General features: G+C 45.3%; 1 protein-coding gene across 1 annotated transcript; it reads left to right on the top strand.

The window, feature by feature from the left end:
* Positions 1-79,032: 79,032 nt before the first annotated feature.
* On the top strand, positions 79,033-125,992 carry TLCD2 (TLC domain containing 2). The gene is made up of 4 exons (XM_044287182.1): positions 79,033-79,601; positions 81,666-81,748; positions 85,715-85,797; positions 124,275-125,992. Exons 1-4 carry the CDS (start codon positions 79,417-79,419, stop codon positions 124,650-124,652), a joined length of 729 nt encoding a protein of 242 aa, XP_044143117.1. The 5' UTR covers positions 79,033-79,416; the 3' UTR covers positions 124,653-125,992.
* The last annotated feature ends 18,187 nt before the right edge of the window (positions 125,993-144,179 follow it).

Below are 144,179 nucleotides of genomic sequence, written 5' to 3'. Positions count from 1 at the left end.
GGTTCTTCAATAATGGGAAGGGGGCATAGTTTGGCTTTGTGTCGGTCATCCCTCTTCCCTACCCTCTGACAGATGTCACAAGTTTGACAGTACTGCCGCACATCTTTAGAGATACCTGGCCAGAAGAATGCATGGATTAATCGGTACCTAGTTCGAGTCATCCCTAGGTGGCCAGATAACGGAATATCGTGCGCAATTCTAAGGAGTTCCTGTCGGTATTTCTGGGGTACTACCAGCTGTCTAGTCGTGACGTTCACAGACCCCCCTACCACTCTTTCAGCAATACGGTACAGTAACCCTTTTTCCCAGGCATACCACTCCCCCAATCCTGCCTGATCTGAGGTAACTCTATCTCTATACACCTGCAATGTCGGGTGTACTTTAACCTCTGCCCCAAAGTCAGTTGGGGTATCCCAGGGAACATGGATCAAAAGGGGTACATTTTCTCTAATCCGGAGCCTCAGAGTGTGTGGAAGGGGCCGTGGTGCGAGCCTGTTGCCGAGTGGTTACCGGATATGCCTCGGTGAGAGGGGCTTAGGGCACAAAAGCTGAGGTCATTTTGCCCAGATCGTTTCCCAAAACCACATCTGCCGGAAGTTTATGCATCAAACCCACCTCCACCATACCTTCCCCCACACCCCAATTAAAATATACTTTGGCAGTGGGCAATCGGTACATTGCTCCCTCAGCTACCCGGACGGCTACGGATCCGCCTGTATGTGCTGAACCTGGAACCAGATGGGGGGCTACCAGAGTCAAAGTGGCCCCTGAGTCACGGAGCCCTTTAACTTCTCTCCCCTCCAAGGTTACTGTCTGACGATGTGACTGTCGATTATCTGCAGCGTGTACTGACATCACATCGTGTAGTATCCCCAATGGCTCGTCGGTAAGGTTGAACACCACTTCTTGGGTTGCTGGTTCTGCTTGGTAGTGGTGAGCGGCTGCCCGGGGTACCAGATTTTGACGGGCTTGATTCCAGGCTTGCTGGCTTTGGTTCTGGGTGCACTCTATTGCCATGTGGCCCCATTGCTTGCAGGAATGGCACTGGATGTTGGCCCTGCCATTATAACGAGATTGGGAGTTGTGTCCCACAGGTGTTGATCTCAATGGGGTTGTTGTAGGTGCGGTAGTAGTGACTGGACCAGGATGGGTGCTGGGTCTGGCATACCCTCGGTTAAAGTTCCCATGATGCCTCCTAGCGTCTTAGTGCTGGTCTGCCAATCGTGCCGCCTCTGTGAGGGTGAGGGGTTTTCTGTCCCTTACCCATTCTTGTGCCTCCGGTGTTAGGCCATTGAAGAACTGCTCTAATAATAACAGCTGGCGTAACTCCTCCAGGGTGGTAGCTTGGCTGGCTTGTATCCACCCCTGGGAAGCTTGATCCAGCTTGTGTACCCATTCAGGGTGGGAGTCCTTGTCTGCTTTGCACAATCCTCTGAACTTGCGCCGGTATGCCTCCGGGGTAATAGCATATCTTTCCAGTAGCGCTTACTGTACTCTCTGGGCACGGTCCGGTATGCTTCGGCAGCATGACCGGATAATTTGCCTGCCAGTAAGGGAACCCACACAGCCTGCTCCAAATCATGCAGGTCACACAGCCTTTCAAAATCCTGTAAATACCCATCAATCTCATCTTTGTCTTTGCAAAAGGTTTTAAAAGCATGGTGGGGTATTTTGAGTTTTACCTGGCTGGTAGTGGAAAACTCTGTAGATTCTGCTCTGGGTGAGAATTCCTGTCGTCTGTGTGCCATCACATACTCCTGCACTTCTGCAAAGATTGGGGTCATTAATTCCAAAGGTACTGGACTGGGTAAGAATTCCAGCTTGGTTCTCACTTCTCTTTGGAATAGGGTCTCCTCCATGCTTGTTGGGGGTGTAGCACTGCGAGTTCTGTCTCCCTCCATCAGTTCGGCAATAAGTACCGCTTTAGACGTATTGCTGGCTATCTTACCTCTGGCTTCCAACAGTTCCTTTAACGTTTGCCGTTTCAATACAGTTGTAATCTGTCTCCATTCGCCTCTATGTTAGTTTCTTTGCTGCCTATGAATTGCCATTCACTTTTCTATTCGGCAGTTCCAATTGCACGAACGGCGCTTTCCGGCTGTAAGGTTGGATCCCGCCGCTTGCCACCAATTGTGGCGGAGCCGCAATATTAAATCCCAATATCTCCGCTGATACAGTAAGGTAATCCACACCGAGCGCTGAAAATAGGCAATATTCCCAAATATCCCCCAGTAACCGGATGAAACACAGTTCTGGGAATCAACTACTTTATTTTGGCATAGCACACCTACTTTAAACCCCCCAACAGCATAATTTACATACAATAGGGCACATGGATTACTATGGTACAAGGAAGGGTGGGACAATAACAAGGGCTGATGGGAGATTGAGGAGGGACAGAGAAGCTAGTGTAAACTGGTCTCCCAGTGTCCCGGAGACAACACCCTGCTGGAGAAACAATGGGACAGGAAAAAAAGGGGGGGGAGAGAGGCACAGAAAAGCCATACATTTAACCTAGTAAACTTTACAGTAAGGGCAGATATATACAAAGACATTCTATAAGTGGCGATGTTTTCCACAGTAACCTAACTGTTGTAGCATTCGCTGGGAATAACAATTGGTAGAGGGTGTTTATACTCTCAATTTTCTCATCCTTTCTTTTTTTTAATACACCTAATTGTTCTTTATAATGTCTATCAGAATTCTTGCCTGGAACGTACGGGGTCTGGCGGATAGAAGAAACAAACATGCAGTTTTGATCTGACGCGGATCCATCTCCCAGCAATAGTATGCTTGTTGGAAACGCAGTGGGGAGACCTCCAGGGTGGTCGGCAGGGGATGGGCTACTGTCACGGAAGGTGTATAGAAAACTAGAAGACACAGAAAGAAGATCCGACTGACTGGATCCAAAACTAAGGAACAAAATGGAGAGCCCTGCAACAGACCTGGCTCTCTCCCTAACTGCTCAGCCTATACAAAAATCTCAATGGTAGATGATCGCATATCCTCGTACCTCGACTGTACAACACCTGAACACCCTATAATAGTGAGGGGACACGACCACCGGCTCCCTACACCCGATACGGAGGGAGTCAAGGTCACCTGGGATCCAGCAAACAGGAAAACACAAATGAATGAACAAAACTTATCTGTAGAAGACTCAGTAGTAGCATCCAACATGCATACACTCCAGGAAGTTGTATAAACCGCAAAGTGATGCAGTATGGGAAGGGATTTAAAGGGATGCAATCAGTGCAACTACATGACAGCTGAGAGAGGCTAACGAGATGAGAAAAGGAAAGCAAAACAAAAGGAACCTCAAGGAGGAGGTTCTGAAGGATGTCTGTCAGAGCTTCTCAGATGTCTGGTGGTGACAGTACCCCTCCTTCTACGAGTGGACTCTGGACACTCAGAGCCCATCTTCTCAGGATGGGACCTATGAAAAGCCCTGATGAGACAAGTGGCCTTAATGTCCGTCACTGGGACCCACATCCTCTCCTCAGGACCATAACCCTCCCAATGAATGAGGTACTGGAGAGAACCGCGGACAACACGAGAATCAACAATCCTAGAGACCTGAAATTCAAGATTACCATCAACCACAATCGGAGGAGGAGGCAAAGACGAGGGTACAATGGGTTGGACATAAGGTTTTAATAAGGACTTATGAAAAACATTATGGATCTTCCAAGTCTGAGGAAGATCAAGACGGTAGGCAACAGGATTGATGACGGACAAGATTTTGTAAGGCCCAATAAACTTAGGACCCAACTTCCAGGAGGGAACCTTTAATTTGATATTCTTAGTAGACAACCACACAACATTCAGGTCCGGACCAGGCACACGTCTCTTATCCGCCACCCGGTTATATCTCTCACTCATGCTCTTTAGATTATCCTGAATCTTTTGCCAAATAGAGGACAAAGACGAGGAGAATCTGTCCTCATCAGGTAAACCAGAAGACCCCTCTCCAGTGAATGTCCCAAACTGCGGATGAAACCCATATGCACCAAAAAATGGTGACTTATCAGAGGACTCCTGACGACGGTTATTTAAAGCAAACTAAGCAAGGGACAAAAAAGAATACCAATCCTCCTGATTCTCTGCCACAAAACAGCGCAGATATGTCTCCAGATTCTGATTGACGCACTCTGTCTGGCCATTCGACTGTGGGTGGAAAGCAGCAGAGAATGACAACCGAACCCCCAAGCGAGAACAGAAAGCCTTCCAGAATCTGGAAACAAACTGCGTGCCCCTATCAGAGACTATGTCTGAAGGAATACCATGCAATTTGACAATGTGATCAATAAATGCCTGCGCCAGCGTCTTAGCATTGGGAAAGCCAGGAAAAGGAATGAAATGCACAATTTTGCTAAAATGGTCCACCACCACCAGAATCACAGTCTTCCCCGAGGAACGAGGCAGTCCGTAATGAAGTCCATGGACAGATGTGTCCAAGGACGGGAAGGAATGGGTAACGGAAGAAGAGGACCTGATGGCCGTGAATGAGGGACTTTGGCACGAGCGCAGGTCTCGCAGGCTGCCACAAAACCCTCAACCGACTTACGAAGAGCCGGCCACCAGAATCTCAGAGCGATGAGATCCACTGTGGCTCTTGCCCCCGGGTGCCCAGCAAGGACAGTATCGTGGTGCTCCTTAAAAATCTTGTGTCTTAATGCGAGAGGCACAAACAACCTCCCAGGAGGACAAAGATCAGGAGCCTCTGACTGGGCTACCTGAACCTCTGCCTCCAATTCAGGATAAAGAGCAGAGACCACCACACCTTCATCCAAAATGGGACCCGGGTCTTCAAAATTCCCACCTCCCAGAAAACAACGTGACAGGGCATCCGCCTTCACATTCTTAACCCCAAGGCGGAACGTGACAACAAAATTAAACCTTGAAAAGAACAAAGACCATCTGGCCTGTCTCGGGTTCAGACGCTTGGCTGACTCCAAGTAGGCCAGATTCTTATGGTCGGTAAACACGGTAATAGGGTGTCTGGCTCCCTCTAGCTAATGGCGCCTTTCCTCAAAAGCTAACTTGATGGCCAAAAACTCCCTATCTCCCACATCGTGATTTCTCTCTGCAGAGGAGAGTTTCTTCGAGAAAAAGGCACACGGTCGCCATTTGGCAGGAGAGGGACCCTGAGACAAGACCGCACCCACACCCACCTCAGAAGCGTCCACCTCAACTATGAAGGACAGAGAAATATCAGGTTGTACCAAGATGGGAGCGGAAGCAAAACTCTCCTTGATATTAGAAAAGGCCTTACGTGCCTCTACCGACCAGGAGGAAAAATCTACCCCCTTTCTAGTCATATCAGTGAGTGGTTTAACAACAGAGGAATAATTCAAAATAAACTTCCTGTAATAATTGCCAAAACCCCAAAAACGCATCAGCGCCTTCTGATTCTCAGGAAGCTCCCACTCAAGCACAGCGCGGACCTTCTCGGGGTCCATGCGAAAACCAGAAGCGGAGAGAAGAAACCCCAGAAATTGAATTTCTGGAACCGCAAACACACATTTTTCCAGTTTAGCGTACAATTTATTCTCACGCAGGATGAGTAAGACCTGATGTAGGTGTTCCTTATGAGTTTTGAAATCAGGAGAAAAAAAATCAAAATGTCATCTAGATACACTAATACAAATTTCCCCATTAAATGATAAAAAAAATGCTGTTCACAAAATGCTGAAAGACGACTGGAGCATTCATCAAACCAAAAGGCATAACCAAATTCTCAAAATGGCCCTCAGGGGTATTGAAGGCCGTCTTCCATTCGTCTCCTTCTCTGACCCTGACCAGGTTGAATGCCCCTCTTAGATCCAACTTGGAAAAAACTTTAGCCCCAACAATCTGGTTAAACAGGTCCGGGATCAGAGGAAGCGGATAAGGGTCACGAATTGTGATACTGTTCAGCTCCCTGAAATCCAGACATGGTCTTAAAGAACCATCTTTTTTCTTAAAGAAAAAAACTGCAGCAACAGGTGACTTCGAGGGTCGTATGTGTCCCTTTCTCAGACTCTCAGAGATATAAGCATGCATAGCGACCCTTTCAGGTTGGGAGAGATTGTATAAACAAGATTTAGGCAGCTTGGCGCCTGGGGTGAGATTAATAGGGCAATCGTACTCCCTGTGAGGGGGCAAGTCCTGAACACCACTCTCAGAAAACACATCCGAAAATTCAGTAGAAACCTCAGAAACAGATGTCGTGAGGCAATTCTCTCTGCAAAAGTCACTCCAACCATTTATTTGCCTTGCTTGCCAATCAATGGTGGGGTTATGTTTAGTGAGCCAGGGTAGCCCCAACACTAGAGGAGTAGGCAACCCGCTTAGGACGAAACATGACACATCCTCAACATGAGTATCACTCACAATCAAACGGATATTGTGAACTATGCCTTTTAACGATTTCTGAGAAAGTGGAACGGAATCAATAGCAAAAACAGGTATATCCTTTCCCAAAGTGCATACCTGGAAACCATGAGTTATAGCAAATTGATTATCAATGAGATTGACAGCTGCTCCACTATCTACAAAAATCTCACAAAAAATGTTCTTGCTCTCTAGCGCCACCCTGGCAGGTAGGACAAAACGGGAACTACAAGCAAACGGAAAACCTTCAATTTCCGCATCAACCTTGCCAATAGTAACAGATGAAACGTTTTTAGAGGATTTTTTTTCTTTCTCAAAAAACTGCCTGAATCTCCTAGAGGGACAAACATTTTCCAAATGATTTATACCTCCACAACAGAAACAAACCTTCCTATGAGAGCTGAATCCTCTATTGTCAGAGGCAAGCAAACCCAGCTGCATGGGCCCCTGCTCAGAAGGGATTGAGAGCGACTGAGACCCCTGTGCACTGAATTAGACCGCCACACTGTCCTTGGACTGAGTATGACAGGAAGGAGTGATCTCTCCTCTCTCTCTCTAAGACACCTGTCAATACGAACGGCCCGAGACATGGCAGAGTCCAAGGAGGTAGGTCTCTCATGAAAGGCAAATGCATCTTTAAATCCCTCTGAAAGACCATGGCAAAATTGACTTCGGAGTGCAGCATTATTCCAACCAGTATCAGCTGCCCATCTCCAAAATTCTGAACAGTATATCTCTGCGGACTGTTTACCCTGGCATAAAAGACGTAGTCTAGACTCAGCCAGAGCAATACGATCCGGATCATCATATATCTGACCCAGGGCTAAAAAAAAATTATCCACTGAACAGAGGGGCCGTGCCCCCACCGGCAGCGAAAAGGGCCAGGACTGAGCGTTATCCCTGAGCAGCGAGATGATGATCCCCACCCTATGCTCCTCATCACCAGAGGAATGGGGAAGTAGGCGAAAATGGAGTTTGCAAGCCTCTCTAAAACAAACAAAATTCTCACTACCCCCGGAGAACATATCCGGGAGCGAGATCTTAGGCTCAGAACAAACTCCATGAACGCAAGCTGAACCGGTCACCTGAAACTGAGAAACAGTTTTACAGAGATCTGCTACCTCCAATGAAAGACCCTGCATGTGTTCAGTCAAAAGTGAAACCGGATCCATGCTTGAGACGGTTTTGGCGGTTTATAATGTCATGGAAGGTGTACAGAAAACTAGAAGACACAAAATGAAGATCCGACTGACTAGATCCAAAACTAAGGAACCAAAGGGAGAGCCCTGCAACAGACCTGGCTCTCTCCCTAACTGCTCAGCCTATGCAAAAATCTCAATGGTAGATGATCGCATATCCTCGTTCCTCGACTGTATAACACCTGAACACCCTATAATAGTGAGGGGACACGACCACCGGCTCCCTACACTTGATACGGATGGAGTCAGGGTCACCTGGGATCCAGCAAACAGGAAAATACAAATGAATAAACAAAACTTATCTGTAAAAGACTCAGTAGTAGCATCCAGCATGCACACACTCCAGGAAGTTGTATAAACCACAAAGTGATGCAGTATGGGAAGGGATTTAAAGGGATGCAATCAGTGCAACTACATGACAGCTGAGAGAGGCTAACGAGATGAGAAAACGAAAGCAAAACAAAAAGGAACCTCAAGGAGGAGGTTCTGAAGAACATCTGTCAGAGCTTCTCAGATGTCTGGTGGTGACAGAAGTGTGCAGTGATTCTAAGAGCGACGCCTGTCATCTGCATGTCATACTAACTCACAGTATCATTTCACTACCAGAGCAGACTCACTATGCGTGTTACTGCAAAGCACAGTGTTCTACGCCACTATAAAGGCTCTCTGCAGCCAGGAAATAACTGTTTTTTAACGCGATTCGCCGCAAAAAAATTCGGATTGAACAAAATTATTTGTAAAAAAATTGGCGAACCGGCAGAATCAATTTTTTTTTTTATTCGCTCATCTCTATATATGATCATGAAAAGCCAGCTAGATCTCAAATGTATAGTCTCTTCCACCTCACCAATAAATGGTTGCAGCCAGAGAAACTTACTTCAGCTCAAATTGTGGAGCGAGTCGTTTATGACTGTTTTATACGGGCCCTACCTCTGAAGATGCAGCGCTGCTTTGGATACACCGATCCAAAAAGTGTGGATAAGCCTGTGTCCTTGGTGAAGAGATACATGGCTACAGAGTATTACCTCCAGGATCTACATCCTACCAGGGTGGCTCCCAGGAGCAAGAGAGGTCCGCCTGTGGGTAAGACTTCTCCATTTTCTAAAGGGGTGAGACTGTATCCTAAGGAAGAGGGTGATACACATGCAGAGGGCCAAGGTGTAAGGATTGGGACATGTTGCAGCTAACTGCCCACTAGCACGTGAGCCTATGGAATGTGACTTGGGAAGGCGTATGTCTTATTTTGCTAAACCTTCCTGTACAGCTCACCCGGACAGAAGAACCAACAGGCAAGTGTGTCAGGTCAAAATCGAAGGACACTCTTTAATGGCATTGCTGTACTCTGAGAGCCTGGTGACCCTAGTACACACGAGTCTTGTCGACTCTGAGAGACTCCAGTCCCAACTGTTAGGGGTGGTATGTGTCCATGGTGTCCATCCCACTGTGGTGCTAACCATGGAAACTGCCTGTGGGTCAGTGGCACATGAAGTGTGTGTTGTTAAAAACCTGTTACATTGTGCTATTATTGGTTGTGATTTTCCCTTTGAAAGGGATTTTTCATAATCTTACTTTTGATACATCACAGATTAGACATAGATTATACAAGCCTCATCTCTTGTGGAATACAGTACCCCGAATTAGCACATCTCACATCCTTTGCCAGTTGCTGGACACAATAGCAGCCTCCCTTAACAAAAGGCTATTTAACAGCTCACCTCACATACAATGACAGCAACCTATGAGAAGTCATTTAAATTATTAGCATGTAGAGTAAATCTGTTCAATATGTAAAATAACCCTTTTCATGTATTGCATATAGCAGATACCAGTATTGTTTAACAAAGTTTCAGCTGTATCTGGACAAACATGTTTCCCATGGCCTCCTAAGAAATACCAGGATTGTTCCAATTGGATCTTGAGAGACAATATGCGCCCACCCCCAAAAAGCCCTATAAGTACTGTATGTGCTGGGAAATAAAGATTTCAGATATTTAGCAACCTATGTTAAGTCTGGGCTGAAATTTATCTCCTGATCAGAGCAAATGGGATATTCGTTGCACAGGGAAATATTCACGGGTTGGAGGTCTGATGCCTCATCATATAACCAGCATAAACCTGCCGGAAGAAAAGACGCTAACACCTTTGTTTTGGGATTTATGGGATAATAAGCAATCTAAGGTGGGGGACAACTTGCATAATATACGTGATGTTTCTCTGGCACCTGATAATGCAGTAACTCTGAAGGTTGGGGAGTCTGATAAATTCCCAATAGAGGTTCTGGCGGAGGACCCAGAGGAAACTCCTCCGGAGATAGAGTTTTCAAACTTACAAGTCTCCCGGGGCTGCTTTGGTACTGAACAGATGAGGGATTCCAGTCTAGCGAGTGCCTGGAAAAATGTTAAAGTAATTAATGGGGTGCCCCAGGAACCAGGCATGGGTTTCGTGTACCCCCACTTCGCTGTACATAATTATTTACTTTACAGGGTAAGGCTACTTTCACACTAGCGTTCGGGTGTCCGCTCGTGAGCTCCGTTTGAAGGAGCTCACGAGCGGACCCGAACGCCTCCGTCCAGCCCTGATGCAGTCTGAATGGATGCGGATCCGCTCAGACTGCATCAGTCTGGCGGCGTTCAGCCTCCGCTCCGCTCGCCTCCGCACGGACAGGCGGACAGCTGAACGCTGCTTGCAGCGTTCGGGTGTCCGCCTGGCCGTGCGGAGGCGTGCGGATCCGTTCAGACTTACAATGTAAGTCAATGGGAACGGATCCGCTTGAAGATGTCACCATATGGCTCAATCTTCAAGCGGATCCGTCCCCCATTGACTTTACATTGAAAGTCTGAACGGATCCGCGCAGGCTACTTGCGCACTTGCGAATTTTTTTAAAGTTATTAATGCAGACGGATCCGTACTGAACGGAGCCTCCGTCTGCATTAATATGATCGGATCCGTTCAGAACGGATCCGATCAAGCGCAAGTGTGAAAGTAGCCTAAAGAAAACACAAACAGAGGTTGTAGAGCAACTGGTTGTACCCAAGTCTCATGTCCGTATGGTGTTGGAACTAGCTCATTCCCATATTCTGGGAGGGCATTTAGGGGCGGAAAAAACAAAAGAGCGCATTGAACAGAACTTTTTCTGGCCCGGTATTAATAAGGCTGTAGAGGATTTCTGCCATTTATGCCCTGAGTGTCAAATCCACACCCCTAGGCCTAATTTTCGTAACCCCCTAATACTGCTGCCTATAATTGAGGTTTCTTTTGAGGATTCAGTCGGCCCCACATCCTAAGTCTGCCAGAGGTCACCAGCATATCTTGGTTATCCTAGACTATGCCACCCGTTATCCCGAAGCCATACCTCTCAGGAACACATCATCTCGGGTCATAGCAAAAGAACTGTTCCAAATGTTCACCCGTACAGGTATCCCAACAGAAATTCTAACAGACCAGGGAACAACTTTTATGTCCAACGTTTGCTGCATCTGCCTACAGGAAGAAAGGCATCATCAGAAACACACGGCTGGCTACACGCAGGTACTGCTGGCAGCTTGGGATGGTTTTGGGAGGTGACAGGTTCCCTTTAAAAAGGTTGATAAAGTTGGAAAGGACTGGGATTGCATGTTTCCCCATCTCATGTTTTCCATATGGGAGGTGCCACAGGCGTCAACAGGGTTTTTTCTGTTTGATCTCTTATATGGTAGACATCCTCGAGGGCTTTTGGACATAGCCAAAGAGACCTGGGAACAAGAGCATACACCCCACAAAAGTGTTATTGAATATATCGCTCAAATGCAGGACAGAATTGCGGCAGTTATGCCGATTGTTCGAGAGCATATGCAGCAGGCCCAGTAGGCACAAGCCTGCGTTTACAATAGGTCGGCCAAGGTCACAACATTTCAACCAGGTGACCGCGTGTTAGTACTAATACCCACGGTAAAAATTACGTTTCTTGTCAAGTTGCAAGGTCCCTATGAAATCAACTGGGAAAAAGAAAACCCCTTCAAATATATCACATAAATCTAATTAAACCCTAGAAGGATCAGGGGGGTTCTCATAGCTAGAAATCAGCCAAGGGAGGGTTCTAGTAATGATATACCAGAGGCTTGTATCGCAGAAACTCTGTCAGCAGTTCAAACTCAAGAGGCTAGGGAGATGGTACAAAGAAATAGAAAGAAATGTTCTGAATTACCAGGCTGAACCCTTGTAATAAAGCATGAAATTTTGACTGAGCCTGGACAAAAGGTAAGACAGAAGTCATATCGGGTACCAGAGGCAGGCCATCTTAGAGGAAGTAAAAAAAGAAATGCTGTCTCTAGGGGTGATAGGATAGAGAAATCACAAAGTGGCTGGTCAAGCCCCATCGTCTTCATTCCTAAACCTGATGGTAGTCTAAGATTTTGTAATGACTTCCGGAAGTTAAATGAAATATCAAAATTTGATGCCTATCCTATGCCAAGGGTCTACAAGTTGATTGAGAGTTTAGGGCCTGCCAAGTATATAACAACTCTTGATCTCACTAAAGGTTATTGGCAGGTTCCCCTTACTGAAGAGGCTAAGATAAAAACAGCGTTTTCCACACCCGATGGCCATTTCCAGTATAGTGTCCTCCCGTTTGGCTTACATGGTGCCCCAGCCACTATTCAGAGGCTGATGGACCTTATTTTACAGCCTCACCAAGGGTATGCAGCTGCATATTTAGATGATGTTGTTTTTAGTTCAGACTGGGAGTCCCATCTGGCAAAAGTCCAAGCGGTTCTGGACTCAATTTTGGAAGCTGGTTTAACCCCTTAAGGACTGCTATTTTCACCTTAAGGACTTGGCCATTGTCACTTTAAGGGCTGATAACTTTAAAACGCTTTGACTTATCCAGGCCATTCTAAGAATGTTTTTACTTTACATTCCCCATATGTCTACTTCATGTTTGGATTATTATGGGAATGATATTTTATTTTTTGGGGATGTTACAAGGCTTAGAAGCAAATCTTGAAATTTTTAAAAAATTTTCAAAAACCAAATTTTTAGGGACCAGTTCAGGTCTGAAGCCACTTTGCGAGGCTTACATAATAGAAACCACCCAAAAATGACCTCATTCTATAAACTATACCCCTCAAGGTATTCAAAACTGATTTTACAAACTTTGTCAACCCTTTAGGTGTTCCACAAGAATTAATGGAAAATAGAGATACAATTTCAAAATTTCACTTTTTTGGCAAATTTTCAATTTTAATAATTTTTTTCCAGTTACAAAGCAAGGGTTAACAGCCAAACCAAATTCACCATGTCCCATTTGAAGCCCCCCTGATGCACCCCTAGAGTAGAAACTCTATAAAAGTGACCCCATCTAAGAAACTACACCACTCAAGGTATTCAAAACAGATTTTTACAAACATTGTTAACCCTTTAGGTGTTCCACAAGAGTTATTGGCAAATGGAGATGAAATTTCTGAATTTAAATTTTTGGGCAAATTTTCCATTTTAATCCATTTTTCTGTTTGATCTCTTATATGGTAGACATCCTCGAGGGCTTTTGGACATAGCCAAAGAGACCTGGGAACAAGAGCATACACCCCACAAAAGTGTTATTGAATATATCGCTCAAATGCAGGACAGAATTGCGGCAGTTATGCCGATTGTTCGAGAGCATATGCAGCAGGCCCAGTAGGCACAAGCCTGCGTTTACAATAGGTCGGCCAAGGTCACAACATTTCAACCAGGTGACCGCGTGTTAGTACTAATACCCACGGTAAAAATTACGTTTCTTGTCAAGTTGCAAGGTCCCTATGAAATCAACTGGGAAAAAGAAAACCCCTTCAAATATATCACATAAATCTAATTAAACCCTAGAAGGATCAGGGGGGTTCTCATAGCTAGAAATCAGCCAAGGGAGGGTTCTAGTAATGATATACCAGAGGCTTGTATCGCAGAAACTCTGTCAGCAGTTCAAACTCAAGAGGCTAGGGAGTTTGTACAAAGAAATAGAAAGAAATGTTCTGAATTACCAGGCTGAACCCTTGTAATAAAGCATGAAATTTTGACTGAGCCTGGACAAAAGGTAAGACAGAAGTCATATCGGGTACCAGAGGCAGGCCATCTTAGAGGAAGTAAAAAAAGAAATGCTGTCTCTAGGGGTGATAGGATAGAGAAATCACAAAGTGGCTGGTCAAGCCCCATCGTCTTCATTCCTAAACCTGATGGTAGTCTAAGATTTTGTAATGACTTCCGGAAGTTAAATGAAATATCAAAATTTGATGCCTATCCTATGCCAAGGGTCTACAAGTTGATTGAGAGTTTAGGGCCTGCCAAGTATATAACAACTCTTGATCTCACTAAAGGTTATTGGCAGGTTCCCCTTACTGAAGAGGCTAAGATAAAAACAGCGTTTTCCACACCCGATGGCCATTTCCAGTATAGTGTCCTCCCGTTTGGCTTACATGGTGCCCCAGCCACTATTCAGAGGCTGATGGACCTTATTTTACAGCCTCACCAAGGGTATGCAGCTGCATATTTAGATGATGTTGTTTTTAGTTCAGACTGGGAGTCCCATCTGGCAAAAGTCCAAGCGGTTCTGGACTCAATTTTGGAAGCTGGTTTAACCCCTTAAGGACTGCTATTTTCACCTTAAGGACTTGGCCATTGTCACTTTAAGGGCTGATAACTTTAAAACGCTTTGACTTATCCAGGCCATTCTAAGAATGTTTTTACTTTACATTCCCCATATGTCTACTTCATGTTTGGATTATTATGGGAATGATATTTTATTTTTTGGGGATGTTACAAGGCTTAGAAGCAAATCTTGAAATTTTTAAAAAATTTTCAAAAACCAAATTTTTAGGGACCAGTTCAGGTCTGAAGCCACTTTGCGAGGCTTACATAATAGAAACCACCCAAAAATGACCTCATTCTATAAACTATACCCCTCAAGGTATTCAAAACTGATTTTACAAACTTTGTCAACCCTTTAGGTGTTCCACAAGAATTAATGGAAAATAGAGATACAATTTCAAAATTTCACTTTTTTGGCAAATTTTCAATTTTAATAATTTTTTTCCAGTTACAAAGCAAGGGTTAACAGCCAAACCAAATTCACCATGTCCCATTTGAAGCCCCCCTGATGCACCCCTAGAGTAGAAACTCTATAAAAGTGACCCCATCTAAGAAACTACACCACTCAAGGTATTCAAAACAGATTTTTACAAACATTGTTAACCCTTTAGGTGTTCCACAAGAGTTATTGGCAAATGGAGATGAAATTTCTGAATTAAAATTTTTGGGCAAATTTTCCATTTTAATCCATTTTTCCCAGTAACAAAGCAAGGGTTAACAGCCAAACAAAACTCAATATTTATGGTCCTGATTCTGTAGTTTACAAAAACACCCTATATGTGGTTGTAAACTGCTGTACGGGCACATGGCAGGGCGCAGAAGGAAAGGAATGCCATACGGTTTTTGGAAGGCAGATTTTGCTTGACAGTTTTTTTTGACACCATGTCCCATTTGAAGCCCCCCTGATGCACCCCTAGAGTATAAACTCCCAAAAAAATGACCCAATTTTAGAAACTACGGGATAGGGTGGCAGTATTGTTGGTACTAGTTTAGGGTACATATGATTTTTGGTTGCTCTATATTACACTTTTTGTGAGGCAAGGTAACAAGAAATAGCGGTTTTGGCACCGTTTTTATTTTTTGTTATTTACAACATTCATTTGACAGGTTAGATCATGTGATATTTTTATAGACCAGGTTGTCATGGATGTGGCGATACCTAATATGTATACTTTTTTTATTTATGTAAGTTTTACACAATAATATCATTTTTGAAACAAAAAAAATCATGTTTTAGTGTCTCCATATTCTGAGAGCCATAGTTTTTTTCAGTTTTTAGGTGATTATCTTAGGAAGGGTCTAATTTTTTGCGGGATGAGATAGCGGTTTGATTGGCACTATTTTGGGGTGCATATGACTTTTTGATCGCTTGCTATTAAACTTTTTGTGATGTAAGGTGACAAAAAATTGTTTATTTAGCACAGTTTTTATTTTTTACAGTGTTCATCTGAGGGGTTAGGCAGTGGTGTATCTTGGTTTTGTGCTGCCCTAGGCAAGACTAAACTCGGGCACCCCCCTAATATAAATTTGACCCATCCCTTGCTTGTTAAAAAACAATGTGCAGCTAGAGTTAGTACAGTATTAATCCCTCCCTAATTCTCCCCCCTCTAACCACCCAACGGATCCCAACCCCCTTACCCCATAAAACAACTAATTAATTGATTTTTTGTGAATTACTGTAATTTAAGTACTTACAGTTTTTGAAGACAGCAGGCTCAGGGTTCAGTGCATTGGTGGCCGGGGCCTGACCTCAGTGTTCACGGTGTAACCGTGTGCAGGATCCGCTCTGCATTTGGAGGAGATAAGGCTCACCCTAGCGTTGCCGACCCGTGACTCCACCTCCGTGTGACGTCACAACGGCAACGTGAGGACGCAAAAGGCAGAGGAGGTCGGGAGGAAGTCAGGAGGGGGAGGAAGTACGTTTTTCAACTCCTTCACTATGCGGCGTCGGCGATGCCGCTCGCATAATGAAGGATCGGACAAGGGGCAAAAAATATATTTAGCATATTGTGTAACTATCACTAAGCAAACAAGGCATTTTGCCGCCCCCTTTTCAAGTGCCACCCTAGGCAAATGCCTTGTTTGCCTTGTGATAGATACACCCCTGGGGTTAGGTCATGTGTTATTTTTATAGAGCTGTTCGATACGGACGCGTCGATACCTAATATGTATACTTTTTTCCCCTATTTTTCACCAATTTTTTTTTACTTTATTTGGGGAAAATTAAGTTTTTGTTTATTTTTACTTGAAACTTTAAATTTTTTGGGGGGGAAACTTTATTTTTTCAACTTTTTTTCACTTTATTTTTTGTCCCACTTTGGGACTTGAACTTTTGGAGGTCTAATCCTTTACAATGCATTCCAATACTTCTATATTAGACTGCATTGGCTCTATGAGTAATACTGTGTGGGGGCTGAATCTCACAGACTCGTCACCGGAAGGCAGCGCGATGCCTTCCTTAGGCATCGCGCTGCCTTCCATGCCATCAGGTCCCCCTACAGCTGCATGGGGACCCGATGGCACCGCCAATCGACGCAAACCGCAGGTAAAGCCGCAAAGAGAATCAGTCACTTATTTATGTTGCCCTTAGTTAGGATACCATAAAACTGGTGACAGGTTCCTTTTAAGGACTCGGGAAACATGCCGTACTGGTACGTCATAAGTCCTTAAGGGGTTAACAGTGAATCCCCAAAAATGTACCATAGGCCTAGATGAAGCTCGTTACCTAGGCGACAACATTGGGTGAGGCGTATTCAAGCCTCAAATTGAAAAAATTTACGCTATTAAAAACTGGCTTCGACCGGTATCCAAAAAGCAGGTCAAAGCCTTCTTAGGGATAGCTGGATATTGAAGGTTTGTACCAAATTTTGCCACATTAGCAGCTCCTCTCACTGATCTTACCAAGGGGTCCAAATCCACCATGGTAAAATGGAGTGAGACGGCAGAGCAAGTGTTTCAAAGGTAGAAAGAGGTCTTGTGTAAAAGGCCAGTGTTGATCGGTCCCAACTTCAGAAAATAATTTTTGGTTCAAGCAGATGCCTCAGATGTTGGGTTAGGAGCCGTCCTTTCTCAGGTGGTTAATGGTAAGGAACATCCCATCTCCCATTACGCAATAATAGAAAGGGAATGCTTAGCCCTTAAGTGGGCCATCGAGTCCCTTAGGTACTATATGCTGGGGAGATAATTTAGGCTGATCACTGATTATTCTTCGCCATTAACCACCTCAGCCCCCCTAGCTTAAACACCCTTAATGACCAGACCACTTTTTACAATTCTGCACTACACTACTTTCACCGTTTATTGCTCGGTCATACAACTTAGGCCCTTTCACACTTGCGTTGTCCGGATCCGGCGTGTCCTCCACTTGCCGGAGGTACACGCCGGATCCGGAAAAACGCAAGTGTACGGAAAGCATTTGAAGACGGATCCGTCTTCAAAATGCTTTCAGTGTTACTATGGCAGCCAGGACGCTATTAAAGTCCTGGTTGCCATAGTAGGAGCGGGGAGCGGCATACTTACAGTCCGTGCGTCTCCCGGGGTGCTCCAGAATGACGTCAGAGCGCCCCAGGCGCATGGATGACGTGTACATGCAATCACGTCATCCATGCGCCTGGGGCGCCCTGACGTCACTCTGGAGCGCCCCGGGAGCCGCACGGACTGTAAGTATGCTGCTCCCCCGCTCCCCGCTACACTTTACCATGGCTGCCAGGACTTTAGCGTCCCGGCAGCCATGGTAACCATTCAGAAAAAGCTAAACGTCGTATCCGGCAATGCGCCGAAACGACGTTTAGCTTAAGGCCGGATCCGGATCAATGCCTTTCAATGAGCATTCATTCCGGATCCGGCCTTGCGGCAAGTCTTCAGGATTTTTGGCCGGAGCAAAAAGTACTGCATGCTGCGGTATTTTCTCCGGCCAAAAAACGTTCCGTTCCGGAACGGAAGACATCCTGATGCATCCTGAACGGATTTCTCTCCATTCAGAATGCATTAGGATAATCCTGATCAGGATTGTTCCGGCATAGAGCCCCGACGACGGAACTCTATGACGGAACCGGCCAACGCAAGTGTGAAAGGGCCCTTACCACCTAAATGAATTTTACCTCCTTTTCTTCTCACTAATAGAGCTTTCATTTGGTGGTATTTCATTGCTGCTGACATTTTTACTTTTTTTGTTATTAATCGAAATTTAACTAAATGTTTGCAAAAAAATGACATTTTTCACTTTCAGTTGTAAAATTTTTCACAAAAAAAAGACATCTATATATAAATTTTTCTCTAAATGTATTGTTCTACATGTCTCTGATACAAAAAAATGTTTGGGAAAAAAAAAATGGTTTGGGTAAAAGTTAGCGTTTACAAACTATGGTACAAAAATGTGAATTTCCTCTTTTTGAAGCAGCTCTGACTTTCTGAGCACCTGTCATGTTTCCTGAGGTTCTACAATGCCCAGACAGTACAAACACCCCACAATGACCCCATTTCGGAAAGTAGACACCCTAAGGTATTCGCTGATGGGCATAGTGAGTTCATAGAACTTTTTATTTTTTGTCACAAGTTAGCAGAAAATGATGATTTTTTTTTTCCCTTACAAAGTCTCATATTCCACTAACTTGTGACAAAAAAATAAAAACTTCCATGAACTCACTATGCCCATCACAAAATACCTTGGGGTGTCTTCTTTCCAAAATGGGGTCACTTGTGGGGTAGTTATACTGCCCTGGCATTTTAGGGGCCCTAATGCGTGAGAAGTAGTTTGAAATCAAAATGTGTAAAAAATGCCCTGTGAAATCCTAAAGGTGCTCTTTGGAATGTGGGCCCGTTTGCCCACCTAGGCTGTAAAAAAGTGGCACACATGTGGTATTGCCGTACTCAGGAGAAGTTGGGCAATGTGTTTTGGGGTGTCATTTTACATATACCCATGCTGGGTGAGAGAAATATCTCGGCAAAAGACAACTTTTCCAATTTTTTTTATACAAAGTTGGCATTTGACCGAGATATTTCTCTCACCCAGCATGGGTATATGTAAAATGACACCCCAAAACACATTGCCCAACTTCTCCTGAGTACGGCGATACCACATGTGACACTTTTTTGCAGCCTAGGTGGGCAAAGGGGCCCCCATTACAAAGAGCACCTTTAGGATTTCACAGGGCATTTTTTACACATTTTGATTTCAAACTACTTCTCACGCATTAGGGCCCCTAAAAAGCCAGGGCAGTATAACTACCCCACAAGTGACCCCATTTTGGAAAGAAGACACCCCAAGGTATTCCGTGAGGGGCATGGCGAGTTCCTAGAATTTTTTATTTTTTGTCACAAGTTAGTGGCATATGAGACTTTGTAAGAAAAAAAAATCATAATTTTCCGCTAACTTGTGACAAAAAATAAAAAATTCTAGGAACTCGCTATGCCCATCAGCGAATACCTTAGGGTGTCTATTTTCCTAAATGGGGCCAGAAAGTCAGAGCGGCTTCAAAAAGAGGAAATTCACATTTTTGTACCATAGTTTGTAAACGCTATAACTTTTACCCAAACCATTTTTTTTTTTGTCAGAGACATGTAGAACAATACATTTAGAGAAAAATTTATATATAGATGTTCTTAAATTTCGATTAATAACAAAAAAGTAAAAATGTCAGCAGCAATGAAATACCACCAAATGAAAGATCTATGTAAAATGAAACCCCAAAACACATTGCCCAACTTCTCCTGAGTACGGCGATACCACATGTGTGACACTTTTTTGCAGCCTAGATGCGCAAAGGGGCCCAAATTCCTTTTAGGAGGGCATTTTTAGACATTTGGATCCCAGACTTCTTCTCACGCTTTAGGGCCCCTAAAATGCCAGGGCAGTATAAATACCCCACATGTGACCCCATTTTGGAAAGAAGACACCCCAAGGTATTCAATGAGGGGCATGGTGAGTTCATAGAAGATTCTTTTTTTGGGCACAAGTTGATCTTTTTATTTATTTTTTCTCACAGTCTCCCTTTCCGCTAACTTGGGACAAAAAGTTCAATCTTTCATGGACTCAATATGCCCCTCAGCGAATAACTTGGGGTGTCTTCTTTCCGAAATGGGGTCACATGTGGGGTATTTATACTGCCCTGGCATTTTAGGGGCCCTAAAGCGTGAGAAGAAGCCTGGAATATAAATGTCTAAAAAATGTAACGCATTTGGATTCCGTGAGGGGTATGGTGAGTTCATGTGAGATTTTTTTTTTTTAAACAAGTTAGTGGAATATGAGACTTTGTAGGAAAAAAGATAAAAAATCAATTTCCGCTAAACTTGTGCCAAAAAAATGTCTGAATGGAGCCTTAGAGGGGGGTGATCAGGAGTCTATATGGGGTGATCACCACCTTGTCACTGATCATCCCCCTGTAAGGCTTTATTCAGACGTCCGTATGTGTTTTGCGGATCCGATCCATGGATCAGTAGAACACATACGGACGTCTGAATGGAGCCTTACAGGGGGGTGATCACCACATATAGACTCTGTGATCACCCCCCTGTCATTGATCACCCCCCTGTAAGGCTCCATTCAGACGTCCGTATGTGTTTTATGGATCCACGGATCCATGGATCGGATCCGCAAAACACATACGGACGTCTGAATGGAGCCTTACAGGGAGGTGATCAATGACAGGGGGGTGATCAAGGAGTGTATATGGGGTGATCACCCCCCTGTAAGGCTTCATTCAGACGTCCGTATGTGTTTTGCGGATCCGATCCATAAAACACATACGGACGTCTGAATGGAGCCTTACAGGAGAGAGAGAGAGAGAGAGATTAGTTAAGTTTTTTTTTTGTATGAAAAGGCTGCGGTGCTTCATGGGCGCCACAGTCTCTTCTTAGGCCATATGACATCTTCAGACTAAAAAAAAAATACCCCAAATTGGGTCCTAACCTGAAAAGTTTGGTCGTCAAATTTAAAATACATATAATTGTAATCAAAAAGACATGGAGGACAATACAGTACCACATACCTGTTACATCCAGTGACACGTTAGATTTCTCAATTTTTCCATCAACCCCCTCATCCTAGTGTCCCCACAGTGTCATCCTGCCACCCCCAATACTGTGCCCGTTGTACTCCCCAATGCCCCAGGAACTATACTGCTGAAAAAATAGTGACCCTAATAGACATAATTGGGGTCATTTATCAAACTGGTGTAAAGTAGAACTGGATTTCCAAATGAGCTGTCAAATATGAAAGGTGGAATCTGATTGGCTGCTATGGGCTACTAGGCCAGTTCTGCATTACACCAGTTTGATAAATTACCCCAAATGTTCCTATAGCGTCTACAGCAGTTATAATGCCCCCTAGAGTGCCCCCAGTAATAATAACACCCTATATTGTGCTCCAGGTAATAATCCCTGTATAGTGTCCCCAGAAATAATAGAATTGCCCCTACAGTGCCTCCCCAATAGCAACACCCCCATATAGTAATTTCCACCACACTGCCCCCATATAGTAATCCCCCACTAGTAATTTGCCCCCACACAGTAATTTCCTCCAAACTGCCCCCATATAGTAGTTTGCCCCCACACAGTAATTTGCCCCACACTGCCCCCACATAGTAATTTCCACCACACTGCCCCCACATAGTCATTTCCACCACACAGCCCCCACATAGTAATTTCCACCACACAGCCCCCACATAGTAATTTCCACCACACAGCCCCCACATAGTAATTTGCCCCCACATAGCAATTTCCCCACACTGTTCCCACACAATAGTTTTCCCCACACTGCCCCCACATAGTAATTTGCCCCTACATAGCAATTACCCCACACTGTCCCCACATAGAAATTACCCCACACTGTCCCCACATGGCAATTTCCCCCACACTGCCCCCACACAATAGTTTTCCCCACACTGCCCCCACATAGTAATTTGCCCCTACATAGCAATTACCCCACACTGTCCCCACATAGAAATTACCCCACACTGTCCCCACATGGCAATTTCCCCCACACTGCCCCCACACAATAGTTTCCCCCACACTGCCCCATATAGTAATTTGTCCCCACATAGCAATTTCCCCACACTGTCCCCACATAAAAATTACCCCACACTGTCCCCACATAGCAATTTCCCCACACTGTCCCCACATAGCAATTTCCCACCACTGTCCCCACATAGCAATTACCCCCACACAATAGTTTCCCCCACACTGCCCCATATAGAAATTTGCCCCACATAGTAGTCCCTCCCATAATAATTTGCCCCCACACTGCCCCATCTAGTAATTTTCTCCCACATAGTAGTCCCTCTTATAATAATTTGCCCCCACATAGTATTACCTCTCATAATAATTTCCCCCCACACTGCCCCCACATAGCAATTTGCCCCCACACTGCCCCATCTAGTAATTTGCCCCCACATAGTATTCCCATAATACTTTGGCCCTATACAGGTCCCACATCCCCCCCATGTAATCAATTTATCTTCCCTAATATGTCCTCCTGTGTGTCCCCCCCCCCCCCAAGTAGGCACATGAAATAAAAAAATAAAAAATGAACAAAAAATGAAAAGATAAATACTCACCTATGTCCAGGGCCAGGCGCTTGCTCGCAGAGGAAGGCGGGATGAGTCAGGCGCGTCACAGTGCTGCATCCCGGCACAGGCGCGCGATGACGTCATCACGCACGCCTGCGCCGGGATTTCACTACCGCATAGGCCTCAGGCCTACAAGGCCTGAAGCCTATGGCAGTGATCGGCGATGGGACAGGGAGCTATGCGCTCCCGTGCCCCGCCGCAGTATGTGGGTAGAAGTTGCTGTTACTCAGTTTTATTTGGGTCAGGTAAGTTACTGTCTTGTTAGTGGGTGGACGAGCAGGAGTTTCTTTATGCTATGTTTTCTTTTTGAACCGTGCATCCTGTACATGTGCTACATGTTTACTCTGACAATAAATGCCAGAAAGGGCCGCGCTTTGAAACCTTAAAGTCTGTCTGGGTCTCTATAACATTGGACTAGCTCGGACCAGTGAGCTAAATAGAAAAGTCCACAATATATCAAAACATCATTTTTCTCAGTAATGCGGTCACATATGAACATGGGACCAACACAGATGCCTTCAGCTGCCAAGCGCACATGTAACAGGTCAGCCAGTTACATAGGTACAAAATCAGATGCCCTTTAAGTACTGTGCCTCCATCTGCTATATTTCCACGCCATTCCAAAAAAAAACTTGTAAGGGTGCACCCCCCTCCCCCTTCACTAACCGGGTGCACTCCTTACAGTTGTGGTTTACAGTCTGTTGCAAAGGAATAACTGCAAACAATAAAATGACAGATCTCTGCAAAACTGAACCTATGTGTACAGCTGCTATACATCTGAAATGTATGCGTTTCGCAATACACGCCGTATACCTTCTTGTTTTGTGCCTTTTATAACATTCAGAACATAAAAACCCTTTTTTTATCCTAACCGTCAGGTCACCTGTCTGTCCTTAATGTCAACTTACTGATAACATGCACTGCACTGAAAATGCATTCTGTACTAGAGGAAATGTATAACTTAGGGCAGGGATCAGCAACCTTCGGCACTCCAGCTGTTGTGAAACTACAACTCCCAGCATGCTCCTTCCACTTGTGTGGGAGTTTGGAGAAAAGCCAAGCAAGTGTGCATACTGGGAGATGTAGTTCCACCACAGCTGGAGTGCCGGAGGTTGCCGACTCCTGACGTAGGGCATACCCACGATATGCTGTGGTTTTCCTGCTGCTGATTTTCATGCTGTACAGTACCAGCAAAGTGGATGAGATTTTAAGAAAAAAAATCTGCAGTATAAATTAACCTGTCGTGCAGATTTTAAACCCTGAGCATGCCAATTTATGCTGTGGGTTTTCACCAGGGATTTCACCCTTTGCAATGCATAGGGTGATATATGCAGCAAAAAATATTACAAATCCACATCTGGAAATCTGTTGCGGAAACCCAGCAAAATCCACGAGGGAAATTCTTCTGCGGAAATTCCACTCTGTGTGGCCGTAGCCTTATAACATGTTAAATGACTAAGGAGATGTCATATCCCAATTTACTTTTTTTGGGACATAAATAACTGTCTGTCTTTCCTTCGGTGAGAGGGCCCCTGGGTTCCCCGCCGGGGGAACCACAAGTCAGTGCGCAGTTGCTGAAGTGCTGGTTTCTATGTGTGTCGGTTTGTACTGAGTCTGCTATGGTACAAACCGACACACAGCAGCCAAACTTTACAGATACTCTTATTTGAGACAGAGAAAGTGTGACTTAGCTAATAATCCAAGTGTTTCACACTTAACACTGGTGGGGCTGGGGTTTTGATTCTTTATTCATACAGCCATCTACAATAAGGAATGAACATGAATAAAACATGGAGATCAGGACTTCACATCTTTTAGTAACCTGGTGTCATAGTGGGGAGTGGGGAAACTCCCCACCGTATAAAGTAAGGGAAACAGCTAGGCCTGGATACTGGGGACAAGGGAGCAGGTCACCTCCTATTGCATTCCTAATCCTTGCCCTTACTCCTCACTGTATGAGCTGACCCAGATGGTAGGTGTGCTCATACACAGGAACCTGGGCCCTGAATCACCCTGAAACAAAGAAAGGTCTGAGATGACCTGTTCATCCCAGACACGGATTAACAGGAGTCTCCACCGGCCTAGCTGCAAGGAAAAGGGGAGACAGAGAAAAGCCAAGTGGATTGGCAGGTAAGATTCCAGTGGCAAGAATAACCACTGAACTAAGAACAACAGTAAAATTGGTGACTTACCTTCCACAGCTGCTGGAAGGCACACCAGAAGACCACACCACAATGAACTGGAACCCATGCAAATGTACTGCAACACTAACACCATAGCAGACTCAGTACAAACCGACACACATAGAAACCAGCACTTCAGCAACTGCGCACTGACTTGTGGTTCCCCCGGCGGGGAACCCAGGGGCCCTCTCACCGAAGGAAAGACAGACAGCGGAACGTCTAGCAACCGTGTGAATGTGGATTCAGCAGTAAAAAAATGCCTGTTTTCCATTGCTGAATCAGTGGCAGATTTTAGCTGTGTGAACATCACAACCCTCCCCATCTCACAAGCCGTAGTTCACAATATTCAGCAATTCCCAAAGATTTGGTTTCCTTTTAAAATGAAGCACGGTCTCCTGATTTTGTGGAAAATATCATTATGAACATTGGGTATTGTTCATGATCAGGTTAACTGTACCCAATGCAGTCCCACAGTGGCATCTCAATGTGAATCACCATTAATTACCTGTGCAAAGAGACCCTGAGGTGCCAGTGCAGAGGATGAAAGGGATAGAGGCCATGATGAGATGTGTCACGGTGTACTCCCTCAAACTGTTGCTCCCTGGGGATCGGTGCAGTGAAAAAGTAGTTTGAGTAACTAGGCCAAAAGTGAAAGTATAAAAAAGTAACATAGTTTATAACGATAAAAGACAACTGTTGATCTAGTTCAGCCTATTATCTTGCAAGTTGATCCAGAGGCAAAAAGACCCTGTGAGGTAGAAGCCAATTTTCCTCACTTTAGGGGAAAATAATTCCTTCCCGACTCCAATCAGGCAATCAAAATAACTCCATGGATCAACAACAAAAAAGTCTCAGTGCAAAATATAAATTGTAGTACATCCAGCAGTCGTTTCAACAAAGTGCAATTTCTATCCCTAGATGATGAGGTATGCTGACAGGCTTTGAGTTGGTCTGGTCTGGATGTAATCTAGGTGACGGGTGTCTGAGCCGTTGTCCCTCACCTGCAGCAGGGTCTGTAAGGCTGTTTATTTATATTGCACCTACATATTCCGTAGCACTTTTTGCTAGAATTTGTCCCCTGTAGATAAGTTGATCATAGGTTCCCCACTGCTGGGACTCCCAGTAATTAGAAGCAATTTGTGCCTTAACCTGGCAGCAATTTTAATTCCCCTGCAGTGCCACCACAGGAGAACTGAAGCATTACACATTTCCTAATGAACTCAACAGGCAATTTGTTAACACACAGATATGAAAGTTCCTCCATAGCCACAGATGCTCTTGGTAGCCACACCTCGTTTGAGCTAGAAAAAGAGAATCCTCCATGGGGTACCCCCTAATACAGTGTTTGAAAGCTGCAATACCAAACACAGCCCTTGGAAGAGACTTCTGTGAGCGATGGGCACCTTGGTTCTTATGATCACTAAAGGTCCCAAGGTTTAGATTTCCACAATCACATATTGGTAGCTTATCCTAGGGATATTTCATCAGCGTTAAAGGGGTTATGCAAGCCATATATATTGATGACCTATCTTCAGGATAGGTCATCAATATCAGATCGGTGAGGGTCCGACACCCAGCACTCTCGCCGATCAGCTGTTTGAATTGGGGGCAAGTACCCCAAAGCAGGGGGATACTTGCAAACTGCTGTTTAATGCTTGTCAAGTTATTTCATGTAATTTTATGCTCTGTATATCCAGTATGGTAATGTCTCGAAATTACAGAGTTAATCAACCTTTAGGAAGCCTGGCTGTGGATCCTGGCTCCACCCCTAGCTCAGTCTAGTTAGAGTTAGTTACGAGTCAGCCAAAGAAGGGTGAGGAAGCAACCCCATGTACCGTATTTATCGCCCTATAAGACGCACCTAGGTTTTTGTGGAGGAAAAGAAGAAAAAAAAAATTTTTTAACCAAAAGGTGTGCTTTCGGTGGTTTTTGTATTAATGGTGGTCTGTGCATGACACTATTATGGGGGATCTGTGGATGACGCACTGTCATGTGGGGGATCTGTGGATTGTACTGTCATGGGGGACCTGTGGATGGCACTGTTATGGGGGATCTGTGGATGCACTGTTATGGGGGATCTGTGGATGGCACGGTTATGGGGGATCTGTGGATGCACTGTTATGGGGGATCTGTGGATGCACTGTTATGGGGGATCTGTGGATGGCACGGTTATGGGGGATCTGTGGATAGTACTGCTATGGGGTGGGAGATCTGTGGATGGCATTGTTATGGGGTGGGGGGATCTGTGGATGGCATGGGGTGGGGGATCTGTGGATGGTACTGTTATGGGGGGAACTGTGGATGACACTGCTATATGTCATCCACAGATCCCCCTCATAACAGTGTCCCCCAATACACCAGCCCTCTGCTCACCAAAGTATTTATAAACATGAATCCTTATCCTGTTATTAAGTTTAACTAACGCTGCGCTCTCCCATGTTCCCCTGTATCCCCACAGCACTTACGAACAAGCTTCTATAGCAGGCAGAGCGGACGGCAGCAGTAACGTCACTCACTGACGTCACGCGCCTGCTACTCCTGCTTCATTCATAAAGTGGGCAGAGCAGGCGCTCAACGTCAGTGAGTGACGTTACTGCTGCCGTCCGCTCTGCCTGCTATTAAAGCTTGTTCGTAAGTGCTGTGGGGATACAGGGGAACATGGGAGAGCGCAACGTTAGTTAAACTTAATAACAGGATAAGGATTGATGTTTATAAATACTTCGGTGTAAGAGTACAGTGACTGCCCCTCCTCTCTCCCGGCTCATACATCGCAGTCTGCAAAAGTGATATTGCCAGCCATAGTTTCTGCAGGACAAGACTTGCAAAAAAGGGAAGAGTCTAATAATCTCAATCTTTGCTCAAATCCATACAAAACCAAATTAGGAGATTCATAGTGTATATTATGGGAACTTTGTTTTTGCTATTGTGGGATGTACTACAACTTCCATTTTGCACTAAAGTAAAGAGATAGACGTTTATTCTATTCAATCTAGAGGAATTTAGGAAAACTAGAGGAATGGTCAAAAATCTGGCAACTAAAATTTAATGTTGATCAGTGGAAGATAATGCACCTGGGGTGTAAAAACCCAAGAGCAGAATATAAAATCAGTGATACAGTCCTAACCTCAGTATCTGAGGAAAGGGATTTAGGGGTCATTATTTCAGAAGACTTAGGCCTCTTTCACATGAGCGTGTCCGGATAAGATCCGGATGTGTTGCAGCAAACACGAGCGAGTGGGTACCCAGTTGCAGTCAGTTTTGACTGCGATTGCGTTCCGTTTTTATCGTGCGGGTGCAATGCGCTTTGCACGCGCGTGATAAAAAACTGAATGTGGTACCCAGACCCGAACTTCTTCACAGAAGTTCAGGTTTGGATTCAAGGTTGTATAGATTGTATTATTTTCCCTTATCACATAGTTATAAGGAAAATAATAGCATTATGAATACAGAATGCATAGTACAATAGGGCTGGAGGGGTTAAAAAATATATATATATTTTTTTAACTCACCTTAATCCACTTGTTCGCGCAGCCAGCATCTCTTCTGTCACTACGCTCATCACATGGTTCGTCACATGATCCATCACCATGGTTGCGGATGCTTGCGATTTTCAAGCAGCCCTATTCACTTCTATGGGGCCTGCGTTGCGTGAAAAATGCACAAAATAGAGCATGCTGCGATTTTCACGCAACGCACAAGTGATACGTGAAAATCACCGCTCATGTGCACAGCCCCATAGAAATGAATGGGTCCGGATTCAGTGCAGGTGCAATGCGTTCAACTCACGCATTGCACCCGCGTGGAAAACTCGCCCGTGTGAAAGGGGCTTTAAAGGTAGGCAGACAATGTCATAGAGCAGCAAGAAAAGCTAGCAGAATGCTTGGGTGTATAGGGAGAGGCATTACCAGTAGAAAGAGGGAGGTGCTCATGCCGCTCTACAGAGCACTAGTGAGACCTCATCTGGAGTATTGTGCTCAGTACTGGAGACCAAATCTCCAGAAGGATATCGATACTTTGGAGAGAGTTCAGAGAAGAGCTACTAAACTAGTACATGGATTACAGGATAAAACTTACCAGGAAAGGTTAAAGGACCTTAACATGTATAGCTTGGAAGAAAGACGAGACAGAGGGGATATGATAGAAACTTTAAAATACATAAAGGGAATCAAGGAGGAGAGAATATTTAAAAGAAGAAACACTCCTACAAGAGGACATAGTTTTAAATTAGAGGGGCAAAGGTTTAAAATTAATATCAGGAATTATTACTTTACTGAGAGAGTAGTGGATGCATGGAATAGCCTTCCTGCAGAAGTGGTAGCTGCAAATACAGTGAAGGAGTTTAAGCATGCATGGGATAGGCATAAGGCCATACTTCATATAAGATAGGGCCAGGGCTATTAATAGTATTCAGTATATTGGGCAGACTAGATGGGCCAAATGGTTCTTATCTGCCAACACATTCTATGTTTCTATAATCTGGTCTGGTTACTGACTCCTGCACCATACACTGGCCATGGCACACTAAATGTCCTGCCTTGCACCCATCAGTGGCATAGTAAGGAGGCATGGGGGGGCGGTCCGCTCAGAGGTTGCCAGAAGCAATGAGCGCTTCCATCAATACAGATGGAAGCGCTCATTGCTGGAGCGCAGGGAGCTAGGTCCTGTCACTCACCTCTCAGCTTCAAGCGCTGCACCCCTCCTTCAGGCCGGCGGCGCTCTGAATGGTAAAGCAGGAAGACTTCTCCCCGCTCAACCATTCAGCCTGCAGACAAAGATCGCGCTGCCAGCCTGTGTGGGCGAAGCCTGCAGCCCGGAAATCTGCCTGAAGGGAAGAGAGATATGACAGCTTCAGGAATGGGACAAGGTGAGTAGTTACTGTGGTTTTTTTTGTTAGTTTTTTTCAATACAGAGGGGGCACAGAGGGCTTTATTACTATGGAGGGGGTACAGAGGGCATTACTACTATGGAGGGGGCACAGAGGACTTTATTACTATGGAGGGGGTACAGAGGGCAATACTACTATGGAGGGGGCACAGAGGGCATTACTAATGTGAAGGGGGCACAATAGGCATTTCAACTATGGAGGGAGCACAGAGCCAAAGGGCATTATGACTGTGAAGGGACACAGTGGACATTATTACAGTGAAGGGGCACAATGGGGATTTCTACTATGGAGGGGGCACAGAGGGCATTAATAGCACAGTGGGCATTACTACTAGTAAAGGGGCACAATAGGCATTATTACTGTAAAGGGGGCACAATAGGCATTATTACTATGACGGGGCACATTGGGAATTATCACTATAAAGGGGGCACAATGGGGATTATTACTGTGAAGAGGTTACAAAGAGGGTATTGAAAATGTGAAAGGGGCACAGAGAGGGCATAACTACTGTGAGGGTGGGAGAATGTGGGCATAGCTATTGTGAGGGGTCACACATCTGTACAAACCTACTGTAAAAGTTGTACAATGAGGGCAGTACTACTGTGAGGGGGGTAGAATTTTTTTTAAAGTATTAGGGGGTGCCAGAGAAAGGAACCACCCCGGGTGCCAAACACCCTAGGCACGCCACTGGCACGCATACAAACACTTAACATCACAGGCACCCCAACTACCTTCAGGCAGGGCTGCTAGAACCAGGAGAAGAAGAAAGTGTGCACCATCCTTTCACTGTTCTGCCCTAGAAAGCAAAGGTGTGAGAAAAGCCAAGAGGCTTGTGTCAGGTCCATTGGTCCCATTCTTCTGAATGGGACAGAGCTGCAATACCAAGCACAGCGACTACACAATGTACAGTACTATACTTAATATAGTGTAAAGAGGCCACAAAAAGCAATATGGCCTCTTCAAACAACTGATCAGGCCCTGGGAGATTGAGAATATTTAAAAGCATTTTCCGAGATATTTTTACTGATGACTTATATCCTCTGGTGACCAATGAAAGTAACATCACATGGTCTAGGGAAACCTGTGAGAAGGCCGTGACTTTACTGTGTGCATTTTCTAACAGCAGAATTGCAGGGATCCCAGATATCAGACCCCTACCAATCAGATACTAATGACCTATCGAGAGGATACTGTAGGTTATCAGTAAATATATCTTGGAAACCACCTTTAAAACCATGAAAACAGTTTTCAATGTAACATTGATAGATAAAAAAACTAAATGACAGAAAACAAAAAATCTACTGTAATAATTTCCTAGAAGTCAAATTTTCAGGTGGGATCTTTTTAGCTAGATATTAATATATAAACCTGTATTCTATACATCTGGTATAAAAAAACCACAAGTGAAAGGCTAATTAATTTAGCACATGTAGACGCCAGCATTTTAATCTAGCTAATCCTCTCTGACAAAAACACATTGAGTGAATAAGTCCTTCAAGCTTATAAATATCTACTTATAGAACATGCCCTTTGCTTCACCTACAGTCCTGGAGAAACAGATCAAAGGACTGTTCACATACTGTATTATGCAGAATGATTTCCATAGCTACATACCGCCCTAAATATGCTTTTCGCCATTACACATGAAATAGTCACTGGACCTGCCTATACCTACAATAGGTTAAAGGGATTCTGTCATCAGAAATGAGGCCTATAACCTAAACACATGGCGATGTCCCTAGTAATACACTGAATCCTAAAGTGACTTTATCAAATGCGCCTGTGGCTCTATAATCATAAAAAACAGGATTATATCACCTGTCACTCACGTCAAAATGTGTCCAAGGGGACGTCTCATGGTGAAGGGTGCCCGGCTGCAGCCATCTCGTTTAGGTGCCCAGCGCCGCCTTCTGAAGTGAAATCGCCGCCCTCCCTTTCATTAGATCCGCCTACCTCAGTTCATCGCTGCCTCTCTAGCGTCCGCTCGCTTCAGCCAGATCCTGCGCATGCGCACTAGGTATAGGGATCTGGCTGAAGCGAGCGGACATTAGAGAAGCGGCGATGAACTGAGGTAGGCGGATCTAATGAAAGGGAGGGCAGCGATTTCACTTCAGAAGGCGGCGCTGGGCAACGAGATGGCTGCAGCCGGGCACCCTTCACCATGAGACGTCCCCTTGGACACATTTTGAAGTGAGTGACAGGTGATATAAACCTGTTTTTTATGATTATAGAGCCACAGGCGCATTTGATAAAGTCACTTTAGGATTCAGTGTATTACTAGGGACATCGCCATATGTTTAGGTTATAGGCCTCATTTCTGATGACAGAATCCCTTTAAGGAGGACCTGTAACCTCTCCTGACATGTCTGTTTTAGTACTGTAACTACTTGCATCCCCCATTTTATTCTTATGTTGTGCCATTCATTTATTATTTATACTAGAAATTATAAATTAATTGCTAGCAATTTTCAATAAAGGTCCAGATAGGTGTTACCAGTTGGGGATGTGTCCCTGCACAGTCTGTCACTGGTAGCACTGATTGCATATTATCAGACTGTGCAGAGACACCCCTCCAACTATCTACACCCATCTGAACCTTGACTGACAGAGCCAGGAAAGATGACCATGCAGGACTCTGGCCGTGTCAATCAAGGAGTGGAGGGGCTGGTAGAGAAAGCAGATGGAGCGAGGTTGCACATAGTGGCTTCGGCCTGTCCTCAGTGCACATAAATTCTCATTAGCATATGAATTAAAGTATTCTTTCTTGACAATAAAGCAAAGAGATTCACCTGAGATAGCCCTACAAGCCATTGTGCCCGGTTTAACAGTGGACCTTATGATGACAGGTTCCCTTAATCTGTTCCGGACACATGACGTACTGGTACGGCATGATGTCCCGATACTTAAGGACACATGACGTACCGGTACGTCATGTGCAGTTCCGATCACACTGTATTACTCATACAGCTAATGCATTCCAATACAGAAGTACTGAAATGCATTGTAAAAGGGATTAGACCCTCAAAAGTTGAAGTCCCAAAGTGGGACAAAAAATAAAGTGAAAAAAATAGTTGAAAAAATAAAATTTTCCCTCCAAAAATTAAAAGTTTCAAGTAAAAAATAAAACAAATATTGACATATTAGGTATCGCTGCGTCCGTAATAACCTGCTCTATAAACATATCACATGACCTAACCCCTCAGATGAACACCGTAAAAAATAAAAACTGTGCTAAATAAACCATTTTTTTGTCACCTTATATCACAAAAAGTACAACAGCAAGCGATCAAAAAGGCGTATACCCACCGAAATAGTACTAATCTAACCGTCACCTCATCCTGCATAAAAATGAGCCCCTACTTGAGACAATCACCCCCAAAAAAAAACTATGGCTCAGAATATGGAGACACTAAAACATCATTTTTTTTGTTTTAAAAAAGCTGTTATTGAGTAAAACTTAAGTAAATTTAAAAAAGTATACATATTAGGTATCGCCGCGTCCGTAATAACTTGCTCTATGAAAATATTACATGACCTAACCCCTCAGGTGAATACCGTAAAAAAAAGTGTAAAAAAAAAAGCAATTTTTTGTCACCTTACATCACAAAACGTGTAATAGCAAGCGATCAAAAAGTCATACGCACCCCAAAATAGTGCCAATCAAACCGTCATCTCATCCCGCAAAAATAATACCCTACCCAAGATAATCGCCCAAAAACTGAAAAAACTATGGCTCTCAGACTATGGAGACACTAAAACATGATATTTTGGTTTAAAAAAATTAAATCATTGTGTAAAACTTACATAAATAAAAATATAGTATACATATTAGGCATAGCCGCGTCCATGACAACCTGGTCTATAAAAATTCCACATGATATAACCTGTCAGATAAATGTTGTAAATAACTAAAAATAAAAACGGTGCCAAAACAGCTATTTCTTGTTACCTTGCCTCACAAAAAGTGTAATATAGAGCAACCAAAAATCATATGTACCCTAAACTAGTACCAACAAAACTGCCACCCTATCGAGTTTCTAAAATGGGGTCACTTTTTGGTAATTTCTACTCTAGGGGTGCATCAGGGGGGCTTCAAATGGGACATGGTGTCAAAAAAACTGTCTAGCAAAATCGGCCTTCCAAAAACCGTATGGCATTCCTTTCCTTCTGTGCCCTGCCGTGTGCCCGTACAGCAGTTTACAACCACATATAGGATGTTTCTGTAAACTACAGAATCAGGGCCATAAATATTGAGTTTTGTTTGGCGGTTAACCCTTGCTTTGTAACTGGAAAAGAATTATTAAAATGGAAAATATGCCCAAAAAAGTGAAATTTTGAAATTGTATCTCTATTTTCCATTAATTCTTGTGGAACACCTAAAGGGTTAACAAAGTTTGTAAAATCAGTTTTGAATACCTTAAGGGGTGTAGTTTCGAAAATGGGGTTACTTTTTTGGAGTTTCTACTCTAGGGGTGCATCAGGGGGGGCTTCAAATGGGACATGGTGTCAAAAAACCAGTCCAGCAAAATCTGCCTTCCAAAAGCCGTATGGCATTCCTTTCCTTCTGCGTCCTGCTGTGTGCCCGTACAGCGGTTTACGACCACATATGGGGCGTTTCTGTAAACAACAGAATCAGAGCCATAAATATTGAGTTTGGTTTGGCTGTTAACCCTTGCTTTGTAACTGGAAAAAAATTATTAAAATGGAAAATCTGCCAAAAAAGTAAAATTTTGAAATTGTATCTCTATTTTCCATTAATTCTTGTGGAACACCTAAAGGGTTAAAAAAAGTTTATAAAATCAGTTTTGAATACCTTGAGGGGTGTAGTTTCTAGAATGGGGTCATTTTTGGGTGGTTTCTATTAACCACCTCCGGACCGCCTAACGCACGGATGCGTCCGGAAGGTGGTTGATTCATTCCTCCTGGACGCATCCGTGCGTCATCTCGCGAGATTTCGGTCAGAGCCGGCCCGTGCATGAGCATCGCAGGTCGGCAAAAGTTTAAGGAGTATTTTGTCAGCAACCTGCCAGCCAATGATCGCCGCTGGCAGGTTGCTGATTTTTTAAAAATCGAATCAGAAGCCAGATAACAGATCATATTAGTAAATATGATCTGTTATATTGCTGCCCTGCTCCTCTGCTGGTCCTTTTCGTCGGTTGGATCCAGCAGAGGAGCAGGCTTTACAGTGAGTAGCACCAACACTACACTTTAGCCCCAGATCACCCCCTGCACCCCAATTAACCCTTTGATCACCCCTTTGATCACCCCTGTCAATCACTAGTGAAAGGAAAAAAGTGATCAGTGTAAACTGTCACTTTTTTTTTTTCACTGGTATTGACTGTTAGGTTTTAGGGATAGTTTAGGCCCCTTGGTTAGGTAGTTTAGGGATCAGTTAGCACCCAGCCCACCTCACCGCAGTCCCTTATTCGCTGATTAGCGTATCGCTAATCAGCATTTGTACTTTTATAGTATCTGTAAGTGATCAAAACTGATCACGGTCAGATCTATAATAGTATTAGTGTCACTTTAGTTCGCCCACCACCCAAAACGCAGTGTTTGCCCGATCAGGCCTGATCGGTCGCCCACACGTGCGTTCACCCACGCCCGCCCCACCGCAGTGACAAAAAATATTTTTTTTTTGATCACTGCACATTCACTTTACACGCACTGCGGCGATAAAAAAATCAGTTTTGATATTTTTTATCAACCGCAGCGGCCTCCGGTACTTTGCTAGCATCCCATTTGTAAGACAGGCTTGCTTTATTTCTTGGTTTAGTCTTAGGGAATACCCCTAAATTTAGTTGCCCAAATGTCAAACAGGGTATTCTTCTGAAGAGGCCTACAGGCTTCTGACCCAGTCGGATGAGGAATGGGAACCCTCATCTGATGAATCTAGCGGGTCAGAATATGAACCTGTAGACAGCAGTGGCACTCTGACCCAAAGTTCGGAAGAGGAGGCTGAGGTCCCTGATAGAACCAGGCGTACCCGGCCCCGTGTTGCTAGACCACAGGTTGCGCAGGATCGGCTTCAAGGACAGCAGAGTGGGGCTGGCGCTGTCGGATTACGTGGTGAGGCATACACCAGCAGCGCAGCCCATCCTGGACCTAGTACCAGCACTGCCGTACAACATGGTGAAGTGGCGAGCACCAGAAGGGCAGTTGAAGCTGGTACGGTGGCACGTGCAGTAGTTACCCCGTCGCAGCCACTGCAAAGACGGGCCCGTAGAGCCCCTAGAATCCCTGAGGTGCTGGCAAACCCTGATTGGCAGTCCCCAACTTCAGCCGCACCTGTAGTTCCCCCTTTTAGCACCCAGTCTGGAGTTCGGGTTGAGACAGCTCAGATCGGTTCGGCCCTGGGATTTTTTGAGCTGTTCTGACTGCGGAGCTCTTAGACTTGTGGCAGAAACAAATCGGTATGCCACACAATTTATAACCGCCAACCCGGGAAGCTTTTATGCCCAGTCTTTCCGGTGGAAACCAGTCCAAGTTTCCGAAATTAAAATTTTTCTGGGCCTTCTCCTCAACATGGGTCTAACTAAAAAGCATGAATTGCGGTCATATTGGTCCATGAACCCAATTAATCACATGCCCATGTTCTCTGCTGCTATGTCCAGGACACGATTTGAGACCATCCTGCGTTTCCTGCACTTTAGTGACACCACCTCCCGTCCCAGAGGCCACCCAGCTTTTGACCGGCTCCACAAAATTCGGCCCCTCATAGACCATTTCAACCAGAAATTTGCAGATTTGTATACCCCAGAGCAAAACATCTGCATAGACGAGTCCCTAATACATTTTACCGGGCGCCTTGGCTTCAAACAATACATCCCAAGCAAGCGCACCCGGTATGGGGTCAAATTGTATAAGCTCTGTGAAAGGGCCACAGGCTATACCCACAAATTTCGTGTCTATGAGGGAAAAGATCAGACCCTGGAGCCGGTCGGTTGCCCTGACTACCTGGGGAGCAGTGGGAAGACAGTCTGGGACTTGGTGTCACCCTTATTCGGCAAGGGGTACCATCTTTATGTGGACAATTTCTACACAAGTGTGGCCCTCTTTGGCATTTGTTTCTAGAACAGATTGGCGCCTGTGGCACCGCGCAAACTAGTCGCGCGGGCTTCCCCCAACGGCTCGTTACCACCCGTCTTGCAAGGGGGGAGAGGGCTGCCTTGTGTAACGAAGAACTGCTTGCGGTGAAATGGAGAGACAAGCGTGACGTTTACATGCTCTCCTCCATTCACGCAGACACGACAATCCAAATTGAGCGAGCAACCCGTGTCATTGAAAAGCCCCTCTCAGTCCACGACTATAACCTTCACATGGGAGGGGTGGACTTCAATGACCAGATGTTGTCTCCGTATTTAGTGTCCCGCAGAACCAGACGCTGGTATAAGAAGGTGTCTGTATATTTGATTCAATTAGCTGTGTATTAGTGTTGTGTTCTCTACAGTAAGGCTGGAAGAACACGATCCTTCCTCAAATTTCAGGAAGAGATCATCGAGAACCTCCTGTACCCAGGAGGTTCCGTGGCCCCATCCACCAGTGTAGTTAGCCGTCTACACGAGCGACATTTCCCCAATGTCGTTGCCGGTACCTCAACCCAACCGTCACCCCGAAAAAGATGTCGTGTCTGTAGCAGGAGTGGAATAAGGCGTGACACCCCCTATTTCTGTCCTGACTGTCCTGACCACCCTGCCCTATGCTTAGGGGCGTGTTTCCGGAAGTACCACACACAGGTACACCTAGCATAGGGATCACATCTCACCAGGACAGGCACACAGGGCTATTAGGGCCCATTCACATACAGCTGCTGCAAACCTCTCCTTTGACCTGGGATAAAGTGCATAATGTACTTCGCCACATCTTTGGGCGATTTGCGCTTTGCACATTGTCCCATGGGGAAGGAGAGGTTTGTCCTATAAAGGTAAAAAACAAAAAACAAAAAAAAATCACCAGTAAGCAAAAAGGTTCCAAGTTAGCGGAGAGTGAGACTTTGTGAGAAAAAACAAAAAAAAGTTTCCGCTAACTTATGCCCAAAAAAATTTTTTGGATGACCCCGCCAGGCCCCTCATTGAATACCTTGGGGTGTCTTCTTTCCAAAGTGGGGTCACATGTGGGGTATTTATACTGCCCTGGCTTTTTAGGGGCCCTAAAGCGTGAGAAGAAGTCTGGGATCCAAATGTCTAAAAATGCCCTCCTAAAAGGAATTTGGGCCGCTTTGCGCATCTAGGCTGCAAAAAAGTGTCACACATGTGGTATCGCCGTACTCAGGAGAAGTTGGGGAATGTGTTTTGGGGTGTCATTTTACATATACCCATGCTGGGTGAGATAAATATCTTGGTCAAATGCCAACTTTGTATAAATAAATTGGAAAAGTTGTCTTTTGCCAAGATATTTCTCTCACCCAGCATGAGTATATGTAAAATGACACCCCAAAACACATTCCCCAACTTCTCCTGAGTACGGTGATACCAGATGTGTGACACTTTTTTGCAGCCTAGGTGGGCAAAGGGGCACACATTTCAAAGTGCACCTTTCGGATTTCACCGGTCATTTTTTACAGATTTTGATTGCAAACTTCTTCTCACACATCTGGGCCCCTAGAATGCCAGGGCAGTATAACTACCCCACAATTGACCCCATTTTGGAAAGAAGACACCCCAAGGTATTTTGTGGTGGGCATAGTGATTTCATGGAAGTTTTTATTTTTTGTCACAAGTTTGGAATATGAGACTTTGTAAGAAAATAAAATAAAATAAAATAAAAAAATCATCATTTTCCGCTAACTTGTGACAAAAAATAAAAAGTTCTATGAACTCACTATGCCCATCAGTGAATACCTCAGGGTGTCTACTTTCCGAAATGGGGTCATTTGTAGGGTGTTTGTACTGTCTGGGCATTGTAGAACCTCAGAAAACATGACAGGTGCTCAGAAAGTCAGAGCTGCTTCAAAAAGCGGAAATTCACATTTTTGTACCATAGTTTGTAAATGCTATAACTTTTACCCAAACCATTTTTTTTTTTACCCAAACATTTTTTTTTATCAAAGACATGTAGAACAATAAATTTAGCGAAAAATTTATATATGGATGTCGTTTTTTTTTGCAAAATTTTACAACTGAAAGTGAAAAATGTCATTTTTTGCAAAAAAATCATTAAATTTCGATTAATAACAAAAATTTTTTAAAAATGTCAGCAGCAATGAAATACTACCAAATGAAAGCTCTATTAGTGAGAAGAAAAGGAGGTAAAATTCATTTGGGTGGTAAGTTGCATGACCGAGCAATAAACGGTGAAAGTAGTGTAGTGCAGAAGTGTAAAAAGTGGCCTGGTCATTAAGGGGGTTTCAGCTAGCGGGGTTGAAGTGGTTAGGTAAGCCTCACAAAGTGACTTTAGACCTGAACTGGTCCTTAAAAAGTGTTTTTTTTTAAAATTTCTGAATAATTTCAAGATTTGCTTCTAAACTTCTAAGCCTTATAACATCCCCAAAAAATAAAATTAATTCCCAAAATGATCCAAACATGAAGTAGTTATATAGGGAATGTAAAGTAATAACTATTTTTGTAGGTATTACTATGTATTATAGAAGTAGAGAAAATAAAACTTGGAAATTTGCTAATTTTTTCAACTTTTTGGCAAACAATTTTTTTTTACTCCATTCTACCAGTGTCATGAAGTACAATATGTGACGAAAAAACAGTCTCAGAATGGCCTGGATAAGTCAAAGTGTTTTAAAGTTATCACCACATAAAGTGACACTAGTCACCTGGTCCTTAAGGTGAAAATGAGCCCGATCCCTAAGGGGTTAAAGATAGTTTTACATGAGCCCAAAAATATTTGTATGAGACTGTTCCCGATCATTGAACTTTGTAAACATGCCCAGCAATCAGCCAACAAGAGAACAAGTGTTTGTATGTGGTCGGTCACATCTTTTAAGCAGGCATAAAAATCACCATTTGTTGGCAGCAGTCTCCTCATATAAACCATATGCAAACTGTATTGGTTGGAACAGTTGGACTGTTTGTCCCCATACAGTACAATGATTGCTCCATTACTGGAGCATTGATCAACATACTATCTTGTTGGCTGATGCATGCTTATAGGCAGATGCTTGTTGGCTGATTACATCTTTTATGCAACATTAAAAATCTTCATTTGTCGGCAGCATATTGACAATCTAGAAGTATGAAAAGTTGACTTGTTCACTGTGTTATCTGACCTTTACATTATTTGAAAGTGTGTTTTACTGCTTTTCAGAGTGTCAAGATCTTATAGAGATCGTACCAGTAATGATCCATGGCTCTCTGCATCTCTTCCTCACATACAGTCAGGTCCATAAATATTGGGACATCGACACAATTCTAACATTTTTGGCTTTATACACCACCACAATGGATTTGAAATGAAGCGAACAAGATGTGCTTTAACTGCAGACTGTCAGCTTTAATTTGAGGGCATTTACATCCAAATCAGGTGAACGGTGTAGGAATTACAACAGTTTGCATATGTGCCTCCCACTTGCTAAGGGACCAAAAGTAATGGGACATAATAATAAATCAAACTTTCACTTTTTAATACTTGGTTGCAAATCCTTTGCAGTCAATTACAGCCTGAAGTCTGGAACGCATAGACATCACCAGACGCTGGGTTTCATCCCTGGTGATGCTCTGCCAGGCCTCTACTGCAACTGTCTTCAGTTCCTGCTTGTTCTTGGGGCATTTTCCCTTCAGTTTTGTCTTCAGCAAGTGAAATGCATGCTCAATCGGATTCAGGTCAGTTGATTGACTTAGCCATTACATAACATTCCACTTCTTTCCCTTAAAAAACTCTTTGGCTGCTTTTGCAGTATGCTTTGGGTCATTGTCCATCTGCACTGTGAAGCACCGTCCAATGAGTTCTGAAGCATTTGGCTGAATATGAGCAGATAATATTGCCCGAAACACTTCAGAATTCATCCCGCTGCTTTTGTCAGCAGTCACATCATCAATAAATACAAGAGAACCAGTTCCATTAGCAGCCATACATGCCCACACCATGACACTACCACCACCATGCTTCACTGATGAGGTGATATGCCTAGGATCCTTTCCTTCTCCATACTCTTCTCTTCCCATCACTCTGGTACAAGTTGATCTTGGTCTCATCTGTCCATAGGATGTTGTTCCAGAGCTGTGAAGGCTTTTTTAGATGTCGTTTGGCAAACTCTAATCTGGCATTCCTGTTTTTGACGCTCACCAATGGTTTACATCTTGTGGTGAACCCTCTGTATTCACTCTGGTGAAGTCTTCTCTTGATTGTTGACTTTGACACACATACACTTACCTCCTGGAGAGTGTTCTTGATCTGGCCAACTGTTGTGAAGGGTGTTTTCTTCACCAGGGAAAGAATTCTTCGGTCATCCACCACAGTTGTTTTCCGTGGTCTTCCGGGTCTTTTGGTGTTGCTGAGCTCACCGATGAGTTCCTTCGTTTTAAGAATGTCCCAAACAGTTATTTCGGCCACGCCTAATGTTTTTGCTATCTCTCTGATGGGTTTGTTTAGTTTTTTTTCAGCCTAATGATGGCTTGCTTCACTGATAGTGACAGCTCTTTGGATCTCATCTTGAGAGTTGACAGCAAAAGATTCCAAATGCAAATAGCACACTTGAAATGAACTCTGGACCTTTTATCTGCTCATTGTAATTGGGATAATGAGGGAATAACACACACCTGGCCATGGAACAGCTGAGAAGCCAGTTGTCCCATTACTTTTGGTCCCCTAACAAGTGGTAGGCACATATGCAAACTGTTGTGATTCCTACACCGTTCAACTAATTTGGATGTAAATACCCTCAAATTAAAGCGGACAGTCTGCAGTTAAAGCACATCTTGTTTGTTTCATTTCAAATCCATTGTGGTCGTGTATAGAGCCAAAAATGTTACAATTGTGTTGATGTCCCAATATTTATGGACCTGACTGTATAAATGTATCGTCAGAAAGACGTGCACACAGTATGAAACATCTGTTTCTGAAATGTATCCATCACGCTGTATGTTTTAATTGAATGGAATAAGGAATCACTTTATAGATTGATGTGTGCTGTTGCCCATTTAAAAACAGAAGCGGCGCGCATTACCATTTAAAAACAGAAGCGGCGCGCATTGCAGCGCTGCCAGACGCCATACACCCGGCCTCAGTGAAACCGATTGATGCCGGCCTAGCCAGATGGATGCCATACGCACCAAGGCCTGATTGTAAGTACAAGTATTGACTAATAATAGTAAAAGTCCAGCTCACCTGCATCAACAGTTTTAAGAGTGCACGGATGGGATGAGACCCAAGCATATAAACTTGAACTAAAAGGAAGAAAGATCCAGCACCTTGTTTTTCTTGCTTGACGTTTATTCCACAAACCAAATGTACAGCGGTGATAGAAACCTCCAAAAATAAGCCCCAGTACGGTCTACATGTTTCGAACCAGATGGTTCTTAATCATCAGGTCATGATTAAGAACCATCTGGTTCGAAACATGTAGACCGTACTGGGGCTTATTTTTGGAGGTTTCTATCACCGCTGTACATTTGGTTTGTGGAATAAACGTCAAGCAAGAAAAACAAGGTGCTGGATCTTTCTTCCTTTCCGTACAAGTATTGACTGTTGTAAGAATCCCCACCTATATGCCTGGAAACTGTTTATCTACATATCGGCTTTAGGGGGTCATTGTACTCACTTGTGTTTTTTCTACTAAACACATCTACCATGTTATAGTAGTTTATAGGGCGTTTGTACCTTTTTCTTGTGTGTTTCAGATGTACCTGGACTTTGCCACACGCATTCTAGATATAAATTAACCACGCTATCCACCATCAAGTGGTTAGAGGTAGCCAGTACCCCCCTCCTAATTGCCCAGCATAAGTATAGTTTCTTATGTGGCTATGAGGTCTCTCTTAAATAGACTAAGTTTACCGAATGATCTATTCTAGTCTGTCCTGACCCACTCGTGTCTAGTAGTACATCACCGACACTTAGTGACTTAGGCAGCAGCTACTAGTACCAACCCCCGTCCCCTGACGATTCTAGAGGTTGTTAGTACTAGTATTCTTCCCGTGTATGTTCTGTTTTGAAGAAACGCGTAGGGACATATGAGCATACCTTCCTTTTATCCACGGTGTTATCACTATCTCTAGTCTAACTAGATTAGGTGTCTCCCTCCCCATCACCCTGACAGGGTCTCATAGGGACCTTAGTCCAGGGTAAGGTTCCGACGGGACCACCCCTTGCGGGGCACGGATCCCGTGTTAGGGTAACAGGGTCACATTAGGTCAAGTAGGGCGCGAAAGGGACAGCTTTTCTCCCTGCGGCCCCTCAACAGGCATCACCCTACCTACGAAGAACCCTTCCCTCAAATAGGAACACCTAATCCACGTGCTGGGATAAGAACTTACCCTTTTGCCTTCACTCTGCGGTCCAGCTCACCCCAAACCATCTCGATTGGGTTCAGGTCCGGTGACTGTGGAGGCCAGGTCATCTGGTGCAGCACCCCATCACTCTCCTTAATGGTCAAATAGCCCTTACACAGCCTGGAGGTGTTTTTCGGGTCATTGTCCTGTTGAAAAATAAATCATGGTCCAACTAAACGCAAACCGGATGGAATAGCATGCCGCTGCAAGATGCTGGCCATGCTGGTTCAGTATGCCTTCAATTTTGAATAAATCCCCAACAGTGTCACCAGCAAAGCACCCCCACACCATCACACCTCCTCCTCCATTCTTCACGGTGGGAACCAGGCATGTAGAGTCCATCCGTTCACCTTTTCTGCGTTGCACAAAGACACGGTGGTTGGAACCAAAGATCTCAAATTTGGACTTATCAGACCAAAGCACAGATTTCCACTGGTCTAATGTCCATTCCTTGTGTTCTTTAGCCCAAACAAGTCTCTTCTGCTTGTTGCCTGTCCTTAGCAGTGGTTTCCTAGCAGATATTCTACCATGAAGGCCTGATTCACACAGTCTCCTCTTAACAGTTGTTCTAGAGATGTGTCTGCTCCTAGAACTCTGTGTGGCATTGACCTGGTCTCTAATCTGAGCTGCTGTTAACCTGTGATTTCTGAGGCTGGTGACTCGGATGAACTTATCCTCCGCAGCAGAGGTGACTTTTGGTCTTCCTTTCCTGGGGCGGTCCGCATGTGAGCCAGTTTCTTTGTAGCGCTTGATGGTTTTTGTGACTGCACTTGGGGACACTTTCAAAGTTTTCCCAATTTTTCGGACTGACTGACCTTCATTTCTTAAAGTAATGATGGCCACTCGTTTTTCTTTACTTAGCTGCTTTTTTCTTGCCATAATACAAATTCTAACAGTCTATTCAGTAGGACTATCAGCTGTGTATCCACCTGACTTCTCCACAACGCAACTGATGGTCCTAACCCCATTTATAAGGCAAGAAATCCCACTTATTAAACCTGACAGGGCACACCTGTTAAGTGAAAACCATTTCAGGTGACTACCTCTTGAAGCTCATCAAGAGAATGCCAAGAGTGTGCAAAGCAGTAATTAAAGCAAAAGGTGGCTACTTTGAAGAACCTAGAATATGACATATTTTCAGTTGTTTTTGTTATGTATATAATTCCACATGTGTTAATTCATAGTTTTGATGCCTTCAGTGTGAATCTACAATTTTCATAGTCAGGAAAATAAAGAAAACTCTTTCAATGAGACGGTGTGTTCAAACTTTTGGTCTGTACTGTATATATATATATATATATATATATACATACACACATATATATTACAGAATATCAATCAATTAGCCAGTCATCACATACCCTATAAAGCTAAGCAGATGGAAGCAGCAAGTGTATTTTATTCATCTTTAGGTCATGATGGAGATGCAATCTGGAAGGAGACGAGTCACCTTTTTTCCTCTTTTCTCACTTCAAAGTGTCTTTTTGCTCTACCATGAAAATGATGGCTCTCCTAACTTCAATAACTGTCAAATTGTCCCTCAAGATACAATGGCCTCAGGATACAATATTTTCAACATACAATGGTCTTTTCTGACCCATCGTAAGTTGAAACTGGACTCGGCATACAATGACCAAGGCTCAGATCCAACCAATCCAGGCCACTTCTCTGGTAAAACAGCTGTATTAGTTGCAGGTTCACAGCTATCCCTGACTGTAATATGTAAAGACTTGTTGTAGAGTATCTGACAAAAGTGAGTTCACCCCTCACATTTTAGTAAATATTTTATTATAACTTTTCATGGGACAACACTGAAGATCTGACACTTTGATACAATGTACAGTAGTCAGTGTACAGCTTGTATAACAGCATACATTTTGTGTGCCCTCAAAATAACTTAGCACACAGCCATTAATGTCTAAACCGCTAGCAACAAAAGTGAGTACACCCCTAAGTGAAAATGGCCAAATTGTGCCCATAGTGCCGATATTTTTTGTGGCCACCATTATTTTCCAGCACTGCCTTAAAGGGCTTCTGTCACCCCACTAAACCGTTTTTTTTTTTTTTGTTTTTTTTACTTATAATCCCTACACTGCGATTTATGTCTACATAATCTAATTAATCATTTTGGTCCAGTAGATTCTGTTTAAAACATGCTTTGAAAATATGCAAATTACCTTGCTACCAGCAAGTAGGGCGGCTACTTGCTGGTAGCAGCCGCATCCTCCGATCCTAAAGACGCCCCCACCGCATGTTGATTGACAGGGCCAGGGAACAGGATCGTTCTCTGCTGGCCCTGTTTGAATTCAAAATCTCGCGCCTGCGCCGTACCTGTCTTCAATCGGCGCAGGGGCACTGAGGCGGCCGCTCCATCCTCAATGCGCCTGCGCCGATGACGTCACATCTACACCTGGCGCAGGCGCATTGAGGATGGAGCGACCGGCCGCCTCTCAGTGCACCTGCGCCGACTGAATACCGTTACGGCGCAGGCGTGAGATCTTGATAGCAGACAGGGCCAGCAGAGGACGATCCCGTTCCCTGGCCCTGTCAATCAACATGTGGAGGGGGCGTCATTAGGATCGGAGGATGCGGCTGCTACCAGCAAGTAGCCGCCCTACTTGCTGGTAGCAAGACAATTAGCATATTTTAAAAGCACGTTTTAAACAAAATCTACTGGACCAAAATGATTCATTATTTAATTAATGATTATAAGTAAACAAAACAAAAAAAAAGGTTTAGTGGGGTGACAGAAGCACTTTAACTCTCTTGGGCACGGAGCTTCACAGATTGCCACTGGAATCCTCTTCCACTCCTCCATAACGACATCACGGAACTGGTGGATGTTAGAGACCTTGCACTCCTCTACCTTCCTTTTGAGGATGCCCCGCAGATACTCAATAGGGTTTAGGTTTGGAGACATGCATGGCCAGTCCAGCACCTTTACCCTCAGTTTCTTTAGCAAGGCAGTGATCGTCTTGGAGGTGTGTTTGGGGTCATTATCATGTTGGAATACTGCCCTGCGGCCCAGAAGGGATCATGCTCTAATTCAGTATGTCACAGTACATGTTGGCATTCATGGTTCCCTCAATGAACTGTAGCTCCCCACAGCCGGCAGCACTCATGCAGCCCCAAACCATGACACTCCCACCACCATGCTTGACTGTAGGCAAGACACACTTGTCTTTGTACTCCTCTCCTGGTTTCCGCCACACACACTTGACACCATCTGACCCACATATGTTTATCTTGGTCTCATCAGACCACAGGACATGGTTTTTTGTGCATCATCTTTCGAAGAGGCTTTCTTCTTGGACGACAGCCATGCAGACCAATTTGATGCAGTATGCGGCGTATGGTTTGAGCACTGACAGGCTGACCTTTAACCTCTGCAGCAATGCTGTAGCACACATATGTCTATTTTGATAAGCCTTTTGAAATGAGGCTGAGCACGTGCACTCAACTTCTTTGGTCTACCATTTCGAGGCCTGTTCTGAGTGGAACCTGTCTTGTTAAACCGCTGTATGGTCTTGGCCACCGCGCTGTAGCTCAGTTTCAGGGTGTTGGCAATCTTCTTATAGTCTAGACCATCTTTATGTAGAGCAACAATTCTTTTTTTCAGATCCTCAGAGAGTTCATTGCCATGAGGTGCCATGTTGAACTTCTAGTGACCAGTATGAGAGAGTGTGAAAGCAATAACACCAAATTTAACACACCTGCTCCACATTCACACCTGAGACCTTGCACCACTAACGAGTCACATGATGCTGGGGAGGGAAATGGCTAATTTGCACAATTTGGCCATTTTCACTTAGGGGTGTACTCACTTTTGTTGCCAGCGGTTTAGACATTAATGGCTGTATGTTGAGTTATTTCGAGGGCACACAAAATTTACACTGTTAGGGCTCTTTCACACTTGGGTTCTTTTGTTCCGGCATAGAGTTCCGTCGTCGGGGCTCTATGCCGGAAGAATCCTGATCAGTTTTATCCTAATGCATTCTGAATGGAGTGAAATCCGTTCAGGATGCATCAGGATGTCTTCAGTTCCGGAACGGAACGTTTTTTGGCCGGAGAAAATACCGCAGCATGCTGCGCTTTTTGCTCCGGCCAAAAATCCTGAAGACTTGCCGCAAGGCCGAATCCGGAATGAATGCCCATTGAAAGGCATTGATCCGGATCCGGCCTTAAGCTAAACGTCGTTTTGGCGCACTGCCGGATCCGACGTTTAGCTTTTTCTCAATGGTTACCATGGCTGCCGGGACGCTAAAGTCCTGGCAGCCATGGTAAAGTGGTAGTGGGGAGCAGGGGAGCAGCATACTTACCATCCGTGCGGCTCCCGGGGCGTTACAAAGTGACGTCAGGGCGCCCCAAGCGCATGGTTCACGTGATCGCATGGCACGTCATCCATGCGCATGGGGCGCTCTGACGTCATTCTGGAGCGCCCCGGGAGCCGCACGGACTGTAAGTATACCGCTCCCCCGCTCCTACTATGGCAACCAGGACTTTAATAGCGTCCTGGGTGCCATAGTAACACTGAAAGCATTTTGAAGACGGATCCGTCTTCAAATGCTTTCAGTACACTTGCGTTTTTCCGGATCCGGCGTGTAATTCCGGCAAGTGGAGTACACGCTGGATCCGGACAACGCAAGTGTGAAAGAGGCCTTATACAAGCTGTACACTGACTACTTTACATTGTTTCAAAGTGTCAGATCTTCAGTGTTGTCTATAAAAAGAAATAAAATATTTACAACAAAAATGTGAGGGGTGTACTCACTTTTGAGAGATACTGTTTCTGCCTTAGTTATCTGCTTTTTTCTTAAATCTTCATTTTCTCTTATCTTGGATGACATTTTGGGGTTTTGGAACCGATTACTCAAGTTATAATGGTTTCAACATACAATGGTCGTCCTAGAACCAATTAATATTGTAACTTGAGGGACTACTGTATATGCAATACTATGTGCCATTGCTCATGTCCACTCCCTCAAAGACAATATACAGTACACACTTCTTGGGACACAGGCCACAAGAGCCTAGAGAACATGCATTTGGGTGTATTCATCAACTAAGCTGAAGCAGTAGCTAAAACTTCAGTATCTGTTACATGGAAAATCTCTGATTCCCAGCCTCAGAATGCCCTCACTACAGATGACTCTGGCTTGGGCTGGAGTGCACATATAGACAGATTGTGAATCCAGAAAAGAATGGGTTTTCTACCAACCTTAAAAAATTTCAGGGCTGTCAGATTGGCCTTAGCTCATTTCCAACTTTACCATCGCAAACACCAAATACTTGTTCAGTCAAACAACTTACCAAAGGTTTGTGTCAACAATCAGGCTGGGAAGGAGCTTCATCCAGAGGAATGGAGCCTCAACTCTACAGTATGTAAATCTAAACTACTGATGTCCTTTGGACTAACTTACACCTTTTAATCCTGCACCTCCTTATTCCTAAAACTTAACCTTTAATCATTATTATTCTAATAGGTAACTAAGAACACTTTTAAAATTGGCAGTTAGTCTCTAGATTTGTAAATAATAGTTAATATTCCCTATTGGTATCTCCTAATCCGGAATATACACTGTTGCCTTACTGACTGTGCTCTGCAAGCGTTGCTAGGTACAATGTATCTAGTGTCTCCTACTAGTATTTGCTAGAGACATGTTTCGCCGAGTAACCCCTGAAGACGCCGGTACTCGGCGAAACATGTCGGGGGGCAGCGTGGATCTCATGTTTTAATTCAGTACAGTCTCTAGCAAATACTAGTAGGAGACACTAGATACATTGTACCTAGCAACGCTGGCAGAGCACAGCCAGTAAGGAAACAGTGTATATTCCGGATTAGGAGATACCAATAGGGAATATTAACTATTATTTACAAATCTAGAGACTAACTGGCAATTTTAAAAGTGTCCTTAGTTACCTATTAGAATAATAACGATTAAAGGTTAAGTTTTAGGAATAAGGACGTGCAGGATTAAAAGGTGTAAGTTAGTCCGAATGACATCAGTAGTTTAGATTTACATAAGTTAAAACACCGCATTCTGACACCTAAGGGAAATTTAGGTAGTTGTCAACTCTATAGTATACTCTCAGATAGTGAGGAAATCCAATTCTGGATGCATGGTGACAAACCAGAATACAAAAATCTCTGTTTTGCTCTCATCATGCTCTAGTGACCGACGGTCTGTGGGAGGAGAAGCTGGTGTGTGTATTCCCACTGCTTCCATTAGTACCAAGAGTGCTCAGCAAGATTATGGAGGACTAGGCAGCCATTCTCCCATTCGGCCCTCACAGGGCTGATTCTTGCTCCTGTGGTTACTCTAGAACAGCAGTTGTGGCTGCCTGCCAGACATTCCAGATCTTCTCTCCCATAGGGGAATTCTTCTTTCTCATCCTCGCAACTTGCATGTCATGGCCTAAAGGCTATCAAGGACAACTTCTTAGACCTAGGATTTTCCACAGCAATATGGACGCCACGTTAGCTGCCAGAAGGCCTACAACATTTCTTAAGAATGGACTGAAAAGAGTCTTAAAGTTCAACACTCAATGTGCAATTCACCGGTAGACTCTTCTCTCAGATTCCTCATTTTGAAAACCTTCTGGATAGTTGCCATCACCACTGCAAGGCGTATTAGTAAGCTACAGGATTTGTCTTGCAAGGATCTTTATCTCAGAGATCTATAAGATTGTCTAATTTTTTTTATTATAAACCATGCCTGGTTTCCTCCCTAAAGTTCCATGAAGTAAGAACATTACTATGGAGATTGTCCTTTTTTTTCAGATCCACAAGATAAGGAACAGAAAGAATAGTAGATGATGTCAGAAGGGCTGTCTTAACATATATATAAAAGACAGATACCTTCAGAATATCTGAGACCCTGTTTCTCCTACATCAAGGGTCCAATAGGAGCCAGAGAGCAAGTAAGGATATCTTGGCGGATCAGGAAACTATTGAGAAGTGCTATGAGATTCTTGATGTAAGAGCTAACTAACTATTCCTGCTCTATTGCCACTTCCTTGACAGAGCTGGGGCATATTCCACTGGAACAGATATGCCACTCTTCCACATTGTCAACATTTTTACCATAATGAAGAATTACAGGCTAGACAGCCTCACTGCAAAGGACTCTTATTTTGGTAAAATAGTGGTTGGAATGGTGTAATCTATCCCACCCACTTATACGCTGCTTTACTTATTATCCTGCCTATGGACGATCAGGAAAACCAAAATATACTTACCAAAATTTTCATTTTCTGGAGTCTGTAGGCAGAAGAACTTTTCCTCCTTTTAATACATTTTAATATTACTTCATAAAAATACACTGGCTCTTTCCATCTGCTCAGCTTTATTACTGCTTATTAAACTGTCTCTGTCTGGTTGTACCTAAGGGGCTTGAACTCATTTGTTATTGTGCAGCCTACAGAGTGCAAGAAATTACATTTTTGGTAAGTCCATTTTTTTGTTTTTTACGGTATAGAAAATCAGCAGGGGATCTGGCCGAAAACTACCCCAGCTTTTTGAGGCGGCATTGCTGTGAGAATCGAAGCAAGTCTTCTGCTGGTTTGGTCCATGGAGTATACTGTCCGGAAAGTCTGTCATGTGCATCCATGAGACTTAAAAGACTATACCACCGCCCTGGTGTCTCTAACCACAGGGGCCAGTAGGTGGACTAACGAAGTGGCAGTTGGCATAAATTTACACTATGAACTTATAATAGGGAAAGACTTCCCAGCACTGTGGCTTGCTACGAGAGTGACTGATACCTATGAGACAGGGGGAACCCCAGAGGGGCCAGGCTCCAGGGGGAGGCCAAAATTCTGGGAACCCGAGGCCGAAGGGCCAGCGGTTGAAGAGGGGGGAACAACCCTACTGAATGAAATGGTGGGAGATGTAGAGGACTTGCCACCGGGGCCTGAGCTGGCCGACCTTAATGTCTCTGAGGATAATTTTGGTACTGCACAACACTGAGACCCAACCCTATCCCGAGCTTGAGGGAATGTATTAATAGTAGATGTGAACCACAGCAACCAGGGGCAGAGTCGGTGTTTCCCCGTTTTGTGGTTGATCAGGATATGTTGTATCGGGTAAACCAACTGTGGGGGGAACCTATTGAACAGTTAGTTGTGCCCCAGGTTTATTGCAAACTCGTGTTACAGTTAGCACACCAACATGTTCTCGGGGGGCATCTGGGAAGGCAGAAAACACAGGATCAGATACTACAACGGTTTTACTGGCCCAGTGTATTTAGGGAGGTGGACAAATTCTGTAAGTCTTGCCCAACCTGCCAGGCAACTAGCCCACAGCACCTTTTCTGCAGTCCCTTGGTACCTCTCCCAATCATCGAGGTACCGTTTGAGCGAATCGCGATGGACCTCGTAGGCCCAGTACCGAAGTCCGCTAGAGGACACCAACACATCCTGGTCGTCCTAGATTACGCCACCCGGAGGCAGTGCCACTGCGACATACATCGGATAAACTGATAGCTAAGGAGCTAATGGAAACGTTCTCCCGAGTGGGGCTACCTTAAGAGGTTCTGACTGACCAGGGGACCCCTTTTATGTCTAAGGTCATGAGGGAGCTCTGTAAGTTGCTGCATATCAAACAGTTATAGACGTCCGTTTACCATCTGCAAATGGACGGTTTGGTTGAAAGGTTTAATAAAACATTAAAAAGCATGTTAAAAGGGTTGGTGTCCAACAATAGGGCAGAAGAAGGTCCTAGTCCTTCCTATCTCATGTTCGGTCTGCGAGAGGTGCCCCTTCGAATTGCTATATGGCAGACATCCTCTCGGTTTGTTGGACGCAGCCAAAGAGGCGTAGGAACAGCAACCCACTCCGCATAAAAGGGTCCTTGAGTATGTTACCAAGATGCAAGAGAGGATAGTGACCGTTTTGCCTCTTGTCAGGAAACATATGAAGGCCGCTCAGCGAGCCCAGAGTCAGATCTATAATCGGCAGGCTTGTGTCTGGATCTTTAACCCGGGTGATGGGGATTTTGTTCTGGTGCCGACCGTGGACAGTAAGTTCCTGGCCAGATGGCAGGGGCCCTACGAGGTACTTGAAAAAATTGGAGAGGTAAATTACAAGGTACACCAGCCAGCGAGGCAAAAGCCGGAGCAGGTGTACCATGTGAATCTACTCAAACCGTGAAAAGATAGGGAAACCTGTACTGAAGACAGCCTGCGGCCAGGTTTTTTAGGGGAAGCGGTTTCGGACCCTCTGTCTGTAGCAAGGGAAGCGGCTGCCACAGTAAGAGTTGCTGACAGCCAGGGAGCTTATTAGCCGGAATACGGATGTGTTTTTAGATCTCCCTGGACGCACTTCCACAATTCGTCATGACATTGTCACTGAGCCTCAGGCGAAAGTCCAGCTAAAATCATACCAGGAACCCGAGGCTCGGCAACAAGCTATCTCAGAGGAAGTGCAGATGATGCTGAGGCTAGACATCATTGAGGAATCTAAAAGTGAGTGGGATAGTACTATAGTGCTAATACCCAAGCCGGACAGGACACTCCAGTTCTGTAACGATTTTCGTAAACTGAACGAGATTTCCAAATTCGATGCGTATCCCACGCCTCGGGTGGATGAGCTTATCGAGAGGCTAGGACAAGCCCGGTATTTTTCTGTTTTGGACCTCACGAAAGGGTACTGGCAGGTGCCCTTATCAGAGGCTGCCAAAGAGAAAACTGCCTTCATCACACCTGAAGGGCTGTATCAGTACAAGGTGCTATCCTTTGGTCTGCATGGTGCCCCCGCCACTTTTCAATGGCTTATGGACATTGTGCTGCGTCCACATCGTCGGTACGCTTCGGCTTACCTGGACGATATTGTCATCCACAATACTGAATGGGAAAGTCACCTACCCAAAGTGCAGGCTGTAGTAGACTCCCTTCGGAAGGCGGGACTAACCGCTAACCCCAAAAAAGTGCGATAGGGTTAGAGGAGAATAAATACCCGGGGTATGTCATTGGGCGCGGAGTGATCAAACCCCAAGTAAACAAAATAGAGGCGATAAGAAATTGGCCCTGACTTATCACCACTAAGGCCTCTTTCACACTTGCGTTGTCCGGATCCGGCGTGTACTCCACTTGCCGGAATTACACGCCGGATCCGGAAAAACGCAAGTGTACTGAAAGCATTTGAAGACGGATCCGTCTTCAAAATGCTTTCAGTGTTACTATGGCACCCAGGACGCTATTAAAGTCCTGGTTGCCATAGTAGGAGCGGGGAGCGGGGGAGCGGTATACTTACCATCCGCACGGCTCCCGGGGTGCTCCAGAATGACGTCAGAGCGCCCCATGCGCATGGATGACGTGCCATGCGATCACGTGATCCATGTGCCTGGGGCCCCCTGACGTCACTCTGGAGCGCCCCGGGAGCCGCACGGATGGTAAGTATGCTGCTCCCCCGCTCCCCGCTCCACTTTACCATGGCTGCCAGGACTTTAGCGACCCGGCAGCCATGGTAACCACTCTAAAAAAGCTAAACGTTGTATCCGGCAATGCGCCGAAACGACGTTTAGCTTAAGGCCGGATCCGGATCAATGCCTTTTAATGGGCATTCATTCCGGATCCGGCCTTGCGGCAAGTCTTCAGTTTTTTGGGCCGGAGCAAAAAGCGCAGCATGCTGCGGTATTTTCTCCGGCCAAAAAACGTTCCGTTCCGGAACTGAAGACATCCTGATGCATCCTGAACAGATTTCACTCCATTCAGAATGCATTAGGATAATCCTGATCAGGATTCTTCCGGCATAGAGCCCCGACGACGGAACTCTATGCCGGTAGACAATAACGCAGGTGTGAAAGAGCCCTAAACAAGTAAATATGTAGAAATCAAACAGCGGTGGCAGCGTCTCCCATTACTTCATCTTTATTTAGGACTTCACAGCATACAAAAAACTGAGCAATGTTTCGGCTGTACAACAGCCTTTATCAAGAATAAAAAATATGACACATTTGCATATAAATACTAAAATCACGGTCAACCCACTGTTGTCAAAGCCAATCGAGGCTCACCCTAAGCATACCCATATATCTCACTACCTATCCTTGCATCGATCTCAACCCTCCTTTCATTACCATACTTCAATTAATCATCACCTGTGCTTCTCTTTCACCTGGTCGATAACATGTTTTTCATTGTGGTTCGCGTCCTCCATTCTGTACTGCGCATGTCTCTGCAATGGCGGCTCTATTCTAAGTCACGCACGATCGTCAGGAGCGAGATCCCGCGATAGCTGACGTCAGCTGTCAGCCGAACGCAGCATTGCAGAGATCACGCCCACTCGATCGCGCAGTCCCAGAGTTAAGCATCGCGTTGCCACGGAGATCCCGCAGCGCCAGTGCACCGGAACCGCGTATGGATTAAAACATGATTCCAGGCCACAGGAGAAACCCATTGTTATCACAGTTGCGATCTATGCCCATATCACAACATAGCGAATATAGACTAGATCAACAAGAGGTGTTGGACAGGCATTAGTTCTGTTAATACAAAGCTTACATATTATGCAGGGCACCATATATTGTGCCATGCAACCATATGTGTAAAACATAGCATATACATGCATAGAGACATAGGATAAATACAATTCTGACAATATGTAATCATTGACATAGGTGGAACCCGAATTATCCTAAAAACATATACTATACAGAACACCGATGAGGAACATACACCAAACCTAATCTATACTGGCTACATTAAATTCTAAATTCAGCCCATAAGGCTGCAAGGATCTCAAGGTGTGGATCCATTTTTCTAAGTAATTTGTTTTTGTCACCCCCTCTCCTCAGTGGCCCTACAGAGTCTACAGCACGAAAACGGAGTTGATTGAGTGTCCGCAGTCAATAAAGTGTTTCGCTGCCGATTTATCTATCATGGCCTTTCTAATGGTACTCTTATGCTTGTTAATTCGCTCCCTGAGCTCCATAATGGTTTCTCCCACATAAATGTAGCTACAGGGGCACTGAATCATGTAAATTATATCCCTGGATCTGCAGGTATAGTATTCCCTAATTTTTAATTTTTTCCCACTGTATGGATGGGTGAAGACATCACCCTTCATAATCCCACTACAATTACAACATGATAGACATGGAAAGTTACCTGTTTTCCTCGGCGCCAATAGGGTCTGTTTTTCCATTCTAGCTCCACCCACATCGGATCTAACTAGTTTATCCCGTATACAGACACTCCGTTTGTATGGCATCATCGGGGGTGATACAAACACCTTCATAGTTGGCATTCCTCGATGGAGGATATGCCAATCTTGCCTGAGGATATTAGATATTGCACCACTGTCACCCCCGAAGATGGACACAAAGAGAATTCTGTTTTCCGTCGTTACCCGTGTGGATCCGCCCAACACTGTCTCACGATTGACTGCTAAAACTTTGCTCCTAGTTTTCTGTAGTAAAGTACGTGGATATCAGCTTCTCATGAACTTTCTACACATCTCATCTGCTCTAGTTAGGAATCTATCATTGTCAGATACTATTCTACGTACCCGTAGTAATTGGCTCCATGGTAAAGACTCCACCATACTTCGAGGGTGATTACTGTCATATACCAATAGTGTGTTTTTATAGGTAACTTTTTGGAAGAGATCTGTTCTAATCTCTCCATTCTCAATGTATACACGTACATCCAAAAATTGTAACTCCTCTATAGATGCAGTCAATGTAAATTGTAGCCCCGGGACACCACTATTCAGATGAAGATTAAATTGTTCAAGTTCATCTTTGGTCCCACCCCAAATTTATAAAGATGTCGTTGATGTAGCGCCACCAGCATAGGACCCTCCCAGCAAACATGGAACGATATACCAATCTGTCAACCTCCGCCATGAAGATGTTAGCGTAGGTTGGGGCCACACCCCGCTTCTGTTGGTAGAGGGTGTTCCTGAAGAAGAAATAATTCTATGGAGCTCAGGGAGCGAATTAACAAGCATAAGAGTACCATTAGGAAGGCCATGATAGATAAACCGGTAGCGAAACACTTTATTGACTGCGGACATTCGATCAATCAACTCCGTTTTCGTGCTGTAGGCTCTGTAGGGCCACTGAGGAGAGGGGGTGACAAAAACAAATTGCTTAGAAGGAAGGAATTAAAATGGATCCATACCTTGAGATCCTTGCAGCCTTATGGGCTGAATTTAGAATTTAATGTAGTCAGTATAGATTAGGGTGTATGTTCCTTATCGGTGTTCTGTATAGTATATGTTTTTAGGATAATTCGGGTTCCACCTATGTCAATGATTACATACTGTCAGAATTGTATTTATCCTATGTCTCTATGCATGTATATGCTATGTTTTACACATATGGTTGCATGGCACAATATATGGTGCTCTGCATAATATGTAAGTTTTGTATTAACAGAACTAATGCCTGTCCAACACCTTTTGTTGATCTGGTCTATATTCGCTATGTTGCGATATGGGCATAGATTGCACCTGTGATAACAATGGGTTTCTCCTGTGGCCTGGAATCATGCTTCGATCCATACGCAGTTCCGGTGCACTGGCGCTGTGGGATCTCTGTGGCAACACAATGCTTAACTCTGGGACTGCGCGATCGAGTGGGTGTGATCTCTGCGATGCTGCGTTCGGCTGACAGCTGACGTCAGCTATCGCGGGATCTCACTCCTGACGTGCGTGACTTAGAGTAGAGCCGCCATTGCAGAGACATGCGCAGTACGGAATGGAGGACGCGGACCACAATGAGAAACTGTCATGGTCTTACCTCCTTGCTGTTCTCCTTCGTTTGACATGTGCTGGCGGCCATCTTGGTTTCTGGGTTTCTTGTAGCCTCCCACCCTGCGGCTCCTCCTTCCCACTGGGAGGAGCTGGATGCCTAGCTCATATATATAGGAGGTCTGTGGCTTCAGTTCCTTGCTTGGTCCTCCTGTGCTCACATGCTTCTAAGACTGCTGCTGCTTCTGGTTCCTGATCCTGGCTTCGTCTGACTACCCTGCTGATTCCTGATCCTGGCTTCGTCTGACTACCCTGCTGGTTCCTGATCCTGGCTTCGTCTGACTACCCTTCTGGTTCCTGATCCCTGGAAAGAATCAGCTGTCCTGGGCTGTTTCACGTCTGTTCTGGTGGCCTTCTCTACGTTCCGACATCGCCGCATATGTAGCGGCATGCTCCGTTTGTGCCCAGAGTAAGTCCCCTCGGCACCTTCCGTTGGGCCTTTTGCAACCCATAGCCACCGGGGAGCGTCCATGGTCACACCTGGGGATGGATTTCATTGTGGACCTCCCTGCATCCCGAGGCCATACGGTCATTCTCATGATAGTGGATCGGTTTTCCAAAATGTGCCACTGTGTTCCTCTCAAGAAGTTACCCTCTGCACAAGAGTTGGCCTCGATTTTTGCCAGGGAGGTCTTCCGGTTGCACGGTTTGCCCAAGGAGATTGTGTCGGATCGGGGGAGTCAGTTTGTGTCCAGGTTCTGGCGCGCCTTTTGCTCCCAGTTGGGGATTCATCTCTCTTTCTCCTCGGCCTACCACCCTCAGTCCAATGGGGCCGCAGAACGATCCAATCAGGCCTTGGAGCAATTCCTTCGTTGCTATGTCTCCGATCACCAAGACAATTGGGTTGACCTCCTGCCTTGGGCTGAGTTTGCCAGGAACACGGCGGTGAACTCTTCCTCTGGGACGTCTCCCTTCATGGCCAATTATGGGTTCCAACCTGCCGTGTTACCGGAGGTATTCTCTCCCCAGGATATTCCGGCTGTGGAGGATCACCTTTCCGTCCTACGTGCTTCTTGGTTACAGATCCAGAGGTCCCTTGAGGTCTCTGCGCAGCGCCAGAGACTCCAGGCTGATCGCAGACGAGCGCCCGCTCCTTCCTACCAGGTCGGAGACCGCGTATGGTTGTCCACCCGCAACCTCAACCTTCGAGTGCCCACTCCCAAGCTGGCGCCTCGCTTTGTTGGTCCCTTCCGAGTGCTTCGCAGGGTAAACCCGGTAGCCTATGCCCTTGCGCTTCCTCCTGGCATGCGGATCTCCAACGTGTTTCATGTCTCCCTGTTGAAGCCACTGGTGTGTAATCGTTTCACTTCCTCGATTCCTCGGCCTCGTCCGGTCCAAGTGGGCAATCGTGAGGAGTATGAGGTGAGCAATATCCTGGACTCACGCCTGGTCCGCGGCCGGGTGCAGTTTTTGGTCCATTGGCGTGGTTATGGTCCAGAGGAGCGTTCCTGGGTTCCCTCCGCAGATGTCCATGCTCCTGCCTTGCTCCGAGCCTTCCACGCACGCTTCCCTCAGAAACCGTTCCTTACTCCGCGGAGGAGGGGCCCTTGAGGGGGAGGTACTGTCATGGTCTTACCTCCTTGCTGTTCTCCTTCGTTTGACATGTGCTGGCGGCCATCTTGGTTTCTGGGTTTCTTGTAGCCTCCCACCCTGCGGCTCCTCCTTCCCACTGGGAGGAGCTGGATGCCTAGCTCATATATATAGGAGGTCTGTGGCTTCAGTTCCTTGCTTGGTCCTCCTGTGCTCACATGCTTCTAAGACTGCTGCTGCTTCTGGTTCCTGATCCTGGCTTCGTCTGACTACCCTGCTGATTCCTGATCCTGGCTTCGTCTGACTACCCTGCTGGTTCCTGATCCTGGCTTCGTCTGACTACCCTTCTGGTTCCTGATCCCTGGTTTCGCAAGACCCTGCTTCGGTTTAGCCATCCGTTTGGACTTTTGCCTTACAGCTTTATTTTCAATAAAGCCTTCTTATTTCCACTCATCTCTTGTTGTACGTCTGGTTCATGGTTCCTTGACATTAGGACCAAGCCATGAATTCTGACTGTACAGGGCCATCCTCGCTACCTACGCTGGTTGCCAGACTTGATCAGCAGGATCACCTGTTGGGTCGGTTCGCTGTGGCGTTGCAAACCCTGCTTGAACGCACGGCTCATTTAGCTTCCGTTGCCGATGGGTCGGTTGTCGCTCCTGGGCCCGCTCCTACTGCCGCTCCGGTTGTTGCGCCAGAGTCTACCCCGACACCTGTTGCTGCGCCTGCGGTGTTTCGGGGTATGACCGGTTCTGCCCCCCTTCCACAGCGCTTTGGGGGAGAGCCAACTCAGTGCCGAGGTTTCCTTAACCAGGTGGGCATTTACTTCGAGTTGCTGCCACATGCCTTTCCTACTGAGAGATCAAAGGTGGGCTTCTTGATCTCGCTGCTCTCGGACAAGGCTTTGGCCTGGGCCAGCCCTTTATGGGAGAACAACAATCCGGTGGTTGCCGAGTTTTCTGGTTTTGTTGCTTCTCTTCGGAAGGTATTCGATGTGCCGGCTCGTGCTGCCTCTGCTGCGAAGCTCCTTATGTCCATCAGACAGGGTTCACGATCCGTAGCTGAATACGCCATTGAGTTTCGTACCCTGGCAGCAGAGGTGGGCTGGAATAATGAGGCTCTGGTCGCTGCTTTATCTCATGGTCTCTCGGATGCCTTGAAGGATGAGGTTGCAGCTAAGGACCTACCAGTGGAGCTCGAGTCTCTTATTTCTTTCCTGATTTTGATTGACACCAGACTCAGGGAGAGACCTTCCTTTAAGGAGAGCCTGCGGAGGCCTTCTAACAGATTGGCGCCTACGTTTGCTGTCCCACCCGTGCCTCCCTCTCCTCCCACGCCTCCTGGGGATGACTTGTCTGGGGGTGAACCCATGCAGCTGGGGTTTGCTCGCCTGTCCGAGGGGGAGAGGGTACTCCGGAGACGCGAGGGCCGATGCATGTACTGTGGTCTCGGTGGGCATTTTCGGTTGGCATGCCCGAACCGTCCGGGAAACGCTCGCACCTGAGATCCTGTCGGGGGCAGATCTTGGGTGGAGTCTCCTCGTCCCCGGTTTCCCGTGTTGACAAACCACTGATTACCGTTGTCCTCTCCTGGGTCGGGGGCTCGGTGACGACCCAGGCGTTGGTGGACTCTGGTGCTGGTGGTTTGTTCATTGATAGTGTGTTCGCTGCCGCCAATTCCATTCCTCTGCAGCCTCGAGGTTCTCCACTGGCTCTTGAGGCGATAGACGGCAGACCCCTTCTGCCGCCACACGTGACTCATGAGACCCTTCCAGTGGGGATGGCCATTGGTGCCGTTCACAGAGAGTCGGTCTGTCTCCAGGTTATTTCGTCTCCACACTACTCGGTGGTCTTGGGGTACCCCTGGCTCCAGAAGCATAATCCGACTTTCGATTGGAAATCGGCCGAGATCCTCTCGTGGTCACCGCAGTGTGGGGCTAGTTGCATCCATGGGCCTGTCAAGTTGCTGTGTACTTCCTCGGACTCTCTGTTGCCTCCTGAATACGAGGAGTACCGGGATGTATTCGATAAGGTGCGTGCGGTTGCCCTACCTCCGCACCGCCCATACGATTGTGCCATAGAGTTACAATCTGGTGCCGTTCCGCCTCGTGGCAAAGTCTATCCACTGTCGGTAGCGGAGAATGAGGCCATGGAGGAGTACGTGAGGGAGGCGCTTTCACGCGGACACATTCGCAAATCCTCGTCCCCGGCAGGGGCTGGATTTTTCTTTGTGAAAAAGAAGGGCGGTGAGTTGAGGCCTTGCATCGATTACAGGGGTCTCAATCGCATCACGATCAAGAACGCTTACCCGATACCCTTGATTTCCGAGCTGTTCGATCGCCTCAAAGGGGCCACGGTCTTTACCAAACTCGACCTGAGGGCGGCATATAACCTGGTAAGGATCAAGGCGGGCGATGAGTGGAAGACCGCGTTTAACACCAGGACCGGTCATTATGAATCCTTGGTTATGCCCTTTGGGTTGTGCAATGCGCCCGCAGTCTTCCAGGAATTCATCAACGATGTTTTCCGTGACCTGTTGCAGCAGTGTGTGGTGGTCTATTTGGATGACATCTTGGTATATTCTGAATCCATGGAGGCCCACATTCTGGATGTCAGACGAGTGTTGCAACGGTTACGAGAGAACAAGCTGTTCGGTAAGCTTGAGAAATGCGAATTTCACCGATCCCAGGTAACCTTCTTAGGTTACATCATTTCCGCTGAGGGGTTCTCCATGGATCCTGAGAAGGTTTCGGCTGTCTTACAGTGGCCCCAGCCCAGTGGTCTTCGTGCCCTGCAGCGCTTTTTGGGCTTCGCCAATTATTATCGGAAGTTCATCAGGGACTTTTCCATGCTAGCCAAGCCTCTCACGGATCTGACCAGGAAGGGCAGTAATCCCCAGGTCTGGCCGCCCGAGGCCATCCGAGCTTTTGAGGCTCTAAAGTCCGCCTTTGTGTCGGCTCCGATTCTGTCGCATCCCAACCCTGGGTTGCCGTTTGTCCTCGAGGTGGACGCGTCTGAGACGGGAGTAGGCGCCCTCCTGTCTCAGCGTAGAACACCAGAGGGTCCTCTGCTTCCTTGTGGGTTTTACTCCCGGAAACTGTCTTCCGCGGAGTGCAACTACCAGATTGGTGACAGGGAGTTATTGGCCATCGTGCAGGCCCTTAAAGAATGGAGGCACTTGCTCGAGGGCTCGGTGGTTCCGGTTCTCATCCTGACGGACCACAAGAATCTGACCTACCTCTCTGAGGCCAAGAGATTGACACCACGTCAGGCCAGATGGGCTCTGTTCTTGTCACGTTTTAATTACGTGGTCTCCTACCTACCCGGTTCCAAGAACATCAGAGCGGATGCCTTATCACGGCAGTACTCCGAGCTGTCCGGGGAGGAGTCGATTCCGACTTCGGTCATACCTCCGAATCAGATCCTGGCCGCCATTCGCACCAGCCTGACCTCTCCCCTGGGTGAGCAGATTTTGGCGGCTCAATCTGGTGCTCCCTCTGGGAGACCCAACGGCAGGTGTTTTGTGCCTGAGGAGTTGCGCACTCGGTTGTTGCGAACCTACCATAACTCCAAGGCCGCGGGGCATCCTGGAAAGAATCAGCTGTCCTGGGCTGTTTCACGTCTGTTCTGGTGGCCTTCTCTACGTTCCGACATCGCCGCATATGTAGCGGCATGCTCCGTTTGTGCCCAGAGTAAGTCCCCTCTGCACCTTCCGTTGGGCCTTTTGCAACCCATAGCCACCGGGGAGCGTCCATGGTCACACCTGGGGATGGATTTCATTGTGGACCTCCCTGCATCCCGAGGCCATACGGTCATTCTCATGATAGTGGATCGGTTTTCCAAAATGTGCCACTGTGTTCCTCTCAAGAAGTTACCCTCTGCACAAGAGTTGGCCTCGATTTTTGCCAGGGAGGTCTTCCGGTTGCACGGTTTGCCCAAGGAGATTGTGTCGGATCGGGGGAGTCAGTTTGTGTCCAGGTTCTGGCGCGCCTTTTGCTCCCAGTTGGGGATTCATCTCTCTTTCTCCTCGGCCTACCACCCTCAGTCCAATGGGGCCGCAGAACGATCCAATCAGGCCTTGGAGCAATTCCTTCGTTGCTATGTCTCCGATCACCAAGACAATTGGGTTGACCTCCTGCCTTGGGCTGAGTTTGCCAGGAACACGGCGGTGAACTCTTCCTCTGGGACGTCTCCCTTCATGGCCAATTATGGGTTCCAACCTGCCGTGTTACCGGAGGTATTCTCTCCCCAGGATATTCCGGCTGTGGAGGATCACCTTTCCGTCCTACGTGCTTCTTGGGTACAGATCCAGAGGTCCCTTGAGGTCTCTGCGCAGCGCCAGAGACTCCAGGCTGATCGCAGACGAGCGCCCGCTCCTTCCTACCAGGTCGGAGACCGCGTATGGTTGTCCACCCGCAACCTCAACCTTCGAGTGCCCACTCCCAAGCTGGCGCCTCGCTTTGTTGGTCCCTTCCGAGTGCTTCGCAGGGTAAACCCGGTAGCCTATGCCCTTGCGCTTCCCCCTGGCATGCGGATCTCCAACGTGTTTCATGTCTCCCTGTTGAAGCCACTGGTGTGTAATCGTTTCACTTCCTCGATTCCTCGGCCTCGTCCGGTCCAAGTGGGCAATCGTGAGGAGTATGAGGTGATCAATATCCTGGACTCACGCCTGGTCCGCGGCCGAGTGCAGTTTTTGGTCCATTGGCGTGGTTATGGTCCAGAGGAGCGTTCCTGGGTTCCCTCCGCAGATGTCCATGCTCCTGCCTTGCTCCGAGCCTTCCACGCACGCTTCCCTCAGAAACCGTTCCTTACTCCGCGGAGGAGGGGCCCTTGAGGGGGAGGTACTGTCATGGTCTTACCTCCTTGCTGTTCTCCTTCGTTTGACATGTGCTGGCGGCCATCTTGGTTTCTGGGTTTCTTGTAGCCTCCCACCCTGCGGCTCCTCCTTCCCACTGGGAGGAGCTGGATGCCTAGCTCATATATATAGGAGGTCTGTGGCTTCAGTTCCTTGCTTGGTCCTCCTGTGCTCACATGCTTCTAAGACTGCTGCTGCTTCTGGTTCCTGATCCTGGCTTCGTCTGACTACCCTGCTGATTCCTGATCCTGGCTTCGTCTGACTACCCTGCTGGTTCCTGATCCTGGCTTCGTCTGACTACCCTTCTGGTTCCTGATCCCTGGTTTCGCAAGACCCTGCTTCGGTTTAGCCATCCGTTTGGACTTTTGCCTTACAGCTTTATTTTCAATAAAGCCTTCTTATTTCCACTCATCTCTTGTTGTACGTCTGGTTCATGGTTCCTTGACAGAAACATGTTATCGACGAGGTGAAAGAGAAGCACAGGCGATGATTAATTGAAGTATGATAATGAAAGGAGGGTTGAGATCGATGCAAGGATAGGTAGTGAGATATATGGGTATGCTTAGGGTGAGCCTCGATTGGCTTTGACAATAGTGGGTGGACCGTGATTTTAGTATTTATATACATATGTGTCATATTGTTTTTATGCTTGATAAAGGCTGTTGTACAGCCCAAACGTTGCTCAGTTTTTTGTATGCTGTGAAGTCCTAAATAAAGATAAAGTAATGGGAGATGCTGCCACCGCTGTTTGATTTCTACATATTTTCTGGCTTACTGGATCCACGGCTGGTGTGGGGCTGTTGCATTTTCCGGTTAGAAGTACGGACCGTTGTGTGCTGTTCCTGCACATTTATTTCCACTAAACAAGTAAAGTCATTCCTAGGTATGATAGGCTATTACATGAGATTTATTCCCCACTTTGCTACTGTAGCCACGCCATTGACAGGGTTATTGAAGGGACGCAAGTCAGTGATGGTTCACTGGAATGACCAGGCGGAAAAGGCTTTCTCCGCTTTGAAGTTGGCCCTGTGTGGGTCCCCGGTTTTAGTGACACCCTGTGTGGGTCCCCGTTTTTTTGTGCAGACAAACGTCTCCAAAGTAGGCCTCTGTGCTGTACTGTCTCAGGAAGTCAACGGGGAGGAGCATCCCGTTGTCTTCTTAAGCCGCAAGTTCACCCCAGCCAAGACCAGGTACAGTATAGTGGAGAGAGAGTGTCTGGCTATCAAGTGGGCACTCGAGTCTCTCCGCTATTATTTACTGGGGAGAACATTCCGCCTGGTGACTGACCACTCCCCTCTCAAGTGGATGAGCCAGGCCAAAGAGAGAAATGCCAGAGTCACAAGGTGATTCCCGTCCTTCCAGAACTTTAAGTTCTCCGTAGAACACAGGGCAGGCCGGTTGCAGGGAAACGTGGATGCCCTGTCCCGAGTATACTGTATGGCATGTGTTCACCCCCTCAGGGTTGAACAAGGGGGGGGTATGTAAGAAGGTACAAGGAATCATCGTGGATGATAGGTACGTGTCACCGAGGTTCCTGGCCTTGGTGGAGTAAGAGCCGTTTTTTATGTCTCAGCAGCAGTTGCTGTTTGACACCTTAATATTTAGTATGGCTGTATAGCTGATCCGGGATGGCTCTTACTGGGAGTAGTCAAAGTGCTGAGTGGGTGACTACTCCCCATGTCCCAGGCCCGGTTTTGCCAGGCCTAAAAAAACTGCCAGCACTGCCAGGTGAGGAGGATTACCTCAGTCTGACAGTGAAGCTCAGGAGGTGTGTGTGCTGGGATTCTTAGGCTTGTGCCGTCCTAGAGTGCTGAGACCCGTCTGTAAGGGGAAACGGGCCCCCTAAAAAGCCTGCTATGGACTGCTGGGGGCAGAACTGCCAACAAGGTAATTTTTTCTATGTGGACTTTCCATTGTGTGTGAACTAACATCAAGACTGCAAAGTGACGTTTTGTTTTTGCTTTATGTGTGAATAAACAAGGAAGTTTAATTTAATAACTGGTAATTTGCCTCTGTACTGTGTCCGCACACCCTGTCTACCAGAGCAAATCCCCACACACCTTATAAAACTTAGAGATGTGTGTATAATATATAGTAGAGACTCACTTTGAGTGAACATGACCTTTGACTCTTCTCTATATGTAAAAATATAAAATGTGGCTTGAGGGGTTAAAAAATAAATTAACTCCCCTCATCCTCTTGTTCGTGGAGACAGCATCGTCTTCTTTCAGGACCTGCAAAAGGACCATGTGGTGAGCGCGATTACATCATCAAATGTCCTTTTGCAGGTCCTGAAAGAAGACGATGCCGGCTGCGTGAACAAGAGGATGAGGTGAGTTATATATATATTTTTTTTTTTAACCCCTCAAGCCACATTTTAGTAAGCATTCTGTATTAAGAATGCTATTATTTTCCCTTATAACCATCTTATAAGGGAAAATAATAAAATCTACAGAACACCTAACCCAAACCCGAACTTCAGTGAAGAAGTCCGGGTTCGGGTCTGGGTACCACAGTCAGTTTTTTATCACGCGCGTGCAAAACGCATTGTACCTGCGCGATTAAAACTGAACGCAACGCAATCAAGACTGACTGAAATTGCGTGCGCACTCGCGCGGGTTTCCCGCAATGCACACGCGAAGCATCCAAAGCTAATCCGGGACACCCGTGTGAAAGAGGCCCAAGGCCCCTTTCACACGAGCGAGTTTTTCATGCGAGTGCAATGCGTGAAGTAAACGCATAGCACCCGCACTGAATCCTGACCCATTAATTTCAATGGGTCTGTGTACATGAGCATTTTTTTTCACGCATTACTTCTGTGTTGCGTGAAAATTGCAGCATGTTCTATATTCAGCATTTTTCACGCAGCTCTGTCTCCATAGAAATTAATTGGGCTACGTGATAAACGCATTGCATCCGCCAGCAAGTGCGGATGCAATGCGTTTTTCACTGATGGTTGCTAGGAGATGTTGTTTTTAAACATTACGTTTTTTATCACGCGCGTGAAAAACGCATCAAAATGCATTGCACCCAGGCGGAAAAAACTGAACAACTGAACATAATTGCAGACAAAACTGACTGAACTTGCTTGCAAAATGGTGCGAGTTTCACCCTGAACACATCCGGATCTAATCCGTCACGCTTGTGTGAAAGAGGCCTAAGTCTTCGTTCACATTTGCATCAGAGACTCTGCCAGTAGCTTCCATCACAGATTTTGTCAAAGAAGCCTGATGATATAATGCAGCATGTTAATGAGGTGTGTGTGGAACTGTTGGCTTATTTGGACCACATTGACACTTCCATAATTTTTGTTGTATTTTCAATTAAATCAATTATCTTTTGATGGAACATTCTGCAATTTAAAGCTCCAAGGAGAAAGCACATGGAGCTCCTCTCAGCTAACCCTAGACTAACTGACTGAACTAGGGGTCTGTCAGAGCAGATTTGCCCCTATGAAACTGTGCGCTTGGCACCTGAAGACATCAGTGTTGGTCCTATGTTCATGTGTCTGCATTGCTGAGAAAAAATGTATATATGCAAATAAACCTCTAAGAGCAACGGGGGCGTTGCCTTTACACCTAGAGGCTCTGCTCTCTGCGGAGTCCTCTGCACTTTGACAGGGCAAGGCAGTGTGACTATCATCACACCTGCCCCTGTCAATCAAAGTGCAGAGGGCGAGGCAGTTGTAGAAAAAGCAGAGCCTCTAGGTGTAAGGCCTCTTTCACACTACCGTGTTTTTTTTTTCCGTTTTGCGGGCCCTTTTTAGCGTTCCGTATACGGAACCATTCATTTCAATGGGTCCGCAAAAAAAATAATAATAATGTACTCTGTATGCATTCCGTTTCCGTATCTCCGTTCCGTGCAAAGATAGAACATGTGCTATATTTGGCCGCAAATCACGTTCCGCGGCTCCATTAACCACCTCAGCTCCCCTAGCTTAAACACCCTTAACCCTTTCATGACCAAAGGTCATTGATGCCCCAGTGTCCAGTTCAAAATTTACAAATCTGACATGCGTCACTTTAAGTGGTAATAGCTTTGGAACACTTTTACTTATCCACGCCATTCTGAGATTGTTTTCTCGTGACACATTGTACTTCATGACAGTCATAAATTTGAGTCAATATATATCTCCTTTTTTTGGAAAAAATCCCAAATTTACCAACAAATTGTAAAAATTAGCAATTTTCTAAATTTCAATTTCTCTGCTTCTAAAACAGAAAGTGTTACCTCATAAAAAATTTATTACATAACATTCCCCACATGTCTACTTTATGTTGGCATCATTTTGGAAACGTTATTTAAATTTTTTAGGACATTACAAGGTTTAGAAGTTTAGAAGCAATGCTTAACATTTTTAAGAAAATTTCCAAAACCCACTTTTTAAGGACCAGTGCAGGTCTGAAGTCACTTTGTGGGGCTTACATAGTGGAAACCCCCCATAAATGACCCCATTGTAGAAACTACACCCCTCAAGTTACTTAAAACCAATTTTACAAACGTTATTAACCCTTTAGATGTTCCACAAGAATTAAAGGAAAATGGAGATGAAATTTCTAAATCTCACTTTTTTAGCAGATTTTCTATTTTATTACATTTTTTTCTTTAACACATTAAGGGTTAACAGCCAAACAAAACTCAATATTTATTACTCTGATTCTGCGGTTTACAGACACACCCCACATGTGGTCGTAAACTGATGTAAGGGCACACGGCAGGGCGCAGAAGGAAAGGAACACTGTATGGTTTTTGGAAGGCAGATTTTGCTGGATTGGTTTTCTGAACGCCATATGTTTTTTATTTTTATACCGATCGTCTTGTGCAGTGGCTCATTTTTTGCAGAAAGAGTTGAAGTTTTTATTGGTACCATTTTTGGGTACATAGGATTTTTTGATCATTCATTATTACACTTTATGGGACAAGGTGGCCAAAAAATTGGCTGTTTTGGAACATTTTTTTTGGGATTTTTTTTACAGCGTTCATCTGAGGGGTTAGGTCATGTGACAGTTTTATAGAGCAGATCGTTACGGACGTGGCAATACCCAATATGTATACTTTTTCTTATTTATTTAAGTTTTACACAATAATAGCATTTCTGAAACCAAAAAAATGATGTTTTAGTGTCTCCATAGTCTGAGAGCCATAGCTTTTTTATTTTTTGGGTGATTGTCTTAAATATGGGCTCATTTTTTGCGGGATGAGGTAACGGTTTGATTGGTACTATTTTGGGGTATAGTCATCTATTTTGATCGCTTGGTGTTGCACTTTTTGTGATGTAAGGTGACAAAAATGGCTTATTTTTTACACCGTTTTTATTTTTTATGGTGTTTATTGGACGGGGTTGATGATGTGATATATTTATAGAGATGGTCGTTACGGACGCGGTGACACCTAATATGTGTGGTTTTTGTTTGTTTTTTTGTTTTTTTTTTATAGGAAAAGTAAATTTATTTTTTACATTTTTATTTTTTATTTTTTTACTTTTATTATTTTCACTTTTTTTTTTATCAGTTCCCTCTTGGATCTTGAAGATCCATTGAGGCTGATGGTTGTACTATACTTTGCAATGCTCTTGCATTGCAAAGTATAATACAATCAGATGCCTGTAGGTGGCAGCACTGGACACCTATACCATGGCAACCGGACGCCTTTGCAAAGCGTCCGGTTGCCATGGCAACCATCGGGCGCTGCGATCGCAGCAGCCCTGATGGTTGAAAGAGAGGGAGCCCCCTCCCTCTATTAACCTCATGGATGCCGCTACTGCGGCATCTATGGGGTTACAGCAGTGTCAGCATAGAGCTGACACATGCTGCTGATGGCGGCGGCTCAGGAATGGAGCCGCCGCCATCACACACACAAGGGGGACCGCATCGGGGGCAGGGGACAGCGGAGAGCGCTGGAAACGGGGATAGGGGGACAGCATTTTACTTACAGATGGGGGCAGGAGGGGGCGGACCGCATCGGGGGGGGCAGCATAAGAATATTGACAAGAAGGGGGCACAGATCGGGGCAGAAGGGGCGGACCGCATCGGGGGGCAGATCAAGAACAAGGAGCACAGATCGGGGGCTTCAAGGGGGCACAGATCGGGGGCTTCAGGACACATTACCGATTTCAGGCTCTGATCTGCAGAGCGCAGATCAGAGCCTGAAACCGGCATTTTAACACTGCCGCGATCCGATTGGTTAGTCTGCACAGACTAACCAATCGGATCGATTGCCGGCAAGGGACCACTCTGATTGGTCCCTTGCCGGCATTTCTGCACTGTATGCTGTCCGTGACGGCAGCAGGGCAGTAGCAGAAGCTTTAATCCAAGCGCTTTGCAGCGCTTGGATTAAAGAGCTGCCAGAAAGTTTATATACGTGGTAGCTGCACGGGGTATGTGCAGCTATCACGTATATATACAGATTGCAGACGTGAAGGGGTTAATGACCAGACCACTTTTTACAATTCTGCACTACACTACTTTCACGGTTTATTGCTCGGTCATACAACTTACCACCCAAATGAATTTTACCTCCTTTTCTTCTCACTAATAGAGCTTTCATTTGGTGGTATTTCATTGCTGCTGACATTTTTACTTTTTTTGTTATTAATCAAAATTTACCGAAATCTTTGCAAAAAAATGACATTTTTCACTTTCAGTTGTAAAATTTTTCAAATAAAACTACATTTCTATATAAATTTTTCTCTAAATATATTGTTCTACATGTCTTTGATAAAAAAAAAATGCAATAAGTGTATATTTATTGGTTTGGGTAAAAGTTATAGCGTTTACAAACTATGGTACAAAAAACTTCCATGAACTCACTATGCTCATCACGAAATACCTTGGGGTGTCTTCTTTCCAAAATGGGGTCACTTGTGGGGTAGTTATACTGCCCTGGCATTTTAGGGGCCCTAATGAGTGAGAAGTAGTTAGAAATTCAAATGTGTAAAAATTGTCCTGTGAAATCCTAAAGGTGCTCTTTAGAATTTGGGCCCCTTTGCCCACCTAGGCTGCAAAAAAGTGTCACACATGTGGTATTGCCGTACTCAGGAGAAGTTGGGAAATGTGTTTTGAGGTGTCTTTTTACATATACCCATGCTGGGTGAGAGAAATATCTCTCTAAAAGACAACTTTTCCCATTTTTTTTATACAAAGTTGGCATTTGATAGAGATATTTATCTCACCCAGCATGGGTATATGTAAAATGACACCCCAAAACACAATGCCCAACTTCTCCTGAGTACGGCGATACCACATGTGTGACACTTTTTTGCAGCCTAGGTGGGCAAAGGGGCCCACATTCTAAAGAGCACCTTTAGGATTTCACAAGGCATTTTTTACACATTTTGATTTCAAACTACTTCTCACGCATTAGGGCCCCTAAAATGCCAGGGCAGTATAAATACCCCACAAGTGACCCCATTTTGGAAAGAAGACACCCCAAGGTATTTTGTGATGGGCATAGTGAGTTCATGGAAGTTTTTATTTTTTGTCACAAGTTACCTAAACTATCCTAAACCTCACCGTCAATACTAGTGAAAATAAAAAGTGACAGTTTACACTGATCACTTTTTTCCCTTTCACTAGGTGATTGACAGGGGCGATCAAGGGTTGATCAAGGGGTTAATTGGGGTGATGGGGGGTGATCTGGGGCTAAGTGTACTGTTGGTGTGTACTCACTGTGATCTATGCTCCTCTGCTGGAACCAACCGACGAAAAGGACCAGCAGAGGAGCACAGAAGCCATTTAACACCTTATATTTATAAATATAAGGTGTTATATGGCTTCTGATTAAATTTTTTGAAAATCATCAGCCTGCCAGCGACGATCATTGGCTGGCAGGCTGATGACGAACTTGTCCTCTAACTTTTGCCGGCCCGCGATGCGCATGCCTCTCACGAGATGACACGCAGGCGCGTGAAGGTGCCTGAGTCAGCCGCCTCCGGAACGCGATCCTGCGTTAGGCGGTCTGGAGGCGGTTAAAGGGCTTGTTCACACAAACTTTTTTTGCGTTCCGTATACAGGCAGTTTATTGCGTTTCGTATACGGTCCATATACGGAGCCATTCATTTAAATGTGTCCGCAAAAAAAAACGGAATGTACTCCGTGAGCATTCCGTTTCCGTATGTCCGCATTTCCGTTCCGCTACATTTTGAGTCTTGTCCTATTATTGTCCGCAAATCACGTTCCGTGGCTCCATTCAAGTCAATGGGTCCACAAAAAAAACTGAACACATACGGAAATGCATCCGTATGTCTTCCGTATCCCTTACGTTTTTGCGGAACCATCTATTGAAAATGTTATGCCCAGCCCAATTTTTTTCTATGTAATTACTGTATACTGTATATGCCATACGGAAAAACAAAATGGAGAAACGAAACCGAAACGGAAACACAACGAAAACAAAAAACAGAACAACGGATCTGGAAAAAACTGCCTGCAAAACACTGAAAAAGCCATACAGTCGTGTGAAACAGGGCAAAGCCAATGGGTCCGCGAAAAAAAAAAACTAATGCATACGGAAATGCATCCATATGTCTTCCGTATCCATTCCGTTTTTTGCAGAACCATGTATTGAAAATGTTATGCCTAGCCCAATTTGTTCTATGTAATTACTGTATATGCCATAAGGAAAAACTGAACCGAAACGGAAACATAACGGAAACAAAAAAACGGAACAAAGGATCCGTGAAAAACGGACCGCAAAACACTGAAATAGCCATACGGTAGTGTGAAAGAGGCCTAAAAGAGGTGATTTCTCCCTGCTCTGCCGTAAGATTTGGCTAGTTTATGACAAGTCTGGAGTTGTTCTTTGCCTACATTTACACCTGTTTACAGTAATTAAACTTGCCGGGACTGGCCCCCGCTCCTCCTAACTCCTGAACACAGTGTAAAACCGGCCATACGACAAAATATTGTCGCTCGGCCAGTTAAACAGGGAACTTGTGACTATTTTTAGTCGCAAGTCCCTTACTAAATGTCCCCCAGTGCTTGCAAAAAAACTAAAAAAAAAAAAGCATGTGGTTATCGTTCTGGCTTTTCTTAACAGTAAAAAATAAAGGGGGGCATTTATTAAGGCCTCATGCACACGGCCGTTGTTTTGGTCCGCATCCGAGCCGCAGTTTTGGTGGCTCGAATGCGGACCCATTCACTTCAATGGGGCCGCAAAAGATACGGACAGCACTCAGTGTGCTGTCCGCATCCATTGCTCCGTTCCGTGGTCCGCAAAAAAAATATAATCTGTCCTATTCTTGTCCGCACTTTGCGGACAATGATAGGCAGTTATGTTAAAGGCTGTCTATGCCGTTCCGCAAATTGTGGAACGCACACGGACACATCCGTGTTTTGCGGATCCGCGGTTTTCAGGCCACAAAACACACAACGGCCGTGTGCATGAGGCCTAAGACTGCTGTTTGCCACGCTGGTCTGAAGTCCTTCCGCACTGCCGGAGGAAGCACTAAAGTTATGTAGAGGCGCAGGCTTGGAAAAGTGGTGTGAGTGGGTAAAAATCGCAGGTTTTGGCACACATAAGCCATGCCAAGCCAAGACTTTGCCACACCTTTATGCCACTTTTGGCGTGATAAATGTCCCCCCAAAATTTGTGTGAGTAGAGCTATAAAAAACGCACCAAAATAACCCTATGCGCTTCTTTTTTTATGTTTTTTTGCAAACAGGAGGGGTCATCATTGCCCCTTACGTCAATTGTTGGCGTAAATAAGTCACATGTACCCCAGAATTTTTATGCCACCTTCGACACTTAGGAGTGGCTGGTCTAAATGATTGAGGGGTTAGAGTAGATTTCAATCTAGGTGCACTGGTGTCAGAGAATACTGGCTTAGTTGCCAGCATTAACCAATCAGATCCCACCTTTCATTTTCCAAAGTAGCTCTGAAAAATAAAAGGAGGAATCTCATTGGTTTCTATAGGCAACAAAGCCAGTTTTCCTTTCCCCCAGCTTAGATAAATCTCCCCCACTGACTGGCAGGGAGAGGGTGCACCTAACATATTTATAAATTAGGTGCATCCTCTGGCAGCGCAGGGGATATCCTAGACCAGGATAAGCTCCGGTCTTTGATAAATGACCCCCATTGTGTTTGCCCACTAATATTTTCTTTGTGGAGTTTTTCCCTATAGAGAAGGTGTTGCTTTCACATAGGTTTTTATCTGTGTTTTTCTTCACTTTTGCAGTTTTTTCACCAGCATCTTTGGTGTGTGTGTGTTGTTGTCGTTTTTTGTGGCAAATATACCACCTCCAGATATTAGCTGAAGGTCTATAGAAAATATGAAATGCCGGACACTTTTGTTTTTTTTCATTAGGCAGTGTTTTTTGTCTTTCTGGCTTCTTTTCAAAAGCGCAGCATATCATAACTCTTGTCGTTTTTTCAGACATTTTGCCAACACTTTCTCTATAGGGGAAAAACACCATGAGGAAAATATTAGAGGTAACACACAATGGGGGAGATTTATCAAAACTGGAGCAAACTAAGCCAGTTTTCCTTTTTCACGAGTTTTGATAAATCGTGTGCAGTGTGCAAAAAAAGCCACAAAAAAAAGGCCACAAAAACCTCAGGTAGCAAATTAAAGGGGTTGTCCGGGTTCAGAGCTTAACCCGGACATACCCATATTTTCACCCAGGCAGCCCCCTGATGTTAGCATCGGAGCATCTCATGCTCCGATGCCCTCAGTTATATCACGCACGGCACAGGCTCTATTGTTTACAATAACACACTGCCGGGCGGAGGCTTTTTAATGGCTAGGGCAGCGCTAAAGTCCGCCCATCAGCGCCGGTGAACTCCTGAAAATGCGATTTAGCACAGGGCAAAGGAGAGCATCGGAGCATGAACTGCTCCGATGTTCAAGTCAGGGGGGGCTGCCGGGGTGAAAATGGAGGTATGTGGGGGTTCAGCTCCGAACCCAGACAACCCCTTTAGAAAACCCAATGCTTATTCTGGGATTCTTTATAGGTAGTAAAAATGCCAGAAAGTGGTGTCTCTTGACACAGCCAAGGCCTTTGACTCTGTGGAGTGGCCTTTTCTTTTGCGGATTCTGAAGGAATTTGGGTTTGGACCGGGGTTCATACGGTGGGTTGAGATTTTGTACCAGAGACCTAAGGCGAACATACTAGTGAATGGAACCCAGTCGGACTCCTTTACCTTGCATAGAGGCACCAGACAGGGCTGCTCCCTTTCCCCCCTCTTGTTTGCGGTGGTGATCGAGCACTTAGCCTTGCGTATCAGGCAGGATGAGTCTTTTAAAGGGATCTCTAAAGGGGATAGAGAGGAGAAGATAGGCCTGTACGCGGATGATCTCCTCCTGTTTATGGATGAGCCTGAGCGGACCCTTTCAAGGGCAATTGAGGTAATAGAGAAGTTTGGCACATACTCGGGCTTGCACATAAACTGGACAAAATCAGCTATTATGCCTCTCTGGGATCATGGCTGGCCGGAGTGTATTCACAATTTACCAGTAGTGGACCAGTTTAAGTATCTTGGCATTGTGATCACAAGGGACCCTTGCTCGTCCGTGGTGAGAAATATAGACCTGATAGAGTCCCTATTTATTGACAAATTTAAGACATGGAAGGCATTGCCGATTTCAGTGACGGGGAGACTGAATTTAGTTTAAATGATTTTGCTCCCCAAGGGTCTGTATCTCCTGTCGCACGCATGCGCCCCGGTACCTAAGGCCTTTTTTTATAGGCTGCACTCACTGGTGACGGCTTTTGTTTGGGGCAAGGCTAGGAGGAAGCTTTCACTGAAAGTGCTACAGAGATCTAAGACAAGAGGAGGGGCTGCGCTACCCGATTTTTTTCTATATTATCAGGCCGGCCAGCTGAAGTATATAGCGGCATGGGTGAAACAGGGGGATTTACCAGGGCCGGAGTACTGGCTGAGGGAACATCTTAGTCTATCTACTCTCTGGCCTGAGCTGGAGTCTCCGGGTTTCGTCTCCGGGAGGCTACTCCCTGCTCACAGACTGGCTAACCAAGTATGGAAAGCAGCCAAATTCAACTCGTATGTGGATTTGCCAGATGCAGTTCCACTCTGGGACAATCCGATGCTCCCACACTTGATAACTCTGGAGGGCTCGGCGACATGGAAAAGGTGTGGGGTGCTTACACTGGCTGAGCTGTATGATGTGGGTGTTTTGCGGACTTTACAGCAACTACAGGAGAAGTTTGAGATTCCCCACACTTTATTTTATAGGTACCTTCAGTTAAGGCACGCCCTGAATGCTCAGTTTAGAGGGACGAGTCGTAGTATTTCTAAGTATCCTTTGATAGGAGTGTTGAGATCACAGGGACCTAAGGGCATTACTTCTATATTGTATACATATTTGCTGGGTGATTGCATGATTCTCCAACTATTGGAGGTAGAGGCGAAATGGAAAGCTAACATTCCAACTCTTGATGCTGAAGAATGGGAGGAGGCTTTGCTAGTACCCACTAAGGTTTCCCCATCGGTAAACAATAGGCTGACACAACTGTTCATATTGCATAGGAGCTATTTGTCCCCTCTTCGGCTGTATAAAATGGGGAGATCGCCTAGTAGCAGGTGTCATAGATGTCAAGAGGAGAGTGCTGATTTCTGGCACTTGATGTGGGGATGTAGGTATTTACAGGTCTTTTGGGGCAAAGTTGTAGAAATCCTCTCCACAATGGTGCCTGTCCCGATAGTGGTCTGCCCTAAAATATGTATTCTGGGAGTATTGGAGGAGGAACAGTGGACACATCATCAGAAGGTATTTTTGGGGGAGGCTCTCTTTCTGGCCAGAAAGGCAGTAGCTCTGAGGTGGATGGCGGAAAGGTCCCCTACGGTTGGCCAATGGAAGGCCCTGGTGAATCATGCAATGACGATGGAAAAAGTGGTGTACATCCATAGAAAGTGTCCTCAGAAATTTCAGAGAGTATGGGGGGAGTGGTGCTCTTCTACTCATTCCTTACAACCTATGCATTTACACTCTGTATCGGAGGATCCCACTGCGCTGGGTGTCTGAACACTAGAACGCAGGTCTGTGGTGCCTTTTGATGTCATGTTGTGGAACATTGTGGATACTCGCCCCAATGCACTTTGATTGTATGCCGTGGAGCTAGTGGCTCCCCTGCGTGGGTTGCCACTGCTTCAGAATGTGATGAACCATGTCTGTTGTTAAACTTCAATAAAACGAGTTTAAAAAAAAAAAATGCCAGAGAGACAACTTGATGTGTGCAAGGGCTCCTGCACACGGCTGTAGCCATTTCTGTGGTCCGCAAAATGCAAATCCACAAAACACTGAAACCAGCCGTGTGCCTTCCGCATTTATCCATAATACGGACAAGAATAGGACATGTTCAGTTTTTTTTGCAGGGCCGCAGAAAGGACACACCAACGCAGGCAGTACACAGATGTGCTGTCCGCATCGTTTGCGGCCTCACTGAAGTGAATGGTTCTGCATCTGACGCGCAAAAAAACGTGGACCGGATGTGGATTAAAACAACGGTTTTGTGAATTAGCTCTAACACTCAGAATACAACCACACACAAATAAAAAAAAAAACTCTAAGGCCCCTTTCACACTGGCGAGTATTCCGCGCGGGTGCGATGCGTGAGTTGAACGCATTGCACCAGCACTGAATCCGGACCCATTCATTTCTATGGGGCTGTTCACATGAGCGGTGATTTTCACGCATCACTTATGCGTTGCGTGAAAATCGCAGCATGTTGTATATTCAGCGTTTTTCACGTAACGCAGGCACCGTAGAAATGAATGGGGTTGCGGATGCAAGTGCGGATGCTGTGCGATTTTCATGCATGGTTTCTAGGTGACAGTCTATTCACTGTATTATTTTCTCTTATAACATGGTTATAAGGGAAAATAATAGCATTCTGAATACAGAATGCATAGTATAATAGTGCTGGAGGGGTTAAAAAAATTAAAACATTAACTAACCTTCTCCTCTTGATCGCGTAGTTCCCGGTCTCTTCTTTACTTCTTTAATGATGAGCTGTGGGCAAAAGGACCTGTGGTGACGTCAGATCACATGCTCCATCACCACGGTCTCCTTTGCTGAACAGGACCTGTGGTGAGCATTCATTGCAGGAACAGGACCTGTGGTGACGTCACTCCGGTCATCACAAGATCCATCACCATGGTAAAAGAGCATGTGATGACCAGAGTGACGTCACCACAGGTCCTGTTCAGCAAAGGAGACAGACGAGATGTCGGGCAGCGCGATCAAGTGGACTAAGATGAGTTAAATTATTATTATTTTTTTAACCCCTCCAGGTCTATTTTACTATGCATTCTATATTCAGAATGCTATTATTTTCCCTTATAACCATGTTATAAGGGAAAATAATAATGATCGGGTCTCCATCCCGATTGTCTCCTAGCAACTGTGCGTGAAAATCGCACTGCATCCGCACTTGCTTGCGGATGCTTGCGATTTTCACGCAACCCCATTCATTTCTATGGGGCCTGCGTTACATGAAAAACGCACAAAATAGAGCATGCTGCGATTTTCGAAGTGATGCGTGAAAATCACCACTCATGTGAACAGCCCCATAGAAATGAATAGGTCGGTATTAAGGGCGGGTGCAATGCGTTCAACTTACACATCGCATCCGCGCGGAATACTTGCCCGTGTGAAAGGGGCCTTAAAGGGAGTCTGTCACCATATTTTGACGTTATAGACCGCTCACATAGCGCTGTGGCATAACTGTAAATGGTTAAAACGGTACCTTTGTTGTGTTCTTGTGAAGTTCACCCAAAGCAAAAACTGACTTTTATTCATATGTAAATGAGGGCTTGCAAGTGCCCAGGGGCAGCGTTCACTTCGTCGGAGGCCAGGCTGCTCTGCCTCTTTTGCTCATATGCCCACCCAGCTATGGATTGTGGACCCATTCAAGTGCGGGGAGCATACGGCCGGTGCCAGCATATTGCGGACCTGCTGTTTTTCAGGCCTCAGTCACACAACCATACCAGATCAACAACCATACCAGATCAGTGCCCGTATTGCGCCCCACAATATACAGGCACCGGCCGTGTGCGCACCGTATCACGCATACAGACCTACTGTATTCACTTGAACGGGTACGCAATCTGGTGGATACGGTGCAGAACGGAGGCATGAATAGGGAGTCCACATTAGCACTATGGAGCGCTTCCGTGGGTTTTTTGCGGTGCGGACCGTTGGATGCGGATCTCATTTAAGCGAATGGGTCGGTTCCCGTGCATTAGGGACGGTGGTGTGCATGAAGCCTGTGAAAGCCATACTCAGGAGCAGGTCTAAAACGGAGAGGAGACACATTTTTCCACGATACTTTCTGTCTGTCGGTTCCACTCCAAGTTTTGTCTTAAATACTGATGCAAAATACTGACCGTGTGAAAGCGGCCATAGGGAAGGATTGTGAGACATTGGTGAGGCGCAATGAGCCGGTATGTCCAGCCATTCTCCTAGTCCTCAGCCAGGACCGGACACCACGTGAACAATCCCCTTCACACTTCCCCCTCACCTCACATCCATCCCTTCCCCATTTACTACCATCAGTGACTTACGAAACAGGCGGCGGGATTGGCGCAGGCGCGTCACGTGACTCAATTGTATAACTGTGACTGTTTTGTTACACAAGCTGTTGCTCCTTATCTTTCGCCCTGAACCCGGGGCCGGTGTGATAACGTGTCCCGGGCAGAGAGCGGCGCGCACACAGCTTTCCCGAGGTGCCGAGTCCGGGAGCTGTGTCTCCATGCTGGAGCTGCCACACCAGGGAGGGGACGTAGCCATGGAGATGCAATAGGCGGGGAGGGATGACTACTCCCAGCGCGCGGACCGGGTCGTGTGTCTGACGTTCTGTCTAGAAAGTTACACAAGGTTCTGAAAAGAGAAGGCGGCGAGCGGTGCACCGGCATCTACAGGGAGCGTCGCCCCGTGCCCGCACCCATCACTGTGTACCGGGAGCGGTCAGTGCCCGCACCCATCACTGTGCCCTGGTACCGGGAGCGGTCAGTGCCCGCACCCATCACTGTGCCCTGTGTACCGGGAGCGGTCAGTGCCCGCACACCGCTTTTGCATGGAGCTGCTGGACCCCGTAGTTCTGGTCACCGGAGCCTCCTTCTCCTGTTTCCGCCTGTTGAATGGAAGGCTGGAGAGCCTGATTCCCGCACCCAGCTCCGCGCTCAGGAACCCCTGGAAATGGAGGAACATCTGGACATCGCTGGTGCACAGTCTCCTGACAGGGACCTGGGCACTGCTGGGGTGAGAGGCGGGGGGCACTGCTGGGGTGAGAGGCGGGGGGCACTGGGAAGAGGGATAGATAGTGATCTGGATGAACATAGAACACATGCTCCATAATATACTCGCATGTGCACCCCAACATCAGCTGCTGCTCATCCCTGGATGTGGGGTACTTCAATAGGGATCCATGTATGTATCATCTCTGGATGCGGGGTACTTCGGTACTGATCTTGCATGTATCTTATTACTGGATGTGCGGTAGTCCTGGAGGGATCCATGTATGTATCTCATCTCTGGATGTGGGGTACTTCTATAGGGATCAGTGTATGGATCTCATCTCTGGATGTGGGGTACTTCTATAGGGATCAGTGTATGGATCTCATCTCTGGATGTGGGGTACTCCTATAGGGATCCATGTATGTATCTCATCTCTGGATGTGGGGTACTTCAGTAGGGATCCATGTATGTATCTCATCTCTGGATGTGGGGTACTTCAGTAGGGATCTTGTATGTATCTTATTACTAGATGTGCGGTAGTCCTGGAGGGATCCATGTATGTGTCTCACCTGGATGTGGGGTTCTTCTGGAGGGATCATGTATGTATCTCATCCTTGGATGTGGGGTAGTCCTGTATCTATCTGATCCCTATAACTACCCGGAAACTAAAATTGGGGGTCAGTCAGCACATCTCAATACACAAGTGCACATCGCCATGGCTGGAAGTACAAAAGTAAAAAACGAACACAATGCAACAGCTCTTGGCACACGCAAACAATACGATAAGTACATATAATAACGCCATACTCACTATGTATGATATAAAGTATTAATGCTGTGTTGTAAATGTTAGATTCTTGGCAAATACATTTTGTACAAAATTATTTGTGCCCGTCTACCGGTGTGAAGGTGATCTCTTTTAAGGCTACATTCACACGTCAGTATTTTCCTATATCCTGATTTTCGGTCCGTTTTTTGCGGATCCGTTGTTCCTGCAAATGTTTCCGTATGTCATCCGTTTTTTGCGGATCCGCAAAAAACGGAAACATGTATAAAGTTCAATAATCAAATAAAGTTTGGATTTCTTTGAAAAAAAATTGAAAGAAAAAAATAAATAAATAAATTTTGTTATGTGTTTCCAGGAACGGATTCTGCATAAAACGGATGACATACGGAATGACATCCGAATGTCTTCCGTTTTTTGCGGATCCGTTGACTTTGTATTGTACCAGGATCCGAATTTTGCGGACAAGAATAGGACATGTTTTATATTTAAACGGACATGCGGAACGGAACAACGGAAACGGACAGCACACATTGTGCTGTCCGATTTTTTTTTTTTTTTTTTTCCAGGACCCATTGAAAATGAATGGGTCCTGATCTGTTCCGCAAAAAACGGAACAGATCAGGAAAGAAAAAACGGACGTGTGAATGGACCCTAAGACGGGAATCTAACATTATATACCACATTCACTAAGTTCCATACCAACCTCCTTCACATTCAGGGGATGCAGATTCCACATGCATGCTGAGCCCACGCTATATTATACCGCTAGTGGTGCCATAATGGCCTCCATTATATTCAGAGAATGCAGGTTCCATATGACTGCTGAGCCCACTCTGTATTCCACCTCTCCTGGTGCCAAATCCCTATAACTACCCATCCTAGTATCTACCGTGGCTGATCTGGGGTGCAGTGTGAGATGTTTCCATGGAGGCCTTCTTCATTACCAGGGCACTAGGCTTCTTCCATACAGTGCGGGCATGTGAGTATTCTCTGTGGAGAGGAACTGCTCCAAGCACAAAGATAGAACGTTGTCACCGTGACCTCATGGACACAGGTATCATTGTGGTGGTGTCCACAGCAATCAGATTGAACTGAGTCTGTGCTGGAGCATGAGGGCAACCTGATGGGCACAGGTGTAGTGGTAGTGCCCATCAGTCAGATTGCTCTGGGACTTGACAGCTGGAATATAGTCTCTGTGGCCTTCATTTATGCTATCCCTGATATAGCCCAGGAAGCTGTGGGCGTACTGGTAACCATCACAGTGTTTATCTGGAAATGTCATCTGCTTTCTTTTTGTTTAGGTTTTACCTTCACCCTCAGATGGCAGAAGATCTGATCTCCACACATTCCTGCTTCTCGCATTGCCTCGTTGCTGTCTCAATAGGTGAGCTGCTTTTCCTGATTTCTGTGACCTGCCCCATATATTAAAGGGGTATTCCGGTTGTTTAAAGTCATCCTTTATTCACAGGACGGGGGATAACTATCAGATTGGTGGGGGGGGGGGGGGGTCCTACCTCTGGGACCCCAAACCAATCCTGTGAATGGGGGCCCCATACTCCCTGCAGCCTCCCTGAAATAAACAGAGCGTCCGGTTGCACATGCGCATGGCCTCTCCATTCGAAATAAATGGAGCGGCCACGCGCATGTGCAATCGGTTGCTCTTGTCATTTCATTTGGGCCGTACGGAGACCCCGTTCTCGTGATCGGTTTGGGGTCCCAGCAGTAGGACCCCACCGATCTGATAGTTATCCTATATCCTGTGGCTTAGTTTCCCGTAGCAACCAATGAGATTCCACCTTTCACCTCTCAGAGCTCTTTTGGAAAATGAAAGTTGGACTCTAAATGGTTGCCATGGGCAACTAAACCAGTTTCCTTTACACCATTTTTGAGAAATGTGATTAATAATTTTTTTTTTCTCAGCTTTGGAACTTTGCATGGAGAAAAGTGCACACCAATATATGTGTATATATTGTTTAAAGGTTTAAAGGGGTGCACGGAGGAAAACACCTGGGGGGGGGGGACAAGCATCCCTAGGATCGTCTGTGACTCTAGGGAGGCTCGTCCCAGTCACCACCTGCCATTGGTTGCTGCCCCCCCCCCCAGACACCGGATTTTTTTTTCATCTGCGCACGGGGAGGAGCAGCTGCGGCGGTGCGGGGACCAGGAGCAGCGAGGGGAGCCAGGTAAGTAGAATCAGTGTGAGGGGCCCGGCATATGGGGGAGCATTTGTTAGTGTCGGATAACCCCTTTAAGGTCCTATTACACAGCACGATTATTGGGAACAAGCGTTCATAGGAAGACTCGTTAATAAATAATTGGCTTGTATAATCAAGCAGCTAATCAACGACCAAACGCTCATTCATCTGCAGGATGAAAGATGCCCGATTATCGGCAGTCCATCTTCCTGTGTCGTCGGAGATGGGCTGCCGATAATCGCTAGAACTCAATGGAGGAGAACAAATCCTTCCTCCCGCATTCGGTTTGCATCGGTCTGTGTAATGAGGCCAGTGCAAACCAGCGCCGCTGGATGTGTTATCATCCATCAGCGCTCGCACTGACCGTACATCAGGCAATGTAAAGCCTGTATTGGACCAAGGGATCATACGTTCCTTCCCAGCAATCGCCTGCTCACTAGAGGAGGAGACCGCTGCTATTACATGCAGCACTCTCCTCCACTGTATGGGGAGGAGCGATCGCTATGCCATTGCTCATCCCCATGCTTGCTAGTTGTTTGCCAGCAGCAGATCGTGATCTTTTAGCATGCTGAAAGATCATGACTGCCTGAACGAGCAAACGGGTAATCGGCAGCAGTATTACACTGCCAGATCATTACTAATGAGCGTTACTACGAACGCTCGTTAGCGATCATCCGGCAGAAAGTCTGCCAGTGTAAACCAGCCTTAATACAACCTTTTTCTAGATTTTCTGCAGGCATTGGCCACAGCAACTCCTCCGGACTTACCCTTGGTCTATGTTCACACAATGGTATTTTAAAGCAGATCATCTTTTTTTTTTTTTTCTCCCCTAAAATGAGGAAGATTGGATTCTAACTCTTGAGGTTTTTTTTTTTTTTTTTTTTTTGCCTTCCTCTGGATGAACCTTGCATGACAAGGCCCTATTCATATAATCGTGTCCATTTTCTGGACCTCTAAACACAGACACCGACCGTGTACACCCTAAATCTCGGTGCAGACCCATTGACGTCAATGGGTCCGCGATTTCCAAGGTGCGGCCAAAGATAGGACATGGACCCAGATGCCCTTTTGTGTTCTGCAAAACGGACACGGTCGTGTAAATGAGGCCAAACCAAATGAACGCATGTAGTGTTTTTCAGCCTTACGACACACAGCAAAACAAATCCTCATTGTTTGGTTGCCGTTTACACACCATAGGGATACACATGAGCATATACAGCATGTCACAAGACTAGTAGCGGCCCTCATTACCACATTCCAGTGTCCTCCCATCCCCTCAAACGCAGTTTGTCCTCCCTCGTGATGTCTCCATTCTGACCCTGAGACACTGAACATGGACGAGAGTCATTGAAACAAAGGAGATATTGTTGGTACGATTATAAATATTTAAAAATGATTGGTATCATGATGGTGCTAGCATAGAGATGGTGACAAATTAGGGAAATATCCCAAAATCTAAGTGGAACATAAATCCAAGACGGCCTAAGAGCCAGTTCACATTTGTATTGGAAGCTCTTTTTGGAGCCACTGTTTTAAATTCTGTCAAAAAGCCCCGAATGTTTCTCTAATAGGGGAGCAGAACAATGGAAATATACAGCGGTGGTGTGAACTCGCCCCAATAAGGTGTGAGGGCTCAGGCTCATGTCCACATTAAAGGTATTGTCCTGGATCAGAAAAACGTGGCTGCTTTCTACCACAAAGATCACCACCCCTGTCCATGGGTCGTGTGCGGTATGCAGCTCAGCTCCATTGGAGTCACGGGAGCAGAGCTGCATTGCCGCATACAACCTGTCGATAGGGTTTTTTGGAAGAATGCGTTTCTAATCCTGGACAACACCTTTAAGGCTGCTCTATGTACAGAGCCATGATAGAACTGCCCTAGAGGTGGCATGGTCAGTTGGACATGGTACACACTGAGAGCTGTGAAGCCCGTGCTGTGGACTGCAAATTGCGGTCCGCAATGCACGGGCACCGTCCGTGGGGCAGGCGCATGGGGATCGCGGACCTATTCACTTTAGTTCTGCGCAAATTGTATCTTTTTGCTGTGCGGAAGCACGGAACCCCAGAAAGCACTCCGTAGTGTTCCCTACCATTCCGCATCTCTAGATTTGAGAACCCATTAAAATGGAACGGTGCCCGGTTATTGCAGGTCCGCAACACTGCAGCGGGCAGCACACGTTTGTGTGAATGAGCCCTGAGTCTGACAGATCGTATAGCTCTACACCAAAGACTCTATAGTATCTAGCCACCGGATTATGGGTAAGTGTCTTATTGGGGGAGGGGTGACATCTGGGACCCCGAACCATCACTAGAACAGGTGTCCTGTGCCCCCTCCATATGAACGGAGCCGCGGTTGAGCATGTACGCTGCACCTCCATTTATCTCTATGGAACGATCTCCTATAGAGATGAATAGCACATTAGTTTGTATGAAGGACTGCTGCTCCTTTCAGAACGGGGCAGTGACACAGAAACCCTATTTTTGTGAATGGTGGGGGACCCTGCCACCCGACACTTGTTGATTAGAATCTTGTCCACTATCCTGTGGATAGGGAATACATTTAAAACTTGGAAGCCCTTCTTAAAGGGGTTGTCCGGTTTTCCCATATTGATAGTTTGTCAATCTCCGATCCGGAGAGGTCCAACTCCCGGGACCCTGTTCAGCTACAACTGTATACAGTACCTGCCCACCGTCGACATTGCAGTGTAATTCCGGCTCCTCCGTCGCATTCAGCTGTAATTGCACTGCTCCCCACCGCAGTAAACGGTGAAGAGAACACATAGCTGCGATCTCTTCAAACAGCTGATTGGCGGGGGTGCAATCAGTCCGACCCCGCCAATCTGATCTGATGATAGGTCATCTATATGAGCAAGACTTTATTCACACAGCGTTTTTAAAGGCTTTTTTTTTTTTTTTTTGTGTGTGTGTTAAAAAATGCTGCGGCCTGCAGCGGATGGGATTTTTATAAACAAACATGAAAAATGCTGCAAAACAATTTCTGCAAAAGGTTTTCTTCAGTCCTGGAAAAATCTTTTCACTTTATTACCCAATATAAACCAGTTTGAAAGTAAAATAATATATATTTCTAAGCGCATGCTGATGATGGATCCTTTCAAAATAAAAAACTAACCCTGTGTTCCTTGTTTTGATTCTAGGTTATTTCATCCATGACTTTGTGGATATGCTGCAGAACCAGAAGCTGCATCAGTCCTGGGAACTGCTCTTCCACCACACTGTGGTATGTAGATATCTTCTGCCTTCTGATCCACTGAGGGAAATCTACCTGTAAAGGGTCATCTTCACAAAAAGTTATTTTAAAGGAGTTGTCTGGGCTAGAGATATTGATGACCTATCCGAGGTCATCAATATCCGATCGGTGGGCGTTTGACGCACAGCGTCCCCACTGATTGGCCACAGCGCCAGAAACTATACAATGATCCTTACACTGCGTAGTTTCTGGCGCCTGTGGACTGCAGCGTAGTTCCCATTCACGTGAATGGTAGCAGAGCAGCAGTTCCCCCTGCACGGCCACTGCTTTCAGCTCCGTTCACTGTACAGTTTAAAGCGACATGGCTGTAAAACACCGGGCTATGATAAGCCTTGTTGCTTTAAGTGTGCTACATGTTTGTGGTGTATTAAAGAGGTTATCCGGAAAATGATAATGATAGGTCATGATTATCACATGGGCAGGAGTTAAAGTCCCATGATCCCTGCCGATCAGCTGTCTCAAGGAACCTGCCACGCTCACCGGAGCTCTGGTGAGTAATGCAGGCTCCTGACAGCTTTCCAAGGACAGCGCCGTACATCGTATAGTGGCAGTGCTTGGTATTGCAGCTCAGCCCTATTGACTTGACTGGAGCTGATCTGCTACTAGATCGTGTGATCGATGTACAGTGATATCACTGGCTTAGGAGAAGGCTGTGGTGCTCAAGGCCTCTTTTAAGAGCTGATTGGTGGGACTCCTGGATGTCACATGCCCGCAGATCGGATACTGGTGACCTCTCCTGGGGATAAGTCGTAAATATATTTTCCTGGATAACCCCTTTTAAAGGGCATCTGTCAGCAAATTTGTACCTATGAAACTGGCTGACCTGTTATATGTGCGCTTGGCAGCTGAAGACATCTGTGTTGGTGCCATGTTCATATGTGCCCGCATTGCTGAGATGTTTTATATATGCAAGTGAGCATCTTGGAGCAACAGGGGTGTTGCTGTTACTCCTAAAGGCTCTCTCTGCAACCGCTGCGCCCTCTGCAGGCAGTGAATACCTAATCACCCCTGGCTCTGCCAATAAAAGTGGAGAAGGCATGGCAGCTGCAGAGAGAGCAGAGCCTGTAGGTGTAACGGCAACGCCTCAGTTGCTCCTAGAGGCTCATTTGCATATACATTGAACATTATTTTTCTCAGTAATGCGGGCACATATGAATACGGGACCAACACAGATGCCTTCAGCTGCCAAGTGCACATGTAACAGGTCAGCCAGTGTCATGGGTACAAATCTGCTGACAGATGCCCTTTTGCTTGCTTAGTAAATCCCCACTGGACCCAACAATATGTTGCAGTAAATATAGTGTTAAAAATGATGCAAGCGTGTGCCTTATGGAGGCAGCATCTGGTTACCACCTTTTCCTCATGGAGCATGGCTTTCAGGGGAGAGGTTTGTGTGACATTTCTTACCCCTGTCTGCCGGCCCATGCCTGGCTTGAACAGTCATACACTGCAAAGGAGTTTTTGTACTCGCAACATTTTGTGTATTTGGTGCATATCACACTTTTCTGCAGACAGTCTTGACATGATACTTTTTCTTGGGCCTCATCCACACGACGGTATCCATTTTGCAGTCCACAAATTGTGCATTCTGCAATTTTCTCACTTCCATCAGTAGAAATAGCTATTCTTCTCCACAAAACAGACAGGAATAGGACATGTTCTATAATTTGCAGAACAGCCATACAGAGGCAGACAACACACGATCATGAAACCGTCCTATTGATTTCAATAAGAATGTTCATTCCTATTTACAGTTGCAAGAAAAAGTATGTGAACCCTTTGGAATGATATGGATTTCTGCACAAATTGGTCATAAAATGTGATCTGATCTTCATCTAAGTCACAACAATAGACAATCAGTCTGCTTTAACTAATAACACACAAAAAAAATTTAATGTTACCATGTTTTTATTGAACACACCATGTAAATATTCACAGTGCAGGTGGAAAAAGTATGTGAACCCCCTAGACTAATGACATTTCCAAGAGCTAATTGGAGTGAGGTGTCAGCCAACTGGAGTCCAATCAATGAGATGAGATTGCAGGTGTTGGTTACAGCTGCCCTGCCCTATAAAAAAACACACCAGTTCTGGGTTTGCTTTTCACAAGAAGCATTGCCTGATGTGAATGATGTCTCGCACAAAAGAGCTCTCAGAAGACCTACGATTAAGAATTGTTGACTTGCATAAAGCTGGAAAGGGTTATAAAAGTATCTCCAAAAGCCTTGCTGTTCATCAGTCCACGGTAAGACAAATTGTCTATAAATGGAGAAAGTTCAGCACTGCTGCTACTCTCCCTAGGAGTGGCCATCCTGTAAAGATGACTGCAAGAGCACAGCGCAGACTGCTCAATGAGGTGAAGAAGAATCCTAGACTGTCAGCTAAAGACTTACAAAAGTCTCTGGCATATGCTAACATCCCTGTTAGCAAATCTACGATACGTAAAACCCTAAACAAGAATGGATTTCATGGGAGGATACCACAGAGGAAGCCACTGCTCTCCCCAAAAAACATTGCTGCACGTTTACAGTTTGCACAAGAGCACCGGGATGTTCCACAGCAGTACTGGCAAAATATTCTGTGGACAGGTGAAACCAAAGTTGAGTTGTTTGGAAGAAGCACACAACACTATGTGTGGAGAAAAAGAGGCACAGCACACCAACATCAAAACCTCATCCCAACTGTGAAGTATGGTAGTGGGGGCATCATGGTTTGGGGCTGCTTTGCTGCGTCAGGGCCTGGACGGATTGCTATCATCGAATGAAAAATTAATTCCCAAGTTTATTAAGACATTTTGCAGGAGAACTTAAGGCCATCTGTACACCAGCTGAAGCTCAACAGAAGGTGGGTGTTGCAACAGGACAACGACCCAAAGCATAGAAGTAAATCGACAACAGAATGGCTTAAACAGAAGAAAATACGCCTTCTGGAGTGGCCCAGTCAGAGTCCTGACCTCAGCCCGATTGAGATGCGGTGGCATGACCTCAATAAAGCGATTCACACCAGACATCCCAAGAATATTGCTGAACTGAAACAGTTCTGTAAAGAGGAATGGGCAAGAATTACTCCTGACCGTTGTGCACGTTTGATCTGCAACTACAGGAAACGTTTTGTTGACGTTATTGCTGCCAAAGGAGGTTCAACCAGTTATTAAATCCAAGGGTTCACATACTTTTTCCACCTGCACTGTGAATGTTTACATGGTGTGCTCAATAAAAACATGGTAACATTTAATTCTTTGTGTGTTATTAGTTTAAGCAGACTGTGATTGTCTATTGTTGTGACTTAGATGAAGATCAGATCACATTTTATGACCAATTTGTGCAGAAATCCATATAATTCCAAGGGGTTCACATACTTTTTCTTGCAACTGTAAGTGTATAAGAATGAGCCTTCTCATTGAAGTGAATAGGATGGTTTCTTGTAATTAGACCTGCTCAACACTGCTGTTGCGACTGCGAGCAGGTAAACTGGCACGCCTTCTCTTCAACCAGCTAATCAGCGAGAGTGCCAGGTGTAGGACCCCTGCCAATCTGATATTGATGACCTAACTTGAGGACAGGTCATCAATAAAAATAACTTGGACAACCCCTTTTTTGAAGGGGTTTGAAAAATGACAGGAACGTTGCCATACTTGCCCATGGGAAGCATCTGGTTTAGCAGCTTGGCTCCATTGAAGTGTATTGAGCTACACACAAAACATGTGGACATACGTGGCATTTTTTTGAAAGAAAGCCGTTCTGTTGTCACTAGTCTTGTACATGCTCATGCTTCAGTTATGTCCTTCAGCCTACATAAAGGACACTGGTGGAAATACTTGACTAGCTAGGTCTAGCTTTGGGCATGTTTAATTCACACCGTCATCACTGATGGTGACTTGAAGGTGAGAACAGGCTCATCAGGTCAGCTAAAATGCTGTTCATATCAGCTCTTATCACTTTCTGTCCTCATGGATTTTGTTTTGCTAAATGTGAGTTGTGCATGTTACTAAAGGCCCCTTTACGCGAGTGAAGAATCCTCTAGATAATCGCTAACGAGCATTCATAGGATTATCTGGCGGTGTAAAGGTGCCACCAATTAACGAGCGAAACACTCATTCATCGGGTAATATGCTCCTTTGTGTAGATACCTAAATCATTGTTTGACGGCAGCAGATTGTGCCGTTTAAACAGCCTCTGCTATCGGCAAACAATGATTCTGTATGGGGACGTGCGATGGCATTAGCAATCTCTCCTCCACCATACTGTGGAGGAGATTGTCACGTGTAAAGGGACCTTAACACACAGCCTCACTGAGACTCTAATGTCCCTTCTACAGCCAGTTTAGGAGAGATGTTGCGTTGGCCACCAAGCTAAGTGCTCTGTGAACCTAAGAAACTCCTCACTTGAATAACTGGTTGAGCAGAACAATTGTCACAGAAATAAGATTGTTGGTAGACCCGCTAAAATGAATGGGTCTGCCGACAAAGATCTTATGAGCATCAAGTTAGTTTGTTAATCTGCAAAACTTTTGACATGATCCTACCACAAACGGCCTTGTAGAAGTCCTGCAGAGACCAAAGAGGCTAATCTCCTGCTGATCTGCTCTATCTTCGGCTGGAGACTGACTGTGGGGGTGGGCCTTTGGCTTGTTTGCCGATCAGGCAGGCTGTTCTGGCCGGGATTGCTGGACACTGCCGGAATGCCGTCTGGACTGGGGTCTGGCGGTTATCCGGCAAATATACAGAGAAACAGCTGGACAAATACCTACCACGTGCAGTGTTTTTATTTTTATATCCAGCCAATTCCCGGCATTCTGTGCCGGAGCAGCCTGCCGGCAGTGTGGAACAGGCCTTGGCCAAAAGGCAGGAATTAAGAATCTTTTTGTCTTGCTGCAGGGAGGCTCCTGCTCCAGCTACTTGTCTTACAGCCCTTTGAGGAGGAAGGACAAGATTTCTTTATGTAGTTCGCGGTTTTAATTTTAATAAGAGACAAAATGGGACCAAGGGAAAGGAGATGATGGGAGAGGGAGTGCTGGGAGTTCAGTTATGCATTTTCTGTTCCTTTCAACAAAATGACACCTTTTTCTGGTTAATCTTCAGGGTGGGGTGGGTGTAATTTGGCAGGTCTTTGTTTGTCTAAGCTCAGTAACCTGCGTGGTATGCAGACCTTGTTTCTGCTTGACACTGTCCCTAGACATCACTCGCCTCACTCTGCCCAACCTAACTGGTTTTTTGCATTTTGCAGTGAGAAGTGATAATTGAGCTTCTTGTTAAAAATGGAAGACACTGAAAGACACATACAGTGCATTCAGAAAGTCTTCACACCTATTCACTTCATCATTTAATCTTGCAGCCTTGTACTAAAACACAATTTTTTTTATTCGTCACTAAATACCCCATAATGACAACGTGAAAACAGAATTTTCCAAATCTTTGCTAATGTATTGATTGATTTTTGGATGGGGACCGTCGAGATGTTCGATTGAGGGTCAAGTCAGGTCTTGGCTGGGCCACTCAAGGACATTAACAGAGTTGTCTCTAAGCCACTCCTGTGTTGTCTTGGCTTCATGCCTAGGGTCATTGTCTTTTTGGACGGCGAACCTTCAGCCCAGTCTGAAGTCGAGATCAGTCTGGATCAGGTTTTCATTAAAGGGGTTCTGCAGTTTGTTTAAACTGATGATCTATCCTCTGGATAGATCATCAGCATCTGATCGGCAGGGGTCCGACCCCCGAGACCCCCCGCTGATTAGCTGTTTGAGAAGGCAGCAGCGCCACAGCCTTCTCGCTGCTTACCGCTAGCCCAGTGACTTCACAACTAGTATAACTGGCATGGGCGCGGCTAATCTCCTTTCACTTGAATGGAGCTTAGCCACGCCCAGGCTAGGTGATGCTAGTCGTGAGCGCCGCTGCCTTCTCAAACAGCTGTTTGGCGGGGGCCCCAGGTGTCGGACCCCCGCCGATCAGTTTAAACAAACTGCAGAACCCCTTTAAGAATGTTTCTGTACTTTTGATTTAGATTTTATGATGCATAATATTTTTAGCTTTTTTTTTTTTCTATATATATTTTTTTTTTTTTCATGAAACCCTGAAATATTATAATTCATATTGTATGAATTATAATATTTCAGGGTTTCATGAAAAAAAAAAATATATATATAGAAAAAAAAAAAGCTAAAAATATTATGCATCATAAAATCTAAATCAAAAGTACAGAAACATTCTTAAAGGGGTTCTGCAGTTTGTTTAAACTGATCGGCGGGGGTCCGACACCTGGGGCCCCCGCCAAACAGCTGTTTGAGAAGGCAGCGGCGCTCACGACTAGCATCACCTAGCCTGGGCGTGGCTAAACACCTTGTAATAGGGAATGTTTAGGATTATGCTATGCACACTGGGGCAGAGTCCCTTTTATTGTTCTAGTAGGATTACAATGCAAGGTTACTCCTGTCATAAAGCTGGTAGGATAATTCAGGATCTACCATTGATAGTAGGTGATGGACACAGATGGCCCCCTCCCCTCACCGCACAATGACCTCTGTACAGGTGACAGAACAGGTTACTTGGACAGGCTGCATTGGCACTGGGGTGAAAGTGACAAGAGCTAAAGGGGCGCAATGCTCAGCAAAGTACTTGTGCCCCTTTGTCTCTAGAGAGCGTGTATTGGTATTCAAACCCCTGCAATCAGAACTTTTGACATACCTTTAGGGCAGTTACAAAGTTTTCTGAAATGTAAGACACTGTAAATTGAATTTGTCTCTTTTCAGCGTACATTACTAAAGTAATTACTGTTTCGGTAACCTTTTTACAGTGTACACGTAGAGATCAGAAGTGTTGCAATGCAAACTACATCCTTTTGGCTTTATCCTCCAACTACTGTGTTAAATAAGAAAATCAGTCTGTTGGGGCTACCCGTGCCAAGTTTTATTTTCACAGTACTGTTTGTGCAGTTTTTGTGCAAAATCATAGTGTTTTACTCTTTATTTTACAAACATTTCCCTAACTAGGAGAGATTTGCTAGGCAATAATTTGAGCCAAAGAAATCCATTTTAAATATTTTTTAAAGAAGCACTCCACAAAAAATTTAAATTAAGATAATTTTCTTATTCTTACCAGTGACTGTATCATATATATATATATATATATATATATATATATATATATATATATATATATATATATATATATATATATATATATATATATATATATATATATATATATATATATATACACATACACAGACGTGGACAAAATTGTTGGTACCCTTTGGTCAATGAAAGAAAAAGTCACAATGGTCACAGAAATAACTTTAATCTGACAAAAGTAATAATAAATTAAAATTCTATAAATGTTAACCAATGAAAGTCAGACATTGTTTTTCAACCATGCTTCAACAGAATTATGTAAAAAAATAAACTCATGAAACAGGCATGGACAAAAATGATGGTACCCCTAGAAAACACAGAACATAATGTGACCAAAGGGACATGTTAATTCAAGGTGTGTCCACTAATTAGCATCACAGGTGTCTACAACCTTGTAATCAGCCATTGGGCCTATATATATGGCTCCAGGTAATCACTGTGTTGTTTGGTGATATGGTGTGTACCACACTCGACATGGACCAGAGGAAGCAAAGGAAAGAGCTGTCTCAAGAGATCAGAAAGAAAATTATAGACAAGCATGTTAAAGGTAAAGGCTATAAGACCATCTCCAAGCAACTAGATGTTCCTGTGAGTACAGTTGCACATATTATTCATAAGTTTAAGATCCATGGGACTGTAGCCAACCTCCCTGGACGTGGCCGCAGGAGGAAAATTGATGACAAATCTAAGAGACGGATAATCCGAATGGTAACAAAAGAGCCTAGAAAGACTTCTAAAGAGATTCAAGGTGAACTTCATGCTCAAGGAACATCAGTGTCAGATCGCACCATCCGTCGTTGTTTGAGCCAAAGTGGACTACATGGGAGACGACCAAGGAGGACACCATTGTTGAAAACGAATCATAAAAAAGCAAGACTGGAATATGCCAAACTACATGTTGACAAGCCACAAAGCTTCTGGGAGAATGTCCTGTGGACAGATGAGACAAAAATCGAAGTTTTTGCCAAGGCACATCAGCTGTATGTTCACAGACGAAAAAATGAAGCATATCAAGAAAAGAACACTGTCCCTACTGTGAAACATGGAGGAGGCTCTGTTATGTTCTGGGGCTGCTTTGCTGCGTCTGGCACAGGGTGTCTTGAATCTGTGCAGGGTACAATGAAATCTCAAGACTATCAAGGAATTCTAGAGAGAAATGTACTAGCCAGTGTCAGAAAGCTTGGTCTCAGTCGCAGGTCATGGGTCTTGCAACAGGACAATGACCCAAAACACACCGCTAAAAACACCCAAGAATGGCTAAGAGGAAAAAATTGGACTATTCTAAAGTGGCCTTCTATGAGCCCTGACCTCAATCCTATTGAGCATCTTTGGAAGGAGCTGAAACATGCAGTCTGGAAAAGGCACCCTTCAAACCGGACACAACTGGAGCAGTTTGCTCATGAGGAGTGGGCCAAAATACCTGCTGAGAGGTGCAGATGTCTCATTGACAGTTACAGGAAGCGTTTGATTGCAGTGATTGCCTCAAAAGGTTGCGCAACAAAATATTAAGTTAGGGGTACCATCATTTTTGTCCATGCCTGTTTCATGAGTTTATTTTTTTACATAATTCTGTTGAAGCATGGTTGAAAAACAATGTCTGACTTTCATTGGTTAACATTTATAGAATTTTAATTTATTATTACTTTTGTCAGATTAAAGTTATTTCTGTGACCATTGTGACTTTTTCTTTCATTGACCAAAGGGTACCAACAATTTTGTCCACGTCTGTATATATATATCTATATCTATATCTATATCTCTAGCCTCTCTTCCGATCCTCAGCTGTGTCATGTGGCCAACACTCTGATCTGACATTTACTTCCTCTCCCCACATAAGTTGCTGTGGTGTTTGGAGATTAAGGCCTAGTTCACACGAACGTGTTTTTTTTTTGCGGGTGTACGGGCCGTTTTTTTGTGTTCCGTATACGGAACCATTCATTTCAATGGTTCCGCAAAAAAAAAAAAACGGAATGTGTTCCGTATGCATTCCGTTTCCGTATTTCCGTTTTTCCGTTCCGTTGAAAGATAGAGCTTGTCCTATATTTGGCCTTAAATCACGGGTCGTGGCTCCATTCAAGTCAATGGTTCCGCAAAAAAACGGAACACATACGGAAATGCATCCGTATGTCTTCCGTTTCCGTTCCGTTTTTTCTGAATCATCTATTGAAAATGTTATGCCCAGCCCAATTTTTTCTATGTAATTACTGTATACTGTACATGGCATACGGAAAAACGGAAAGAAAACGGAACAACGGATCCGTGAAAAACGGACCGCAAAAAACAATAAAAGCCATACGGTCGTGTGAACTAGGCCTAAGACTGTTGGTCATATGACACAGCTGAGGATCAGAAGGGAGGTTATAACTCACAAATAGTCACTAGTAAGATTTCCTTCACTGCAGTTTATATCATGTACCTCATGATGTACAGGTCAGAGAATACATTTTTATGGGAGTGCTTCTTTAATGCTTGCTTTTGGACTTTTGAAAAGTGACATTACCAACGTGCATACGCCAGCCATGAGGGGGTGTATAATGGAGAGTAATGTGACATCCCTAGTGAGTTATGTAAAAGTTACCACGTTACATGGCCCAGATTGTGCACCATTTATGCCATATGGAAAAGTGATGTATCCTTTTGTTAGTATTGGTAAGACTCCCCCCGCTGTGTTCCTAGCAGCCGCCATGTGCCATCATTAGATGAGTTGAGAACTATCAGTAAGCAGCCATCAACCTTTTGTAAAAAAAAAAAAAAAAAAAAAAAGCGCCATTTTTTTTTATTTAAATAAACAAGGTCACTTGTAACTTTCTTTCACGTAGGGAAACATTGAAGTCACTTGTAACTTAGGGTACTTTCACACTAGCGGTTTTCTTTTCCGTCATAGAGTTCCTTCCTAGGGGCTCAATCCCTGAAGAAAAACTGACCAGTTTTATCCTTATGCATTCTAAATGGAAAGCATTCTGTTCAGTATGCATCAAGATGTCTTCAGTTCAGTCCCTCTTATGTTTTTTGGCCAGAGAAAATACAGCAGCATGCTGCAGTTTTCGCTCTCGCCAAAAATGCCGGATCCAGCCCCAAGTGTTCCAGCAAAAGGGATACGGTTTTGCGATCTGCGTATGGGCAGACCTTTAAAAAATGAGGAAAAAAAAAAATACTGGATCTGTTTTTCTGGATGACAACCGGAAAGACTGATCCGATATTGCAATGCATTTGTGAGACGGATCCGGATCTGTCTCACAAATGCATCCGTTTGCGTCCGGATTGCCGGCGACTGAACTGCCTGCCGGAATACTCTGCCGCAAGTGTGAAAGTAGCATTTTCCATGTATTGCAGCCAGTGACTCCTGTGGCTTTCGGTCGGACAAAAAGTCCTGCATACACAACTTTTTGTCTGGCTGAAAGCTGGCATTTCTGCTGGAAAGTGGTTGGATCCCATTTTATAGTCTGTTCATGGCATCACCCGGCTATGCCAGACACGGTGAGCTCCGGCAGGCTGTTCCTCTGCCAGAACAGCCTTCCAGATTTCTAAAAGCAGAGATGAACGTACCCTTACTGTGTGCAGTGTTACACTGGTACTCTGGAGGAGTGGCATTACATTCTTCAAAGTAATTGAAGGGGTTTTCTCACAAAGACCACTTGGCTCTTAAGGGTGGGTTCACACAAAGGTTTGGTGTACTTCTGCAGTTTTAGTGGTTAAATTTCTGTTTAATGAATTACTGCCACATCCAGCCCATCCATGGCCATAAACCTCACGTTTCATATGCAGTGTAGGATTTATTTCCTGCATGTAAAATCTATATGATCTTTGAGCGGCAGGAAAACAAGAAGTGCAGGAAACCTGCTGATGCCTAAGAATGCGGAGGGCATGGCTCGTGTGAACATGAGAATGCGGAGCTAAAAATAAGTGAATTTATATAGAAACTACAGATCTTCGAGAGCCGCTCATGACCTCCCTATCGGCGGCTGCAATATATTTCAGTGGGCTTACTGTAATGCATCATTTCTAGGGCTGCAGCTAACGATTATTTGAATAATCGATTAGTTGTCGATACTTTTATCGATTTTAATCGGGGAAAAAACCAAAATAACAAAAAAAAGGGGTTTATATGATTTTACTTGAAAAATTATGTTCAAAGGCCATATTAAAACAAATTTGTGAATGGCGGATCTGTGGATGGCACGGTTAAGGAGGGGGATCTGTGGATGGCACGGTTATGGAGGGGATCTGGGCATCCCCAGATCCCCCCCCATAACGGCGCCATCAACAGATTCCCCCCCCCCCCCCCCCATAATAGCACCATCCACAGATTCCCCCCCCCCCCCCCCATAACAGCGCCATACACAGATTCCCCCCCATCCATAACAGCCTAACAGCCCTTGCCCCGCCGCTCACAGCAGTAGACTATTCCTTAACTGGCAGTAACTTTTACTTTAAATCACTGCATCTTCTTTTATCTTACTGAAGCTCCAGTAACAGGCAGAGCAGGCGGCGGCGTAACGTCACTTACTCGCGTGACGCGCATGCTCCGCCTACTTTATGAATGAGACAGGCGGAGCATGCGCGTCACTTGCATAAGTGTCGTTACCCCGCCGCCCACTCTGGAGCTTCATTGTAAGGTAAAAGAAGATGCAGTGATTTAAAGTTCAAGGACCCGCAGGCATAGCGCCTGACCGCCCGCATATCAACGAATCGGCCGATTATTCGATAATGGGCTTCGCTGACAACGAATCCCGTTATCGATTGTAATCGATAATGTTGATTAATCGTTGCAGCCCCAACATTTCCTCTTCACTTCACTGGTGTTACAGGGACACTGCACACTGGCTGCAAAATAATCTGCAGGCCGCATTTTATAGAGCAGGAGGAGCTGAGCAGATTGATATATAGACTTTTGGAAAAAGATTCTGTATAACTTGTATTGCATTCATTGATATTCCTGCTCATTCTTGGCTTAACGTTAAGAAATCGGCCCCATCAGTGACTGACACTGTCTCTGTATACTCAGTCATAGAGGGAAGGCTGTCAATCACTGATAGGACCTAGTCCTTGACTTCAAAGCCTAGAATGGGCTCAGATTTAAATGAATAAATTGGTGAAAAATGTCTCATAAAAGTATATACTAATCTGCTCTTCTCTGCCTGCTCTATAACATTCTGCCTTCAGCTCAGACACCATAATTACCACGACCAGTTCCCTTTAAGGGGGGTTTTTAAAGAGTTTTCCGACAGTTTAATACGGATGACCTATCCCCAGGAGTATCTGATAGGCCAGGACCCCGCCGATCAGTTATTTGAGAAAGCGCCAGTGATCTTGTGAGTGTCGCGGCCTTCTTACAGCTTACCAAGCACAGCGCCATACATAGTATAGTGGCAGTGCTTGGTATCACAGCTCACCTCCATTGACTTGAATGGGACTGAGCTGCGCCTCGACTATGTGACTGGTGAATGTGATATCACTGGCCCAGAGAGAGCCCCAGCGCTCATGGAGTGCCGCGGACTCTTCATACAGCTGATAGGCGGGTGAGACAGGAGTCAGACCCCACAATCTGATATTGATGACTTTTCCAGAGGATAGGCCATCAATATGAAAATCGGAGACAACCCCTTTAACCTGATTGTCTGGTGTTGCGCTTCTCAAAGAACTAGTACAGCTCGAGGAAAGTTGTGAGTGGGATTATGGAGGATGTCTGTCTTAAATCGTTGGTAGCACAGCCCACTATATACCTCTCCTGGTGCCAGATGGCTTTTAATGAATGCAAGGAGGGGAGAGCAGGCTACAGCTTTAGGGCTCATGCATATAGCGGGTCCGTAATACATGGGCACCGGCCATGTGCACACCGCATTACGGATATGGACCCATTCGGTTGTATGGGTCCGCAATCCGGGAGATGCGGAGCGGAGGCACGGATCGGAAGCACTACGGAGTGCTTCCATGGGTTTTCTGTCCATGCATTAATTTTGTTACAGTGCGGACTGTCTGATGCAGATTGCGGACCCCATTAAAGTGAACGGGTCCGCGATCTGCATGTGCCTGCCCCGCGGTCGGTGCCCTTACATTGCGGACCGCAATTTGCGGTCCACAGCATGCGTCCAGCCAGCACACAGTTATGTGCATGAGCCCTTATACTCAAAATCAGCCTTTGGGGCAGACAGGCTGGTCAGGGGTGGAAGACCAACAGGAGTCAGCCATACCTCCAGCTCAGTAGAACTGCAAGAAATAGGGGGTCAGCCAGTACATCCCAATGAGCAGTTGCACGTCACCATGGTTAGAAACCCGAGGAAAAAAAAAAACACAATGCAACAGCACACTGCAAACACAAATAAAGTACAATAATGCCATAGTTATAGAAAATATTCTGGTGCTAATGCTACGCTTATTTTGTAACTTTGAGATTCTTGGCAAATACATTTTGTTCAAAATTATTTGGGCCCGTCTGCCGGCGTCAAGGTGAGGCCATTATGGCACAAAATATTGTAAAAGGCAGAGTGGACCCAGCATGCATGTGGACCCTGCACTCCATGACTTTTATGGTGGCCGTTATGGCACATAACATGTAGTATTTAAATGGGTTCTGCACTTTGTTTAAACTGATCTATCACTTGAACGGAGCTTAGCCGCGCCCAGTCTAGTGATAGTAGTCGTGACGTCAGTGGGCCTGCGGTAAACAGTGAGAAGGCCGTGTCGCTGCTGGAGCGCCGCTGCCTTCTCAAACAGCTGATCGGCGGAACCCCTTCAATGTTAGATTCCCTTCTAATAGAGATTCGCCTTGAAGTTTGGCAGATGGGCCCAAATAATTTTGTACAAAATATATTTAAGAATCTTAAATTTACTAAATAAGCGTAGCATTAGCACCAGAATATTTTCTATAACTTTGGCATTATTGTATGTAATTTGTTTCTGCATTTTTTTTTTCTTCATGTTTCTAGCCATGGTGACATGCACCTGTGCGTTGGGGTGTGCTGACTGACCCCCTTTTTCTTGCAGTGCCAAATAATGGTTGTTGGGTGGAGGAAGAAAAAATGGACAAGCTGTCTTTCTTGGTTTGGGTCCCTTTCAGAGATGAGCGAATTTCCGCTTATGAAATTCGTTCACACTTCGTGTGTTGGTTAAAGGTGAATTGCGTTATGGACCCCGTTACCACGGACCATAACGCAATTCTATGACGGAATGCCATAGAAGTCTTTGGGCTGCAAAACAGATCCGTCCTGTGTCAGTTATGCAGGGGAGTCCTCTCCTGCATAATGGAAACGGGACGGATCCGTTATGCAGCACATAGACTTCTATTATGACAGAATGAATAACGGAATGTCTCTAAAGGCATTCTGTTATGCATTTCGTCATGGAATTGCATTATGGTCAGGGGTAACGGAATCCATAACGCAGGTCACCTTTTACCCACAAAGTATGAGCGAATTTCAAAATATGAAATTCGCTCATCTCTAGTCCCTTTATACAGAGATGGAAAACCTAACTTTATGTTCACATCATGTTTTAAGCATGTTTCACATTTGCAGCAGGCTGTTGCTGCCGAAACTCTCTGGATCCAGGATTGCTGGATGTTACCAGAATGCCCGCTGGCCCATTGACAATAACTGGGTCCGTCGGAGATCCGGCCTCTGTCCTGAACAATAGTTTTAGGCAACCTAAGATAAACCATCATTGTCCGAACAGAAGTCGGCCATGTTTGAAATTTTCATCCTATTGCTGGATAAGATATTTCATTCAAAGAAAGGGCATTTGTGGACAAAAGATATTTATTTGAGAAAATATTTGCAGAAAGATCGTTCACCCGTCCTGGTTTTATTGAATTTATATGGGCAGTTTGAACAACTGTAATGGCCGATACAGACTAAAATGTATCTGGCCGTGTCTGCAACGTGATCATTATTATTTTAGTGCCTTTTATTCCAGGGGGGTGTACATACATAATACAAAAAACAGTACAATAAGCATGAACGAGATGAGTTACAAACTGGTATAGAAGGACTGTATGACCTTTAGAGACTACAGTCCACTAGGTCATCCCCCAGCTTTTACCACTGACAGGTGTTATACCTGTGTACTTGCTGTAGGTAATCTGTAGTAATTGGTCTGGTTACACAACACGCTGTGATGACCTGAGAGATAGGATTACATATCTGTGAGGGAAATCAATAGCTAATCTCATGGTAATTGCCTACACTGAATGGCTGACGCTTTTTAACTAATCTTAAAAGTGTTATTGCTTGCTCCTAACATCAAGCCCACTGTCCTGTGACCCAATATTGCACAGCATGAGGTGACAGAGCGTGCCAACGTCCTCAGGCTGTGCGCAGGTCACAGCCCAGCATGCAGCTGATGAAGACCTGGAAGTGGTGAGTACAGAGCCCAGGCAGCGCAGCATTAAGTCAAGTCTAAAAGAGACGTGAATAGCCCCGAAGGGTTATGTACAGTACAGCATGTTAAATGGGTTTTACGGGCGTTTAATATTGATGACCGATCCTCAGGATAGGTGGGGGTCTGACAGTGGGCACCCTGCTAATCTGCTGTTTGAAGAGGCACGGTGCTTTGGTGAGGGCTATGGCCTCCTGTAGCTTACCAGGCACAGCTAAGGCTACTTTCACACTTGCATTCAGAGCGGATCCGTCTCAGACGGATCCGCTCATATAATGCAGACGGTGGCTCCGTTCAGTACGGATCCGTCTGCTTTATATTGTTAAAATATTTCTAAGTGTGAAAATGGCCTCAGATGGATCCGTCCAGACTTTCAATGTAAAGTCAATGGGGGACGGATCCGTTTGAAGATTGAGCCATAGTGTGTCATCTTCAAACGGATCCGTCCCCGTTGACTTACATTGTAAGTCTGGACGGATCCGCACGCCTCCGCCTGCTGAGCGGAGGCTGAACTCTGCCAGACTGATGCATTCTGAGCGGATCCGCGTCCACTCAGAATGCATTAGTGCTGGACGGAAGCGTTCGGGTCCGCTTGTGAGCCCCTTCAAACGGAGCTCACAAGCGGACACCCGAACGCTAGTGTGAAAGTAGCCTTAGGCTACTTTCACACTTGCGGCAGAGTGATCCGGCAAGCAGTTCCGTCGCCGGAACTGCCTGCCGGATCAAGCAATCTGCATGCAAACGGACAGCATTTGTAGACTGATCCGGATGCGGATCCGTCTTAAAAATGTATTGCAAGAATGGATCTATCTCTCTGGATGTCATCCGGAGAAACTGATCCGTTATATATATTTTTAAAATTTTTACTGGTCTGCACATGCTCAGACCAGAAGGACGGATCGGACATTGCTGTATTTTTAATACCGGATCCGGCACTAATACATTTCAATGTAAATTAATGCCGGATCTGGCATTCCGGCAACTAATCCGGAATTTTGGACGGAGATGATACCGAAGCATGCTGCGGTATTTCCTCCGTCCACAGCGCCGTTCAGTGACTGAACTGAAGACATCCTGATGCATCCTGAACTGATTTCTCTCCATTCAGAATGCATGGGGATAAAACTGATCAGTTCTTTTCCGGTATAGAGCGTAGAGCCTCTAGCGAAAAACGCTAGTGTGAAAGTACCCTCAATCTATTGGATAGAGGATATGTGTGGTATTGTAGCTCAGTGAATGAGGCCATGGGAGTAATGAATGTGACGTCGCTGGCCTAGAAAGAAGCCTTGGCTCTCACAGAGCGCCGCAGTCTCTTCAAACAGTTGATTAGCCGGAAGTGGAATCTCGCTGATCTTATGTTGATGACACATCTTTCTGCTTCTATCCCCGGCAACTAAGTTTGGGCCCAAATGTTGGATAGCTGTTGGCCAACAGCTTGTTCAGACTAGTTATCGACTTCGTACACATGTGCATGTATTCAGATACCTCTGGTAGTGGCTTACCTCCCCGAGAACAAATGTTGAAATACAACTGCCCCCTATTCATCAGCTTAGTTTCACCTGCAGTGGTGTTCTAGGGAAATTGAACTCTTACTGAGGTCCCTCACAGCATTAAAGGGGTTTTCCAAAATTTTAATACTGATGACCTATCCCCTGTATAGGTCATCTGTATCTGATCAGTGGGGGTCTGACACCCAGGACACCCGATGATCAGCTGTTTGAGAGGGCACCATTGCGTTCATCTGTCACGTGGCCTAGGTGCACTTCCGCCCTATTCAAGTGAATAGGGCGCTATACAATGTACAGTGTTGTGCTTGGTAAGCTGCAAGAAGGCTCTCTTCTCAAATAACTGATCGGCGGGGATCTTGGTTGTGGGTTCCCCACCGATCAGATACTCATGACCTATCCTGAGGAGAGGTCACCGGTATCAAAATGTCGGAAAACCCTTTAAAACACCCCTTAAAGGGAACTGGTCAAAGGAAGAGCTAAGCATATTGTTATATAGTTTTATGGGAAAAGATCCGTAAAATGTATTCATTTATATCTGTGCTCACTCTGGGCTTTGAAGTCTAGGAGGCGGTCCTATCAGTGATTGACAGCTCTCTCTGTATAGTTTATTTTTATATAAACTCACGTATTTTTAGCTCCGCATTCTCATGTTCACACGAGCCATGCCCTCCGCATTCTTGGGCATCAGCAGGTTTCCTGCAATTCTTGTTTTCCTGCCGCTCAAGGATTTTACATGCAGGAAAGAGAAATCCTACACTGCATATGAAACGTGAGGGCTGGATGCGGCAGTAATTCATTAAACAGAAATTTTGCTGTCAAGACATATTATCAAACAACCCAGCCTTGTGTAAACCTCTTCATCACGTGCCGGATTCCAGAAGTTGTGACCTCCAAGAATCTGCTCCACCACCCTCTCATCTCTAAGTATGGGTTATGAAACGCAAAGATTACGGCTTCCATTAGTTCCATATTTTGCTGACAGCTGAGCACTTAGTGTCTGAAGTCACTTCTTCCATGCTGACTGTCGGTCGGTGATTGCTGGACCTAAATATTTTATTTATAGGTAATGCGAGAAATGAAAAGCGATTTCCGAATCAGTAAGACTGGGTCTATGCCGCAGTCTTTGGCGTGACTAAGGATCGCAGTGTAGCAGGGCAGCCATAGAAATGATCAGGGTCACAGTGCGGCTCGCAAGTTGCCGTGAACACAGAATAGCAAAAAATCCAGCAGGGGGGATGCAGCAACTTGCGAGCCGCATTGCGGCCCCATTCATTCAGCGTGTAGCCTCAGCCTATAGGGCAGGAATGTGCAACTTGTGGCCCTCCAGCTGTTGCAAAACTACAACTCCAAGCATGCCTGGACAGCCTACAGCTGTTAGGGCATGCTGGGATTTGTAGTTTTACAACCATTCGATCGCACTGGTTGAGCATGAGTACCTTATGGAAAAAACACTAAGGGGCAGTTACAGACACAGGCCTTTCTTTGCACCTCCCACCCCACCAAATGTATCTTAAGTTATGTAGCTGGCCTGCTGTCTTCAGGAGCAAATCTTAATAACTTTGCCGAGGCAAAGGTCCTGGACCTGCCACTCCCAAGTAGCTAGGATGGTGTAAAAAATATTAAATAAAAAGGGGTCTTTTATTTTAATTTTATGCCAAAATCTGGCATAAAACTAATTGCCCTCTTCCTGAAACCGGCACCACATTGTAGGTGCTCTCCATTGAAGTGAATGGGACTGAGCAGCGATACTACACAACCCATGGTGGTGCTGAAAAAGAGCAACCGTTTTTCTGATCCTGGACAAGCCCTTTAATGCTACTTTCACACTCGCGTTTGGTGCAGATCCGTCATAAATCTGCACAGACGGATCCGTTCAGATAATACAACCGTCTGCATCCGTTCAGAATGGATCCTGTTTGTATTATCTTTAACATAGCCAAGACGGATCCGTCTTGAACACCATTGAAAGTCAATGGAGGACGGATCCGTTTTCTATTGTGTCATAGAAAACGGATCCGTCCCCATTGACTTACATTGTGTGTCAGAACGGATCCGTTTGGCTCAGTTTCGTCAGATGTACAGCAAAATGCTGCAAGCTGATGCATTCTGAGCGGTTCCTAACACTAAACAGTACCCTTTATGTGCCATGACGGCTACCATATAATTCAGGGAGTGTAGGTCCCACATGCATGCTGGGCCTGCTTTAATTTCTGTCATTTTTGGTGCCAAAATGGCCTCCATTATATCCAAGGAATGCAGGTACCAACATGCATGCCGGGCCCACTCCACACCTCTCCTGGTGCCAAATGGCCACCAAAGACTGCAATGAGAGTCCACACTATACCTCTCCTGGTGCCAAATGGCTTCCAGTGAGTGAGGGGGAGCAGGCTAAGCTATATACTCACACTAATAAAATCAGCCTATGGGGCAGACGAGCTGGTCAGGAGTGCACGACTGAGGTGTCAGCCACACCTCAGGTACAAACTGCAAAGAAACAGGGGGGTCAGTCAGCACATCCCACTGCACAGGGGCACGTTGCTATGGCTGAGAACAAGACTGGAAAACAAAACATGCAATGCAACAGCTCACTGCAAACCAAATAAAGTACAAAAATGCATCATTTGGCACCAGGAATGCTGTGGAGTGGGCCCGGCATGCATGTTGGTACCTGCATTCCTTGGATATAATGGAAGCCATTTTGGCACCAAAAATGACAGAAATTAAAGCAGGCCCAGCATGCATGTGGGACCTAGACTCCCTGAATTGTATGGTAGCTGTCATGGCACATAAAGGGTAGTATTTAGTGTTAGGAACCCGTCTAACAGAGATCGCCTTGACGTGCAGCAGACTGGCTCAATAAAGTATAGCACTTGCAATTAAGATGCAATGTTGTACTTTATTTGGTTTGCAGAGAGCTGTTGCATTGCATGTTTTGCTTCAACCTTTACTAAAGGAAGGGTTTCTTCCGGACAGTCAGCTGCTCGCTCATTGGGGGTGAGCTGCTGCAACATGGCGATCTCTCATCCTCTTACAGCTTCATTGTTTCTGGGCAGCAGATCACTGTTTAAACCGCACGATCTGCTGCCCAGAAACAATAATTTAGGTGCCTGCACAAACAGGATCAACAGATGAATGAGCATTTTGCTCATTCATCGGGTGATCTGCGGCTCCTCTACATGGGCAGATTGTCTGGAACGAGCATTTGCAGGAACGTTCATTCCCAATAATCTGCCCAGTTATATGGCCGTTTAAATCCACTTTAATGGCCTGTCCTCAGGATAAGTCATCACTGGCTGATCAGAGTGGATCCTGCACCCATGCCAATCAGCTGTTCGGGTGTAGCTCAGCAGTGGAACTTCAGAGATTTGTCAACCTTGTAGTGGACAGAGCTTATTACTACAGAGCAGCCATCATTGACTTTGATGGGAGAAGCGCTGTAGTAACAAACTCCATCCACTACAAGGTTGGTGGCGCTACACCCAAACAGCTGACCACCAGTGGGTGCGGGGTGCCGGCTAGTGATGGTGGCCTGTCACTTTGTAAAGGCTGGACGACCCCCTTAACCTTCTAACCATGAAAAAAATATTTAAAAAACATTGGGGGAGAATCATCTAAACTGGTGCAAAAGAAGCTGGATTAGTTGCCCATAGCAACCAGTTAGATTCCACCTTTCATATTTGTGGGCTCTTTTGGAAAATGAAAAATTTCCTTTTACGCCAGGTTTGATAAATCTCCCCCACAGTAATTTATAGGGAACCTTTCACTGAGCATTTCTAAATGTTCATTGTGTTACCCTAAACATATAAATTACACTTTTAATTTCATTTGCAATAAGTATTATGCATTTTTGTACTTCCCGCCTTTTATGCAAATTAACAAGAGTCATATCTTGCTTGTGTGACCAGAGAAGAGTCATATTTTCGAGCTCTGACTCATCTCAGGGTAATTTGCATATGTTTCAAATAGTTTTTTTTTTTTTTACACAATTTAAAGCACACAGAGCTATGGGGACTGGGTATTGCGGATGTGCTAGAGGCCATCTAGCGAGTCGCGACCCATGTCCTCAGCTCTATACACAAAATGACAGGTTCCCTTTAAAAAGGGAAGTGTAACCAATATATGTGCAATCTGATTTTCTGTGAATATCCGTGGATTAGGCTGGTCTGTTTTTTTTTTTTTTTTTTTCCCTGTAATTGGCAGTATTCGCCATCGCCATCTGTTTATTGAAAAGCACGGAGCAGGATTCCTATCCTCATTATTGGATTTTATTGCATGGTTTGGGCAGATTATACTAATACTGGCACCGCACCAGCTGCCACTTTACAGAGCTTTTTACTACAGGGATTTCAAGGGTGACGTTGGCTTGCAGAAGGATCTGTGGTACTGCCGCTCATTCACTACCAATCGACTTGGCGAATTACCATCTAGTCTGGGTGAACACATCGGTTTCAGAGGGGGCCACCTCATAGTTGCCAGCATTATAACATATTGTGGGGTGGGGTGGCAGTCCTGTGAATACATGGTTTCCATGTTGCAGCCTTGGGTGGTAGTGTGCCATGTAGCCAAGAAACGTTTGGCAAAACCACGTTGATTTTACCACTGATTGATTTGTGGAAAGTATCCAGGTTACACACAGGGTTTTATATGCTTCACCTGTACTTTCTGCAAAACTGCACAATTTTGCAGTCCTACCACTCATGGAGAACAAAAGAATCAGGTGTTGAAATTCAATGTACCTGTAAAGGGGGAATATTAATCACCAATATTATGCGAATATCGATAATTAATATTCCTAAATAGGAGGAGCCGTCTAGTGATGACTCCGCCTATTTGTGCCTTTATATAATAAATACACAATACACACTAATCGCTACACTAGCTGCATGCGCCTTACTGTACTAACTATCGCCAATAACTACACGTTACACAGATAGTTACAAGTAACACAGTATTTATTACTTACAATACACTACGCACGCAATACACTAACAATACAGCACTAAATATATACAATCCTAAACTACACTACACGTTCCCAAATTCCACCCATAAACTAACTAGACAATTCACACATACAAGTAATATTAACAATAACCCACCCGTCTGCACTGTCCCTACGGGGTACACCGAGGGTTAACGGTGGTCTTACCACAAACACAAAGGATAATATCAGAACTGTACAGCAATGCAGAGGAATAATATCAGAACTGTACAGTTGTTGCGATACCAAATTTTTTATTCGGTTTCGATACCATGAAAAAGTATTGCGATACTCGATAATATTCGATACCACGCGAAAAAAATAAACCAAAAAAGCCACGTGCATTCCGCATTTTTCAAAATGGCGAATCGCGCAGTTTTTATTTTATTTTTTCTGTTCCGGCATTCACCACCTAGATTTTTTTTTTATATTTTAATAGTTTGGACTTTTCTGACGTGGCGATGTAATATGTTTATTATTTATATATTTTATATGTGAAATTGGGAAAAGGGGGTGATTTATACTTCATATTTTAGTGTGGTTTGTTTTTGTTTTTTGTTTGTTTTTTTTTTTTTACACTTTTTATTTAATAACTATTTCCCCCCTTAGGGGCTAGAACCTGGGATCTTTTATCCCTTGTCCTATTCAGCCTGATAGATCTCTATCAGGGTGAATAGGACTTCACACTGTCCCTGCTGCTCTGTGCCTTGTGCACACAGCATCAGGGATGTTACCATGGCAACCAGGGCTTCTGTAGCGTCCTGGCTGCCATGGTAACCGATCGGAGCCCCAGGCTTACACAGCTGGGGCTCCGATCAGAAGCTGCCACTGCACCACCAATGAGGGGGAGGGGAGAGGTCGCTGTGGCCACTGCCACCAATGATTTTAATACTGGGGGGTTGAGAGGGGCCGGCGCACTGTGCCACCAATGATTTTAATGGGATGGGGGGTTGGGGGGGGGGGGGGGCACACTGCACCACCAATGATAACTACCCCTTTATACAGGAGGCGGGTACTGGCAGATCAGCGGCAGTTAACTGCCGCTGATCGCAGCTCCCTGTCAGGGGCAGGGTGCCGGCAATGCGATTCTGCTGCCGGCACCCGCCTCCTGTATTATGTGTTAAAGACTGACTACTGTATATGAGTCCAGACTTTCACTATTAGGCTACACAGAGCGGCACCCAGCGATGTCCCAGCAGTCACCATTAGTCCTGGGTGCCGCTCCGTTCGCCCGCAGTGCCCCATTACTGTCTCCTCTCCTGCTCCACATGCTGCTGATTACTATCGGAGCGATGGGAGGAGACATCAGCTTCACTAGTGGGCGTTCCTTCTCCCTGGCTGTAGCTCTGTCCAATCGCAGCGCAGGGAGAAGGAACGCCCACTAGTAAAGCTGATGTCTCCTCCCATCGCTCCGATAGTAATCAGCAGCATGTGGAGCAGGAGAGGAGACAGTAATGGGGCACTGCGGGCGAACGGAGCGGCGCCCAGGACTAATGGTGAGTGCTGGGACATCGCTGGGCGCCGCTCTGTGTGGGAATAATCCTATCATTGGTGGCGCAGTGCGCCCGCCCCTCTCTTCTCATTGCCGCCCCTCCTCCGCCCCTCTCTTCTCATTGCCGGCAGCGGCAGCAGCACAGGGGGGAGGGAGGACTGCTTCCTTCTCCCCGTGCTGCTGAGAGAACATGAGCGCGCCGATAGCAGCGTGCTCATTTTCAGAGATACTAGGCTGCGCAGAAGCGCAGCTCAGTATCGAAAAAACGGAAATCCCGGTATCGTATCGATACCGGGACAAAAGTATCGATTGGGTATCGAAATTTCGATACCCGCAACAACCCTAGTGTACAGTGAGGGGGTGTGGCAGGGTTTAAGGAGGGGTTACAACCAGGGGTTAATCAAGGTAGGAAAAGGGTAAACCGGGGGGGGGGGGGATCGTAATCTAATTATACGCTATATATATATATATATATATATATATATATATATATATATATATATATATATATATATATATATATATATATATATATATATTTATAGATCAATGGTTATAAATATATATACATATAGACGTACACACCACAATACAAATCTAGCTACAACAGACAATTCCCAATTCCACCCCACACTCTAGCTGTACATACATTCCTTAGCAGCCCACCCCAAAACACACACTCAGCTGCTACTGGAGTAAGCAGGGAAGGGGTGAATATGGTTGGTACTGCATGGGCAGAGGTACAATGCCATCCCAGCGTATACTCAGCCATCTCCAGGGGCAAATGGCCCTCTCTTCCTTCAGGCAGCAGTCCTCCTGTGTCTCTGGTTCTAGTCTGGTTGCAAGAGCCCCTCTTCCTGGTTTCAGGCTCCTATATCAGCCTCAGAAACCCCCACCTCCCCCTTCTCAGGGGTGTGACATCATAGTGTGACTGACGTATGCATGCCAGTTGGCCCCCTGAGGCTAGCAGCACCACACGCCCAGCCATGTCACAAACACAAAGTGGGGCCGCATAGTAAATAGGCTGATAAACTCAACAAAGTGCCTCAAATCAATTGATCCCTTAAACTTTGGAGTCACCAGCCACCTGGAGACATATCCACCCCCCTGCAGGAACTGGCTGGACGTCGGGGAAATTTAAATAATAATATATATATATATATATATATATATATATATATATATATATATATATATATATATATATATATAGATACTTGGGGCGCATCTATATACTCATTATAAACCTGGGGGCATACATGGGCAGTTATAGGCATATATATATATATATATATATATATATCTCTCCATCCACACACCCACACCTGGGGGAGAGCCATGGCAGATACACATATATGTCCTCCTGATAATATATATAAGGGGCATAATGTATAGATATATATGTTATAAGGGGCCACAGCCATATATATATTATAAGGGGCACGGTCTAAAGGAGGCACATATTTCCCACAGGGGCCACCATGAGCCCCTGGGGATCACCATGGGCAGACGTGCGCAGATGCTGGGCACATCTGCGCACATCGTCCCATTATGCTGTGGTTAATGTATGCACATATATACCATACATGCCCGCACGTGTTTGCAGGCATGCATGGATATATATGCATACATCTCAACCCTTCATCAACAGTACCTGATCCTTCTTTCCCCCGACATGATCTGTCTGGAGAGAGTTGGCAGCTGCCCATACACATTAGATTGTAATACAGTCCCGCTGAAAATGGCAGGTTTAGCCAGTGATAGCCTAAAGTGTACAGGGGTCGTACAAGGGTTGCTGCATGACAACAACTTATCCACAGGATAAGGGAATATGTATCTGATCGGTGGGGGTCTGTTCACTAGAATGGGCCTGTGTTGCCCTTTGAATGGAGCAGCTTCTGGAAATAGCTGAGTGCTTGTACTCTCTCCCAGTTCCAGTGATCGTGGGGGCCCCAGAGGATAAGTTGTGTCAAGGGACAACTCCTTTAAAGGGGTTGTCAAGGATTTTGATATTGATGGCCTATCCTCATGATATCAGATCCGCGGGGGTCTGGTGCCCCGGACTCTTATTTATCAGCTACACAGCTCCATCTATTGTATAATTGACTGCTGCACTGCTTCCATTGAAGTGAACAGGAGCAGCGCTTCAGTTACCAGCTCCGTCCTCTACACAATGGACGGCGCTGTGTAGTCCCAGCACCAGAGCTACAAGGTGACAGCAGATTGACGGTGGGTGTGCGGGGTCGGACTCCCGCTGATCTGATATTGATGGCCTATTTTGAGAACTTTTTTTTTTTAGGTTATATGAACATCCTAAAACGAGGGGTCCACTGTTTAGACCCCACTCATCAAGCAGAACTGGGAGCTGCTGGACTAAAACACTAGTGAAAATAGTGGAGCTTGATCTACTCTGATCTCTCAAAGATGAAAGCCTTCATGCTGATGTATGATCACTTACACAGCCTGTTTTTGAAGACAATTGCAGCTTGAAATTGTGAGGTGTCGTGTTGTCATGGAAGCGTGTTCGCCTCACCAAATACGTGTCTGCCCCACGTGTGCACACATGAGATTGTTGAACTTGTTTTGCCATGACAACACTGCAAGCGACAATTCAGAGGAGGAAATATCCTCTTCAGAACCTCTTCATGAGATCTCAGCATCAAGGTAGAAAAAAAAAATAAATGCCCATTACCACCTCGTCCATTTCTGCCTTAACACAGATCGCTGTATGACAGCGTGTGAAATTCTGATAAAACGCAGGACACCCTTTTTATTTCAGAAACGAAAGGGAAAATTATCTGAATACCCCAGCAAGTAATGGATTCCAGGCTATATATGGACCATGGTCACCATCTTGAAAGCCACCATATTGGATCAAGAGCAAATTTTTCCAATGCGAAGGGGGGTTATGTAGCATATGAGAGAAGACCAGAATTTTCTCAGAAATCGATTGCCGCAATCGAATTTGCCATATCTTTTGTGGTTCAAAAGTTACTAACAAAGAAAGTTCCAACAACAATTGGGAACATTCCCTGTGATGCCCAGCTGATGTGTTCAAATTCTTGAGCTTTCTTTGTTTAACTTTTGAACCACAAGAGATATTGTATATCTGACTGCGGCAATCAATTTAGTAACATATGGGGCGATTTTTCAAGTTGAAATACGCCTAAACTAGGCTTATTTCAGGCGCAGATTGTGGCGCAGCGGTTAGTTGCGCCGCAATATGCGACTTTACCCTGATCACGCCAGGTCTAAAATTGTGGCGGGGAAGGGGACAGGCCGGCAGGCCCGTCTCATTTACCATTTTCTATGCCTGTTTCAGGCATAGAAAAAGGTCTGAATGTAAGACACCTAGGAAGCTGTCTTCCACCTCATCACCATGACGGCGACGAGGAGATTGACCCCTGACCTCTGTAGGGGCAGGAACAGAGAGAGGGTTTAAATCCCCCCCCCCCCCCTCCCACCACCAACACCAGTGTTTCCTGTCCCTACAGAGGACAGGGGCAGAGAGAGTCTCCCTGTGGGGAGATGAAGACAGGATCCTTTTCCTGGCACCTACCGGTGTCACTGCAGTCGGCGTACTAATGCTGGGCAGGGGTGAAGGAGGGAGGCCTCGCTCCATTATTAGATGAGAGCCTGCTCCCGGCTGCGATCTCCCGCCGAGCCTTTGGAGGCGTTTCTCCGGGGTGCGCACTGAAGCGCTTCTGAAGGCGGCCGACGTCACTTCCGGTGGACGAGGGAAGTGACGTCATCCAGGAAGCGTCTCCAGCTTCAAATTTCGGCGCCAGCAAGCGCTGAATGCCTGGCATACCTTGGAGTCTGTGTGCGGTCATGTCGGCTGAACCCCGCTCCCCTGGAGACCCTCCTGTGCCGCCTACTGTAAGTCCCCTGTGGGGAAGCGCTTGTTGCTCTGTTACTTGTTCTTTCTAAACACTGTACCAGGTTGCCTACTCCTCCTCCACTTCTCAGGCTTGGGGCTTTATCTCCATGCATTTATTTTCATGGCTGATAGGGATTATTTCCCCCAGGTTCCTAAGGAGGCCCAGAAGAAAATCAGGAAACAGGCCAAATGCGTGTCCTGCCTCAAACTGCTTCCGGACGATTACCGCAAGAAACTTTGCAAGGACTGCATTTCTAGTGTCATTGCGGAAGAACAGCCTTCCTTCCTTGATGAATTGAGGTCTATGATCCATGACTAAGTAAAGACCTCCTTATCCCAAATTTCCCCCCCTCCCAGGGACCCGCCTCCACCTAAAAAGAGAAGGGAACCCTCTCCCTCCTTATCTGACCCGGAGGTAACGGGGGAAGATGCCTCTACATCTAGAGCCTGGGAGGACGAGGAGGCTTCCTCTGATATTGACACTGCTGAGTCAGAGAGGAAATTTTGTTTCTCGCTAGATGAGATGCCGGACCTTCTGAGGGCTGTCCGGGCCACGATGGGGATAGAAGACACCCCAAAAGCCCACTCAATACAAGACGAGATGTTCGGGAGACTCCGGGTTAAGAAAACCCGCCTGTTTCCGATTAACGAAAATATTTGAGATATGGTTCTCGACGAATGGTCCAACCCTGAGAAACGGTTGGGGGTATCGAAATCCTTATAAGAACCGGCTGTTATTCGATTCTAATGAGGGGAAGATTTTCAATGAGCCTCCCAAAGTAAGTCCTCCGACAAACAATGACGCCAGCGTGGGGGGGAGATTGAGGAAATTTCTGACTCCGTGGGAGTCCATTAACCCAAATCCTTGGGTCCGGGACATCATAAAATTCGGTTACCGAATCGAACTTTCCTCATCTCCCCCAAACCGCTTCATCGTCGCGAATCCAAGCTCCTCCAGTATACGCATGAAAATTCTGCAGGGAATCCAGAGCCTTCTAGCTATGGATGTGATAGTACGGGTCCCTCCTTCTCAACTAGGTCAGGGCTTCTATTCAAATCTTTTTCTAGTAGAGAAGAAAGAGTGGTCTTTCCGTACAATTTTTATAAACCTGAAAGCCTTGAAGGTACAAGTCTCGGCCCTAGCCTGTGGGTTTTTTTTTTTTTTTTTTTTTTTTTTTTTTTTTAAATCAAGATCTAGCCAATCATCGCTGGATCAGAAGATTTATGAGAGCTGCTTCTCGACTTCATCCCTCTCTGAAAACCAGGATCCCCAATTGGGACCTCAATATGGTGCTCACAGGCTTGACCCTCGCCCCGTTCGAGCCCTTAGCTAGTTGTTCTACCAAACATCTTTTTCTAAAAACAGCTTTTTTGGTGGCCATCACGTCCGCAAGAAGGTTAGGCGAGATTCAAGCTCTATCCATTCAGGAACCCTATCTCCATATCACCGATTATCGAATTGTCCTTAAATTAGATCCAGGGTTTTTACCGAAGGTAGTATCTGATTTCCACCGTAACCAGGAGATAGTATTACCTTCCTTTTGCAGTAATCCCTCTAATGATAGGGAGTCTAGCTTCCATTCTCTGGATGCGAGACGCTCAGTCCTGCGATATCTCGAGGTATCTAAAGATTTCCGTAAATCCAATAACCTATTTGTCCTATTCTCAGGTAAGAATAAGGGTTTAATAGCTTTCAGGTCCTCCTTAGCTCGGTGGATCAGGGATTCCATTTCCTATGAGTCTCAGGGCCTTCCTTGCCCCACAAATCTGAGAGCCCACTCTACCCGAGCTATGTCCTCCTCCCAAGCCGAGCGGGCAGGAGCTTCCCTTGATGATATCTGTAAAGCTGCTACCTGGTCTAGCATTCACACCTTCACTAAGCACTATAGGTTAGACCTATCCAGTTCAGGCCTGTCTTTTGGACGTAAGGTCCTTCAGGCGGTCCCCCCCCCATGGCTATAATTTTTTATATCTCCTAGTAGCCGTCGTGGTGATGAGGTGGAAAGCTGGAATTAGACTTACCGGTAATACAGTTTCCACGAGATCACCACGGCGGCACATATTTTCCCTACCCCCTATTAAATTTCCTTGGGAGGTTATGAAGTAATACCCTCTTGATTTGTTATGTTTTTTTGTTCTCGCCACTTTTTGGACACACTGGTGTTGGTGGTGGGAGGGGGGGATTTAAACCCTCTCTCTGTTCTGCCCCTACAAAGGTCAGGGGTCAATCTCCTCGTAGCCGTCGTGGTGATCTCGTGGAAACTGAATTACCGGTAAGTCTAATTCCGGCTTTCATTTAGCAGTGACACAGCATACGCGTTGGATCCAACCCCAGCGATGGGGCTCTATTAAGACTGGCGTCTAAAATGCCGGTCTTAATGATGAATGTTCCCCATAGTTTGTAAGGCTGAAAATACATCTGTCCATTCAGTTCAGCCTGTTATCCTACAAGTTGATCTAGATGAACGCCAAAAGAAACCACCTCATTTTAGGGGAAAAAAATTCCTTCCCGACTCCAATCAGGCAATCTGAATACTCCCTGGATCAACGACCCATCTCTAGTAGCTATAGCCTGTAATATTATAGATATACATCCAGGCCCCTCTCGAACTCTTTTAGTGAGTTCAACATCACCACCTTCTCAAACAGAGAGCTCCATAGTCTCACTGCTCGTATTTGTCTTGGATCTAAATGCGCAGCTGGCAATCCGCAGGAGCATTGCAAACCTGGAGAAAGGCTTGGACCTCATTGTCCAAGCACTGGCCAGGGTCAGTTAAAAGGAGGTGGGTGGAGGAGGGCAAGATTTGGACTACGGGGTCAGTAGTTGGGTTAATGGTACAAGAAGGGGTAGAGGGAAATGTGCCAGTGAGGCTAGTCCTGAGCTGCAACGACCTAGTAAATATTCCTGTTTGGTTGATATTAGGGATGAAAGCCCAGGGCTAGCAACACTGCAGCAGGGCATTTCTCCTAGCAGCCAGAAGTATGACTGCTGTAGGAGAAGAAAGGGAAGAGGAGTCCAGCAAAAGTCAGACAGATGCTGGTGGTAGGGGGCTCTCTAACTAGGTGGACAGACAGGGTCATCTGTCACTGAAACTACCGAACAGGGTGTTGTCTTCTAGGTGCTCTGGTTTGGCATATTGCTGATCAGATAGACAGATTGCTGGGTGGGGCTGGGGACGACCCGGCAGTCATGGTCCATATTGGTACCAATGACAAAGTCAGGGGGGATGGAAGGTCCTTTTAAAACTGATTGATTTTAGGGAACTAGGAGAGAAGCTCAAGTCCGGGACCTCCAAGGTAGTGTTTTCAGAAATGCTACCAGTGCCACCAGAGAGACAGCGGGAACTTAGGGAGTTAATCAAGTGGCTCAGAAGCTGGTGCAGGCAGGAAGGAAGGGTTTGTGTTTGTGGAGAACTGGATCTGGGGGGGGAAATCATATTAATAAGGGGGTAGATGGAGTGGGATATAGAAGGGGACAGTGGGGAAAGTAGGGAGGTGACTGGGCAGATCCTTTACACCAATGAAAAATAGAACTGCTGGTAACATGGACCTGTTGCATACAAACATGAACCAAGGTACCCCCAAAAAATCAGATATTCACTTTATGGGAACTAAATGTGAGAAATTAGTTAGGTCCATATATATATAATTTTATTATTAAAGCACCATTCATTCCATAGCGCTGTACATATAATAAGGGGTGCACATACATAATACAGACAATTGCACTCATCATAAACAAGATGAGTTACAAACTGGTACAGAAGGAGAGAGGGCCCTGCCCATGAGGGCTTACAATCTACATGGTATGGGAGAAGGACACAGTAGGTGCGGGTTAAGTTGGTCATGGCGGTATAGAGGCAGCATGGTCACTGGTTGTAGGCTTGTCTGAAGAGGTGGGTTTTCAGGTTTCTTTTAAAGGATTCCACTGTAGGTGAGAGTCTGATATGTTGGGGTAGCGAGTTCGAGTATGGGGGATGCACGGGAGAAATCTTGGAGTCGATTGTGGGAAAAGGCAATAAGAGGAGAGGAGGTCTTGTGAGGATCGGAGAGTGCGTGTGGGGGTGTATCGGGAAAGTAGCTCAGAGATGTAGGGAGGGGACAGGTTATGGACGGCCTTGTATGTATTTGTTAGTACTTTGAAGTGAATTTGTTGGGCAATGGGGAGCCAGTGAAGGGATTGGCAAAGGGGAGAAGCAGATGAGTAATGGGGTGAGAGGTGGATTAGTCGGGCAGCAGAGTTGAGGATAGATTGGAGGGGTGCCAGAGTGCTAGATGGAAGGCCACAGAGGAGAATGTTGCAGTAGTCTAGGCGGGAGATAATGAGAGCATGTACAAGTATTTTTGCAGATTCAAAGTTAAGGAAAGCACGGATGCGGGAGATGTTTTTGAGTTGGAGGCGGCAGGTGGTGGAAAGGGCTTGGATATGCGGTCGGAAGGAAAGGGCAGAATCCAAGGCAGCTGGCTTTGTTGACTGGGGAGAGTGTGCAGCCATTGATCATGATAGATAGGTCTGTTGGGGGGGGGGGGGGGGGTTGAACAAGATGGGGGAAAGATTATGAATTCTGTCTTATCCATGTTAAGTTTAAGAAAGCGAGAGGCGAAGAAGGATGATATAGAAGATAGACATTGTGGGATTCTTGATAGTAAGGTGGTGATGTCTGGACCAGAGAGGTAGATTTGTGTGTCGTCAGCATAGGAGTGATACTGAAAGCCATGGGACTCTATGAGCTGTCCCAGGCCAAAAGTGTAGATAGAGAAGAGCAGGGGTCCTAGGACAGAGCCTTGCGGGACACCAACAGAGAGGGATCGAGACGAGGAGGGTGGTGCGGGAGTGGGAGACGCTAAACATCTGGTCTGTGAGGTATGATGTAATCCAGGAGAGGGCCAGGTCAGTGATGCCAAGAGATGTGAGAGTTTGCAACAGAAGGGAGTGGTCAACAGCGTCAAAGGCAGAGGACAGGTCAAGGAGAAGGAGGACAGAGTATTGTTTCTTGGTTTTGGCTGTCAGTAGGTCATTGGTGACTTTGGTAAGGGCAGTCTCTGTCGAGTGGTGGGGTCGGAAGCCAGATTGTAGGCGGTTAAAGAGGGAGCAGGAGGAGAGGTGGGAGGACAGTTCTGAATGGACATGTTGTTCAAGTAGCTTTGAGGCATACCTGGGGACCCTGTGGCCAATGCCACCAATGATTAATACTGGGGAGGGAGGGGGGCGCACTGCCACCAATGATGGGGGGGGGGGGGAGGAGGGGGACCCTGTGGCCACTAATACTAGGGGGGGGGGGATTGAGTTACCAGAGGGGGCTGATAAGAGGGAGAGGCTGGGGTGCTGATGAGAGGCTGGGGGCTGTTTTTTGGACTTTTGGTTGGTCAGTGGTCACAAAATAAATGTGTTATTTATTTAATTGTTATAATTGGCATCGGTGAGTACTTAAAGGGTTTCTACCACTTCGGTTGCACATATTTAGCTGTCAGACACTAGCAATCCGCTAGTGTCTGCTCTGCCCAACCATCCTAATATAATTGCTTTTGGGGCAGCCGTTTTGCTAAAAAAAACTTATTAATATGCTAATGAGCCTCTAGGTGCTATGGGGGCGTCATTAGCACCTAGAGGCTCCGTCTACCTTCAGAAACTGCCGCCGCCCAGCGCGTCCCTCCAGCCCGCCCATCTCCTCCTGAATGCGATCCTCCTTGTGAGCGTATGTATTCTGCGCATGCGCCGAATACAGGCCCCCATAGCACCTAGAGGCTTATTAGCATATTAATAAAAGTTCTTTTTTTAGCAAAACGGCTGCCCCAAAAGCAATTATATTAGGATGGTTGGGCAGAGCAGACACTAGCGGATCGCTAGTGTCTGACAGCTAAATATGTGCAACCGAAGTGGTAGAAACCCTTTAAATAAAAGTATCGGTACTCGTACTCGGTCTTAAAAAAAATGGTATCGGGACATCCCTAATAGAAATAAATGGAGCATGCTGGGAGTCGTAGTTTCACCACAGCTGGAGTGCCAAGGTTAGCCATCACTGGCCTAGATGCAGGGCAGTTCATCGAAATGACCATCCTGCTTCTCTGTCCAGTGATGTGTTCCCTCCCAAAGTCTGTCAACTGGGCAAAATGTTGAGTGCATTGTAGAGGCATGTCTAACCGTCAACGGCCTTTCACCAAGAGGTACACTAGCCAAAAGTGGCCTCTGAGAGCATTTTTATAGGGCACTAGGGGAAGCACTTTCATGCATTTTTGTGGCAAGAACCAGTGTGCAATCAGACCACACCTGTAATCATGTACATATCTACCTGAGATATAAATGCATGCCGATTTTTGCAGCAATCCAACATTTCGATATGGGTGCGTTATTTTGTCTGTGTGTGTACGTATGTATATATTTATAAAAACATTTAATAGGCGGGACTGACTTACCATATGCACAACCTGCGCAGCTGCAGGCGAGGCCCCCTCCACATTAGTATAGTGCTACTACCTGCCATTAGATTGGAAGAGGTTATGCTAATTACCCCCAGAGCTCACAATTACTGGTGAACAATTTTTACTCCGAGGGACCAATGCTCAGCTGAGAGAGGATTTGCAAACTGTTCTTTTTATTTTTGGTTATATGCCCTAATGCCTCATGCACACATCATTGTTTAGAGAGTGATTTTGAGCTAAAACCAGGTGTGGCTCTAAACACAGAACAGGTGCTGATCCCTTGTACCTTATGTCTGGTTTTGATGGAAATCGCTGACCAAAACACGTGTTACTGAGGCTTTATGGAGTCCTTCAGCAACAAAAAAACCCTCCTGTATTAGGGTCCATTCACGCATCCGTGTGTGTTTTGCGGCTCCGCAGATCCGCAAAACACTGATAGCGGCAATGTGCGTTCTGCATTTTGCGGACTGCGCATTGCCGGCACTAAGAGAATAGGCCTATTCTTGTCCGCTAAGAATAGGACTTGTTCAAATTTTTTTTCAGGATCAGAATTGCGGAACTGGAAGTGCGGGTCCGCAATTCCGGATCGGGGCCGCACGTTGTGCGGCCCTATAGAAATGTATGGGTCTGCAATTCCGTTCCGCAAAATGCGGAATAAAATTGCGGATGTGTGAATGGACCCTAAAGTTTCAGGCACATGATGGAAGTACAGGTGCTCTAATATGGATTTGTACAACACAGATTTGTAATGTGGCCCTGGGTTTCCATTACCTACTTCTTGGAATATTATCTGCCTCTGTAACATTTGTTGTGTGTCCCGTTCAATGTTCTTGGTTCATTGAGATCTTCTAAGGTAGGCATGCTCAATCTGCGGCCCTCCAGCTGTTGCAAAACTCCCATAATTCCCGGCCAGCCTACCGCTATCAGCCTAGAGAAGAGCATGGTGGAAGTTTTAGTTTTACAACAGCTGGAGGGCCGCAGGTTGAGCATCCCTGTTCTAAGGAAAGCACGTTTAGCCCCCTCCGGTGGACATTTTAGTAATTACATCTCTGGAGTGGATACATGTTTCAGCTGTGGAAATCAGGGCACACTTTGTAACCCCTCTCACTATGAGTCTTTATATGACTGTGCTCCAAAGCATCTGAGATGAGGTAAAAGTTGCACAAAATAAATACAATGGTCCCTCGAGTTACAATATTAATTGGTTGCAGGAGGACCATTGTATGTCGAAACCATTGTAACTGAGTAATTGGTTCCAAAGCCCCAAAATGTCATTTAAGATGAGAGAAAATTAAGATTTAAGAAAAGTAAGTAGATAACGAAGACAGATAAAACAAGTCCTTGCATATAACAGTCAGGAATAGCTGCTAATCCAGCTATTTATCAGGGAAGTGGCCTTGATTGGTTGGATCTGAGTCTGAGATATTGTATGTTGAAAATATTGTATCCTGAGGGATCATTGTACTGACAAATACAGTGCTGATTGTTACACCTTTGAGTCACCTTATTATGACCACCAGCTAATATCCAGAGCGACCGCCATGTACAGCTCAGACAGCAGCTAGATGGGCTGGGAGTGACCCGGTAAAGTCCTGGTAGGTTGTCACAGGTATCTGGTAAAGAAACCAAAATTTTCATCTGATGAGGCCACTTCATAACTTCTGCGGATCCACCACCAGATATAGGGATTATTAAGACCAGCATCTAAAATGCAGGTCTTAGGCCCCTTTCACACGGGCGAGTTTTCCGTGCGGGTGCGATGCGTGCGGTGAATGCATTGCACCCGCACTGAATCCTGACCCATTCATTTCTATGGGGCTGTGCACATGAGCGTTAATTTTCACGCATCACTTGTGCGTTGAGCGAAAATCGCAGCATGCTCTATGTTGTGCGATTTTCACGCGACGCAGGCCCCATAGAAGTTATTGGGGTGCGTTAAAATCGCATAGCATCCGCAAGCAAGTGCGGATGCGGTGCGATTTTCACGCATGGTTGCTAGGTGACAGTCAATTCACTGTATTATTTTCCCTTATAACATGGTTATAAGGGAAAATAATAGCATTCTGAATACAGAATGCAAAGTATAATAGTGCTGGAGGGGTTAAAAAAATAATAATATATATTATTTAACTCACCTTAGTCCACTTGATCGCGAAGCCCGTCATCTCCTTCTGTCTCCTTTGTTGAGCAGGACTTGTGGTGAGCATTAAATACAGGTAAAGGACCTTTGATGACGTCAGATCACATGCTCCATGTGATTGGACCATGTGATTGGAGCATGTGATCTGACATCACCACAGGTCATTTAGCCCGCAGCTCATTCAAGAAGTACAGAGACCGGGAACTACGTGATCAAGAGGAGAAGGTTAGTTAACTTTAAAAAAAAATAAAAATTTAACCCCTCCAGCACTATACTATGCATTATGTATTCAGAATGCTATTATTTTCCCTTATAACTATGTTATAAAGGAAAATAATACAGTCTTCAGAACATCAATCCCAAGCCCGAACTTCTGTGAAGAAGTTCGGGTTTGGGTACCAAACATGCGCAATTTTTCTCACGCGAGTGCAAAACGCATGACAATGTTTTGCACTTGCGCAGAAAAATCACGCGTTTTCCCGCAACGCACACGCCTCTTATCCGGGCCAAAAATATGACGCCCGTTTGAAAGAGGCCTTAATAAATGACCCCAATGGTGTTTCTGCAAGTAAAATTTGTGTGTGTGAGAGAGAGAGAGAATATTTAAAGGGGGTTTTCAGAGACTTTGATATTGATGGCCTATCCTCAAGTCATCAATGTCTGATTGGCAGCGTCCGACTCCCAGCACCTTTTGCTAATCAGCTGTTTTTTTAAGAGGCCTTGGCGCTCTGATGAGTGGACACAGGTTCAGTTTCACCACATAGGGAACGCCGTAGAGATAAAACCTGTAAAACTGTGGCTGAATTGCATTTATTTTTTTCTCCAAGTCCACCCCTTTTGGAATTTTTCCTGCTTCCCACTACATTCTATGTCATATTATATGGTAGCATTAGAAAGTAAAACTTCTCCCACAAAAAACAAGCCCTTATACAGCTATGTGAATAGAAAAATAAAAAAGTTATGGCTCTGGGAAGACAAAATGAAAACGCAAAAAACTTTTGGTATTCAAGGGGTTAAGCATTATTGATCAGTAGTCTGTCCCCTGTTTAAGGTGAGTTGCCCTGTGTTGCCTTGAACCATATCAGAGACAGCTAACCTGCTTGCTGATAGTTGTCAGGTAGTTGAATGTTTCCTACTGTATACTATACAGGCTGAAAGATAAAGCCATAACAGAGACCAGCTCTGATAATCACAGGTCAGCTTCAGTTTAATATTAACAGGACTTTGTTTGGCTAAGTAGCTAATAAAATGTTTCTCTTCTTCCAATTTAAGGTGTAAACTAACAGAGGGCAAGACCTTTGTGAATTGCGTTCAAACATATATAACTAGGGTGGTCCTCATCAGCAGGGTCTTCCTTTTAGTCTCGGTCCTGCTTTCAGGCTCTTTACTGACATCTTTGCCCTCTCTAACTTCTCGCTGGTTGCACCTGAAATCTCACTAGACAGAAGCATGCAGAGTAGCCGTGAGGACAAGCTGTTATACAGGGTTGTTACATTGTACAGGCAGCGAAAAACAGTGATCTCTGCCAATGTGCTCAATTCTGTAAGCAGATCTGAGCAGAACGGCAATCAATCTGCTATGGTGTAGTTGCTCCCCTAACTCGTGAATATGCTGGATTTTAACTGAGGAGGATACAACCGGAATACACGTTGCCCAATTTATGTACAAGGCAGGTGCTACGCAGCAGGTATGCACCCACTGTCACTTGGACAGATTTGGCTTGGAGCGTTATCTAAGTGGCCTACCTGGTATTCACCCTTATAGAGGGATCTCGACTCTGCTTCAGGGGAAGCACTAGGCCACTCCCGGAGTAGTCTTTGTTCAAGTGACTGCTGACTCCCGGGGGTCAAGAGAGGCTGGTACGAAACATAGAGAGGTCAATATGGAGCTCACACAGGAGTCAGACACAGAACAGGCAGCAAGGAATCAAAATCCAGGAAGCAGGCAGTAGTTGGTACAAGGGCAAATTAATGTAAAGCAGTACAGCTTAGCAGGCACTAGCAAACTGGAACCTATTGCTCAGGCACCCTCCCACAGTGAAAGGTGCCTGAAGTTACCCTGGATAAGCAGCCACTCGCAGGGGATTATAAGGTTTGTGTGTGCTGGCATTTAAAGAGTCATGGGGAGTGCGCACACTCTACAACCAGCAAGAGGCATTGTCTGCAGAATGCATGCTTGTGGCCTGCAAGGTGAAGGAGGTAGCTACTCCGGCAGCAAGGCCTGATGTGAAGGGGGATGAAAAGACTAATGGGTCCTTGCTGCCGGAATGCAGGAGTGGGTAACACAGGGCATGCCAGAGACACATTAGGATGGCAACCGACACAGGCCACCTCTTTAACAACAGGAACACCTGGGAAACAAATTGCAACAGTATCACATATTTATTGGAAAAATAAGTATTGAGGAACGACTATCATTTTGTTGCTGTATATGCAGATGTGGGTGGTTTAGGAGCCAAAACTGAGTTGTCTGTTTTCCTTTGAAGCTGCAATATGTGACTTTCTCTTACCAGATGTTTCCCCTTTCTTTTAGGTTATCACTTGCTTTGGCATATCTGTGCTCCTCCATCGGTATGTGGGATTTTCAGTGGTGGCCCTGCTCGTGGAAATTAACTCCATCTTCCTGCATCTGAGACAAATACTGCTCATGGCCAACCTAGTAAAAACCACCGTGTATAGGCTGAACAGCCTACTGAACCTGGGGACATATGTCATCTTCCGGATCAGCACGTTGGCTTGGATGACAAGGTGGCTGGTGATAAACCGAGAGAACATTCCTCTGCTCACCTACACAATTGGCAGTGTTGGGATGGCCATAATGACTGTGATGAATATAGTGCTTTTCTACCGACTCTTGAGAAGCGATTTCCTTAAGTCAGCCCGAGATATGCCAAACGAAAAGGATAAATAACAAGTAGAGCTTCATTCTGAAGATTCAGGCAGGCTTTTGGGCCATAATATTGTGCCCATTATTTGTAGTTCTGTTTGTGATATTCACAAGAACCCAATACTGGAGTATTACCTTCTCTGAATCTGTCAGATGACATGTCTACTACTCTAGTGAGAAGACCAAAAGAAAGATTGCCAGGTGCGTCATACATTTACCGACAGTCTGGTCTAAAGGGATGCCACTTCTTGAACCCTTTAGACGCCATCAGCCATCATGTTCATCCATTCTCCAGTTCCTTGCTACTAATAGCTCATGCACTTAGGTATCGGTTCATCTACACCGACCAGACAGCCTCACTTTTTCTGGATTTTCATAAAAAAATGTATGTCGTGGACGAAAATCATGATATTTTTCTAAAAAATTGAAGCATTGGTATTGCTGAACACAGCAAATATTCAAAGGAAAACTGAACTATTCATGTAAGTTCATTCCAAACGAGTTATATCTGTCTATGGTATATAGTTTGGAGGTCGGAGGGTCTCAGTGATGTCACCAGATAATCACTGCAGCTTGGATCCCATTCACTTAAGTGGGAGCCAAGTTGCAGTAACCCTGCATTGCCACCAGATAAAATATTAAAGGCGATTAGAAAAAATAGGTCTATTTTATATTTCCAGAAACAGCCCTATTCTTTGTATAGGTTGTGTTTGGTATTGCAACTCAACTCCATTCACTTAGCTAGAAGAATAGACACAGACCATGGACAAAAGGTAGTGGCGTTTCTGGCTAAAATAGACCTGTTTTTCTAATTTCAGACAATGCCTTCCAGGTAAGGTTTCAAAAGGCTGAATGGTCACATCCAAAAACTTTATTACTATGAATATGTGTTAGGGATTAATGAACCGAGCTTCTGATCCAAAATCTGAAGTTTTTTCGCTCCGTCTCCGTACAGCATTAAAATGTATGCGCTCCAGCGAGGAGAAGGGAGTTATCGCCGAAGTCCCGGGATTTTAATTTTTAACTTGAAAACCATTTAAAAACTTGATTCTGAGGTTAGCTTCGGTACCGAAGCCTACTTCGGATACCCGTTTTAAAATGGTTTTCAAGTTTAATAAAATGCTGAAGTCTTGCGAGATGGATCTCCGTACAGCATTAAAACAAATTTTGGAGCAAACTGACTTCAGATCTTGGATCCGAAGCTCGCTTCGCTCATCTCTTATGTGTGTCCCTTGATGATGGAGGCCACCATCAAGGGATTTTCAAGGCTTCTGATATTTATGGCCCATCGTGACGAAGCGGAGCCAAACGGATCCATCCTGGCACACAATGTAGGTCAATTGGGACGGATCCGTTTTCTCTGGCACAATAGAAAACTGATCCGTCCCCCCATTGACTTTCAATAGTGTTCAAGACGGATCCGTCATGGCTATAGAAGAAGATACATGCGGTTGTATTATTGTAACGGTAGCGTTTTTGCAGATCCATGACGGATCCGCAAAAAAACGCTAGTGTGATCCGTTATGCAGGCCATAGACTTCTATTATGACTGAATAAATAATGGAATGCCTCTAAAGGCATTCTGTTATGGAATTGCGTTATGGTCCATGGTAACGAAATCCATAACACAATTCAGATTATACCACACCCCGAACTCGAATTTCAAAATATGAAATTTGCTCATCCCTACTTACAACCATCAGTGACTCCCTTTTATGTTGGTTGTACTTAGTTTTCATCATCTCAGCTGTAAGGTTTTTACTACACATCACTTGAAATCTACCTCTCAATGGTGCTATGGACTTGAGCCTCTACCAGATCCGAGTCTTACATAGTTTAGGTTGTAGTAAAATTACAAGATGACAGTATTTGCCAGTGTACAGGCCAAAGGTGTGTTCTTCCCCATCACTTGGCTACCTCGCAAGTTTTGCCTTGCCGTGTGTTGTGCTTTTTGCAATTTTTGTTTTTCCCAGTGATGAGGCAGCCAAAGACCGCTGGCCTCATGTCGTAGATGCTTTCCTCTGTGAATATTTGCCTACAACATAATAAGCTGAAGTTCCACTCAAAGAGCTAATTCTATATGGATAGTGTACGTCAGTTGCATATATTGCTAGAGAGGGCGTTAGCTTTTATTTCCAAGATGGAATCAAATATCCTTCTGTTCCAGCAAGTAGTCCGATCACTGTGAACATGGGATATATCAAGTAAAATGCACCTGCTGAAGACGTGCAGTGAATGGCTAGATCCATCTATAAACCCCATGGAGCTATAGACATCATGGGGCAATGGTGAGAATTTGTATGGAATTAAATAAAGTACTGGTCCTGCCACACAATAGACACAATAGGAACACCGGAGCAGCAGAGCTGGAATAGTAGGGGATTTCATAGGTAAGAAAAGCCAACCACTGCCCTGTTATTCTTGTTGATCCCAGACAGTCCCTTTTAAGAAGAACCAGAGGCCAGCACTATAAAATGACAGGACTGGGGCAGACGCCAAGATTTTACATCTTAGTGTACACTACTAGCCCCCCTACTCCATTTAAGCAGTTTCAGTCTGACGTCTGCCTGTCTATTACTTAGTAGTGAGGTTGATTTGTATGCACTGTTTTATTTTTGCAATTGATGCCATTAATATTTTATTCTGCACTTTTGATGAGCATGTAAATTATTTATACGAAAAGTACCACCCTTGTTCTCATTTAGAGCATTTCCCCTTCTAGTATTTATATGTAGCTGCAATTGATATTTGTACTTTGTCCCAATTCAACCTTGATGAAACGTTTGCAGTGGGGTTCTGGTCAGGTCTTCTCCTCTGTTGCACTTAAAGGGCATCTGTCAAGAGATTTGTACCTATGAAACTGGCTGACCTGTTACATGTGCTCTTGGCAGCTGAAGGCATCTGTATATGTTTCATATGTGCCCGCATTGCTGAGGAAATTGAAGTTGTAATATATCCAAATGAGCCTGTAGGAGCAACGGGGGCGGTGCTATTACACCTAGAGACTGCTCTCTCTGCAACGGCCGCGCCCTCTGCACTTTGGCAGGACCAGGCAGTAAAAATGCTACAAAACCTTTTCTACGCCAGAAAACCAGTGTAGAAGCTGGGTAACTCTCACCCTTTTTCTATCACCCATTCTAGTAGTATATAAAGTGTAAGATTTGTAAAATAGTCCTAGAAGAGCTTATCCTTTTATTCCATTTTGGAACTGCAGTTTCATAAAAACTGGCTATTTTTGACCTCCTGCATAAATACCAGTGCAGACAAGTGCATCTCTTACCAGTTTTATGCTGCCCTATCTGAGAAACTGGTGACTGAGAAAAACACTGGGTCACCACCTTCAGTGAGTATGAGGACACCCTGGCACACACTGTGTATTGAGTGGACTCCAGCACCCGATTTTAGTAAAACAACTGGATCATTTCAATGACCCAATGTTTTAATCCTGGTCCATGTGACCAGTTTATGTTGCTCTCAGATGGGACATCATAAAACTGGTGATGGGTCCCCTTAAAGGGTTGTGCAGGATTCTAAAAAATGTCATTTATTGTGTCTTCACTTCGATCTCCATGCTCCCGCTGTTCACCATTGTTTACAACCCAAACTTCCAGGTTGTGGACATAGATGAGCAGCAGCCACAAAACTTCCCATATTGCTATGCCTTGCAAGATCAGCCAGCAATGTAAACGCCTACTACACCCTTCCCTAGGCCAAAAACGTTGCCACTACACCCCCCATCATTCCCTTGCATTTTCCTCCACCACAGCTTTGATATGACAAGCCTACCCTACTTGTGGATTGAGAGAGTCGATATCCCCATTCTGAGATAACATTGGTCTGACATCATGACCATTTGGACAGAGAATCTGACGGAGGGCAACATAGGGGACCTGGTTGTGAGGAAATAGTCCCCACAGAGGGTGCAGCCACGTGACCACTCTCCCAATCTCTAGACAGAGAGGCAGAGAAGGATAAGCCCCTTAAGGTCTTGTGAACACGACTGTGTCTGTATTTCAGTCCAGAAAAAAATGAATCCACGAAGTACAGAGCTTCCATGACCATTCTGTATTTTTATGACTCCCAACAAGACAAGAACAGGACCTGTCCTATCATTTGTGGAACAGCCACACGGATCCACAAAAAAAAATAAAAAAAAATGGATGTGTGCCTGGCTCCATAGAAAGGAATTGCTCAGTGTGTTATTTGTAAAGGAATGGATAGTGCACAGAAGAAAAATGCAGTCATGTACATGAGCCTCTGGATAGATCATCAGCATCTGACTGGCGGGGGTCCGACACCCGGGACCCCTGCCGGTCAGCTGCTTGAGAAGGCAGCGGTGCTCCAGCAGTGCCGCGGCCTTCTCACTGTTTAAAGCTGGCCCAGTGACGTCACTACTAGTATCAACTTGCCTGGGGGCAGGGCTAAGCTCTATTCAAGTGAACAGAGCTTAGCCACGCCCAGGCCAGTTGATACTAGTCGTGACGTCACTGAGCCAGCAGTAAACAGTGAGAAGGACGCGGCACCGCTGGAGCACCGTTGCCTTCTCAAACAGCTGAACAGCGTCGGACCCCAGCCGATCAGATGCTGATCTATCCAGAGGATAGATCATCAGTTTAAACAAACTGCAGAACCCCTTTAAGTAAAGAAATCTCTGATACCGCAATTGTATCTGGAAATTTAGGGGCTCATTTATTATGGCTGTTGTTTTTTTAGAAGTGATTTTGACCTGTTTTCAAAGTCTAAATGTATGCCTGATTTAACACCCATCGTTTAGCAATCATAAATCGGCACATTTGTGTTGTTTGACGGTCTCCAGCAGAATCGTATATTAAGTCCTAATTGTAGTGTGTGCGTTCCCATGCTGCAAACATGTCTAGCTCTGGCCCACCCGAACATCCTATGTTGAAGTTATGCAACAAATTTTTATTGTACAAATTTTCCCCTGCAAACGTGAATCCAGGACAAGCATCAGGCAGTTCTTTGTCGGCCTGCGACTTACCTGTCACGGAGAGAATCGTTCCTCCGCTCCTGCAGTCTCCCCGTGAATCCGATGCATCAGCTGGATATCTAGTCCCATCACTGTTAAAATAAAATAATAAAAGTATATGCAAAATTTTTCACATGAAGAGACAGTGATGATAGCTGAGCTTGTAAGATATTTAAGTATTTAATTTTGTTTTTAAACTTTTCCTCCTGTTTACCTTTTTTTTGTGCTAAAATCAACTTAATTGTGTTTTTGATTTTTGTTTATCTTGTTTTTAATTTCATTTTTATCATAATGGGTTGTCCCTAATTTTTTTTATAGTCTCTTTGGACAGAAAGCAGATAAGGTTTCCCAGAGTGGCAAATCTGCATTGCGGAACAAGTATTGAGTCTTAGTGTTGCTGTCAGAACAGTACCTAAATGTTAAAAAAAAAAAAATGGCATGATTTGCAGCAGAAAAAAGAAGAGCAAAATGTCCAAGATGGCTCACCATTCTCCGCAAACAGGTGGTGGGCCTGTCACCGTTATTGATAAAAAAAATACACGATTGAGTGAAACATTGTGACAATTTTCTAAAAAAAAAATTACATTTACATTATACTCTGTTAGTGTTTAAAATATTGAAATCCATTGCATGGTTGATCGGGAGATGGGTATTTTACTTAAAAATTATGATGTAGTTAATATGTAAAATAGAAGATAAATGTGACCAAAAATTTACCATTTAATTTTCAAACTTTCAAGTCTCAAAAATATTTAATGTCAACAATAAAAATGAAAAAAAAAATCACGTGGAATCCAGTGAATAAAATGTTCTAAATGATACAAGGAATGTCTCCGGGGATGTACAACAGTGGTATAAAAAAGCTCCCGCAGAGTATGGGGAGGAGCGGTCGCTAATAGCGTCCTCCTTCCCCATACTGTTCATTACTATGAAGGCTCGTTAGCGATTATGTGTTCAATTTTCAGCCAGTGTCAAGGGCCTTTATTGTATTGTCTAGGCTCATGTATTCTTGGCCCTTCGTCTCTGCTGCAGCGGACATTCGAAGACTTCTATTTTGTCTTGATGGCGTGATTTGCGCCAAGTATGCGACTGATTTAGTCAGTCGCTCTTAACAAATCGATTGTAATCTGGGTTTGCAGTTCTAAATTTTGTTGCCGACAGATAAGTTCTAATGTGCGCCAAAAACGCTAAGAAAACGTGCACCAAAAAACGAGACACAAATAGACCGGACAAAAAAAAATGGCTGCCTTGGTCTCTAAAGTTTTACTTGTGCACTTAAAACACAAAAAATAAAGTTGACCAACTTCTAAGATATAAAGGTTGTGAAATAATGAATGTTTCCTTTGATGTTGCCTTTAAGGCCTCATACACACGGCCGTTGCCCGGCCCGCAAACAGCGGGTCCGCAATATGCAGGCCCCGCCCCTGTGCTCCCAGCATCAAGGATGCGGACCCATTCACTTGGTGTTTCTGTCCGTGCCTCTGCACTACAAAAAAATAGAACATGTTCTATTTTTTTGCGGTGCGGACGGATCACTAACCCATTCAAGTTGAATGGTTCTCGATCCGGCCGCCGCACGGATGTTGCACGTGCATTGGAGACCGCAAATTGCGGTCCCCAATGCACGGAACGGCCGTGTGCATGAGGCCTTAGCTTATTCTTTAAGTTTTTTTAAATTTTTTTGATTATTATTCTCTGTTTTGCTGATTTGCTTTGAATTCTAATATATTTCCTAGCCTGCTCAGGCTTTAAATGAGACTTTCATTTTTTGGTGCGATGTAAACCAATTTATGGACTTAGGCTAAGCTCACATATGTGCCAGAGGCTCCATCACAGATTCCATCAAAAACAGTCGAATAAATTGCAGGACCTTTCTCCACTAAAATGCGGACTCCCAAACAGACACCATTGTCTGTGTGGTCTGAATGCTTCAGTTATGGCACTTATTGTTTATGGATCCTTCACGCCCATTGTAGTCTATGCGTCTGTGAAAAAATACGAACACAACACACTGTTTTGTCATGTTTCACAGATCATTGCTAGGAGATGCTCTTGACATGAATTTTCAGCTGAGCAGTGTCCATGGAATACGGACGGCACACAGACTAAACACGCATCCTTCACTTATAAACTGTTGACCATCTTGTCACTGATGTCAGGACATGTGAACGAGGCCTAACTCTCTACAAAGCTAAGCTTTTTTCAGGCAGCTATGTGAACATTCGTTTCCGAGAGGCTTCTATCTGGATCAATACATTTTTGATTGTGCTGTAATTCTTTTTATATTTGCTATTTTTGTTTTTCTAAATAAATGGCTTTTGTGATTTTTATTTCTTCATTATAATATGTTAAATATTTTATTAAAAATGTTTACTTTTTCCTCTATGTTGTACATTGCAGTAAATTATGGTAAATGCAACAAACGGTTTTCATTCTACATTTTGCTACCATTTGTCACACTTGTTAGATGTCACAACGGAGAAGCACAAATCCGTTTTCTCACTTTAGGCAATGGCATTTATCCTGTAGATAGTGAGTTAATATAAGGCGCTTACTGATGTATTGTGATTGTCCATATTGCATCCTTTGCTGCCTTCATTAGTTTCCCAGTCACATTTGTTTCCAGGGGTCATGGCCACTGCTAAAATCCAGCAGCCGTGGCCATGCTTGCACACTATAGAAAGAAGCGCTGGCCTCTCTGTTGGCCAAGACCGTAGGAATGCGCATAGTCACCCCTGCGTAGCAGCACCGGTACTGGCCACCACTCCAGCGCACATATGAAGTAACCCCTGGAAACTAGCAGTGTATAATGCAATGGAAAATGAATGAAGCCAGCAAAGGAGGCAATAAGGACAACCACAATACATTAGTAAATGCCTTGTATTAACTTTGATGCCATGGTATAATAGGCCCCTTCGGACATTTGGTCCCAGGAGTCAACCTCCTACTAGTCAGATTTTGATCAGTATTTAAATCCCATAAAAATTGTTTAGTTATCAGTGTTCGTTCACATCACCGTTCAGCAGGAGAATGGAAAGGACGGATTCTGCACATAACTGAGCCGAACAGTACCTAAGGTCCCCGTAGACTATAATGGGGTCCGTTAGAGTTCCACTCAGAAGATGATTTTGGAGCGGAGACAAAAGTTGTGCATGCAGGACTTCTGTCTCCGCTTCAAAAATCTTCCTCTGAGCGGAAACCTAACGGACCCCATTATAGTCTACGGGGTCCTTAGGTTCCGTTCGGCTCAGTTATGTGTCGAATCCGTCATTTCTGTTCTCCTGCTCCTAAACAGATCAGGAGAATGGAAAGGCTGAACGGTGATGTGAACGAAGCCTCCTAGATATGAAGTATTAACCCTTGTACAGCCATAGACCACTTGGGATCTTAAATTTATAGGTGTTTTCTGAGATTTCTATACTGATGACCTATCCTCAGGATAGGTCATCAGTATCTGAGTGGTGGGGGTCCGACAACCAAGAGCACCGCCGATCAGCTGTTTGAGAAGGCCGCGGCGCTCGCAGTAGTGCTGCGACTTGTGATTTTCAAGTGAATGGGGCTGAGTGCGATACCAAACACAGTCGCAATACTATGTACGGCGCTGTGATTCATGACCTGTGAAAAGGCAGCTGCACTCATAGAAGCACTGCTGCTTGGCAGAGGTCCCAGTTGTCGAACCCCCACCGATAGGTAATCGGTAAAAAAAAAATCTCAGAAAACCCTCTTAACCATATGACTTCTCTAGATCAACAGGGATACTGTTTAAGCCTCCTCCCTTTCCTTGACCCCAGTAGGTATACTGACAGTAGTTCCTTCAGTGGCAAAGAACACCAGAAATACTGGAAATAAAGAGGACCTTTCACTAGAATAAAAAATCTAAACTAACTATACAGACATGGAGAGCGGCGCCCAGGGATCTCCCTGCACTTACTATTATACCTGGGCGCCGCTCTGTTCTCCCGGTATAGGCTCCGGTATCTTCATATGTTAGGCTCCACCCAGGGGAACCTGCCGGCGTCTCGTTCTCCCATGCTGTAGCGCTGGCCAATCGCAGCGCTCAGCTCTTTTTTTTTCTCTCTCAGGCTATGAGCTAAGCGCTGCGGTTGGCCAGCGCTACAGCATGGGAGAATGAGACGCCGGGAGGTTCCCCTGGGTGGAGCCTAACATATGAAGATACCGGAGCCTATACCGGGAGAACGGAGCGGCGCCCAGGGATAATAGTAAGTGCAGGGAGATCCCTGGGCGCCGCTCTCCATGTCAGTATAGTTAGTTTAGATTTTTTATTCTAGTGAAAGGTCCTCTTTAACCCTCTAATTGTTCTAGAATCTAGACAATCAAATATAATGATATTCAATTCTTCAGTATCGTAGACTACCAGGGATATTGACATTAACCACCTTACAACCCTATATCACCAGAGTTACTCTTTTTAACACCTTCACTGCCCTAGAGCACCAGGAATTCTAACATAAGCTCATTTACTGCAGTAGACCATCTGGAATTCTTACATGAACCCCGTCACTCCCATGGACCACAACAGTAACTGTGTTTGCTTGGTTTGTGTGGCAGTAAAGTTGGCCTGTGTTTGCTTCCATAATTCAGCTTTAGAACTGAGATCAGCTGTGGATCTAGGTAGTAGGGCCAGGCGGCTCTCAGGATGAGAGACTTGTTGCTCTACACCCTGCACCCACTCTCTGGTTTCCTTGAGGAGGCCAACACTAGTTCTGACAATTTTCTCAATAAGGTGTTTCATGAGGCAATGGCCGCTAAAATGTGTTCGTTCACGTGTTTAAAGGGAACCTGTCATCAACTTTTTGCTGATCTCACTGAGGGCAGCATAAATTAGTGACAGAAATGCTGATTTCAGCGGTGTGTCACTCATGAGCTAAAAGTAAGTGGTCGCCGAGAACCAGCATTCTAATCATTGCAGCCCAGGCCTTGAAAAGTGTCAAATCTACTTGAGAAGAGTCCTGGTTATTCATAATCTCCTGCTCTCCCGTCCATCTGCTGATGATTGGCAGTTCTCTCCTAGAGAGAAATGGAGAAAACTAGGTAGAAGCCTATCAGTCATCAGCAGGTGGGCAGGAGAACAGGACTTCATGAATAACCAGGACTCTTCTCAGGTGGCCGGGACTCTTTTCCGGGCCCAGTCTGCAATGATTGTGATGTTGGTTCTCGGCAACAACTTACTTTTAACTTATAAATGACAGACTGCTGAAACTCACCTGTCTCTACTTTATACTGCTGTTAGTATGGTCAGCATAAAATTGACGACCGGTTCCCTTTAAAGGTAAATTTACCTGTATTACGTAACCTAGATTTCATTGTTATGTGTTGCATTTCAGCATTTGGATGTGTCTGGGTTCACCAGCCTTAGGCCTCATGCACACGGCCGTTGATCGCCCGTTCTGTGCATTGGGGACTGCAGTTTGCTGTCCCCAATGCACGGGCAACATCCGTGCAGATTCTGCAGACAGATCCAGACCCATTTAACTTGAATGGGTGTCTGGTACGTCCGCACTGCAAAAAAGTAGTGCATGCAATACTTTTTTGCGTTGCAGAGGCATAGAAAGAAACCCCACGGAAGCACCACGGAGGGTTCTGTGCCTGCATCCACACCAACCTTCTGGATTGCGGATCCATTCAAGTGAACAGGTCCACATCCGTGATGTAGGGTGCACATGGCCGTGTGCAGTCTGAACAATGCATTAACGTAAGTAGACAGTGATAGGATGCAGCAAACAGTAAAATAAAGAGTACTGAGGGTGATGGGCCACCGGCAACTGCAACACTAAGGTAAAAGTGTGCCAATGTCAAGCATGGTAGTGTCATAGTTTCTCAGCCAATGCGGCTAGCAGGTTATCATTGTTTGAAGGATCTGTTACACTTCTATAAAGTTTGGAGCTGTTATCTACTGCTGTATTATTCTGGGGCTGTTCTTTACTGACTAATTACTGTACTTTAGGATGGTTTCCCACTCCCTGATTATTTACACTAGGGCTTCCATTTACAACCCGCATCTTCTACACAGTGACCATTGGGAGATGTCTGCACTCAGCCTGACAAGAGCTGCACCAATCGCCAAACCAGGAATAGTCTACACTTTGTCCTGTTCAGCTGTTTCTGTGAAGGTAGGGGGGTGGACCATTCTATGTAACTTTTTATTGCAATCACAGGATCTGTTCTTCCCCACAATCTTTGAATTTTAAAAGGAATCTCACCAGCGACCCCCTTATCCAACTGTTTGCATAGACACATAGTTGTAGTTTAAATGCTTTTTCTTAATATGCAATTTAGGCCCGTGGTGCAATAAGGGGGTCACCATTGCTCCTGTTGCATCCAAGCTCCACTCCTTTCCTGTGACTGATCGGGATCCAGGATGCTGCCCACAGCAAACACAACAGAAGAAGCAACCTATCAAGCTAATGACTTATATAAGCCTGTCCAGTGGACATCATCACATTGTGCTTGATTGTTTGGAATACTGTGTGTACAGCAGGTCACCTTGTGGTGTACAAGGTAAATTGTGGAGCGGGGAGCTCCCTTCCACATGTCAGATTGCTGGTTCTCTTGATCCGGTCGTGATTTTAACCAGATTGCCAAATTGCCCTGGTGCACTTCCTATACTCTGGTCTTTTTGTTACCCAAGAAAAGAAAACAAAGATATATACAGTATTTTAAAAGATCAGATTTTATTGTTGCTGAATTATAATTATTACTAATAATATTATTTTATGGTGTAATATCAGTATTTCTCCAGTATCAGTGAAAGACACATTCTCCAGTTTGTCATAGTCTTTTCATCTGATATTTAATGGTAAACTGTGAAAACAAGTCTGATTGTTGATGATCTTTTATCTTCTGCTGCAGTGACAGTGAAGCTGGAAATATATTTGAGGGACACGTTCTTTGGGTTTGTCACATTCATGTTCATCTTGTTGGATATTTCTTCTCTCTATATCCTCCTCCTGATGTATCTGCTGGAACAAATCAGGTAGTTATTAGGGTGGCTTCGCACATAGGTTTTGTTTCTGGTGTTCTTTCTGAATCATCAAAACATGGATACCAGTCATGTGCGTTTTGCAATTTACCATTCCACGTGTCCCACCCTATGTTAAAAATGGCTATTCTTGTCCGCAAAACAGACAATAGGACATGTTCTATCTTATCTACATAACGGACATACGGATGTGGACAGCACATGATGTGTTGTGTGCATTTTTTGAGGCCTTATTCAAATGAATGGGTCCACATCCAATATGCTAAAAATGCAGATTAGATGTAGACCAAAAATACAGTTATGTGCATGAGGTCTAAATCCAAGAGTCATTCTTTCCATTAAGGGCTCATGCACACGGCCGATAGGGTGGGTTCACATCACGTTTTATGCCTCCATTTGACGTAAAGTTTGCAACAACAAAAAAAAAAAAAAAAGAAGTTTAAAGGTGAAGGGATGCCACTGTATGGAGTCAGTCTGTGGCATCCGTTTAACATATACGTTTTATGTATACGTTAAAAGGATGGGAAAAAACGTGATGTGAACCCACCCTTGCGGATCTGCAAAACATGAATACTAGCAGAGGGCATGCCACCATTTATTTTAGAACTTCTTTAGAAATGTCCTATCCTTGTCTCCAAAATGGGCATGAATAGTACATTTTCTATCTTTTCTTTCGGGGGTCGCAGAATGGATGTGCTCATTGCAATGAATGGGTCCACATGTGATCCACAAAAATGCTGATCGCATGCGTACAGAATATACAGCCATGTGCATGAGCCCTAAGAGAGCACCGATCTTAGGGTGATAAAATGCTGCTTTATGTTGACAAAGAAAGTAGATAAATCACCAATGAACTCTGGGGACAGTCTAAAAATGTGATCAAAAATATAGTACAAGTTAGGTAACCAGATATTTCTACCTGATGATATAAGCCCCTCCTTATAATGATAGGATCATCTACTCCTCCTGATGGTATAGATAAGATGGATGGCTATTCCTAAAGATGCTAAGGGCACTTCTGCCCCTCAAGATGTAATAGAGCTCATTCTTTTCACAGAGATAAAGTGGTTGACTCTCTCCACAGTCCAGTTTCAGATGATAAAGGCCTCCTCCTCAACCATGTGATCCACTATCTGATGGTAAAGGGGGGTCTCCTCCTCCCCCCAGTGAAACAAATGAATCCTGCAGATGTTAATGGCGCCTAATTTGTCTCAAGATGGTACGGGCGCCGCCTCCGCCTTCAGACTCCTCCAGACTTTCTGATGGTTAAAGGGGGGTCTCTTCTACTCCTCCCCCGGTGGAACAAATTAATCCTCCATATGATAATGGCGCCTCATTTGTCTCAAGATAGTTCGGGTGCCGCCTCCGCCTTCAGACTCACAGATGTTAATGGAGTCTGCTCCTCCACTTTCTGATGGTTAAAAGAGGGTCTCCTTCTACTCCTCCCTCGGTGAGACAAATTAATCCTCCAGATGATAATGGCGCCTCATTTGTCTCAAGATGGTACGGAGCGCCGCCTCCGCCTTCAGACTCCTCCAGACTTTCTGATGGTTAAAGGGGGGTCTCTTCTACTCCTCCCCCGGTGAGACAAATTAATCCTCCAGATGATAATGGCGCCTCATTTGTCTCAAGATGGTACGGGCTCCGCCTTCAGACTCCTCCAGATGGTAATGGAGTCTGCTCCTCCACTTTCTGATGGTTAAAAGGGGGTCTCCTTCTACTCCTCCCCCGGTGAGACAAATGAATCCTCCAGATGATAATGGCGCCTCATTTGTCTCAAGATGGTTCGGGTGCCGCCTCCGCCTTCAGACTCACAGATGTTAATGGATCTGCTCCTCCACTTTCTGATGGTTAAAGGGGGTCTCCTCCTACTACTCCTCCCCCGGTGAGACAAATGAATCCTCCAGATGTTCATGGCGCCTCATTTTGTCTCAAGATGGTTCAGGTGCCGCCTCCGCCTTTAGACTCACAGATGTTAATGGAGTCTGCTCCTCCACTTTCTGATGGTACCTACATGGGAGATAAACAAAAAAAAATATTAAAATATAAACATCAAATCCTTATAAAATTATAAATAAATCATATTTCAAATTTATACATTTTATATCAAACAAAAAAATTAAAACAGTATACTCCGTACACAAGATACACAGGTCTGGTCTGTTGCACCTTTTTGCAGCCTATAAAAATGCTTCCTCACATAGATAAATATTCTTAAGCTGACATTAAGGTTAGTTTCACACTAGCTTTAAAATAATCAGTTTATCGTATTCAACATACCCGGAGAGGGCACTGCCAGACCCTATTGACTATAATGGGACCCAGCGGGGATCCGGACAGTTTCTGGCATTAGGGCCAGTATTCGGCTAAACAAAAAAACAGTGCTTGCACCATTTTTTTGTCTAACCGAATCCTGTCACTAATGCCAGAAACAGGCCAGGTCCCCGCCAGGTACCAGTATAGCCAATTTGCTGCAGCTGGGAAAGACAATATCTGGCTTTTGCAGTAACGATGAACTCCGGCAGACTGTTACAGCAGAAGATGATTTTTCACATTTGCAGTTTGGACGCGGACCCATTCACAAATGTGGAGCACACGCTGATGTCATCCATGTGGTGTCGCCATTCATGCTGTAAATTATAGAACAAATCCTATTCTTCTCTGTTTTGCAGACAAGAATAGGTATTTCTATGTAAGCGACTGAGGAAAGTGCGGGATGAACGAGGCCGGTATCCGTATTTTGCATGAGGTCTAAATCTGACCATACAGTTTAGATAAATGTTTGGCCAACAGACACCCTATGCATATACATGCTCAGATTGGCAGAGGATGCATGTGATCTCCATAGGAGAGGGGAATGAACCCCTGCCACATCTGTAGAAGTACCTTATCTTTCGAGAACAAAGGGATCAGACATGTCGAAATCCAATATGCCTGAACTTTCCCTTGACATCTGGCGGCAGGTGAAAATCAGAAGGCACATGTATATTAGATGGTCGTCACTTTCTGAAATAGCAGATTCAGCTCACATTAATCTAATATGTAAGGCCAGCTTAAAGGGGTTGTCTCACTTCAGCAAATGGCATGTATAATGTAGAGGAAGTTAATACCAAACACTAATGTATTGTGATACTCCATATTGCCTTCCTTTGCTGGATTCATTCAATTTTCCATCACATTATGCTGTGTTTCCATGATTATTTGCTTGTTTCCATGATTGCGACCACCCTTTCATCCAGCAGTGGTGGTCATGCTTGCACAGTATAGGAAAAAGCGCTGTTCTCTCTGGTGGCTGGGACCGATGAAGTGTTCATAGGCAGACCTTTTCCATAGTGTGCAAGCACGACCACCAATGCTGGATTGCAGGGTGGTCGTAACCATGGTATTGAGCAGTGTAGCCAGCAAAGAAGACAATATGGACCCTGAGAGGCAGGGCGGCTTGCTGTGTGCTGATGAGGATTTTGGGTCCTTACTTTTATTCATCGTGAGTGCCCCAGCAGCAAAATAGAGATCTTAATCTGAAAAAAGAAAAAACAGCATACATCAGACATCTCTTCTGGAGATACAGCAGTGATGGAGGAACAAGCTTTACACTGCAGATCAGGGAGTCAGGGATTTACAGGCAGTAACCGCACTTGTATTTACCTGTGCAGAAAGCTGCTGTTCCTGCGGCTTCTGCTGAAGAGAAGTGACCAAGAAATGGGGAGAAATAAATAATTAATTCAAGAAATCCAGAAACATAGAAGGCATTATATAGAAAAGGATATAAAGAAAACATATTCTTATAGTCCTTAGCTCCTGCAGCTACATATATCGGACCTTATTTATCAAGATACCCCAGTCTTAAAGGGAGTCTGTCACCACATTTGACCATATTAGACAGATCCTATAGCGTTATATGTGCCACCCAGCAGTTAAAAACGGTACCTTTGTTGCATATAACCGAGTCTTCTTTCTGCCAAAAGTGAACTTTGAAGATTATGTAAATGAGCCCTCTCAAGTGCCCAGGGCGGTGTCTCAATCTTCCGAGCCCAAGACCGGACCTCCCCAACGGCTCATAACCCTGCCCTCTGTGTGCCTGTGCCCGCCCGTTTACTCCCCTCCCCTCGCCTTTTCCATTGCGGCTCAAATATGTGTGCTAAGAGCTTCCATTTTTCCATTTATAGTAGGTATAATACCACTTTAATTTACACTGCCTGTCCAAAAAAAAGTCACTACCAAAAAAAAAAGCCCACACACTCTAATATTTCGTTGGACCGCCTTAAACTTTGATTACAGCATGCATTCGCTGTGGCATTGTTTTGATAAGCTTCTGCAATGTCACAAGATTTATTTCCATCCAGTGTTGCATTCATTTTTCACCAAGATCTTGTATTGATGATGGTAGAGTCTGACTGCTGCGCAAAGCCTTCTCCAGCACATCCCAAAGATTCTCAATGGGGTTATGGTCTACACTCTGTGGTGGCCAATCCATGTGTGAAAATGATGTCTCATGCTCCCTGAACCACTCTTTCACAATTTGAGCCAGATGAATCCTGGCATTGTCATCTTGGAATATGCCCGTGCCATCAGGGAAGAAAAAAATCCATTGATGGAATAACCTGGTCATTCAGTATGTTCAGATCATCAGCTGACCTAATTCTTGGAGAACATACTGTTGCTGAACCAAGACCTGACCAACTGTAGCAACCCCAGATCATAGCACTGCCCCCACAGGCTTGTACAGTAGGCACTAGGCATGATGGGTGCATCACTTCATCTTCCTCTCTTCTTACCCTAATACTCCCATCACTCTGGAACAGGGTAAATCTGGACTCATCAAACCAACCTTTATGCTCTCTAGCAAATTGAAGCCTTTTTTTTTTTTTGCCTCACTGATTAGTGGTTTTCTTACGGCTACACAGCTGTTTAATCCCAATCCCTTGAGTTCCCTTCGCATTGTGCGTGTGGAAATGCTCTTACTTTCACTAGTAAACATAGGCCTGAGTTCTACTGTTGTTTTTCTTCCATTTGATTTCACCAAACGTTTAAGTGATTGCCGATCACGATCATTCAGGATTTTTTTCCCGCCACATTTCTTCCTCGAATACGATGGGTCCCCACTATCCTTCCAGTTTTTAATAATGCGTTGGACAGTTCTTAACCCAATTTTAGTAGTTTTTGCAACCTCCTTAGATGTTTTCTCTGCTTGATGCATGCCAATGATTTCACCCTTCTCAAACAGACTAACATCTTTTCCACGACCATGAGATGTATCTTTCGACATGGTTGTTCAAGAAATCGCCCTTGCTGTAATTATCCAATAGGAGGCTCATAACTATTTGCTTAGTTAAATCCAGGTGGCGACTTGTTTTTTGGACAGGCAGTGTGCAATGTTCCCCATTTCTCAGCTCTATTGTTTGTATGTGTAAAGTTGTGCAGCCATTTTTTTTATCAAGACACAAGCCTCATCATAAATTACATGCCTCCTCCGGTAGTCTGGAGGTGTGAAGCCAGTCTAACATTTCTGGACAAGGCCATATTTCTCTATACTTCCGCATGCTGAGCAGCTTCTGGCAAAGCCAAGTTATTAAGGCCTCTTTCACACTTGCGTTGTCCGGATCCAGCGTGTAATCCACTTGCCGGAATTACACGCAAGTGTACTGAAAGCATTTGAAGACGGATCCGTCTTCAAAATGCTTTCAGTGTTACTATGGCACCCAGGACGCTATTAAAGTCCTGGTTGCCATAGTAAGAGCGGGGAGCGGTATACTTACAGTCCGCGCGGCTCCCGGGGCGCTCCAGAGTGACGTCAGAGCGCCCCATGCGCATGGATGACGTGCCATGTGATCACCTCATTCATGCGCGTGGGGCTCCCTGACGTCACTCTGAAGCGCCCCGGGAGCCGCACGGATGGTAAGTATACCGCTCCCCCGCTCCCCCGCTCCCCGCTACACTTTCCCATGGCTGCCAGGACTTTAGCGTCCCGGCAGCTATGGTAACCACTCTAAAAAAGCTAAACGTCGGATCCGGCAATGCGCCGAAACGACGTTTAGCTTAAGGCCGGATCCGGATCAATGCCTTTCAATGGGCATTCATTCCGGATCCGGCCTTGCGGCAATTTTTCAGTTTTTTTGGCCGGAGCAAAAAGCGCAGCATGCTGCAGTATTTTCTCCGGCCAAAAAACATTCCGTTCCGGAACTGAAGACATCCTGATGCATCCTGAACGGATTTCACTCCATTCAGAATGCATTAGGATAATCCTGATCAGGATTCTTCCGGCATAGAGCCCCGACGACGGAACTCTATGCCGGAAGACAATAACGCAGGTGTGAAAGAGCCCTAACCCCTATATTTTTTCTTTTACAATAATATCTCATTATCACTACAATTACATTCAGGAGTCATAAAAATTGTGACAATTTAGCGCCCCCTATCCTGTCCACTTACTGCTCCTCTCCCTGCAAGTTACATTCAGAACCTTATAGCATTTGATTCCACACCTGGGGATCACGATGGCCGCCTCCTCGCCCGTCTCTACCGGCTCCTCTCTGTAATAACAAAATAGCTCAGAACTACATATATATTTATTATAGCAGCCAGTGGACAGTAATTATATTGATATCCCTGACTTTTAAAGTTGTGCAGCCATTTTTTTTATCAAGACACAAGCCTCATCATAAATTACATGCCTCCTCCGGTAGTCTGGAGGTTTGAAGCCAGTCTAACATTTCTGGACAAGGCCATATTTCTCTATACTTCCGCATGCTGAGCAGCTTCTGGCAAAGCCAAGTTATTAAGGCCTCTTTCACACTTGCGTTGTCCGGATCCAGCGTGTAATCCACTTGCCGGAATTACACGCAAGTGTACTGAAAGCATTTGAAGACGGATCCGTCTTCAAAATGCTTTCAGTGTTACTATGGCACCCAGGACGCTATTAAAGTCCTGGTTGCCATAGTAGGAGCGGGGAGCGGTATACTTACAGTCCGCGCGGCTCCCGGGGCGCTCCAGAGTGACGTCAGAGCGCCCCATGCGCATGGATGACGTGCCATGTGATCACCTCATCCATGCGCGTGGGGCTCCCTGACATCACTCTGAAGCGCCCCGGGAGCCGCACGGATGGTAAGTATACCGCTCCCCGCTACACTTTCCCATGGCTGCCAGGACTTTAGCGTCCCGGCAGCCATGGTAACCACTCTAAAAAAGCTAAACGTCGGATCCGGCAATGCGCCGAAACGACGTTTAGCTTAAGGCCGGATCCGGATCAATGCCTTTCAATGGGCATTCATTCCGGATCCGGCCTTGCGGCAATTTTTCAGTTTTTTTGGCCGGAGCAAAAAGAGCAGCATGCTGCGGTATTTTCTCCGGCCAAAAAACTTTCCGTTCCGGAACTGAAGACATCCTGATGCATCCTGAACGGATTTCACTCCATTCAGAATGCATTAGGATAATCCTGATCAGGATTCTTCCGGCATAGAGCCCCGACGACGGAACTCTATGCCGGAAGACAATAACGCAGGTGTGAAAGAGCCCTAACCCCTATATTTTTTCTTTTACAATAATATCTCATTATCACTACAATTAC

Source organism: Bufo gargarizans, chromosome 3 (genome assembly GCF_014858855.1).
Source record: "Bufo gargarizans isolate SCDJY-AF-19 chromosome 3, ASM1485885v1, whole genome shotgun sequence".
Lineage (NCBI taxonomy): Eukaryota > Metazoa > Chordata > Amphibia > Anura > Bufonidae > Bufo > Bufo gargarizans.
Note: the sequence above shows the minus strand (reverse complement) of the source record. Positions and strands in the feature narration are given on the sequence as shown.

Bases quoted from the DNA above. Each gene is read 5' to 3' on its own strand.
- TLCD2 (XM_044287182.1), top strand. From the start codon at position 79,417: ATGGAGCTGCTGGACCCCGTAGTTCTGGTCACCGGAGCCTCCTTCTCC. The intron at 81,749-85,714 runs GTGAGCTGCTTT...TTTTGATTCTAG, and splicing joins CCTCGTTGCTGTCTCAATAG to GTTATTTCATCCATGACTTT. The intron at 85,798-124,274 runs GTATGTAGATAT...CCTTTCTTTTAG, and splicing joins TGCTCTTCCACCACACTGTG to GTTATCACTTGCTTTGGCAT.